The 126,848-nt window shown below is 40.7% G+C and overlaps 6 protein-coding genes and 1 pseudogene across 10 annotated transcripts in view; 5 read left to right on the top strand and 2 right to left on the bottom strand.

The window, feature by feature from the left end:
* Nucleotides 1–5,489, bottom strand: part of LOC115791160 (uncharacterized) — a 5,874-nt gene extending 385 nt beyond the window's left edge. For both annotated transcript variants that reach the window (XM_030745285.1, XM_030745286.1), the window contains exons 1-8: nt 5,238–5,489; nt 1,758–2,078; nt 1,476–1,577; nt 1,352–1,402; nt 716–814; nt 400–591; nt 254–301; nt 93–155 (exon numbers count right to left, since the gene is read on the bottom strand). In XM_030745285.1, coding sequence (XP_030601145.1) covers nt 93–155; nt 254–301; nt 400–591; nt 716–814; nt 1,352–1,402; nt 1,476–1,577; nt 1,758–2,078; nt 5,238–5,310 — 949 coding nt within the window. In that variant the 5' untranslated portion in view covers nt 5,311–5,489. The remainder of the gene's footprint in view (nt 1–92; nt 156–253; nt 302–399; nt 592–715; nt 815–1,351; nt 1,403–1,475; nt 1,578–1,757; nt 2,079–5,237) is intronic.
* A 1,581-nt stretch (nt 5,490–7,070) lies between these two features.
* Nucleotides 7,071–16,298, top strand: LOC115790881 (P2X purinoceptor 5-like). The gene is made up of 12 exons (XM_030744879.1): nt 7,071–7,195; nt 8,451–8,601; nt 8,697–8,768; nt 9,929–10,004; nt 10,157–10,253; nt 11,497–11,577; nt 11,897–12,038; nt 14,225–14,361; nt 14,529–14,622; nt 14,883–14,948; nt 15,030–15,112; nt 16,178–16,298. The coding sequence occupies exons 1-12, from the start codon at nt 7,071–7,073 to the stop codon at nt 16,251–16,253; spliced, it is 1,200 nt and encodes a 399-aa protein (XP_030600739.1). The 3' UTR covers nt 16,254–16,298.
* A 14,944-nt stretch (nt 16,299–31,242) lies between these two features.
* On the top strand, nt 31,243–44,826 carry LOC115790503 (P2X purinoceptor 5-like; annotated as a pseudogene).
* A 5,788-nt stretch (nt 44,827–50,614) lies between these two features.
* On the top strand, nt 50,615–51,689 carry LOC115791145 (lymphocyte antigen 6D). Its single transcript, XM_030745271.1, has 3 exons — nt 50,615–50,771; nt 50,973–51,077; nt 51,220–51,689. Exons 1-3 carry the CDS (start codon nt 50,720–50,722, stop codon nt 51,297–51,299), a joined length of 237 nt encoding a protein of 78 aa, XP_030601131.1. The 5' UTR covers nt 50,615–50,719; the 3' UTR covers nt 51,300–51,689.
* Nucleotides 51,690–54,145: 2,456 nt separating this feature from the next.
* Nucleotides 54,146–68,468, top strand: samsn1a (SAM domain, SH3 domain and nuclear localisation signals 1a). The gene is made up of 15 exons (XM_030744141.1): nt 54,146–54,252; nt 55,853–56,020; nt 56,395–56,441; nt 57,292–57,332; nt 57,473–57,556; nt 57,863–57,957; nt 59,116–59,239; nt 60,514–60,944; nt 64,087–64,167; nt 64,256–64,384; nt 64,914–65,031; nt 65,124–65,275; nt 65,403–65,615; nt 65,744–65,891; nt 67,729–68,468. Exons 1-15 carry the CDS (start codon nt 54,229–54,231, stop codon nt 67,881–67,883), a joined length of 2,010 nt encoding a protein of 669 aa, XP_030600001.1. The 5' UTR covers nt 54,146–54,228; the 3' UTR covers nt 67,884–68,468.
* A 1,082-nt stretch (nt 68,469–69,550) lies between these two features.
* hspa13 (heat shock protein 70 family, member 13) lies at nt 69,551–73,097 on the top strand. The gene is made up of 5 exons (XM_030745305.1): nt 69,551–69,734; nt 69,830–70,170; nt 70,310–70,523; nt 70,706–70,873; nt 71,076–73,097. Exons 1-5 carry the CDS (start codon nt 69,710–69,712, stop codon nt 71,645–71,647), a joined length of 1,320 nt encoding a protein of 439 aa, XP_030601165.1. The 5' UTR covers nt 69,551–69,709; the 3' UTR covers nt 71,648–73,097.
* A 387-nt stretch (nt 73,098–73,484) lies between these two features.
* Nucleotides 73,485–122,043, bottom strand: gdpd5b (glycerophosphodiester phosphodiesterase domain containing 5b). 4 transcript variants are annotated; one of them, XM_030745149.1, is made up of 17 exons: nt 121,622–122,043; nt 102,401–102,574; nt 88,735–88,838; nt 86,090–86,183; nt 85,901–85,960; nt 85,163–85,261; nt 84,246–84,339; nt 82,733–82,878; nt 81,652–81,734; nt 80,562–80,712; nt 79,482–79,703; nt 79,127–79,284; nt 78,879–79,026; nt 77,475–77,557; nt 76,732–76,746; nt 75,373–75,485; nt 73,485–74,724 (listed from the first exon to the last, which is right to left on the bottom strand). In XM_030745149.1, the coding sequence occupies exons 2-17, from the start codon at nt 102,515–102,517 to the stop codon at nt 74,639–74,641; spliced, it is 1,773 nt and encodes a 590-aa protein (XP_030601009.1). In that variant the 5' UTR covers nt 102,518–102,574; nt 121,622–122,043; the 3' UTR covers nt 73,485–74,638. The 4 variants fall into 4 exon arrangements, with proteins under 4 accessions (XP_030601009.1, XP_030601010.1, XP_030601011.1 ...); XM_030745151.1 differs by lacking the exon at nt 73,485–74,724 and adding an exon at nt 75,023–75,176; XM_030745150.1 differs by lacking the exon at nt 76,732–76,746 and having other exon boundaries at nt 121,622–122,041.
* Between the last annotated feature and the right edge of the window lie 4,805 nt (nt 122,044–126,848).

Below are 126,848 nucleotides of genomic sequence, written 5' to 3'. Positions count from 1 at the left end.
CAACAAACCGGTGAGAGAAGAAAAGGATCAGTGTTTTGTTTCTTACTGTGACACAGTCATAAATAATTCTGATTATTTCAAACTCAAACCACCTCTGTGCTGATTCTCCGCCTGCTTTGACATGGCTTGTTGCTTGCGGAGATCGTGTTGGTTAACTGTGTAATAAAATAGAGTCAAAATCTGACAGAACTGAAACAATAATAATAATAATAATAATATAATAAATATAATTAAATAAAACTGCTCATTCTACCGTAATAATGCCGGCTGAAACTTGCTTGCCGTAATCTGCTGAAAAGCTCTAATGGGGGTAAGAGAAGACAGAGTTACTTCACACTGTTGCAATGTAGGAGTCACCAATAATACAAACTGCAGTAAACATTAACTTTGATTCCACACCTAAAGGAAACCTCTGTCTGGTTCTCTGACTTTCCGCCCTTTCAAAGTGAAACTGATCCAAGTTCGGATAAATCCCGCTGCTGCTTTGACTGGGCTGCTGAAGCTGAGTCCCATCTAGATACCGCACAACTCCGGGTGGATCACGGCGGTTTCTGCTGGGTTCAGCACTTGCTGGGCGCTGGTCATCATTTTCTATTGTTTAAGAAAAGATTTGTTTAAAGCAAACTTATCATGTCTTATTTCTTAGATATGAGACAATGACTTGAAAGTTTGTATTTTATCAAGGAGAGAGAGAAGAAAAGATGAGTAAACTCACCATAGACAAGATTATTATTGTAGGCTCCTGCTGCCTGCTGTACATGCACATGTACGCCTACTGGTACGTTGACTGTTGGCAGAGGTGGAGCACTGGGATCTGCAGTGAATCATTAGAACAACATAAAGGTCTCTCCTGACATTTTTAGGAGTACAGTTATTCAAATTCTTGAAAGATTTTCAATGAGAAGAATCTGTTTTTCCTAAATATGAAGCCAGTTAGCAATCACCTCGGGTTAGCATGTGAAAGACTGCGAGCTGCAGCTGGGAAACAGCAAGCCAGTCCCAGGTTTTCAAAAACCTGATTAATATATTAAATGTTTTTTTTTTTCTTTTTTTTTTTTTTTTTTAGATTAAAAGGTTGCTCTTAATTTACTTCCACCATATTATAATTATAATCCCAATTCAAATCAGTAAAATTGTCTAAAGCGGCTAATTTTTTCCTGCGTTATTCATGTTTGGGAACAAGTGAAAGCAGCTGCAAACAAAATGTAGCACACTTCGGGCAGCACCCTTCAGCAGTGTTTTCAGAGCACAGCAGTTAAAATTCAAGAATTGAGCAAACCTGAACAAGTTCGAGCAGGAAAGTTCGCAAAAGAGCATCAAACTGAACAGAGCTGAACTTAATGCACAGTACCTGCACTGGTGGGAATGTCTGCACTGTCCTGTGTTTTGTTATTACAGGAACCTGAAACAGGAGCAGAAAGTTTGTTACTAAATCACTCAGCTTCACCTTTGCGTCAGGCTTTTCAGGTTCTCACCTATGTATTTCCAGTAGCTGCAGTAGCTGATTATACTCAGCAGAAGGAGAGCAGCCACACCAGCACAGATGTAAATGACTGGCCACAGATCTCTGCTTGCACCTGCACGACAAGTTGTGGTTTTAGACAATATATACGTAACAGGAAACAGCAGCTTAATCATTTGTCCCTTCTCATGTAATGGGTCTTGAGGTTTGTGACCCTGGAAAGGAAGAAAGCGCACAGGATGCTGCTTAGTATTGAGTAAACTCAAAGTGTATAAACAAAAAAAAATCCACTCACTTCTGCCATCCACCACTTGAAGACAGGTCCATCCACAGTTGTAACATCCCAGATCAGCTTTTTCAAGCTCTTCAATTCTGATGGAGAAGTTCCCGTCTGAGGCCTGGATTGGAAAAACTTTCACTCGGCCGTTTCTGGGGTCCAGGAACGTAATGTGGCCTTCAGGTGTAAGTTTGACCAAATCTGCCTTCTCTTTGGCAGTGTGGCTCCAAATCACCCATTTGGGATTGCTTGTTTTAATAGAGCATGGTAGGAAGAGGGATGAGCCAAGTGAAGCTCTCAGGCTGATCTTTTCACAATATTCCAAATCCCCACAAGATTCTTGATGTTAAAGGGAAAAAGAAACACAAGCAAGTTTAGTCATTTCATACAAGTCATTATACAACTTGCCTACACATTCTTTAAAAACTGGCTCTGCGTTGCTATATTAACATAAAAATGTATGATCTTAAGGAAAAACAATGATAAAAAATATGTATACAATTTTAAATATATTTCAACAGAGCAACAACCATATCTTAAGCCAATGTACAGTGAAATATACACTAAATATATACGCCAATATACACCAAAAAGTACTTAAATACTCAAGCTACAATTACAAACACACTAACTGGCCACTTTATTAGGTACATCAATGTTCCAACTGAGGAGAACGGCTCTGTCAATATAAACACCTCAACGCGTGCACATGAAACAAAGTGATATTAAACCAATTTTGATCATAATTTAAAAAAAAAAAAACTGTTACATGTAATGAGAGCAGGCTGCGTTTTGTTGTAGGTCTTCCACAGCAAAATTATGAAATAAGACTGCAACAAATGAGGATTAGATTAGCTGAAGAAGAGTGACAACCAAAAAAAGAAAAAATTTGAAAAGTTAAAAAAAAAACTGCATAAACTGCAAAAAATATTGCATAATAATAACAAATACATAAAAATAATTTACTGTTTTTGGGGAAAAAAATTTTATTATTTGATCAGTCATATGTTATATAGTGGATAAACACAGACGAACTGGTGCCAACTTTAGAAACAATTGCTCTGTAATTTGTTAATGAAATCTCATTTAGCCTTCACAGTGTGCAGGTAAGGCTTGGAGATTAAAATTCACTCTGAGACGTTTTCTTATCAGCTTTAAATGAGGCCAAGAAAAAATACTGAAAAGGAAATGTGCACACACCGGCCATTTTTTTAGGTTCACCTGTTCAACTGCTTATTAATGCAAATATCCAGTCACCCAATCACACGGGAGCAACTCAGTTGATTTAATGTACTCTTTTCAGAGTGTTTTGGAAACCGCTGATCTACTGAGATTTACAACAATCTCTACGGTTTACATGGTCCAAAAAAGAGAAAATATCCAGTGAGTGACTGGGAAAAACGGCCTTGTTGATGCCAGAGGTTAGATGAGAATTCCCAGACTACTTGGCAAGAAACTGAGGATACAATTCACGTGGGGTACCTGGAATTGGGAAAACATAGCCTGGTCTGATGAGTATTGATTTCTGCCACAACATCTGGATGCTAGTGTCAGAATTTGGCGTGAACCCCACAGCCTACCTGAGGACTGTTGCTGACCGTGACCATGTGTAACTTTATGAATACTGTGTACCCATCATCTGATGGCTGCTTCCAGAAGGATAACACACCATGTCACAAAGCTCAAATCATCTCATACTGGTTGAACATCACAGTGTGTTGACTGTCCTCAAATGGCCTCCGCAGTCACCTGCTGTGTGACGCTATCATGTAATAATGGACCGAAATCTCTGAGGAATATTTCCAGACAACTTGTTGAATCTATGACACACATAATGAAGGCAGCACTGAAGGCAAAGCTCAGGTCCAATCCAAACCTAGCAAGCTATACCTAATAAAGTGGCTTGTGAGTGTTTTATGAATTTCACTGCAGTAGACAACAAAATGTCACAGCAAATAGTATTTTTTTTTTTAATGATACAACTATATTTTTCTCGACATGTGAAGACTGGATTATTGTAATTCTTTGTATGCAGGATTACCACAGTCATCTCTCCGGCAGCTTCAACTGGTCCAGAATGATGCTGCTCGACTTTTAACAGGGACGGGAAAGCGTGAGCATATTATTCCAGTTTCAGCTTCACTTCATTGGCTTCCTGCTGATTTTAGGATCAATTTTAAGATTTTATTGATTGTTTTTAAGATTTTAAACGGCCTGGCCCCTCTGTATTTGTGTGATCTTATTCACGTTCACACTCCTGTCAGAGCATTCAGGTCTGCCAATCAGATGATCCTAAAAATTCCTAGGTCTAGACTTAAAAATAGAGGTGACCAAGCTTTTTCAGTTATTGTGCCGAGCCTCTGGAATGCCCTGCCATTTCATATTAGAGCTGCTCGGACTCTTTCTACATTTAAGCCGTTGCTCAAGACCCATTTCTTCTCTCTGGCTTTTAATTCAAGCTAATCTTGACACTTTGTATTCATTAAGTTATTATATTTTGTTTGTATTTTTGTTTGTTTGTTGTTTTTTCTTTTATGTATGGCCTTTTTATTCTTTGGTTGCCTGTGAAGCACTTTGGTCCAGTCAGGTTGTTTAAACGTGCTATATAAATAAATTTGACATTGACATTTTTCAAAAGATAAATCAGATATACCATTAGAAACATGGAGAAAATATTATTTGAACACTTAACAGCAGCTTAGCAAATTTTCAATTAAAACCATGATAAAAGTTTCCTTTGTGTTTCCTTCCAGTTTCATTAGTATCTGTGAGATTTAGGTTTGAGTCTACTGGGAAAATATTCTTTTAAAAGGCGTTTGGTAGACTTTGGATCAGTTTTTCCCCTGAGTTTGCTCCTCCATACTTCAGAGTTCACACTTCCATCAAATTAATACACGTTCACCTGCATCAATGTCAGCAAAAAACAGACACCTCTACACTCTTTAGTGCAGTCTGGTTAGAGTTCCTCATCGGGTTTCCCCGCACAAACGCTTTAATCATCATATCCCTGTAAGCTAAACTCAGACTAATCTGTAACCTCCGGTCTTTCAGACCAAGTTTATTATTTAATTCAGTTTTAGCCATCTTATTCTATCCGATCTGGCTCTGTCTTTAGGTCACACAAGTTTAGACATTTTCGAAAGGACCCCAACTGTGACGACCAGATGAAAAACAAACAAAGATCATACTAAGTGGGTACAGACAGACAGTGCATCACCTTTTCACTGAGCAAATGTGAAGTATTTGCCATTTAGGTAACCTGTTCCAAGATCATTTATAGAGGATTTGATCAGTGACAGCTTGAGTTATTTATTTTATTAGAAAATACAATAATTATACTTCTCATTAGCAGATTTACGAACTATTTCTTGGGAAAAGTCAAGTATTCAACCAAAAGTATTTAAAAGAAAACCTGGCAGCAATGATGTACAAATATTCTTTTTAAAATACATTACAGTAAAACAGGTGTTTACTGAAAAGAAAACAAAAAAAACTTACCATTTGGAGACACACATGTGAAACACAGGGTGAAAAGGAAAGTCCACCTGGCAGCGTGCATCTTCACCAGCATGTCGCACAATGTGAGCAGCGCTCTGATGATGCTATAATTAATCTCTTAAAGCATCACGGAACAAAACCGCGAGACCACCGGTTTCAGTTACCTGAAGAAACGCTTTGCCACATTCACTGTGACATTAACAGCAGCAGGGTGATAAACACAACAGTTATTTGAACTGAATGGCAGTCATGATAACATTTTAACCCAGGTGACTAAATGATTATATTTCACACAGTGATGATGTACTTTAGGCTGAGAGCAGGGAGGACCCGCTGCGACAGTCTGCTGCAGACCACTTCCTGTGAAAGCCTGCTGAAGTTTCCGGAGCACGAGGCCCCGTGATGAAACCCAGAAAGGTGAATGTATAAAGTGATCATGGTGCAATCAGAAGAAAAGAAGCACTTTTTAAAACACAAGCTTTTCTTTGAGCCACATGAAATCAGAGTGTTGTTACGCAAACTGCGCTTTGTAGTAAGTTGGTCAATGACAATCTCCGCTTAACAGCACTCAGCGACAAACCACAAGATCAGCTTAAAAGATAAAGGCTTCAATATGGGTCGATGTTTGCATTCAGATTTATTTATTGAAAGTAAATGCCAATTCACAAAATAATGTGACAGTGACACATTACAGTACAGTGCTTAATTACAGTAATAATCCAGTGGTTTTGTTACCTCACAAATTGTAAATAAATAAAAGGTCGCAGTCCTTCCATCACTCAAAATCACACCTCTGCAGTGTTTTATAATAATGCATAGATACCATTCAAAAATTGTCTGTGCACATGACTGTGTCACGTCCTTTCAGTCTGAGTGTGCATGCAGTACCTCCAAATCTTCAGACAGGACGATTACAGGAAATGTTCATTACTGTTTATAGAATATGTCTTTCAATTATATTTGAGTGTTTTTGTGCCACTGTGCGGCCTGAATAATCAATCTCCACCTTTGAACTATATGACTGCTGTCTTTTTGCTATTATTGGCAGCTGTGTTATAATTTTTGAAGTGCGCATAAAAGCAAAGCGTTAAAGTGCATCCCATGGACAGAGCACCTCACTGGTCCGTGCGACTGCCATGTTTTCCTTATTTTAATTTTGAATATCACAACAAAATGTCAGTTTTATGTGTTGCTTGAGTAGACCTCAAATATGCCGAAAAGTTGTATGCTGATGTTTGAAGTGTTGCTGAAGCTGATTATGAAGAACACATTTATCCCGGTCATTATTATAGTGGGGGAAAAAAAATCACAGATTTTGATAAATATCAAAGCTTACAGTTAAACTAGGAGTTTAATTGATCATGAAAGGATTATATATGAATGAGTGGCAAATGAAATATTAATCATAAATGATGTTAAATTTAAAAGGTCAATGTGTACAAATAAGTGAATAAAAAGGAAGAAAATCTCCATTTATATAAGTGACGGACAAATGTAATGACGAGCGCGGATTTTAATGAGGCATTAGGAGCCTCTTTTTCTGTTAGCACTTTCTCGCTGCGTCTCCTTTTCCAGTCAGTTTCTGCATTTTCTCAGTCTTTTGCCTTTTCCGTGTATTTTGCCTTTTGTGCTTTAGGGAAGTCCAACTGCATGTTGTTGAACGATGTTCGGTAGTGCAGGTGGTGCTGAGCATCCTCTCAGAGGTGTGTTTTCGCCTCCCGCTGGCTGTTTACTGTAAAAGCTCGTACTGAAGAGCCCCCCCCCCCCCCCCCCCCCCCCCCCCCCCCCCCCCCTGTGAACACTGGCCTCAGTCTGTAGACTGAGAGCTGCATGATGGCCGGGAGAGCGTGGAGCTCCTTATTCGACTACAAAACGGAAAAATACATTGATACCAAAAATAAGAGAATCGGGGTTTTGCACAGACTTTTTCAGTTATGTATCATCGGTTACATAATAGGGTAAGTGCGTTATTGCAAAGAATAATTTTTATATGTTATTTTCTCAACTTGGTAAACAACTCACTCAGATAATTATAATATTTGTAGAAATGATGTGAGGAGTTGCAGTGAAAATTACACTATGTCGTTTAGTGACTAATTAATTAAATTACTAATTAACTAACTAAATAAAAATTAATTACAGTCTTTTTCTTAAAAGGTTAGGTACACATTTTAAATAAGTAGACATAAGCGATTAAGCTTGAAAATTTTGATGCTTTTTACAGTAGATCAAATGTTACAGAAAGTTTTTCACATGACTTTTATCTCCTCCTGAAGGTACACTTGTGGTCTGTTGTTCAGTGCCTTTAACTGTTACCCAGTGCGCTAGCAGTAGGGCAGCGAAAAGAAAAAAAAGGGAAGCTTTTTGGTGTCACGGTTACAAATGATGCAAAATGGTTTGATCCACCCCAACTCAGACTCACAATTACACCGACTGCTAATGCACACCGTGACTGTGGTTTCCCTCAAGAAAGTAAAATGGGACAATCAAAGAATAAAGAAGGAAGTCAATCGTTAAGAACTGACTTCCTTCAGCTATCAGACCTTAAATGGTTGAAGGAGTGTCATGCATCATGAATCACTCTATATTCAGAACATGTCAGAGGAACAATATCACTGTTGTGGTTGGAAAGTGCGGCACCCACGGGCAAACGTTCATATAGTGATGTGTCCACATCAAATGTGCTGTTCCATCTAGTCTCCACCTCTTGAATCAGCTTCAGAGCGGGTCTGCCCATCAAACCCTACATGTCCACCAGTTTTTCTTTGTCCTCACAGCTGGATCTGAACAATCACACTATTTTTTTTTTGGAGGGGGGGGGGGGGGGGGGGGGGGGGACTTTGCTGTGGGCTTCTTTCAGTGCACCTGCTTGGTCGAGGGCCTGCTTTACAATAATATTAAGAGTGTGAGCAGGGTGCCATGGAAGTGATTGGAGCATCTGAATTCAATGATTTGGAGTGTATATATAGTGTATATACTATATTCATTCTATATATTATATATACTACATAAATAATGCCCACTTAAATTTGATACACTAAGCAAAAGACTACAGTATGTAGTCCCCCCCCCCCACACTACAACACCCATGGCTAGCAGTTTCAGTAAAGTCTTCTTTCGTGGCATGTGATAGAAGACATTAGAGTGTTACAATGTTTTGAGCATACTGTAGAGCATCCTGAGAACAATGTGTATTTTTCCTTTGATTCAAAGGTGGGTTTTTGTAATCAAGAAAGGCTACCAGGAGATAGATGATGTCATCCAGAGTTCTGTCATAACCAAAGTGAAGGGAGCTTCAGTGACCAACACCAGTGAATCTGGTGTGTTTGTGTGGGGACCTGAGGACTATGTCATCCCCCCACAGGTGAGAACACTCATACTGTTTCAGACCAGGAAAAAAGCATGCACTGTTGGTGAGACATTTATCTGTTATTTTGTCATTATTGTCTTTTCATACAGGGTGAAGATGTTCTGTTTATTGTAACCAGCTTCTTAGAGACACCAAACCAGAAGCTGGGTTACTGTGCTGAGGTGAGAACATTTTGATTTCACTCTAAATCACTGACTCTGTATATTAGACCTTTATGGTGGTATTAATAACTTTGGTTAGACAGTTAAAGAGGTGAATGTGATGGTGACAGTGATGATCAGGCAGTTGTCTTGGTTTTAATTGCAGATCATATGACAGACTCTGGCCCAAAGAAAACCTTTGCCATCATAGATAACACAGCAAAATCTTACTGAAAGAAATTCTTCTGATTTGCTTTTGTTTTTACCAGCAACATTTTTTTTATTGCCTCTCCTACTGATTTCACTTCCTCTAATCTTGTGCCTGCCACCCAGTTTTTTTTCTTCCTGTTTTGACAGTTCTGTGTTCCCTGTGCTTTGTGTTTGGTTTTGCTTCCTTTGTGTTATTATTTTCATTTGGTTCACCTGTTGTTCCCTGCTGTCTCCACTCTCCCAGTTACCTTGTGTTTATTTAAGCCCTCAGTTTTCTTCCATTGTTTCCTTGTCTGTGTACCCTGCCTGCTGTGCGTGCATCCTCATTAGTTTCCAAGTGTGTCCTTTCTTGTTTTTTTTGTATGACCTTGGATTTTGGGAGTTTTGTATTTTTGGACATTGAGAAGAGCCTCAGCATTAAAGCTGCCTTAAAACTTTAGTTTGTCTCTTGCGTCCTACATTTGGGTTCACTCCTGGCAGCCACACAGCCTAACCGTGACACAAGCAAATGGTGGGATAACTTTGTGACTGATGTTTTTGATGAAAATGAATGGAGGAAAATTTTTCATATGTCCAAAGCATCCCTTAGAGCAGGGGTAGGGAACTCCAGGCCTCGAGAGCCGGTGTCCTGCAGGTTTTAGATCTTACAGGGCCATGACAACAACAAGTAAATGTTATGAGCTGTAGATGGAAATTGAGCTAAGCATCTCAGAATTATGACTCTGTGTCTTTCACTTTTAAATTGATAAAAAAAAAATCCTTTCTATAAGTCTTATGTTTTCTATTGTGTCAAATGTAATTAAAATGAGCCTCACAACCTCACTGTGTATAACTAACAGGTTTTCACATCACACTGCATCACATTTGCTTCATGAATCAAGGTCACTGCTTCATCATCCTTTTTGGCTTGTTAAAAAGGATTAGGTATGAGTTAACTGTTTCTTGAACCTTTTCCCATTGTTTGATCTCAGAGCCCCAAAGTGCATGATGCCCACTGCCGTGTTGATGAGGACTGTAAAAAGGGAGAGATGGTGGTGGCTGGTAATGGTAAGAAAGAAACATCCTGATTTTAAATCATTGCTCTAAAACATGATTTGTGTTGAAATTTTGCAAATTTGATGCAGAAAGCCAAACATGTCATCTTTTCACGTGATCACCTGGATGACTTTAAACTATCCTTTTGTGCCCATTGTCTAAAGGAGTAATGAGCGGCCGATGCTTAAGAAAGAACAAAAACTTCACTGGGTCCTGTGAAATCTTCGGTTGGTGTCCAGCTGAAAGAAAGTTCAGACCACAGTAAGATTACTGATCCATCTTTCTCTGCAGGGTTCCTGCTGGCCTGTGAAATCTAACTTCCTTAAAAGTAATTTTAGTTTCAATTTCATAAATTTTTATTTTAAAAGTATTAAGTGGTTATACTTTAGTAATGAATACAAGAAAAGTCTGTCTCTTGCCTGATAATTTCAATAAAATTAAAATTTTAATTTTAAAAGCTTCTCATTTCTTGGTAGGTTGTAAGCCAGCACACAACCGTCCACAACCGAAATGGAAAAAGTGTGATCATTCCTAATTCACCAAACCAAGAAAATTCATATTCAAATCATAAAAAAAAGCATGATTTGTGGTTCCTCCCCCCTCTTTCACTTACGCCAGAGCGCACAATGATGGCAAACTTTGGAGTTATGCTAGCAAGCTCAAATGACCTTGTTCCAGTTTCTCTGGCAACGTTCTTAATGCTGCAGAAAGCAATTAAGACTCTGGCTCCACACATCAGAGCTGTCCTATGAAAAAAGTTTCTGAAAGATAATTGGAAAGGGATGTTACGAGATTAGCATGGGTCAAGTTCCCCTCACACCCATGTATTCAATGATCAATGTCCTGAGTCTAAAACTAATTTACCAAAGAAACCAGATACCAACCAAATTAAACAGCATACATACCAAAGTGCCAGCTTTGCAGACAGTAGACTCGGCTTCCAATTGATCATGAACACGATGAAAACATGGATACTTTTTCTGCAATTCATCTGTAAAATTATGTTGTTTCAGCATTTTTTTTTTAGATCACAGCTCACAGATGTTAAGTTGTGCTGAATATAGGATAGGTGCCTCGGAATAATGCCAGTGCAGCGCATCCCACTGAAATTGGTCTGCCGCTAATCAAAACCCAGACATTTCAAGGGATTTGTAAAATGACATATTTTAGCGGACCCCAAAAGAGGGCATGTCTGGGTAAAAGAGGTCGTTTGGTCACCCTACCTACAGAAACCTTGTTATGGGCAATTTACAATTACCAGTTAACCTAACCCCACTGATGTCCACTTAGACACTCAGCTGCATGACCCAGTCTTATAGCAGCATTGTGTCAGTTAAATTACAGTGGATGATAGGGTCATTCCCCACTCAATAATCCAATCACAGTCCCTCTATATCTGCTACATGAAAGTTTGGATTTCTTGACTTGCTTTAATTTTCAAATCTTTTCTTATACCTTTATTCACATATTGATATTTACTTATAGGTATTTATTTTTTTCACAGAAAGCCTTTGCTAGCAACGGCTGAAAACTTCACCATCTACATCAAGAATTTCATCCAGTTTCCTAAATTCTCCTTTTCAAAGTAAGTCCTCTTCGACATCTACAATAACATACAGTGGCTTGCAAAAGTATTCATACCCCTTGATCTTTTCCATATTTTGTCACATTACAACCATAAACATAAATATATTTCACTGGAATTTAATGTGAAAGACCAACACAAAGTGGTATATAATTGTATACAATGTGACAAAATATGGAAAAGTTCAAGGGGTATGAATACTTTTGCAAGCCACACTTTTTTTTGCACATTTGTTTTTTTTTTAAACCTCTAATTAACTGAAAATTGCTACGGACAGTAAGCAGTTCACACCCATAAATATGTGTGTTTCTTAACTGAGGTCCAACATCCTTGAAACAACTGATATATCCTACTTGAAGAGCTGCAGATATAATGAGAAGCGTTACCCCTACTGCCCCATCTTCCGCCTGGGAAACATTACAAGAAGAGCTGGATACAACTTTCAAGACATGGCCTCACTTGTTAGTATTACACTGCATTTTGTCCAGATTTGGCTAATGTTATATAGCTTTAAACTTTAAATCTTATGCCAAACATAGATAGAGCTTTTTACCAAATCCAGTTTTAATGATCCCTGAATTTATGACTTAAAGGATTCTTTTTGCTCTTGTTTTAGCTATGACTTTTGCATGTTGTTCACAGGAGCAATTTAGAGATAAAAGAAATGCCTACTGAACAAAGTTACTCATCCTTCATAATAATTAAAAGATGCCTATCTGTGTTGGAATTACACTCACGACTACTTCATTAGGTACACCAGTTCAACAGGCAGCTTACAGAGCATGGTCCAAAAAGTATCGAGTGAGTGCCTGTCCTCTGTGTGAAAATATCTTATGTCACAGGCCAGAGGAGAATGGCCAGACTGTTTCGATCTGATAGGAAGCAACAGTGACTCAAATAACCACTTGATATAACCAAGGTATGCAGAAGAGCCTCTCTGAAGGCAGAACACATCTAACCATAAAACAGATGGCGTGTAGCAGCAGAAGACCACATAGGTATCACGAGGGCACCAAAGCTGAACAACTGGATGTCTGATGAATCTCTAGTTGTGGTGTGACATTTGGATGGTAGGATCAGAATTTGGTGTAATGTAGTTCAATTTTATTTATCATAACAAAAGTCATCTCAAGGTGCTTTATATTTAGAGTATGGACTCCTAATTAATAGAGAGAAATCTCCAGCAATCAGGCAATCCCCTATGAGCAAGCATTTGGTGACAAAATCTTCCTTTTAACAGGAAGAAACCTCTGGCAGAACCAGGCTCAGGGAGGGGCAGTCATCTGCCATGACCGGTTGGGGGTGAAGGGAGGGAGACAGGATAAAAACATGCTGTGGAAGAGAGCCAGAGATTAATAATAATTAATAATCAAATGCAGAAGAAGATAAATAAGTACATCATAGGATTCCCCCAGGGACCTAGACCTATCGTAGTGCAACTATGGGAGGGTTCAGGATCACTTGATCCAGCCCTAACTATAATTTTTATCAAAAAAAGAACATTTTAAGCCTAATCCTAAAAATAGAGAGGTTGTCTGTCTCCTTTCATTCTTGTTGGGAAATTCACATTTTTGTGTAGACTGGGTGTGACCAATTTCAGATCTGCATAGATGAAGTCCCCCGCCACAATAATGACATCATCTGGGTGCACCAGTAACTGTTAGCTATTAATATCATGTAGCATACCCAGGACTAACTTAGCATTAGCCTAACTAACTGGCATATTAACTGACTTCATGGATGATAAAGCTGGATATCATCTGCATAGCAAAGAAAATGTAGACTATACCTTCTAATAATACTGCCTAAGGGGAAAATGTGGAATGTAAGTAAAATTGGTCCCAGGACAGAACCCTGTGGAACCCCATAATTAACCTTAGTGTGCAAAGAAGACTCCCAATTTACACGAACAAATTGCAGCCTGTTAGATATGATTCAAACCACTGCAATGTAGTAAACAACATGAAAACATGAATCCATCCTGCCTTGTATTAGTGGTTCAGACTGGTGGTGTAATGGACTGGAGGATATTTTCTTGGTACACTTTGGGCCCCTTAGTACAAAATGAGCACCATTCAAACACCACAGCCTACCTGATTATTGTTGCTGACCATGTCCATCCCTTTATGACCAGTGAGACCATCTTCTGATGGCTGCTTCCAGCAGGATAACACACTGTGTCACAAAGCTCAAATCATTTCAACTGGTTTCTGAACATGACAGTTGTTTACAGAGTTTACTGTACTCAAATTGCCTCCACGGTCCCCTGATCTCAATCCAAGAGAGCACCTTTGGGGTGTGGTGGAACAGGAGATTCATATCATGGATGTGCAGCCAATAAATCTGCACCAAGTGAGTGATGCTATCATGTCAATGTAGACCAAAGTGTCTGAGGGATGTTTCCAGCACCATTTTGAATTTGCGCCACAAAGAACTGAGGCAGTTCTGAAGGCAAAAGGGACGTAACTAATGAAGTAGTTGGTGAGTGTATAAGAAAAAGCAGGATTTTTCTTGATGATAATCTTTTTAGTTATTTGTGAACACAAACAAAGCATCCCTAATGGAATGAATCCAAGTACAAAAACAAAATAAAATAATGAAATACAGTTATAAGAAATATATTTTCAAATTATTGCTGGCTTTTTAGGGTGGAGCGATTAGCATAGCAATACAGTGGGACTGTGACCTCGACAAAGCTACCTCTCACTGTAATCCAGTGTACCATTTCAGTCGCCTGGATGCCACTGTCTCCAAAAAAAGCATCGCTGCAGGATTTAACTTCAGGTGAGGCTCACTGTAGATCTTTGTTACCATGTTAGCACAGACATGTTATCATCTTTATTTACAACATGTGGAAGGAATAAAGGTGTGTAGTAACTGAAAGTCTTCTAAACCATTCTAAACTACCTAAAGGTTCATTTTTGTTTATTTTCTCCTTTTTTTCCCATCAGACGTGCAAGATACTTTAAAAATGCTGCTGGTGAAAGTTATCGATCTCTATATAAAGTCTATGGCATCCGATTTCATGTCCTGGTATATGGGAAGGTACGGAAAATGCATAAAATATGACTGAGGCATTATGATAAGCCATGGATTAAAGAATAAATACATTACCTATAATACCAAAGCTAAATAACCATAATAGGAAGAATGTTAGAGTTAGAAAATCTTGTCTTTTTAATTGTACAGATATTAGGAATTATTTTGCACAGCACTCTGGTCTCTCTTTAAAAATTCTTCTTAAATAAATCCACCTAAAATCCCATTCAAAAACACATCTTTTATATTTCTACTCTCGTCCATAGGCTGGAAAGTTCAGCATAGTTCCCACAGTCATCAATATTGCTTCAGGACTGGCTTTGATTGGCGCTGTGAGTACCTTTGATAATGAGAAATGTTCTTTAAAGATGTTTTTAATATGTCACAAAACTCAATAAAATTCTGTTCAACAGGAAACTTTCTTCTGTGACTTTGTCCTTCTCCACTTTACAAAGAAGAAGAAGTCTTACAGAGAACAGAAATTTAAAGTCTCAAAGTATGAGATGCAACACAAGTACAGATGCAAAGATTTGTCTTTTTTCTACATAGAAAACACCACAGTGCACACACTCAACCTATCACACTCCAACCTCTCTATTACTCCCAAGAACAAAGAGCTGTCTAATGACACCAGGCACAAAATTGTAGGCCTGCACAAGGCTGGGATGGGCTACAGGACAATAGGTAAGCAGCTTGGTGAGCAGACAACAACTGTTGGCACAATTATTAGGAAATGGAAGAAACACAAGATAACTGTCAATCTTCCTCGGTTTGGGATCTTGTGGGGTAAGGATGAGGTATGGATGATTCTGAAAAATGTCAGAAATCACCCCAGAAGGAGGAAGAAGAAGGATGAGTACAACCCCAAGAACACTGCCCGAACCTTGAAGCATGGGGGTGGAAACATCATACTTTGGGGGTGCTTTTCTGCAAAGGGGACTGGATGACTGCACCGTATTGCAGGGAGCATGGATGGGGTCATGTATCTTGAGAGTTTGTCCAACAACCTCCTTCCCTCAATGAGAGCATTGAAGATGGGTTGTGGCTGGGTCTTCCACCATGACAATGATGCAAAACACACAGCCAGGGCAACTAAAGAGTGGCTCCATAAGAAGCAAACTCCACAGAACACGACTTTCATGCTGTGAATTAAAAATAGCATTGCTGGATGTAGTCCAGAGGTGCTCAGAAAAGCTGTCCTGAAGAGGAAGATTATGCTTAGCTAATTTATAGACTTAATGCAAAGGAAACACAGGCATGTACATTCAAATAGTGGGCACTGTGTATTACATATGATAAGAAATATCTGAGTTTCAGGAGACCTAAAATGAAATTGAATTACTGGTGGTTAGAGTTTTTTAAGGGTATAAAACTGTATTTTATAGATTATTATACCTGATAAAACACTTGTTATAGCACATATACTAAACCATTCACATATAATGTTGATTTATGGCAAAGCCAAAGATACATTTAATGGCAAGTTAAAATGTTCCTGATTAGTGCATTTTTTGGTGTTTTTTGTGGTTAATATGCATTCCCTTATTATTTGTCTCAATAGGTCTCTGGTGTGCAGAATCAGCACCATGATCACAGCTGGAATGGATGCTCACAACACTGAGGAACATGTAGTCTAATTTTATTAAAGTGACATTTAGCCATTCAGTGTAACACAAGCTGTATATACATCTGGTTCTCACCTTAACTCAATAAAATATTTTACCAACATTATCTGAAACAGATATTCTTGAATGTAGACCACGTATTTTTGCAAATGTGATCTACAGATACATATTTATTATACGCAGCCTTAGAGTAGGTTGATTATTAGAGCCACTAACTGAGGCTCTTTTATGTCTATGAGTGCAGACTTTCTAAACAGCTCTCAGAAGCTTCTATAATATTAAATACTTTGGTAACATTAAAAGCATGGCTGGCACATTAAGAAGCTCAGAGTTCACTAAACACAAACACAACATAAAGATTTTTTTTATTACAAACTCAAACTGACAAAATACTGAGCCCTCATTTCTCTGGTTGCATTAATGGAGAGCTGCATGTCCCCACTGTTGCCTACTGATGTCACTGAAGGACAACTTCAGAAACACCACCTCTAGGAGAACGTGCACAGTGTTCTAAAGGGTAGTAGTTTCACATTAGGGCTTGTGTACAACTTTCAGAGTTTTAGTAATAATATAGCTAGGCGAGTACAGACTACCACACTAACTGAATCTGCAAAAAAACTAATTCTACAGGCTTGGTTGTTTAGGACCCTGAATTTTTTCTTCAGCAGTGGTTTAATAGTAACATTATTTTTGTTAGCAAACTTAGGTCCTTGTGTGTCTTTGATGCTGTTTTCAGAAGTGTCATTTCAAGCCAATAGTGCGATTATTGTTGTGCCTTTTAAAATCAAGTTATTGGAAAAATCTGCTTTTTTTTTTCTTCAGCATCATCTACTGTTCTGTCCCCAAGCTCTTGTAATGAAGTATCAGTCTATACAGCATGGGGACATTGTGTGGCCAGTTTGAAATCTGTATTTGGAAAAAGGGCATGAATGGATTTCACTTAAACGCAGGGCCAACAAAACAGCCTCAGAAAATTACAGATGAATCCCATTTTATTTAAATACTAGTCAAGTGTTTATTGAACAAATGTCTGAAGTTGTCACTGACTTTCAGTCCAGTTCTTGTGTAATGTCACATACCGCAGCCTTTTCTCCCTGTTTCCCTTCCTTAAGAATGGTTTCTTGACAGCCACCCTTCCACTGAGACCATTTCATATGAATCTTCAGCAAACAGTAGATGGATCAACTGAAGGGCCAGCTGCATCTCTCATTGTCTTGTTGGTGCAAAAATGCTTTTTTTTTTTTTTTTACAAAAAAAAAAATGAGGGGTGATTCAAAGTTTTTGCACAGTAATGTATCTCATTGGTCCATGTGACGGACATTTATTTTTATATATATATATATATATATATATATAAAAATATAAATATTTTTTTTTTTTTTAATCAAAAATTTCAATTTTATGTATGGTTTGAGTGCACTGCCTTTATTAAGTATACAGGGATAAAATATGTTAAAAAACTTACATTTTTAAGAATTGTATGTTGAGATTTGAACAGTGTTGCAGGAGTTGATTTGCCATTATGAAGAAAGCATTTATTGTGTTATTATTATGGTTTAAAAAAATGGATTTTAATATAGACTGCTCAAAAAGATAAAGGGAACACTTAAACAACACAATATAACTCCGAGTAAATCAAACTTCTGTGAAATCAAACTGTCCACTTAGGAAGCATCACTGATTGACAATCAATTTCACATGCTGTTGTGCAAATGGAATAGACAACAGGTGGAAATTATCGGCAATTAGCAAGACACACTCAATAAAGGAGTGGTTCTGCAGGAGGGGACCACAGACCACTTCTCAGTACCTATGCTTTCTGGCTGATGTTTTGGTCACTTTTGAATGTTGGTGGTGCTTTCACACTCATGGTAGCATGAGATGGACTCTACGACCCACACAAGTGGCTCAGGTAGTGCAGCTCATCCAGGATGGCACATCAATGAGAGCTGTGGCAAGAAGGTTTGCTGTGTCTGTCAGCGTAGTGTCCAGAGGCTGGAGGCGCTACCAGGAGACAGACCAGTACACCAGGAGACGTGGAGGAGGCCGTAGGAGGGCAACAACCCAGCAGCAGGACCGCTACATCCACCTTTGTGCAAGGAGGAACAGGAGTAGCGCTGCCAGAGCCCTGCAAAATGACCTCCAGCAGGCCACAAATGTGCATGTGTCTGCACAAACGTTTAGAAACCGACTCCATGAGGATGGTATGAGGGCCTGACGTCCACAGATGGGGGTTGTGCTCACAGCCCAACACCGTGCAGGACGCTTGGCATTTGCCAGAGAACACCAGGATTGGCAAATTCGCCACTGGCGCCCTGTGCTCTTCACAGATGAAAGCAGGTTCACACTGAGCACATGTGACAGACGTGACAGAGTCTGGAGATGCCGTGGAGAGCGATCTGCTGCCTGCAACATCCTTCAGCATGACCGGTTTTGGCAGTGGGTCAGTAATGGTGTGGGGTGGCATTTCTTTGGAGGGCCGCACTGCCCTCCATGTGCTCGCCAGAGGTAACATGACTGCCATTAGGTACCAAGATGAGATCCTCAGACCCCTTGTGAGACCATATGCTGGTGCGGTTGGCCCTGGGTTCCTCCTAATGCAGGACAATGCTAGACCTCATGTGGCTGGAGTGTGTCAGCATTTCCTGCAAGATGAAGGCATTGAAGCTATGGACTGGACCGCCCGTTCCCCAGACCTGAATTTGATTGAGCACATCTGGGACATCATGTCTCGCTCCATCCACCAACATCACGTTGCACCACAGACTGTCCAGGAGTTGGCGGATGCTCATCAGGAGCATGCCCAGGCGTTGTAGGGAGGTCATACAGGCACGTGGAGGCCACACACACTACTGAGCCTCATTTTGACTTGTTTTAAGGACATTAAATCAAAGTTGGATCAGCCTGTCGTGTGTTTTTCCACTTTAATTTTGTGTGTGACTCCAAATACAGGCCTCCATTGGTTAATAAATTTGATTTCCATTGATGATTTTGTGTGATTTTGTTGTCAGCACATTCAACTTTGTACAGAACAAAGTATTCAATGAGAATATTTCATTCATTCAGATCTAGGATGTGTTATTTGAGTGTTCCCTTTATTTTTTTGAGCAGGGGTGAGAATAATTTCTGCATTGTGTATGTTATTGTTCAGTGCTGATTAAATACAAATTAATAACAGTGTTTGTCTTAAAAGGCCAGATGATAATTTTAAATAAGTAGTCTTAAAATAAACGTTTAATTTTTTAATCTCAAAGTTTTATACAATAGGATAAATCCACAAAAAGTTTTTCTTTCACTTTTAAAAAATGTTTTTCTTGAAGGTGCACTTGGCTTGTGCCTTGATGTACACAGTTCAAAGATGTTTACCCTGTAGTACAAAAGCTGCTACTGTAGCTTCTGTGCTACGGAACTAGTGTTCACAGAACTCTGGGCCAAAATACATAATGATCTGGGTGGGCCATTAATCTTTTTTTTTCCCGCTCTCTGAACGAAGAATTGAGCAGACAACTGGTAATCATTAGGTAGCGATTAATCAGTGGCAGGAGGGGAACTTGCAGGCCTGTTTTCTTGTTTTGCTGTTTGTTTGTTTGTTTTTGTTTCTGAGAAATAAGGCTCAGAACTGAATTGCTTGAATAAGTGGGCTTGGTGAGTGAACTTTGATTCCAAAAATGGAAAAAAGTGGAGGTTCTTTGGTGTCACTTTTGCCCCTTAAAAATTATGCAAAATGGTTTGATCCACCAGAACTCAGACTTACAATTACACCAACTAATTCATTCTGCTAATGCACAGTGTGAGTGTGGTCTTTCCCCAAGAAAGTTCAATGGAGCTGTCAAAGAAGAAAGAGAAAGCAAACTGAAGGAAGTCAACTGTTAAGAACTGACTTCCTTCAGTTTGCTTTCTCTTCTTTTGCTATAATTTCTTCCAAAAGAAAGGTGAGCAAAGCACAACTAATGGTTTCACCTATCAGTAGCTGCTAAAGAAAGTGAACCAAAGTCAGATGTGACAGTATATTTATCTAAAGATGAGAGGAAAAATACTTTATTCCTGTTTTGGGGAAATTCTTTTGTTAAGGCAGTTGAAATGATGATGAAATAATATTAATAATAATAATAATAATAACATTGTCTGGCAAGTGATTACCTGCCAGACAGATATATCAATTACAGAGGGGAACAGCATGTGGTATGAAAGATTTTCTCTGTCCTTGTGGCAGTGGAGCTGAATCAGTCTGTTAGAGAAGGTACTCTGCTGTCTGTCCACCAAGTGGTGCAGAGGGTGGTCAGGACACCATCAGCTCTTTGGTTTTCTCAGTGTTAATGTGGAGGCAGTTTATAATAAAAGACACTACAATGTTACAGTTTTTCCAGAATATTGTAGAACTCTGTGAGAACACTGGGTATTTTTCCTTTGATTCAAAGATGGGTTTTTGTAATCAAGAAAGGCTACCAGGAGATAGATGATGTCGTCTAGAGTTCTGTCACCACCAAAGTGAAGGGAGCTTCAGTGACCAACACCAGTGAATCTGGTGTGTTTGTGTGGGGACCTGAGGACTATGTCATCCCAGCACAGGTGAGATATTTCAGACTGGGAAAAAAAGCATGCACTGTTGATGAGACTTGAACATCTTATCTGTTACTTTATTTTGTCATTATTGTCTTTTCATACAGGGTGAAGACGTTCTGTTTACTGTAAGCAGCTTCTTAGAGACACCAAACCAGAAGCTGGGTTACTGTGCTGAGGTGAGAACATTTTGATTTCACTCTAAATCACTGACTCTGCATATTAGATCATTGTAGAGGTATTTACAATTTTAAGTATATAAAACTGCATCCAAAGAGTTGTGACTGTAAAAAATTTTCAACAAACATATTGCCTCTCCTACTGATCTCACTTCCACTTTCTCTGCCACCCAGCATGCACCAAACAACACAGACAGTTTCAACAGAGACAATAGGTTTTGTTTGATGTAAGTTTCCTCTTGCAAGTGCAGGCCAGGTGGAGTGAGTGAGACTGTGTTGCATGTGAATGAAGTTTTTTCCAGGCATCAGGATACAAACGAATCATAGTTTTTAAACTGTTTTATCCGTGAGTGAGGATTTTTGTTTTTTTGTTTTTTCCAGCCTCACCCCAGACTTTCAACACAATGAGTTTTGTTTGATATAAGCTTCCTCTTGTAAGTAGGTCAGGTGGAGTGTGTGATACTGTGTTGCAGGTGAATGTTTATTTTGAAAAGACTGTCTATTATTTAGGAATTTCTTTCATTTTTTTCAGTTACTTATAGGAACAAACCACATTCTCATAAATGGTTACATAAAATAAGCAGCACCCTAAATTGCCCTCAAAGAATCATATTTTATAAAACTGTTACACCATTTCATCAGTGAAATCTAGCATGTGACTGTGTATGAATGTAATAGAGTAACTTTGTAGGGTCACTCCAGTGCTTTTCTCCATTAGCATTAGAGCCTTGCATATGCTGGACTCTGGGTGCCCTGTAGTTCCTCTCCTGCATGGTAATACATCTTGTACAGGAAGACCACAAAAATAGATTTGTGGATGTTGTGAAAGATATTTTGCCAAGAATGTTCACTTGGTGTCAAGGCGACACTGTGACCTCACAAAACACTTTAGGTACAACAGCTAGTAATTCATATGGTAATTGTGACATATATGAAATATTACACAAATGCTTAAATGATGAACTGATTACATTTGTGTCCAGTTGGTCAAACGTTAACTTCACTATGACACTGTAAAGTGGTCTAAAAATAGTTTCTTAACCAATATTCAGTGCCATAACTCAGGAATACAAGGTGGATTTTATATTTGACTGAATCTTGAATTAGTGCCAGTAATCTTAGCCTTACAACCTCATCTTCACTACATCCATGAACCTCCCACCAGCTCAGGCTCTGGACACTCAGGCGGAGCAGGACACTGCCTTGTTAGGCAAACTTCTGTTTCCTGAGGCTGAAATAGTGGAAAAGACCTGGCCGTCCTTAGCCCAGGAACAGGTTCGAGTGCAGGGACGTATTGGTCCTTGGCCGCCCCCACACAAGGAACAGGTACGGGTGTGGGGACAGGCCAGATCTTGGTCCCTCCCACCTGAGGAACAGATATGAGTGCAGGGATGTATTGGTCCTTGGCTGCCCCCACACAAGGAACAGGCATGGGTGCAGGGATGTATTGGTCATTGCACATACAGTTGGAAAAGCAGTCTCTGCTTGCTGTGTAGTGTGCTGGTGGTGCGCGCATGGCTTCCCCTGGGAAGCCGAAGAAGGCTGGGGGTCAACATCAAGGAGGAAGTGCTGGGTGGAGTGGTGACGGTATAGCCCAGAAATTTTGTTAAAGGATCTAGGGGAGTGAGACTGGGGGCTGGTGGTGTAGCGGGAGAGAGGAGCTGATGAGCAGAGAGGCCGATGAATTGATGGTCAGTGAAAAAAAGACCCCGCCCATTCTTAACTCCCTCAGCAGTGGCAGAGAGAATGCAGCTGCTGAGGTGAGACTTGAGCGCGGGGCTGAGACTGCCGGGGTGGGGAGCATGGTGAGTGGTGTAGGCGAGGCTTTCTTCCCCAGCTGGGACCTCCCAAGGGCAGGCGGGTGCCCCAAAAGAGCGACTCACATCCAGGAGCGAACACCAGGTTCCCCCTCATCCTTTCCCGTAGAAAGGCATGTACTGCTTGCCATCGCTCAAAAAAATCCACAGGGGCCATTATAGTGTTTTATTGCAGGAACAAAAATAATATGAGTCAAACTTGACCAAGTTTGACACACTGCAGCAGGGACTTTGGCCTACTCCTCCATACAGATATTCTCCAGATCTTTCAGGTTTTGGGGTTGCCACTGGGCAACATTGAGTTCCAAAGCTTTTCTGTTGGGTTCAGGTCTGGGGACTGGATAGGCCACTCCAGGACCTTGAAATGCTTCTTACGGAGCCACTCCTTAGTTGCCCTGGCTGTGTGTTTCAGGTCATTGTCATGATGGAAGACTAAGGCATGACCCATCTTCAATGCTCTTATTTAGGGAAAAAGGTTGTTGGCCAAAATCTTCTGATACATGACCCCATTCATCCTCCATTCAATCCGGTGCAGTCGTCCTGTCCCCTTTGCAGAAAAGCACCCCAAAGTACAAAGTTTCCACCCCCATGCTTCACGGTTGGGACGTGTTCTTGGCACTGTACTCATCCTTCTTCTTCCTCCAGTCACAGCGAGTGGAGTTGATACCATAAAGCCCTATTTTGTTCTCCTCAGGTCATTGAGCAGGTCTCCCCGTGTAGTTCTGGGCTGATTTCTGACCTGTCTCAAAATCATCATTACCCCATGAGGTGAGGTTTTGCTTTGAGCCCCAGACTGAGGAAGGTTGACAGCCATCTTGTGTTTCTGACATTTTTTTTTACAATTGCACCAACAGCTGTTGCCTTCTCACCAAGCTGCTTGTCTATTGTCCTGTAGCCCATCCCAGCCTTGTGCAGGTGTACAATTTTGTCCCTGATGTCATTAGACAGCTCTTTGGTCTTGGGCATGGTGGAGAGTTTGGAGTTTGATTGAATGAGTGGACAGGTGTCTTTTATGCAGGTAACAAGTTCAAACAGGTGCAATTATTACAGGTAATTAGTGCAGAATAGGAGGGCTTCTTAAAGAAAAACTAGCAGGTCTGTGAAAGCATGAAGTCATACTGCTGCTCAATGATTGTCACCTCTGTCCTTAAGCTATAGTTGTAGTTTCTACAGTTCTGCACATTACTCCTGTACTTGAAAATCTGTAATTCTTCATTGTGTCATCCTTCTCATTGTTCTTCTTTGTCTTGTTTAAAATTATAGGGTCTTTACCTTACAATATAAAGTGCCTTGAGGTGACTGTTTGTTGTGATCTATCTATCTATCTATCTATATATAAATAATTGAATTAAAATGGTTAGATATGATTTAAGTGTTTTATTAGCCTCTGCCCTTTGATTGTTTGATTGTTTTGATTGTTCTCAGAACCCCAAAGTGTGTAATGCCCACTGCTATGTTGATGTGGACTGTAAAAAGGGAGAGATGGTGGAGGCCGGTCATGGTAAGAAAGAATCGTACTAGTTTTAATCATGAAACATGATTTGGGTTGAAAATTTGGAAATTTGAATCAGAAATGCAAATGCATCATCATATTTTCACATGACGAGCTGGATGACTGTCTTACTGTGCCCATTGTCTAAAGGAGATAGAAACATGGGTATGCCATGGGTTCCCCAGTTTCACCCATTTTTGTCAAATTTGCATATGGAGTAAGTGGACAAGAGAGCTCTGATATCCTATCCTGGAACACTAAGTCATTGGTTCAGGCATGTGCATGCCACCTGGGTCAAAATCAAATCTCAGGATGTATCACAATTCACTGATCACATTAACTCAGTGGACAAATGGATCATGTTCTACTTGGTGAACTTGAACAATTCTGATGGAAATTTCATAGCCTAAGATTAGCTTTCTTAGACTGTGAAATTTCCATCAGTATTGGATGATGGATGGATGATACATAATGCACTATAAACTAACATATACAGCTCAGTATTTAAGGTCTCACTCTCACCATCCACTGGAACACAAATTCAGTGTTATCAGGACGCTACAACACAGAGCATAGATCATCCCCACAGATGCAGCAGCCAGGGAAGCAGAAGAACATCAGATCAAGGAGGCCCTGAATAAATGTGGTTTTCTCAGATGGACATTTGTCAAAGCAAGCAAGAATATGCCAGGCAATCCAGGAGAGAAGAAGGATGACTGCTGCCTAAGCGAAAACCTTTAGTAATCCCTTATGTGTCAGGAGTATTGGAACAGCTAACTCATTTTCTCAAAGCACAGAGTCTCTGTGACGTTCAAACACCAAAACATGGTACTCCAAAAATTGGTCCACCTCAAGGATCAGGTCTCCCGGCACAAATAGAGCAATATAGCGTATGCTGTTAAGTGCCATGAGGATTGGCATGAATTATACTTTGGGGAAACCAAACAACCTCTGGCCAAGTAAATGGCATGACAAAGAAGAGCTACCTCATCAGACCAGGACTCTGCAGTTTATTTCCACCTATAGTCCAATGGCCACTGTTTCAATTACGAGGATGCGCACGTCCTGGACAGGATGGAACGCTGGTTTGAGCGGAGAGTCAAGCAGGTTGTTTATTTGAAAAGGGAACAGCAATCTGAACCATGGAGGGGACCTTTCACCATCTTACAATGCTGTGACTGCAGCTGTTCCCCAACACTCTGTAATACTCATGGTAAATTGATCATCAATGACATTTTGCATATTAATGTTCATGAAACTGAGCTCAGCCCATTGTTTGGCAATGGTGATAGTTCAGATTATAATGCAAATATACTGTTTATAAGGTTGGGGAAACCTGCAGTCAGTTGAGACTGAAGAAGTCACTTGGATAAATGATGAAACATTTTCCCCTCTAAAGAGAATCAACTTTCTGAGCACTCAGAGAACATTGTTCTGTGCATTTAGAGCCTCTGCTGCAGAGCTCTTCCAGTCACTGCAATTACACACATTAGTCTGCCTTCATGCTGCTAAATGATTGATCGGAGACCTACGAGATGCTATTGCAGGAATATTGAAAAGTGTAACATCTAAAGGGCCAAAAATTACCAGCCAGCATAAGTCATGGCATTTCCATCCTAGTTTTTGTTATTCTAAAGACTCAATGTGACTCTTAATCAGTACAGAGTGAAACGTGCCACAACAGAGGAGAATTCTTATGAAAGACTAGCATAGATCAGGTCATAGATCTGCTGAGCCCTCTGACAGGCTTCATGATCCCGACCTTATCTCTAAACTCCTCTGAAGTCCAACACTGAGACACTCAGCTGCATAACCCACTCTTATAGAAGGATTGTATCAGCTCACACTAAACTGCACTGGATGATTGCAGATTGATTCAGTAATCCAACCACAATCCCTCTATATCTGCTACAGCAAAGTTTGGATTTCTTGACTTGTTTTAATTTCCATTTTTTTTCTTATCTATTTATTCACATATTTATATTTACTTTAATTTTTTCCTCACAGAAAGCCTTTGCTAATGAATTCTGAAAACTTCACCATCTACGTCAAGAATTTCATCCAATTTTTGAAATTCTCATTTTCAAAGTACGTCCTCTTTAACATTTATTATAACATCTCCATGTACTTTTTGATAAACTGGAAATTGCTGTGGACAGTTCACACCAATAAATATATGTGTTTCTGAACTCTGAGGTCCAACATCCTTGAAACAACTGACACATCCTACTTGAAGAGATGCAGATATGATGAGAAACATTACCCCTACTGCCCCATCTTTCGCCTGGGAGACATTACAAGAAGCGCTGGATACAACTTCCAGGACATGGCCACACTTGTTAGTATTACACTGTATTTTGTCCAGATTTAGTTAATGTGCTATAACTTTAAACCTTAAGCCTTCATGTGAAACCCACACTGAGCTTTTTATCTAATCCAGTTGTTATGATCCCTGAATCCACGGCTTAAAGGATTTTTTATTTGTTCTTAGTTGCCCGTTGTTCATAGAAGCAATTGTGAGATAGAATAAAAATGCCAACTGAACAAATTTCTCATGCTTCATAATAAAAACAGATGCTTTTTCTATGCTGGAATTACACTCACAGCCTCTTCATTAGGTACACCAGTTCAACAGGCTGCTTACACAAATATTTAATCAATGTGGCATGGTTGTTGGTGCCAGACAGGCTGGTCTAAGCATTTCAGAAATTGCTGATCTGCTGGGATTTTTCCACACAACCATCTCTAGGGTTTACAGAGCATGGTCTGAAAAGAGAAAATATCCAGTGAGTAGCAGCTGTCTGGGTGAAAATGCCTTATTGAAGTCAAAGGAGAATGTCCAGACTGCTTTGAGCTAATAGGGAAGCAACAGTAACTATAATAGCCACTCATTACAACCAAGGGATGAAGAAGAGCATTTGCGAAGGTATAACACATCAAATGTTAAAGAAAATCATCTACAGCAGCAGCAGACACCGGAAGCCATGGGCTAGCCAAAACTAGAGAAGATTGGAAAAATGTTGCCTTGTTTCATAAGTCTCAATTTCTGCTGCAACTTTTGAATGGTAGGGTCAGAATTTGGCATTAACAACATGAAAACATGGATCCTTCCTGCCTTGTATCATTGATTCACACTGGTGTTGTAATGATGAGGAGGATATTTTCTTGGCACAATTTGGGCCCCTTAGTACCAACTGAGAAGCGTTTAAACACCACAGCCTACCTGAGTATTGTTGCTGAATATATTCACCTCTTTACGACCACAGTACACAGTTCTGAAGGCACGGATGCGGTCCAGAAGTGCACAAAAAGGCTGTCCTGAAGAGGAAGATCACGCTCAGCAAATTTATAGACTTGATGTCAGCAGACTGTGTGGAGAGTGTGAGGCTTGAGGACTCAAACGTAGGACAGAGGCAGGCATTTGCATTTTGTTATTGTTTGTCACAACAGGTCTCACTCCTGCAGAATCAGCACCCCAGAAGACATAAAGATCACACCAGGACAGGATGATCACAACACTGAGGAACATACAGTCTAAGTTTATTGAAGTGGCATTTAGTAGTTCATAACTAACTCAAGCTGTACATGTATCATGTTGATAATGGTAACAGTTTTATAATGTGAGGCCAGTATTTTAGACAATGACTTAAAATTCACAATCAGTAAGAAGAACGTTTAAAAGGATCCTTGCTCTTCTTGAGTGTTAAAGAAATGGAGACTTTAAGTGTTGGAAACAGACTGAGAGACCGAGACATGAAACCAAAACAAAGAGAGATGCTAATAGGTAATAAGAAGTAAAACACACTAACAAACTGTGAAAAAAAATCACCTAAATTGATTCAATGAATATGATATGACTTGTTGATTCTGCTGACTTTTGTTGGACCAGCTTGAATTTATTTGTTCGTTCATTAAACATCACCAAAGATTTTAAGGACACACTGTTACAGCTATAATAAATTGGGTAAACAAGAAAAAAATTTACTATAAATAGTAATTCTGCATTAATCGAGTAGATGTTTTTGCAATGCATGTTCAGGGTTGTGTGAGGAATAGACAGATTAAAATTACAGGAAGCCACCCAGAAAGGTTGGACTCTTTATGTTGGATTTTCAGGGATACATATTGGATACCTCATACATGAAACAAGCACTGAGTCTCAATTTCCACCACGTTGTTTTTCAGACTTTATATGATTTTGAACAACTGAAGATGAAGATTTTGGTATGAAACATCTTATGTGTTGTTTGTATTACGTATACAGTACCCGCTTCGTTATTTCATTATTCGGGGTGGCAGTGGTGCAGTGGGTAGGTGCTCAACTCGCAACTGGAGGGTTGCTGGTTCAAGCCCCCCTCTGTCCCTGGGCAGTGTGTGAATGTGGTTGGTGTCTTGGTGGTGGTCGGAGGGGCCCTAGGTGCAAATTGGCAGCCATGCTTCTGTCAGACTGCCTCAGGGCAGCTGTGGCTACAATAGTAGCTTACCACCACCAAGTATGATTGAGATGCGAATGAATAGTGCATGAAATTGTAAAGCGTCTTTGAGTACTTTGAAAAGTGCTATATACAGTAAGTCCAATGCATTATTATTATTATTATTTTGTTGATGTGATCTATTCTACTGTCTAAGTCAGAGCAGTCCATACACTGCTCCTATGGACACACACAGACACAGTGAACACATGAGTTGCTGTATGACAATTGCGCATTTCTTGTTTATAAATTGTGTAAATACTACACAGCATAGTGAGAAAGAGCTGTTGAAATGAAATCTTGACACTGTAGGTCCCCAGTGGGCAGCCCACAGTGGGACGAATTGTAGAAGCCCCATAGAAAGCATGCCTGCTCCTGTACACATGGACACTGGGTGCAGCCATACTTTATGCTCACTGTAGACTTTAAATTCTAATTAGTTAACCTTACAGATGTACTCTCTGGCACAGCTTCTTCTAATACATATTAAATATACTTAACAGTCACAAAAATATTATATAAATTAAATCTAATTGTAAAAGTTACAGTTAAATTGAAAGTGAAAATAGACAGAGACAGACAGGAAGACACAACAGAGAGAGAGAGAGAGAGAGAGAGAGAGAGAGAGAGAGCAGGGAAGAACATAATGTTTTAGTAAAATATTAAATAAAAGCAGTGGGAATTCATTACTTATAATTCATCTTGTTTTATTTTTGCATATTTATTTGGGGGGGGGGGGGGGGGGGGGGGGGGGGGTTCTGTGAGCAAGCCTACTGTTGGTTGCCCACAGAAAACCGTCATGGGACCCAAATGGGTAAAACCACCAACCCACAGAGTTCACAAAGAGTAGTGTGCAAAGCCCTTGTGCCATCAATCATTTATTTATATTCTGCTAGGAAAATGGGAATTAGGTGCCATTAGGTGTTTTCCAAGTGTTTCTCATTATGAGTATGTCTGACCTCTGATTTTGTATTCTGGACTTTTTAAAGAGATTCAGCATTAAAGCAGCCTTGAAGTTTTAGTTCTGTCTTGTATGTCCTGCATTTGGGTCCACCCCTGTTAGCTACACAGCCTAACCATGACACAGAGCCTTTGGGTGATTTGGAGACAGGGTAGTTGACAAGTAACTTCCCATCTGTTGTAGGCCACTTACCACCAGCTGCTAGATCTGATAATGCTTAGCTGTGGCCAAACCAAAGCAGAACAGATCCCACAGCGGGTGCACTAGGGCTAAATTTTGTTGTGTTCCTGACACTGGTCATGTGTGAGAGGCCTGAGATGACTGGGAGAGTGAGCTCATATCTCTTTCCTCAGGTGGTATAATGCTGATGACCCACTTGTTTCCTCTGGAGTGAAAGAGAGAGACCTACACATATTTTCTGTTGTGCTTCTGAAAGGGCATATGGTTCACTGGTATGCATGAAAACAGAAAACTTGACAGGAGAGACGTTCTCATTTGTAATGGCCTGACCTTGTATAACTCCTCTATAGCAGGGAACTAACCCATCTTCCTTGTTGCCACTGACTTTCAGTCCAGTCTTTCTGTAATATGGCATACCTCAGCCTTCCCTTCTGATGAAGTTTCAGTGAACAGTAGATGGATGGAAGAACCAGCTGCATCTTTCAGGTCCTGTGTCAAGTCTTTGCTGGATTTTTTCCCCTATTTCTTTAGATAATTAACTTTCATAGACTGTTCATCTATACAGTATCAGTTTTTCCAATTTATAGCTCTTTGGGAATTACCTTGTTGGTGCAAAATAGCTTTTTTTTACAAAGCAATGAGGGGTGACTCAAGATTTTTGCACAGTACTGTACCTTCATCGGTCCATGTGCCTGACATATTTTTTCAATTGCATGCATTCTTTGAGAAGACCACCCTTATTAACATAAGCAAGGAACAGATATGTTGAAAAAGTTATATTTTATAAAAATGGCATGTTGAGGTTTGAACAGTGTTGCAGGTGATTTGTGGTGAAGAAAGCGTTTATCGTCCTCATTACTAGAATTTTAAAAAAATCACAGATTTTAATAAATATCAAAGTTTACAGTTAAAATCGGCATTAATAAATGTGTTTGTGGTTCTAATTATTCTATAAATGAACTGTTTAAAATTGAAAGAGGAATTTCTTTTGAAAAGTCCATGCATGCATCATATCAAAACAAATAGTGAATAAAAAAGCAACAAAATCGTTTTTCCGCTGCAGTTTAGAAACAGAAACGAGTAAGTTGGTTTACAAATGCAATAACAAGCACAGATTTTAATCAGGCATTTTATAGGAGCCTCATTCCTGTTTGCACTTCCTCGATCAGTCCATCAGTAATTCCTAAATGTATAGGTGTATACAATGTAAATGTAGGTGGTGCTGAGCAGCCTCTCAGAGCTACAGCGAGCTGCTTTCGCTAACTGTAAAGGCTGGAGCGTTCTCTTAAATAGGTTTCTGTGTGAACACTGACATCAGTCTGTAGACTGAGAGCTCCATGATGGCCAGGACAGTGTGGAGCTCCATATTTGACTACAAAACGGAAAGATACATGAATACAAAAAATAAGAGAATCGGCGTTTTGCACTTTTACAGTTATCTGTCATCTGTTACATAATAGGGTAAGGGATTTATTACAAAGTCTGATTTCTGCATTGTATATGTTATTGCACAATGGATGGACTTTGTAAACAACTTACTCAAACTGTCAGTGTGAAACTTTCAAAACTTTTAAATCTTTTGGAATAAATGAATAAGTACAATTAATTTTTGACTGTCTTTAATGCTATCTGCACATTGTTCAAATGTCAAAATACGCTGCACACTTGCATGTTCTTTCGCTTTGGGTTTTTTCCTGAAGTTAAGCGCACCTGTGGCTTGTGGTTCAACGTCTTGCTGTAGGCTACACAGCTCAAAATTGTTGTCACCATTGTGTTGGACAAATGCTAGCAGCAGGGGAGGAAAACATAACATAAGCACAATGACCCTGTTTCTTTCTTGAGATGACTTTTTCCTCCAAAAACTGTACACAGCAATCTGTAGTGGTCATTAGGGAAGAAAGCAATGAAGCGTTCATGTAATTATCTGTTTGATTGTGAAAGCTTCTTTAAGTGTCTTATTTGTGTGTAACTGTAATATTACAGTACTTTGGCTGAGTAGGCCTGAGGGCAGTATGTTAAAATGCATCAGAATAGATTAGGTTTATGAGGGGCGGTGATAAGACATATTTGTTAGTATTCCTTTGTCAGACAGGTCCTCTGATCACTACTCAGGGCCTCCGTCAATGTTGTTTTTTGATTTTTAAGTGGAGGCCCTGATGCCACTTTCAGCCTTTACAATTGAGCGCTCTGGTTTATTCCACCACTACTCAGCCTCAACTTTACTGCATAGCTAGTGTGGTCTTTCCCCAAGAAAGCAAGATGGAGATGAAGAAGAGGAAAAGAAAGAAAGGAGAGGGAGAGAAAGCAAAGAGGAAATTCAATTTATTTCAAAAACATTTTGAGAAGAGCAAAAATATGCTTAAGAATAGTTTAGTTAAGCGCAGCAGTTAAAGGCATTGAGCCAAAGACACTGTGAGAATGAGCACAGCTCCCGCTATGAAACGCAGAACATCCCTCCCCAAATGATGTGGAACACAGTAACCTCATATAGGGTTGCTACTAAAAAATTATTCCAAGGAATCATTTGTACTGATAACAGCTTCAACTGAAAGCTTAAAAACTGTAACATCAGCGTTCAACTTTATTGTACATTGAACCAGTGTTTTTCAACAGGTGTGCTGTGAAGTCAGCAGGGCACTTTGGGCACTTCCTGATCAGTTTATTCAGTCTGTTGTTGTCACCAGTGCTCTGCACTTCTCCTCCTGCTCATCACTAATACAGCTACCCATTGCTGAATCATCAGAGCATTTCTGTAGGTCATAGATTTCTATTAATTGTGGTATGTGAACAGTTCATTACTAGCTACCCAAATGACCACCACAGATTGTTGTGTGCAGTCGTTGGCTTTTTGTTATAAAAAAATAAATCGAAAGCTGTGTCAGAGATTTGGATCAACAAAGGAAGAGGGCACACGGAGATTGCTTATGTATAGTATCCAGAGCTCTGGATTATGCGCCTGATGTATACAGCAGTCTATTTGTTATTATTTATTCAGGCAATTTAGTAATGACATTAATCAATTAGTAATAAAATAAAATGCAAACAAAAACAAAACTTTTCATTACAGGCCTACAAGGGCCCTTCCTGCAATTGAGGGCAAGATTAACGAGTCCCACTTACCCCCCCCCCCCCCCCCCCTCCTCTTTGAAACTGCTGGCTATCAGTAACAGTAAATTTCCCTTTTATTGCATATGTAAGTGGTCACAAAAGACAGCTGAAAGAGGCTAAAGCACATTTAATATCTGAACAAGGATTGCACAAACTCCTTTAATTACACTTTATCTTTCTTTTGATTCAAAGGTGCGTTTTCGTAATCAAGAAAGGCTACCAGGAGATAGATGATGTCGTCCAGAGTTCTGTCATAACCAAAGTGAAGGGAGCTTCAGTGACCAACACCAGTGAATCTGGTGTGTTTGTGTGGGGACCTGAGGACTATGTCATCCCCCCACAGGTGAGAACATAACATTTCAGACTGGGGAAAAGGCGTGCATCTGTTACTTTATTTTGTCATTATTGTCTTTTCATACAGGGTGAAGACGTTCTGTTTACTGTAAGCAGCTTCTTAGAGACACCAAACCAGAAGCTGGGTTACTGTGCTGAGGTGAGAACATTTTGATTTCACTCTAAATCACTGACTCTGCATATTAGACCAATATGGTGGTATTAATAACTTTAAGTATATAAATATTTATCTAAACAGGTGAGAGTAAAAAAAGTTTATTGATTTTATATTTGATGAATGACAGCAGTGATGATCAGGCTGTTACTTTGGTTTTAATTGCAGATCATATGACAGACTCTGGTCCAAAGAAACCTTTGGTATCTTAGATAACACAGCAAAAGCTTACAGAACCTAATTCTTCTAAGTTGCCAGAAGAATAAATATTGCCTCTACTACTGATTTCACTTTCCCTTTCTCTGATCTTTCACCTGTGTCATGGCAGGCCGCCGTGCAGGCAGGAAGGAGGACCCCAAATAGCAGACTCGGGACAGGTGTAATTCATTCACTCGCTTTATTTACCCCAATCTGACAGACATTAACATGAGCTCTCCCTGGCATACACTTAACGGAGAGACGTGAAACTAACTAGACTTGACTTGAGCAAACAGACGTACATGCAGGACAGCAGAGAACAACCATCAATGACGCGACAAAGAACAAAGCAAACCCAGGGGCTTAAATACATACAGAAGGCAATGGTGGGTAACAAGAAACAGCTGGGGAACACAGGGCACAGGTGAACAGAATCTACCTAATCAACAAGGGAAGACAACTAGACAGGACACACAGGGAGTACTAAACTATCAAACTAAAACAGGAAGTAAACAAAGACATAATGCAGACTAAGCACAAACCCATAACCAACTGAAGACCCACATGAGAGAAACCAAACATACATAATCAGAGATAACCAAACATAACCAAAAGAACACAAAGCACTGGGCCACCGGCCCAGGATCATGACAGTACCCCCCCCTCAAGGGCCGGCTCCCGACGGCCGCAACGAAAAACAAAACCCCAACCAGGGTGGGAGGCGGGGGACCAGGACGGAGGGCTCGAGACAATAAGGCCAAAAGGGCAGCAAAGTCCAAAAAACGAACTAGTACAGAAACAAAAGCGGCAGCACAAGGCTGGAAAAAGAGTCCAAAAACAAAACATGAGTGACCAAACACCCCAAAGACACCATTCAGGGGGCCTGCCAAGGAAACCACAAAAGTGGCAACTCAGTCTTGGGGGCCGCCCGCGCCTCCAGCGGCGGCGGCGTGGACGTGGCGTGGCTTGAGGCCGACCGCGCTCCCAGCGGCGGCGGCAGCAACGAAGAGGAGTCACTGGAGGCCGACCGCGCTCCCAGCGGCGGCGGCAGCAACGAAGAGGAGTCACTGGAGGCCGACCGCGCTCCCAGCGGCGGCGGCGAAGAGACGAGACTGGAGGCCGACCGCGCTCCCAGCGGCGGCGGCGAAGAGACGAGACTGGAGGCCGACCGCGCTCCCAGCGGCGGCGGCGAAGAGACGAGACTGGAGGCCGACCGCGCTCCCAGCGGCGGCGGCGACGACGACGACGAAGAGACGAGACTGGAGGCCGACCGCGCGGCATGCGGCGCCGACGAGGAGGGGTCACTGGAGGCCGACCGCGCTCCCAGCGGCGGCGGCGACGAGGAGGGGTCACTGGAGGCCGACCGCGGGGCATGCGGCGGCGGCGACGGGGAGCAGACACTGGAGGCCGACCGCGGGGCATGCGGCGGCGGAGAAGGGCGACCCCGGGCTCTGGTGGGGAACCCTCGGGTGACGTGGAGCGCTCGGACTGAGCAGAGACCCCCACCGGCTCGGACTGAGCGGGACCCCCTGGCTCAGAGCGCTCGGACTGAGCGGAGACCCCCATCGGCTCGGACTGAGCGGGACCCTCGTGCGCGGAGCGCTCGGACTGAGCGGGACCCTCTGGCGCGGAGCGCTCGGACTGAGCGGAGACCCCCATCGGCTCGGACTGAGCGGGACCCTCTGGCGCGGAGCGCTCGGACTGAGCGGAGACCCCATCGGCTCGGACTGCGCGGGACCCTCTGGCGCGGAGCGCTCGGACTGAGCGGGACCCCCTGGCTCGGACTGAGCGGAGACCCCCATCGGCTCGGACTGAGCGGGACCCTCTGGCGCGGAGCGCTCGGACTGAGCGGGACCCTCTGGCGCGGAGCGCTCGGACTGAGCGGGACCCCCTGGCTCGGACTGAGCGGAACTCCCTGGCTGCATTGCAGGGCGCGCAGCCGTCTCCTCCGACGACTGGGGCTGCTTTGCAGATAGATCGGGTGAGTCAGATGGTGAGGATGAGGGTGACAGGAGAGCTGACTGAGGGCGAGCTAGTGCTACAGGAGCGAACTGCGTGGAAGCAGACTGAGACTGGGAGGTGGCTGGAGCTACAGCAGACTGAGGCTGAGGGAGAGCGGCTGGCTGAGAGCTAGGGAAATCAGGCTGCGTGGAAACTGACCGAGAGCTAGGGAAATCAGGCTGCGTGGAAACTGACCGAGAGCTAGGGAAATCAGGCTGCGTGGAAACTGACCGAGAGCTAGGGAAATCAGGCTGCGTGGAAACTGACCGAGAGCTAGGGAAATCAGGCTGCGTGGAAACTGACCGAGAGCTAGGGAAATCAGGCTGCGTGGAAACTGACCGAGAGCTAGGGAAATCAGGCTGCGTGGAAACTGACCGAGAGCTAGGGAAATCAGGCTGCGTGGAAACTGACCGAGAGCTAGGGAAATCAGGCTGCGTGGAAACTGACCGAGAGCTAGGGAAATCAGGCTGCGTGGAAACTGACCGAGAGCTAGGGAAATCAGGCTGCGTGGAAACTGACCGAGAGCTAGGGAAATCTGGCTGCGTGGAAACTGACCGAGAGCTAGGGAAATCTGGCTGCGTGGAAACTGACCGAGAGTGAGGGAGAGCTGACTGAGATGGCTGGGAGTGAGCTGAGGCTGAGGCTGACTGAGACCCTGCTGCTGCAGTTAACGCTGAAAACCGATGCGAAGGCTTGGACCTGGCTGCCCCCACCCGCGGAACAGGAACGGGTGCAGAGGTCAGCCCGTCCGTGGCTGCCCCCACCCGCGGAACAGGAACGGGTGCAGAGGTCAGCCCGTCCGTGGCTGCCCCCACCCGCGGAACAGGAACGGGTGCAGAGGTCAGCCCGTCCGTGGCTGCCCCCACCCGCGGAACAGGAACGGGTGCAGAGGTCAGCCCGTCCGTGGCTGCCCCCACCCGCGGAACAGGAACGGGTGCAGAGGTCAGCCCGTCCGTGGCTGCCCCCACCCGCGGAACAGGAACGGGTGCAGAGGTCAGCCCGTCCGTGGCTGCCCCCACCCGCGGAACAGGAACGGGTGCAGAGGTCAGCCCGTCCGTGGCTGCCCCCACCCGCGGAACAGGAACGGGTGCAGAGGTCAGCCCGTCCGTGGCTGCCCCCACCCGCGGAACAGGAACGGGTGCAGAGGTCAGCCCGTCCGTGGCTGCCCCCACCCGCGGAACAGGAACGGGTGCAGAGGACAGCCCGTCCGTGGCTGCCTCCCCCCGCGAAACAGGTACGGGTGCAGAGGACAGCCCGTCCGTGGCTGCCTCCACCCGCGAAACAGGTACGGGTGCAGAGGACAGCCCGTCCGTGGCTGCCTCCACCCGCGGAACATCTCTTGCATGGAAATGGGTGTCTGCAGTCTTTTCTGTGGCCAAAGTATCAGAAGTAGTTTTATGGGTCTTTGAAGGAAAAGGGAGTTCAGTCCAACTCAGTATTCGCTCTACATAACTATGAGTTAATGGTGGTAATGAGTCCGTAAGCCAGGGGTGTTCTATTATTAGTCCATGAAGTCTGTGTGCTATGGCTTTCCCCTGCTTGTCACAGGGTTGCCGAAACCACTGAATGCACAATTCCAAAACATGTTTACAGGAGTCCTGCTTAAATCCCTCACTGGGCTGTTTACACAGTGGTTTACAACAATCTGGTTCCATTATTTTCTTTTTGGGGTGCAAAGAAACAGGCATAGACAAAGAGTCACTCACGGACATGATTAATGGTGTATGAAGCGGTGACGGCTGTGTGGAAACCTGAAGCTGTGGTGACTGACTCCGCGGCGATTCTCTCCGACGCTGCCGGGAGCTTGGCCTTCCTCCCTCAGCGGCAGGCAGCGGCGAAGCGGAAGCGCTGGGAGGCCAGGGACCCCTGTGTCCCAGGAACCGGAAAAACGACTCCTCCGGAGTCATTCCGGGCGGCGGCTCCGGCGAAAAGTCTCTTTGCTTCCTCCGGGTTCTCGTCCTCCGTGGCTGCGGCGTGGAAAACCGCGGCGTCATACCGCACGGCTCCGGGGACGAATCATGCAGCTGCTGCCAGGAATTCCCCTTCCGCCATGGCTGCGGCGCCCGCTGAGGAGGGGAGGGACCAGTGAGCGGAGTGACAGGTGAGCGAGCGGCAGGAGACAAAAAAATTCCGCCAGTGCGGATAACTCGTGGCTTAGGAGGAGGAGGTGAGTGGCGTCGCCGGGGACCGTTCCAAAAAGCAGGTCCCCCCAGCGCCAGGCGAGTGCCACTGTAGGGGTCGGAGTCTGCGGGGTCCATTCGTGGTCGCGTCATTCTGTCATGGCAGGCCGCCGTGCAGGCAGGAAGGAGGACCCCAAATAGCAGACTCGGGACAGGTGTAATTCATTCACTCGCTTTATTTACCCCAATCTGACAGACATTAACATGAGCTCTCCCTGGCATACACTTAACGGAGAGACGTGAAACTAACTAGACTTGACTTGAGCAAACAGACGTACATGCAGGACAGCAGAGAACAACCATCAATGACGCGACAAAGAACAAAGCAAACCCAGGGGCTTAAATACATACAGAAGGCAATGGTGGGTAACAAGAAACAGCTGGGGAACACAGGGCACAGGTGAACAGAATCTACCTAATCAACAAGGGAAGACAACTAGACAGGACACACAGGGAGTACTAAACTATCAAACTAAAACAGGAAGTAAACAAAGACATAATGCAGACTAAGCACAAACCCATAACCAACTGAAGACCCACATGAGAGAAACCAAACATACATAATCAGAGATAACCAAACATAACCAAAAGAACACAAAGCACTGGGCCACCGGCCCAGGATCATGACAACCTGCCACACATACACCACATCCCACAGACAATTTTGACACAATGAGTTTTGTTTGTTGCAAGTTTACAAGTGTAAACTGTGTTTCTCTGCAAAATTACTCTATCAGACTCCACTGCACGTGAATAAGGTTTATTTTGAACAGACTTTCTTTCTTTCTTTTTTCTTTCTTTCTTTTTTCTTTGTTTTTTTTTGTTGTTTGTTTTGTTTTGTTTGTTTTTGTTTTTGTTGGATTTCCCAAAAGTATCAAAGACAAGGAAAAATAGAAAAGGTGAAAGAAAAGAAAATGTAAAAACTAACAGGGAAAGGAGAAGCAACGAGGAAGTGTAAACAGGAAAGAAATGGTTACATGAGATAAGTAGCCCCCAAAGTGGCAGTGTAGAAGAATACAGTTTTTCTTTTTTCTTGGCCTTTTTGCAGCTTTATTTATTTTATTTGCTAGCATGGAGAGAGACAGTAAAGTGGGAAGAGAGATAACAGATGACACGCAGTAAATGGCAACTAGGCTGAGACTCGAACCTGCACCGCCACACAGCATATGTGGTTGCTCGCTCAAACACAGAGTCTCCCTGGTGCCCCAATTTTTTTTTTAAATCTGTCAAATCTAGCACAAGTCTCTGTGTGTGAATGTAACAGAGTAGCAGAGGGTCATTTCAGTGCTTCGCTGTCTGTGTGAAATTTCAAAGTGTATGAAGCATTAGACTCTAATGATTAGAGGCTCATGCACACTGGACTGTGACAGAGATCTCTGGCCTAATTTGTGATTGGTCAGTTATTTCTTTGTTGTATTAATGCTTCTTAAATATTATACCATTGGAAAACCTGTTTATTTACCCTTAAATGGTGCCACATTTGTAAGGAAAAAGTTTTGAGCTTTTGGTATCCCAGGTGCTGACAACCAAGTGCCAAACTGACACCCGATTAACAGCACCTGTGAGTGTGGGCCCTGCTACAGTGGTCAGTTGGTATCTGCTCCAAGCACACCCTGCTTGACTGATCTGGATAGGATCTGTGTTATAGGGCAACTTCAAGCTGGTGTTCTGCAAAACCAAGTTTCAGCATTATTTGGAGTGAGCCCTAGTGTCATCTCCAAATTAAAGGGCAAGTTCCATATGAATGAATGATACTTTATTGATCCCACAATGGGAAAATGAAAGTTACAGTGAGAAGTGGGCATCCAAAAAAGACAACACAAGAGGTCAGTTTCTTCACCCTGTCAACACCATAGGCAGTCTTCTACAGATTTGCGCTCAAGGTTTGCAGGATGATATGGCTGACGGCTCTCTAATCAGACAATCTGGAATAGACTGCACACAGCCACCCTCCAGTCTCACAGGGCTGCCAGGAAGCCTGCCATGACTGTCTTTCGTAGTGATGGTGTGGGGTAGCATCTCCTTCACTGGAAAAACAAGATTTGAGATTGGAGGCAATCTCAATGCAGAGACATATAGAGATGAGATTCTGCAACCAGTCCTAACTGCAACCCCATTGAACGCTTGTGGGATCAGCTTGGGCATGCTGTTCGTGCCAAAGTGACCAACACAAACACACTGGCTGATTCACAACAAATACTGGTTGAAGAATGGGAGTATGAGGAGGAGGTTCCAGGCTCTGTATGTTTCTTCCACATGTCTCTGAGGCCCTTGCTTGTTGTCAGTTTCTTCAGATATCAATCATCCAGTCCAATAAATGACACCAAGCAAGATTAAATAGCAGAAAGAGCTGTTTGGCATTGGCAGAGAATATTTGGCTAGTTTTTCTAGGGGTGATATCTACATACTCAATTCTGCTGCTCAAGCCACAAATGCATTTTCCTTACAAATGTGGCACCATTTAAGGGGTAATAATCAGATATAAGATTTATACCTGGTATAGTGGTATAAGATTTATTACAAAAAATTATAGTGTTACAAAAAATAATTGACAAAACATACATTTTCTTACTTTTGGGCTAAGTTTATATTTTCCTCACCGCTAACTAATGTTCTCACCCCATCATCATCCTATGAATGTGTGTGCATCACTGTTCACTGTTTATTTTCAGCTATTGTATTCACTTAGCTCCAAATGTATGTGAACTCTGCATCTCTGTGTCCTGCATCACTGATATCAGCTAAGCACAGCCTTACAAAAAGCCACAAAAATCAGATCTTTTATACATTTTGACTACCAACAAGAGCAGAACCTCACATTGCAATATGTGCCAATCATGCACAGTCAAGTTTAAGATTACCATGACCTCACAAAACACGTGTGGGACAATAACTGGACAAATCAAATGCTGATTATGACAACAATATTACAGAAATGTCTAAAAAAAAGAAAAGTGGTTACAGTTTATGTCCCATAGGTCAAATGTTAAATTCACTGTGACAGGATAAAGTTGTGTAAAAACACTTTCTTGGTCTTTGGTGCCCATGTGTTAAATTCCTGTTCAAGCTTTTTCTTTAATAATAAATTATGTGCCAGTTAGTCAACATTATGACACAAAAAAAAAATGGTATAATAATATACAATAATATAAAAAAGTCAAAATTATGAGCTCAACATAAAAATTTATATAGTTAGGTAGGATCGTAATATGTTCCAATCAGTGTCTCAGTGTCTCCGAAGTGCTTATTTAGATTTTTTACTATCAGAGTTGATTAAAGTTAGCCTTACTTACACTTACTATTTTTTTGTGGTGGTGGTGGGGGAGACTTGTTAGAAATGATTAGGTATGATTTAAATGGTCCTTGAGCCTCTTCCCATTGTTTGTTCTCAGAGCCCCAAAGTGCATAATGCCCGGGGCCATGTTGATGAGGACTGTAAAGAGGGAAAGCTGGTGGTGGCTGATCATGGTAAGAAAAAGACACCCAGTCTTTAAATCATTATTCTGAAACATCCATCCATCCATCCATCCATCCATGCATTTTCTTCCACTTATCCGGGGCCTAAGCTACTGCCCCCAAGCCTCCCTCTCCCCAGCCACCTCCACCAGCTCATCTGGGGGGACCCCAAGGCGTTTCCCAGACCAGAAATATAATCTCTCCAGCGTGTCCTGGGTCTGCCCCGGGGCCTTCTCCCAGCAGGACATGCCCAGAACACCTTGCCCAAGAGGCGCCCAGGAGGCATCCTAGTCAGATGCTCAAACCAAATCAACTGGCTCCTTTCGATGTGGAGGAGCAGCGGCTGTACTTTGAGCCCCTCCCATATGGCTGCGCTCCTCACCCTAATTCTGAAACATCGTGTGCTTTTCACATGTAATCAGCCGGATGACTTAAGTCTGTCTTTTCTTGTTTGCTGTCTAAAGGAGTCATGAGCGGCCGATGCTTAAGAAAGGATGACAACTCCACTGGGTCCTGTGAAATCTTTGGCTGGTGTCCCACTGAAAGAGACTTCAAACAACAGTAGGGACAATTACTGATGCTGCTTTCTCTGTCTTCATTTTTTTTTAACTGTGTGAACAAACATTCAGGCAAACCACAGTTTGCAGTTGTCATTTGTCAGTTCAGCACAACGGATTTGGCTCTAAAACTAAACTGTGGATGTTTCACATAACAAAATACTTAAATCATTGCTTGATGTGCAGGTAATTTATTACCATTATTTTAAGAACGAGAGGATGTTCTTCTGTACATTTAGACCCTCTGCTGCAGAACTCCTCTAGTCTCTGAAGACACACATTACTCTGCCTGTTGTTTTAGATCATGCTCCAAAATGAATTTGGACTGATCAGAGACTTTCCAGATGGTATTTCAGGAATGCTGAAAATCATAACAAGAATTCCTATGAAATATTAGCATTCATTTTAAATAGCTTCTAAGTCCTGTAGCCGGTCTCAGGCTGTGCTGTCACAGCTCTGCTGAGCCCTCTGACGGGCTTCAGTACCCTGACCTTACCTCTGAAGTCCAACACTGAGATACTCAGTTGCCTGACCCAGTCTTACAGCAGCATTTAATCAGCTCACATTAAACTACACTGGATGATAGACAAATCCATTGCCCACTCAGTAATCCAACCTCAACTCCTTTATATGTGCTACAGTAAAGTTTTGATTTCTCGACTTTAAATTTCCAATTTTTTTCTTATCCATTTATTCACATATTTATATTTACTTACATTTTTCCACAGAAAGCCTTTGCTAAAGAATGCTGAAAACTTCACCATCTACATCAAGAATTTCATCCATTTTTCAAAATTCTCATTTTCAAAGTACGTCCTCTTTAATATTTATTATAACATCTCCATGTACTTTTTGATTAACTGGAAATTGCTATGAACAGTAAGCACTTCACACCCATAAATATGTGTGTTTCTGAACTCTGAGGTCCAACATCCTTGAAACAACTGACACATCGTACCTGAAGAGATGCAGATATGATGAGAAGCATTTTCCCTACTGCCCCATCTTTCGCCTGGGAGACATTACAAGAAGCACTTGACACGATTTTCAGGACATGGCCACACTTGTTAGTATTACACTGTATTTTGTCCAGATTTAGTTAATATGTAATTTTAAACCTTACTGTAAAACACACACTGAGGATTTTATCTAATCCAGTTGTTATGACCCCTGAATCCACAACTTAAAGGGTTTTTCTGTTCTTTTTGTTTTAGCCATGTTTTTTGGAGCAATTAAGAGACAACAGAAATGCCAACTGAACAAAGTTTCTCATGCTTTCTAATGAAAAAAACGGATGCTTTGCTGTGCTGGAATTATGCTCACAGCCACTTCATTAGGTACACCAATTCAACAGGCTGCTGACACAAATATCTAATCAGCTAATCACATAGCAGCATCTCAATGCATTTATGTATGTAAACACAGAAAAGAAGACCTGCTGGAGTTCAAACCGAGACGTTATTGATGTGTGGCCAACAAATCTGCAGCACGTGTGTGATGCTATCATGTCAATATGGACCAAAATGTTTCCATCACTTTGTTGAATCTATGCCACAAACTAAGAACTGTGGCAGTTCTGAATGCAAAGAGGAGTCTGATCTGGTACTGGCAACGTATAACTAATGAAGTGGTTGGTGAGGGCACAAAGAAAAACCCAAATTTTATTGGTTTATAATGCAGGGTTTTTGAGCCACAGAGATTTGCTCAACAGTGAGTGTAGTTGTGTGTGAACACAGGCAAAACCAGTGGAATGCATGCAAGCACTAAAAATTAAATAAAAATGAAAATAAAAGTTTAGAATAATCATATGGTCAAATTTTGACTGGCTTTTTAGGGTGGCGCTATTAGCATAGCGATACATTGGGACTGTGACCTCGACAAAGCTACCTCTCACTGTAATCCAGAGTACCATTTCAGTCGCCTGGATGCTACTGTCTCCAAAAAAAGCATCGCTGCAGGATTTACCTTCAGGTGAGGCTCACTGTAGAGCTTTGTTAGCATGTTAGCACAGACATGTTATCATCTTTATTTGCGACATGTGGACAGAATAAAGGAGCGAGGTGACTAAAAGTCTTTAACCACTATAAACTAACTAAAGGTTCATTTTTGTTTTTTATTCTGCTCTTTTTCTCCAACAGACGTGCAAGATACTTTAAAAATGCTGCTGGTGAAAGCTATCGATCTCTATATAAAGTCTATGGCATCCGATTTCATGTCCTGGTATATGGGAAGGTACGGAAAATGCATAAGAGAGAGTGAACACATAAAATAGTGCTGAAGCATTATGATGAGACATGATTTAAGTAATAAATGGATTACATATAATACCAAAGCTAAAATACCATTATAGGAGAAACTTTCATGCATTCTCACTTCTTGATCTGTATTTATTGTCTGTGGTTTTTCTCTTGTTCTTTGTTGTGTCATCTAAAGCTCCCCACCTGATGTGTGTGCTCTCTTGGCTGTCTGTCGCTTTATTTAAGTAATATTTCTAGTTTGTGCTGCTGGCCCCGTCCAGCTCTGTTAGTCCTGAATGTTCTGCAATAACTGACATAAAATCACTTTCAAATACACATCTTTTGTATTTCTACTCTCCTCTATAGGCTGGGAAGTTCAGCATTGTCCCCACAGTCATCAATGTTGGTTCAGGACTGGCTTTGCTGGGAGGTGTGAGTACATTTAATAATAAATTAAACATTCAAAGAAGTGCACAGGTTTGTTTTTTCTAATCATTATTTTTTACATTTTTCACCAGACACGAGGACTAAATAAAATTCTGCTCAAGAGGCGATAGTCTTCTGTGACATTATCCTTCTCTACTTCACAAAGAAGAAAATGGATTACAGACAGCAGAAATTTAAATTAACAAAGTAAGAGAAGAAAGATACAGAGATTTCTTTTTCCCATATACAGTAGAAAGGACCACTATATATCTATAGAGAAGAATAAGCATGGAAAACACCACTGTTTTGTCAGGCTAGTATAAGCCTGGCCTCAAAAAATGAGGAAGGTTGGATATTGGCTTCTAATCAGCGAAGATAGCTGGATGAAGGAAAGGCTTTTTAAGTAGTGGTTTAATTACAGCTTTAATTACAGCTGTCCTGTTGATAGAGATAAATTCACCATTTATTTATTTTTTTTTAAGCATTTATTTATGGCGAGACTTTTCCCTCCACCACCATGTAATCCATTATTGTAAAAAAAAGTAATTTTTTAAGAAACGGTCAAACAAAAGAGGTGTTTCAGGGAATACAGTTAAATGTTCAGGACAAGATCCAGAGTGTCTTCCTGAGTTGGCTCATTAACATTTTGGCTAAAAGTCAGGTTTTTAAATGAATTCAAAACTCTGTCTAGATCTTTGGTTTAATGCTAAGCTAGAGGGAAAGACTGCTGCCCTTCACCCTCCTCACTCTGTGCATTGAGGATTCTGAGTGTTAACATAACTCAAGTGTGTTTAAACTAACTTATTCACCCTGTTGCAGCCAGGGTTCTGTTAAGCAAACTAAATCAATGCTTTGATCATTTACTAAATCATACTAACAGGAACTTCAGAAAAAAGAAAAGAGTGACTGAAATGCATGTTGAAGGTGGTGTGAAGAACAGACAGGAAACCACACAAAAAGGTTTGACTGCTTGACTTTCAATGTTACATACTGAATACAGCAGATATGAAACGAGCAAATGACCTTTATTTTCCATATGTGATTGTGAGCTACTGTTAAAATGAAGATTTTGATAAGAAACATGATGTTGTGTTTTTTCTATTATACTCTTTTTTTTGTTCATTTTCTTGATGTACTGCTTAAGTCCCCCCCCCCCCCCCCCACACACACACACACAGTGAAGACATAAGTTGATGAAGATTTTGATTAAAAAAAAAAAACACGTTGTGTTGCTTTTATTAAGCCCTTTTTGTTATTTTCTTGAAGCGAGCTTCTGTGCATACGCGCAGACACAGTGAAGACATGAGATGACTTGGCAGTTGAGCAGTTCTTGTTTAGTGATTGTGTAAATATTGCAACATGGTGGCGAAATGTTGAAAGGAAATCCTGACAGTGTGCAGCTCAGCTACATACAAAGTGACTTGCACGAAGTTTGAAGACATAATTCAAGATGATAATTTGATTCTGTTTTCAGATGACTCACAAACCAGGTCCTGCATTACCTCACAAATATGTTTGCTCTTTTTTTTTGTCATTTTTGAGTTTTTGAAACAAAAACATAAATTTTTTTTCTTTAATGTACATAAAAAAAAACACTTTACTCTGAATTTTCTATTGCCTTTAATATTTAAAATTTGTGGACTTAATGTGAATTATGTACATGTAATTACAACTACTAAAACTTCTCATGTCATTGTTCCATCTTTTGTGAATGTTTGTTTGTTATTTAATATCATATTCAGGTATTTAATTTTATTTGTAACAGTGTACCGACTTTATTAATGAATTTTATGTACTGTCACTCATTATCTTGAGGTTAAAAACAAAATAAAGCATCATATGATAAAGTGCTTTTATAATTGTGGCATACTCCTACTACTAATAAAGGTTTCCAAAATGAACTCCTGAACAGCAAAGTGGATCCTTCAAGAACCTTTCTGAAGGGTTCGTCTCAGCTGCAGCGGTTCCTTGAGGAACCTTTTTCCTCCACAGTGGTTAGAAACCCAAAAAGATTTCTCAAAGCTCTTTTACTTCCAGGAGTTCCGTCTTCATAGAAGATTCCACAACATTAAATACTTTTGTAATGTTAAAGGCACAGCTGGCACATTGAGGAGCTGAACACAAACACACCATAAAGATTTTTGGTCACAAACTAAAACCGACAATTTTTCATTTCTCACTCCTTTCTCTGGTTGGATTGATGGAAGCATATGTTTGCACTTCCCCATTGCTGACTACAGATGTCACTGTAGCACAACTTCACAACTTTGTCACCTTCAGAAACACCACGTCCATACAGTATGAGTGCATGCCCAGCATTTCTTAATTTTAGAATGGTATAACAGCTGATTGTAATCGCAAAGTTGTTTCGATGCCAACAACTTTTTTTTTCCAATAGTGGTTCAATAATAACATTCTTGGTTACCAAACTTTTTATCAAAATGTTCACATTTATGGGGCTACGGGATCCTTGTCCCTCTAAATCAGTTTTCATGTCTTTGATGCCGTTTTCTCATGTTTCATGTTTTTGGGGAAAAGAGCAATTGTTGCTGTTGCACAACTGAAGACAAAAAAAGTGTGTCTAAAAAAGAGGAGCAGCTGGAGGCATTTGACAGAAGACACCAAAAACAAACTCTAGGGGGCAGCACAGCAATCATTAGCACATTAATTCAGTTGTGTGACAATGTGATCCACACCACAATTTATAATAAGAAGTTATATTAGCTTTTTCAGTATGACAGAAGTAAACCTTCACACTGGACTAGTTTGAAGATTTAGAAACCCTCTTTTAGCATTAAAATATTAATGTCAGGATTTACTGAAGAGGCACAGTGTCAGTTTTGACACTGAAGCCACATAACAAATTAGCCTGAAGATTAATATACAAAAATGCCCCCATGGGAGGGAAAGTTCTTTGGGCGGGCCGCGAGCACACCCGAGGGAGTGTGAGTGAGTGAGTTTTGTCCATATGTCCCTGCCTCTGCTAAATAACCATATTGATTTGTTTTTGAAGGAACAGGAAGGGATTACACTCCTAGAAAACTTTGTTAATTATATAATGAAAAACATTTTTCAATCAGTCTTATTGCAAAGCTGCACCCATTCACAAAAACATGGCTGACAGCCGACTGAGCTGGATGACTGTGAACTGGAAGGTTTTGTTGCTGTAATAAACATTTTATTACTTTTGTGCACTAAACCCAAATAATAGCTTTTCATGCTGATAGTCTTTTAAAATATCTCTGTGTGTTATTTACTGTCAGCTCCACTGTATAATAAGCAACAGGGCTAAAAAATGAACACATAATGCCAAAAACTGCACTTTGTCAAAAGGCCACTTGAGGATGACTCCAAAAAGTCTGCCACTCCTGTGCACTGTGCATTAAGCATGGCTGTAGGTGCCATGATACCATCTGTTAGTTTAATTTGAAGCCTTAAAGCTAGCTTGCAAGGGCCCAGTCATCAAGAATCATCCAATGGCCATTCTGGAGATCATGTACAGCTGGGGGCCCAGCCAAGAATTATCCATCCATTCATTTTCTTCTGCCTTTCCAATTCAGGGTTGTGGGGGGTTGACGCCTTCCCCAGCTGCCATAGGTGAGAGGCAGAGTACACCCTGGACACCCTGGTGGCAGCTAACACACAGAGACAGACACCCATTTGCACCAATGGGCAATTTAAAATCACTACAGTTAACCTAGGCCCAGTAACTGCATATCTTTGGTTTGTGGAAGGAAACTGGAGTACCCACACAGACAAAGACAGAACATGCAAAAACCACACAGACATGGTCAGATGGTAGATTAGAACCCAGGACCTTCAGTGCTAACCACCACCATGCTTCCCATGTCAAGAATTTTATTCTCTTGAATGGAAAATAGATATTATCAAATCATATATTTTATCAGAGCAAATGTTTATTCAGTAATATGACATGAAAGCTAATCCAGAGGGTAGCTGCAGCAGCAGCTTGCAGTCCCAGTGCATTTATGACCTGAAACTTTGAAACAGTCTGTAGTACTGGCAAGAGGAGCCGAAAGGAGGAGGAGATTGTCAGGAAGACAGAGAGAAAATGAGAAAAGAAAATAATGAAAACAGGTGTGTGTGTGTGTGTGTGTGTGTGTGTGTGTGTGTGTGTGTGTGTGTGTGTGTGTGTGTGTGTGTGTGTGTGTGTGTGTGTGTGAGCGCACGCACACAGAAATATCTACATTAAACACTTTCCTTGTAAAAAACGTGAAAACATGAGCTCGGTCTTCTTCATTTTTCATTAACGCTTTTAGTTAAGTTGTATTGTGATGGTTACAGTGCTCTTCATTTCAAACTATTATAGGTATGTACACGTTCATGTACAAAGTATGATTACCAGAGAAAGAAAAAAAACCTGATCATCAAAACAAGTTGGCTAGAGGCCACCAGAGAACTGGAACTTAATGATCTGGGAAAGCTACCATGTTAGTTTTTTTGGAGCCAAAACTGCTGCTGCTACTACTACAGCTGCTACTGCTGCTACTTCTTCTTCCAGTTTTATTCCACCATCAACTACGGCGGTATGCAAAAGTTTGGGCACCCTTGTTGTTTAATTGATTTGAATACCTTTAGCAGTAATTATTGGAACACAAAATTTGTTTTGTAAGCTCATTGACCCTTGCAAGTGTTTCTCCTCTTTGCATCTTCTCTGAAGAGTGGCAACATGGGAGCCTCAAAACAACTCTCAAATGACCTGAAAACAAAGATTGTTCAACATCATGGTTTAGGGCAGTGATTCTGAAATCCAGGCCTCGGTGGCCCGGTGTCCTGCAGGTTTCAGATGTGTCCCTGATCCAGCACACCTGAATCAAATATAGAAGTCATTAGCAGGACTCTGGAGAACTTGACTTCATACTGAGGAGGTGATTCAGGTGTGTTGGATTGGACCTCAAGGCCTGGATTTGAGAATCACTTGTTTAGGGGAATGCTCCAAAAAGCTCTCTCAGAGATTTCAGCTGTCATTTTCCACTGTGAGGACAATAGTGAGGAAATGGAAGACCATAGGCACAGTTCTAGTTAAGGCCCAAAGTGGCAGGTCAAAATCCACTAAGGCATTCATGCAGAGGAACAAGTACAACATTGTGGAATGGCCACCTCAGTCCCCAGACCTGAATATTACTGAAAATCTGTGGCGTGATTTAAAGCGGGCTGTCCATGCTCGGAAACCATCAAACCTGACTGAACTGGAGATGTTTTGTAAAGAAGAATGGTCCAAAATACCTTCAACCAGAATCCAGACTCTTACTGGAAGCTATATGAAGTGATTAGAGGCTGTTATTTCTGCAAAAGGAGGAGCTACTAAATATTGATGTAATTTTTCTGTTGGGGTGCCCAAGCTTATTTTGTTATTAGGGAATAGCTTGTATGCGCACTTGTGGCCATTGACCAGTGCACTGGAGTTGAAACTGAGCTTTAGCATAGAATAACAAAAATAACAGAACCACAAAAATAAAAGACCCTCTGAAAAAATGACGTGACTAGAAGGGCAGGTTTTTATTCACTATTACCTGAAATGAGTGGCTGAGCTCCTAAACTCTGCAGGAAAGTCTTTGCACTGATCAAGCCAGAAAGACAGTTTCCCTCGGACGTATGGGGGGGAAGTCTTTTTGCAAACACAGCTATTGTCATGCGGTGGCCTTAGGATAAAACACAGATTTAGCCCACTACACAAAAAACAAATGAAATCTTTAGAAATGACCCCAAAATAGTCATCCGATAACTGAATGCACTGCAGAGTAACCCTGAACACAGGTGGCTGAGGAAAGAAGGACAAGGTCTTGTTGTGGAAGAAGTATTTTGAAATACAAGTATCTAAATCAGAGCTAATTTCAGATCTAATCAGAGAAATCCAAAGGTAAGGTAATCATAATTCATACAAGCGAGTTAAACTGGTCTTTAGGAGATTCTTTTTGCTCACAACAAATCAACGCCTTGTTGGTCAGTTAGTGAAATTCTTTCGCTTTCACCCTCTTGGAGACAGAAGAGTTGAAAGAAAAACAATACATTATTCACAGGAGCATTCATCACGTGGGAGTGGATGATCCAGTTCTAGTTTGGTATATGGTGTGACAGCATAAAAGTACCTGAGCAGGAGGTTTATTCACATACTATCTGACAACATGAAGGTCCTGCTGCTTACGCTGCTCGTTGTGCTGCTGTGTAGCACCCAGGGTGAGCCCATATCATTCTGTTTACATTTGATTTTAAAGCAAATGTCTGATTGAGATGGAAAATAACAATAATAATCTTTAATTGTGAGGGAATCGTTTGATTATGCCTGCACTTCCTGGGTGAGATGAAGGCTGCTGTCTTAATATTGTGTCATGTAGAAAACTGGATCCATTTTTGATGGATTTTTGTTCTTTTTATCAGTGCTCACGCTCAAATGCTACACCTGCGAGAGTGAGCATGACAACATCTGTAAGACAGAGACAGTGTGTCCAGAATCAGCGCAATACTGCAAAACCACCCAGAAAGGTATTCGTTTGTTTATCTGCTTTTGATTTATTTGCTCTTATGTTAATGATCTAATACATGCGCTCATATATCTTGGAAAATCATAATAATCCAAGAAGTGTGGGATGGTTCAATAATTGCATTTGTTTCATTTTGTTCTTAGGTGACCAATTCTCTCGATCTTGTGAGGACTTCTGCGCTCAGGACTATTTCACAATCTGTTGCAGAGAGGATCTGTGCTAGGCCTGAAGTGCCCTCCCATTTACTTTCACTTTCTGATGAATCAAACGATGAAAATAAAGAATGAAATATAATGAATTAGGCACGATTTGGTCTTTTATCCAAACCGAATCTATCAAAATCACACACATTTGATTTGAGTTTGACTCACTTTATTCTAATCCTAGCTGCACACTGGTTATTGCAGTCATGTATTGTTTTTCTTAATGAATAGATGCGGGAAGCAGGGCAAACAAACCCACACCCTCTTAATCCCTTCCCAAGTGACTTAGTGGGTCACAGCAACAGTCTAGTGCTATGTGGGTCACTGTCTGTCACTGCTGTAATAAAAATTTTACTTTTTTTCAAACTGCTAAAAATAAGTAAATAAAGATTCAAAGGTTTTCTGATCAATTTGTTTCAGCTGTCTTTTGTTACAAGAAATTAATGTTTCTGTTTGACACTTTTAAAGGTTCACACAGTCTCACACAGTCACAACCCCCCATGTGGTGACTGCATTGCTCCTTCGCTGCTTTCATCTGGGTGAGCTGAAACTGAGACGATAACCACTGACTTTAAAATGAACAATCCATTTTTTTTGTTTTGTTGTGAGGTCCATAGTGCTCCCACGTGATTGGATGGTGAAACATTTCATCTGGGTTTTTTTGTTGTTGTTGTTGTTGTTGTTGTTGTTGTTGTTTGTCAAGTACACAAACACCATTCACCTGTGAGCTGTCGGCCGTGTCCGTGGCTAGCATGGGTCCCTTGCCTGGCAGCATTCAGTCATGCTACCTTGTTTTCAGAAATGTCACACCCTGCTGCTGTGAAAAAAACGCCAGTATGTGGCATGCTGGACTTGTTCTCAGAAACAATGCGCTGGTGCGTGCTTCATCGATGTGGAGCTAAAAATAGAACAAAAATGAATTCAGACTAAAAGGTCATTTTTAAAGAGACTCTTTAAATCATACGAGGTCGGCTGAAGCTGACCAGGAAGTGAATGTGCAGTTCATTTAGGATTTGTGCCACATTTAAAACCATTATTGTGTTTATCTTGATATGCAAAGGCATAACCACAACATGTGACACTTGAAGACTACAGTGAACTGACTAATTGAAATGATCTGGAAGGAAACAAAACACATTTCAGCTTCACATCATTTCCCTTAAAGCATTTTTTTTTTTTTTTTTTAATTTTCATGTCTGTAAAAATATAGGTCACACTTTTTTAATCTCTCCAGCTGTTTCTTCTCTGCATTATAGGAGCTCAGACGCTATGATTTGTGGATTAAAAGAGCACTACCTTCACACATCGTATGTTGCAAGTTTGTGCGCTTTGAACCGCTCCAAAGTGTTGATTGCATGACGACTAACAATAAGTCTCCAGGTAAAAAAAAAAAAACCCACGTGTACTGCGTGCAAAATAATGTAATATTTTTTGACTCACGCAAACCACAATATGTGAAAACTTTCCAACATTTATTCTGATTTGTCAAAAAGCCAGTAGCTGTACACATTTAGCAGCAGGGGGGAAAAAATACTTGCCCACATCTGCTGCCCACACAGGAAGGAGCTGTGACTGAGCACGTGAGAAATAGTGTGCACCACGCTCAGTCTGGTGTTTGTTTTAATGCCTAAAAACCTGCTTGATGGCAATTTTATCACAGATGAACAATTTTCTTGCAAGTGCATTGTCCCCCACACATTATATTCCCTCTCGTTGCACCGTCTTTAAATGCTTAACAAAGTGCAGCTTTTCATTGTTTCAGTTTCCTGTTTTTCTAATGCTACATTTAACCTGTGCTTCATTGCATCTATTGTCTGTGTTTACCTCGCAAGTTCAGATTGTGCATACAGCGCATATAATACATACTGAATTAAAGAAGCACCCAATAATTGAGTAAAATAAACTGCATCTTCAAAACGACATCAACTGCGACAGTGAAAGAACCCACAGTGACACCGGTGTCACAGTTTTGCATGTCAAAGAAGTTTCTTTGTAGATTTTTTAGTTTCTGTATAGATTTGTGTGGGGGGCTCTTATTTAAAGCTGAGCTTGCATGCACTTGAAGTACATTTAGATGACAGAAAGTGCACACACTCCAGGATTTACCTTAAATGTGTCACGCGTTTTAGCAATTGATGCTGCCTTTTTCTTTTTGACTCTGGATGCTCGTGTGCTCAGTTGCATTTTCTCTTTTTGTTTTATTAACTTCAGAATCACACGATGTGTTTATGAAAAAAACAAACAAAATGTTGTTGAAGATTATGCACCAGCAGCTCCAGCTGTTTATTCTTGTACCCTGTTAATCAGCTCAATGTGCCAAGATTTAACCCATGACCTTTAGGATCAGTCCTGTCCATACATTGTGCGCTGTTAGATTAAAGTGGATATAAGAAAAAAAAATTCCTGTTCTAATAAAGTGCATGAAAATGATGCTTACACATTGCTTATACATTAGTACTAGCAATCTAATAGACTAATGTCTACACTAATGTGTAGTTTTATCTTTAACCAGTTGTTCTGATAATAATTCATTAGTTTTAATCAAGTCCTTTGCCTCATAGGTTGCCTTTAATAAGGGAAATTTACCTGTAAATATTTGTTCTGGTATTTTTACTTCAGTTAGTTTCAGAATAAATAAATAACACGGCTATTCACTGCTTCCCTACGCTTAAAAAAATTTTAAAAAATCAAAACAAAGACTGAGTCTGCTGATCTACCAATGGTGGGCTTGTTGTCAAGAGTGAGTCCTGTTTTAGCTGCTAGAGCAATGGTGGGCCATCTATTGGATTAGTGGAGGGATTTCACTATGGTATTAATCTGAGAAGACAGCAGGCGACCGAGGCTGGCCTCAAACTGAGCTGTTGTGTCCCTCAGCCTCTGGCTGTCACTCAGCTTGCTGTTTGTCCTCCATCTGACGCACCGAACCAACCAGCGGACCTCTCCGCCAACATGAACCTTTTCTGCTTTTCCTTGGTAAGAAATACTCTTTTGTTTTCTTTACACACCAATCCGTGTATGACTCACAGAGTAAAAGAGAAACCTGAGTTGCGGTTTGCCTTGAAATAAGCAAAACATGAATCTAAAGCACGGCACTAATCTAATGGAAATGTCTGCTGTTACAGTTTGTTGGGAGGTAGTCACATCAACGCTGTAGATAGTTTAATCAATAGACATGTCCTCCTGACACTTCTTCTCTTCTTTTGTTTCAAAAGCTTTAAAATGTTAGAAGACTAAAACTCTTTTTGAGCTTTAGCTCAATTGTCTTCATTTGTTTACAATACATGAAAAACATTATAGTTCTGTTTTTACACTATGTATTTCAAAGCTCTGGTTTATATATATTGATGTACGATTTTGTTACGCCCACACATGCTGTTAGAATATCATAAAAAGTGTTTATTAAGGAAGCCGCAAGAGATAAGATAACAGACACACAAACATGTGCACAACGTACACATGCGTACCTCAGATGCTCCTGCAGCTGTCATGCTGCACGTGGGGCATATGGGTTGGAAACTCTTGTCTTTTCACAGATGTTGGGGATGATCAGAATGATTCATTATTGCCTTGAGTCTCTGACGGAAGTAGCACCTATTATCCGCTCTGCTCAAATCAAACAAGTTTGACAAGTTCTTGTGCAGCCTCATAGAACGAGGAAGGAATCTAGAAAAGCAAACTCAACAAAACAGCCGCGTGTCAAAATTTTTTTTAGTCATAGTCACACTTCTCCTGCAGCTCTCCTCATCTATTCAAATCCGTTCCTACTAGATGAGCATGAGCAAATACAGGCACTTCATTCACTTCATTTGGAAGCTTGCACACCACATCTTACATTCTGTTTGTTAAGTACTTTGTAAAGACCTGTCATTGGCCTGCAGCCATGGAACTGAGCTTCTAATGCATGAAAACAGAGCTCAGAGGAGATGAAGGACTGTAGTCCTCTCTCAGAATATCCTGTTATGGAATACTTAGTTTAATTATTTTCTCCGAGTGCTGCTTGTTGTGTAAGTGACTGTGAATGGGAGTGTGTCTCTGTGTTGGCTCTTTGATTGACAGGCCCCCTGTCCAGGGTGCAATAGTTCTCAATTAATTTCAGCCAGGAACATGCATCCCTACATGAGTCATTAAACACATTTAACAAATGAGGTTTGGTTTCACCAGTGATGACTGAGTAAAAAACAGGGGAAAGGCAATACTTGTGTTATCCTGTGCACCGATGAGACATCACTGTACGGTCAAGATGAGCTGAGGAGAAAATGGTTATGCATTCCTAGAAGGAATCCCAATGAGCCAAGCAAAATTTAATCCACGCTGAAATCAGTTCTGAGGAAATTCAATCCTTCATTCATCCGTGGTTGACAAGCAAATTTAAAGGAGCTTTGGAGCAGCATTAGTGACATTTCCCTGCACTCATATGAAATCCTCACAACTAGAATTTTCATATTTTGCAGTGAAATGCAGATTTATGTTCTGGAAATATAATGGAAACCAATGGCTTTTTATAAATTATCCCACTGCCAAATTTCAACCCTCTAACACCTGTGTGTCATTTTTTCTGTCCACTTGGCATCAGGAAGGATCTATGGACAGCCTGTATGAGGCAGTGCAGAGCTCCAGCGATGGCCCCCCGCAGCCCATCCCCAGCCGATCGTCCAGCCAATCATGCAGCCGCTCCTGCAGCCCGGCGGTCCTGCTGAATGACAGCACAAAGTGGCGAGGCTCTGGAAGATCTATATCCATGGTGCGTGGGACTCGTACTGTCTCATGAAAATCTCATACATTGTGCACACAGACGCACGTTGTACAACTTGTGAATGGTGCAGTCATGTGAACAATCATGACCAGATTGCATGGGGGTCATTTTGTTGAGGAGCTGGGCCTTGTAACCAGATTGTACCTAAAAAATAAAGCTGATTATGAAATGATGAGCAGAGCCAGTTGACAGCTGCACTGAGGCAAGGCCAAATGTTCACTTCGGGCTTGTCGTGTAAATTCAGTGTTGCTCTTGTCCCATGAATCTCTAAATGAATCAGCCGCAGGGTTTTTTGGAACGTGGCATAAAGTTGCTTGTTTAATACCGACTCTTAAGCCTTAAATGCTTTGTTTGTTCTTCAGGAGATGCCTCAGACGCAGAGAACCAACTCAAACAAGAAAAAAAGAAGGTGAGCTGATAAAGAAATTACCCAAGCACTGTCCTATATGCACCACATTAAATTGCTTTAAGCTCTAAATCGGTTATATGTCTGTTCCCATATTACGTATGCCACTGTGCTTCGGACAGACAAGAAAATTGTATTAAAAACATCAAGTAATCCTGGAAGGAATTAAGGCTTATACTATTCTAGTGCATACTGTGGCCTTATTTCTTTTTCTTTTGTTGGCTGAGCGTGCAGAAAGCAAAAATCTGTCCTGAGAGTGAAAGAGCTTTCCCATGGAGTAATAATATGGCTTGAAAGGCTCACTGTTTATTTTCATGGATGGTTAATGCTGTAAATCCTTCCTGTGGCAGAGCAGAATAAATTAGAATGCTGCTGTTTAAGAAGAGGGATTGACAGCCCATAAGACACAATAGGACCTTATATATGGGTGTGTGTGTGTGTGTGTGTGTATATATATATATATATATAGTCCAGCTTTATTGGCAGAGAACTGTATTTTGTATTTTGAGAAGTAGGACCCTGCAGACTGTTGGGCCAGCAGAAGGCAGATTATGGCTTTGGGCTAGCTGGAGTAAGCGGATTCAAGGTCAACACCTTTTACTCCCTTGGCTTTTCTTTGGACAACACACAACTTTGTTGTCACTGTGGTGGACAGAAAGATTTAACACGGTGGGCATCTGCAGAGCATGAGTCTGCAGTCTTGTGGTGATGTTTCAAACCTCATGTTTTGTGGTTTATGTACTCTTGTTGCGGGGACTTTGCTGTACTTTGTGTGATAAAGAAATCTGTTGTATCTGTTTGTTTGTTTTAGAATAAGGCAGCATGATATAATATTTCTTTATTTTACTTTTAGAACACATGTATCCAAATCTGCATCAGATAATGAAACGCTTGGTGAGTATAATAATTTAATTTGATGCATTTTATTGCTGAGATTTGACTGATTTTAGTCTCAGGCTGGTGTGTCTCAGTGGGTTCTATTAACCCAAACTTTTAACTTTAAAATCCCCAATCCTTGTCTCTCTCCACGACAGATAACCCCGGTTGTAATACTGTAGTTTGGCAGCCTGCCAGGAGCCAAGAAGATTTAGTTCACATCACCAACAATCACAATGAAGGTAAATAGGAAATAAAGAGGCTAAGCTCATCTAAAGTTTATGCCAGTGCTCATCTGGAGTCCCAGCAGGACGCTCAAAGACAGGGCCTGGATTTCAAACCCAATTCAGCATCAAAACTGCACTCCAAGCTATCGCCTAGACAATCACACAGACCTGCAGTGATGCTAAAAGCACAAGCAAAAAAAAAACGTGACTGCTGAGGCTCTTAGGAAGAAGAATGCATTGTTTAATTTGATTTTAAGAGTTGCTAATCAATGAAGCAAGTTACTTCAAAATCCTGAGATGAACTCACTGTGTTGTTTGCAGAGATGCGGAAGACTAAACACAGGACAGAAACCAGGGGTGGGAAAGGAGCTCATCATTCTGGCACCAAGAAAAAGGAGAAACAGCCCTCGAGCCAGGTTAGGAGAAGAGTTTCACTTTTAGACTGTTTCACTCAAAACCCTCACAGCAGGCACGTTTCAGTACAGCAGTGTATTGCCATCTCTGTGGGTGCCACAGAAATAACCCAGCGGTGTTAGTTTGGTTTTGGGTTTTGAACCCATTGTGCAACTTCATTTATGCTTCTGCATGAACTGCGGCTGGTTTCAAAACCTACGCAGGCATTTATTGGTCACCAAAGACTGATAAATCTGTGCCAGCGTCATGTTTAAGCACCTTTAACACGGCATAGTGGACCAGTTAACAGAAGTCCCAAGCAGCTATCTGATGTGACTTCCTGAGAGCTACTGCTGGCCCAAATGGCACAATCTTTCAGTGCAAATGCTGACTGGGTTTTAACACAGTGCAGATGGTCCTAAGAGGGGTGCAATTCTCTGTGTAATCTGTGGACCACATGGCAGAGAGTGATGTGAAAACAAGAAGAGGACTGTGTGTGTGTGTGTGTGTGTGTGTGTGTGTGTGTGTGTGTGTGTGTGTGTGTGTGTGTGTGTGTGTGTGTGTGTGTGTGTGTGTGTGTGTGTGTGTGTGTGTGTGAGAGAGAGAGAGAGCCTCATGCCTGGTCCCTGAATGGCCACTCTGCCTGTTGCCATCACAATAATATGCAAACAATAATATGCCTGGACTGATTCAGTGGCAGCTTTTTCAAAAGACATGATAACTTCATATCTCATATACAATGTTTACCAATCTTCCAATCTTGTTATCCTCTGCTAATTGAATCCCATTACTATTCATGTTAATGGGATTTCCCTCACCCATTCAACTCTGCCTGTTTGCAGTAGTCTTGTACAACCTTCCCCTCTAACTGAGCAGGTGTCTTCCCTTTTTGTTTCTTCTGAGATCTAAACTGGAAATCATTGGACTGGCAGAAAGAATCAACCCCCCCCCCCCCCCTTTTTTTTTTTCATTCAAGGCAAAACTTTGCTTTTCATTGCTCTCATCAACCCTGTAAAACACTTGCTGCCATGTCATAGAAGGTCGCACACCACTTTGTTTCCCAGTGGTGAAGGGGTGTGGGGTATCTGAGATTTGGGAATGCAAGTGTTTAAATGACATGCATGTGTGTGTGTGTGTGTGTGTGTGTGTGTGTGTGTGTGTGTATGCCTTTGCCTTTTCAGGGTGCTCATGCCAGTGGAGTGGTGACAGAGTCCAAAACTGCTGTCAGGAGAAACCCGAAAAACAGCAAGAAAGCAGGCGGGAAAAGCGGGAAAGAAGGGACAAAGAAAACTCACAGTTCCAGAGGTAAGACAGCTTTCAGCAGCATCAACCACTGTTAAGACATTCTTAAATAGATAATTAAATACACTTAGCAGCTACTCTTGACTGCTTCTTTATTCACAAAGGTTTGCCACAGGAGGTAGCTCCACATGTTCAGATTTTCAAACCGGGATCTTTTGTGTAAACCACTACACTATGCAGCCAATACTGTACTTTTAACACATGATAATTCATGTCTATTAATGAATGGTAATGTTAAAATTGCTTTATGTATTTGCATCATATTTGCTGACAAGATGATAGTTACATTCTGATGGTGATGTGAAAACACAGAATATTTCATGTATCAGTAAACCATAACCAAAGGTTTTTGTGGTTTGGTATTAGAGGTTTCATTATTGCTACTTACTGCTGTTCAGTCAGCGTCACTGGCATCTCACAGATACACACAAGGTTTCCTGGAGTCCTGCCTCCATGTTGCCACTGTACACTGTGATGTGCTGCAGCAAGAGCAACGCTTGCTCCTAACTCATCATGTTTTAAACCGAATCAGTTTTTTGTCCTGATTCTAACTAAACAACTAGCTAATAAAATCCAGATTTTCAGTATTTGCTCCACCCTGCATCCCTACATGCCCACATTTTAAAACAAAGATCAGAAACATTACTTTATATAGCAAAACAAATAATGCTCATATGTGGTTTTTAAAGTTAGAATCCTCAGTCATGATTCCTAGTAAGCTATCGTCACTGCGTCCTGCCTGACCTTTCTAGCATTTTTATGACTCAATTATGACTAAAAAAAATTGAGGCACACAATAGCAGAACAGCTGCAGATATGTGGCAACCACAGTTTGTGGCTTTTTTTCCCCCCCTTTAAAATGATATGGTTTGAATTATACTTCTGCTTTTAAAAGTTGCAGCACCTTCAGTGTGCATGTCTGTGGTGTGTTCACACCTCTCAGAGGGAAGGTTTAAAGCAGGCAAGCTGTTGGGTTCAGGTTGTAATGGTTACAAAAGCCAAGGACATACTGCACATACTCTGACCTAACTGTTTGGCTATCTTTACGTTTCCTCCTCTTATCTTTTCAGTACTGCTTTGTCATGCAAAGTGATCTTCAAAATGTGCCATCTCATTTGGCTAAGACATTTCAAGTTTATACATCTGAAGAAATAAACCACAATTGCATGTACAGAAAACAAAATGACACCATTTTGACGCCATTTCGGAATGGCGATCATTGTTTATGCAGTCAAATGTCATTTTTTCAGTCACATTCCTTCTGTCCCCTCTGTCAGTGTGCCCCCCACCCGGCACGATGAGCCCAGAGGTGGGATGCCACTTTCCAGAAGTGCCATACAGGTCAGACAGGAGGCCCTACCCAGGCAAATTCTCCACCCTCCCCTCTCAGGAGAACGCAACCCCGGGCCGATGCACTGACATGGCCAGCCTTCCTGGTGGAGCGACTCCCACCCACCACCAACGCTGGAGTAACCCAGCTGACAGCAGCCTCGCCTGGGGGACCGTTCAGCACACCTGCCGCAGGCCTCTCACAGAATACCGAGTGTACTCCCATGACTTCATAACGCCACACGTGAAGGAGTGGGAAGGAAGACAGCAGCGGCAGCAGGCAGTGGTCCAGGATGACAGCATGAAACAGGACTGTAAACCTGAGATTCCCTCACGGGTGCCACGCTCTATCACTGATGTTGACCTGTCAGAACCAAATGTAAGTTTAATGCTGATGGCTACGCAGTCCTGTGATTGATTGCATACAGTGAGCAGTTAACTAAAAACTAACAAAAAAAGTTTTTCAAGGTACTCAGCAGATTGGTTGTCCCAAGCAAAGTTCTCTTCAGCAAAGGTTTCAGCTGTCTTCCATCTTTTCATGTTATCCCAGGCACACTGGCTGATGTTGAGATCAGGGCTTTGGAGAGGACATGTGCTCTGCTGGAGGACTCTTTATTAGTCTTATTAGTTCTGAGGGTGGTTGAAATGCAGTAGAAGGCATTTTAGACCAATCAGGTGTTGCTGATGACATTTTGTGATCTATAAGAATCAATACTAGTCACTATACTGTACAGCACTGTTGATGTTCCTCCATTCTCCTGGCATACAATACATTTTACAAGTTGTTTTTAAATGGGTCTTCTATGAATTCCCACATGGGAACTGATTTTGGTTCAACATTGAGCTGTACAGTACCAGTCAAAGGTTTGGACACACTTTGTCTGGTACTCCATTTGCACAAATGGGGGACTTTGTGGATTTTTCTCATTGTGTAGCGGTTGTTCATTCCTAATACCACACACTGCAGTGCAGATTTCCGTGCACATGACTCGAAGTATCAGACCCTAACTGATACTCAGCGAGCACGTGCAGTGTGCGAGCCATGTGTTACACAAAGCAGTTGTCAAAGCCTGCGATGACTATGGAGAAAACTGTCTGATGAAAACAACAATCCAGTGTAGAGATTACAAAATCCCCGTGGATCTGCGGTGTCGTTTGTTCTTAGAGATAGAAAGTCATTTAACAGAGGATAAATCCCCAGAGCACTATAAACAGAGATGGTGTGGACGTTGAGGTACTTTCTCTTCCTCTTGTGAACTTCCTGTGAGACCGTGATAAGAAAGGAAAACAATCGAGGGAATCGATTCTGCTCTGTTTTCTTCTGAGCTTACGTATGTCTTGTTTTGGCACCATGGAAGTTAACATTAACACTACAGAGCAAATGATGCATTCGCAAATGTATGTCAGGAAAAGCCCACCTTTGAGGTGTAAGACTACTAGACGGGGTTGCTTTTCAGAAATCATCTCATTTTACACTCCACTTCAGATAAACAACTGTCTCCCCAAAGAGACAGGAAATCTCTGAAAAATCTCTCTCTTTTTTTTTTGGTTGATTGTAAGCAGCAGGATTAGACTGAGGTTTTTGTCTGCAGAATTCCCTTTTCTACAACTGACCGCAGTGTAAACACACTGGCAAATCCCCAACGTGGCAACAGAAGAAAGGTTACTGATGGCAAGGTGGAATCCTGTGGAGGCTAAAAACTCCCTCACCTTCTCAGATTCAGTGGAAAGACTGTGAGTGTGTAGGTTTGTTTGCGGATAATCATTTCATAAGCTTTCTCTTTTATCATCGAGAAGAAACAAAAAAAAAAAAAAAAAAAAATGGGAGACTTGTTTCAGTCTTTCCAAGACAAGATAAAATGAAAAACATTCAGTTCCACATTGAGAGCAGAGATCGGCCGGAAGGTATTTCGAAACAACAAAGTTGCCACTTTCAGCTGTTCCTCTGTCATAAATCAGCACTTCCTCAAAAAAGTTCTACCCCACATTAAGAAATTATCTCAAAAGAATAATTACTACAGCATCATTTACCACAACCAAGTTCCCCATTGCTGATTAAAGGGAAATTTTGAGGGATATTGAAAGAAGAATTAATTAAGCCAAAGACTTTTTTTCTTCTTTTTATTCCTGATCTAAATAAAACAGCGTGAACTGTGAAGGTTTTCAGCATCTAGGATAAATGAATAATATAACCCCTGTGGAGTAACTAGATGGACGTGATTGTGTCATACTCAGGCACAGTTACAAACCAACTCGCTGTGGCTCAGCAACTGCGCTGAACGACAAGTAGCAGATATAACATAGGTGCCTAAAAAAAAACAGAAAATCAAATACCACATTTATAAAACCAAAGTGCAGCTGTTCCTGGAAGTGGTTCTAGTTGTTTCGTTGAGCAGGCCACAAAATGCACACATAAGCATTTGTGCTTTTTCCCCTTTCAGAGCGATACTGCAATGAAAGAAAAAAAAGCGAATTGCCTCACATCCTGTATATTCTGAGGAAGTTGGCCAGCCAGCCCATCAGACAGACAGTCTCTATGTCAGTTGATACTTCTCTGTCAGGGGAGTAAAGCAGAGAAAAGGGCAAAGGACTAAGATCTGACTAACACCTTTAAAAAAGACAGAAAATGTTACAGAGGGCAGCATCCAATGTGTCAGACAAAGCGAGGAGCAAACCAAAGGTAGGTAAAAATCATTTTGCTCAAGGCTTCCGTGGCCAGATGTCACCTGTGACATCGGCACTGGGAGAGGCAGTTACAAATCTGTACAGGACAAGGCTGAACCCACCACTGTTGTCTAAATGAGCAATTAACAAAGCGCGGACTTTTATTTAAAGAATGTCAGACTGAACGACAGCACCCAGAGCCTGCCCGAGGCGGCCTGATGTTTTTGCAGAATATGCCACAGTTCATTTTCTAAATGGGGAAGAAAAGCTTTAAAATAAAACCATGAATTCTGCTCATGTATTTTCAAGCCAGTGGACCCGTCAGTCAGAGGGTGCATTCGGTGCTTCATTAAATCAGTCTGCACAGGGCTGTCTAGGAGTATGGAGCTCATATTTAACCAGGATTTCCAGGGATTATTCATTTATATGATTATTTTTGGTGCTTTGCTGGGGAGATGATGGAGGCTTGGGAGAGATTAGGCTGACTATTAGTTTTATGGAAACCTGTGTGTGTGTGTGTGTGGGGAGGGCAGAAAGAATTAAAATTGAGTCGCAGTGGTCGCGGCATGTTGTGTTACCAGTGCTCTGAGGGCATACTACTTATATCAGTGTACTTGTGTATTTGTTTAAGTTTCAAACACAAGCTCTCATTTCGTGTGTACTTTTGACTTTATGTGTTTGCAGATTTTAAAGGAATCTTTATCTTCTACTAGAAGTTTTAAGATCATGAAATTAAAAACTGATTATATCTAGCCTGTGAAATCTGGGGTCACGGACACTCGAGACCCACTGCGACTGTGCTATTAAAAGCGTGTCTGTTTGTCTTTACATGACATCTCCTGCCTTTCTCTTCATAGCGCTCCACAAGCCTTGGCAAGTTTGATGGTCTCAGACATCACTCATCGCAGCCCAAAGCAAAGGAAAATGGAACAGCTATGGTTTGTAGATGTGCTTGTTTTTCACTTCTGTGGACTCGATGGTTTTTATTGCAGTTCTAGTTGTACTAAACCGATTTCCTTCACACAGCTCACAGAAGAATGTGAAAGTTCAGACCCGCACAACTCAGCTGGACTCAGGAAGAAGATGAAGGAGATTTCACTGACCATGCGCAGAAAAATGGGCAAAAAACATGTCAAGTCTTTATCAGAGGAGGCTGTGAGTCGCTGGATTACTCACACACACATTTACACTGACTAATCTGAGCACTCTGATGAAGCTATTAACCATTCATATACATATCAGTGCTTCAGCTCTCCACTATTGTTTCATAAATATATATATATATATATATAGTGTGTGCAAGTGATCAAAAAGTCCCTTGACAAATAGAACAAAATTGAGACCATGGACATTTACCGCAAACCTGCTCTGTTTTATCACTTTAATCTCCTCTAAAAACCACATCCTCAAAGTGTGACGCACTTGTTGGCAATACGTAGATGACTGTCATCTACATCAAAAAGTGTCTTCTTGCAGTTTCTGTGTTTTTTCTGAAACACCAGTTGAGAGATAAGATGTTTTGATTAGCTTTGGAAATTTCAGAGCCTACACCTCCACCTCTACTTTTACATGGAGTCGCTCGATCAGTCCGCATAATTCTGCACACTTCATCCTTGTTTATCTACTTATGTAACATTGCTCTCATTTAAAACTGTGGGCCTTCTTTTTGTTTGTTTTCTTCCAGGGGGATGACACGGACAAAGAGCCAGATGCAGAGACAGAAAGCAGCCCCCCAGCGGAGAAAAACTCCACAAAGACAAGCAACTCCTTAGAGAGTCTTTACAGTGGCCAGAGCTCCTCAAGTAAGCATCTGCTCACAATGGACATACAGCAACATAGTGAATAAATGCATGGTTTTAACCATTAGTGCTGTGTGTTGTGTTTGTGGGTTTAGGTGGTGTGACCAGTGAGTCCAATGGTTCTGGTCAGAGAGACAGTCTGAGGCTGGAGGAGGACGGCTCGTATCAGGGACAGTTCTGTGGCCGAGCTCGAGTCCACACGGATTTTGTCCCGAGTCCGTATGACACAGACTCCCTCAAACTCAAGGTAACTTTCTTACATAGACAGGGATTTGTCTGCAGTGACAATGAAGCAGTCTCAGATGTCTTTTAGAAGATAAAAAAAGTTAAGCATCTCAGTTGAATTTGTTAAATTATCGACATATTTTTCCTAGGTCGGTGACATCATCAACATCATCAGCAAGCCTCCGATGGGCATCTGGACGGGTATGCTAAACAACAAAGTGGGCAACTTCAAGTTCATCTATGTTGATGTTTTGGTGGAAAAAGAGGAAGAAGAGGAAGCTCCCAAGATCAGGCAGCAGAAGCTGTGCAAAAGACCTCGACCTAAAACACTGTTGGAGTTACTTGAGCGGTTGAATCTTGAGGTGAGGATGGGATCCATTCACTTGGGATCACTCCCCTTAGTTTAGGGGCAAATCACAAAGTTTTGAAAGACTTGCAAAACTTTTAAAGATCCACGCTTTAGATTTACAACAGTCAGTTGTTGTTTCAGGAATATGCTTCTGCCTTGATGCTAAACGGCTATGAGACAGTGGAGTCCCTGATGCACCTCCAGGAGAAACACCTTATAGAGCTGAACGTCAAAGACCCAGAGCACAGACAGAAGCTGCTTACTGCTGCTGAATACCACTACACAGAAGGTCAGTAACACACCGAGAAATTTAACGAGCAATAATATGTAACACTCAGTGATGAGAAATTTCTCCTTTATAAAAGTTCGATCCTGAAGAATAAACTCTGAGAGCCTCTCATGAAGGGCTTAGTTTTGATTTTACTGACTGGCACACAGCAGACATTTAAGAGTCAACAAATAAGGTCAACAATAGATACCAGTGGGTGAACTACATATAATGCAGTCATCGCATAGACTGTATATTAAAGATGGCCATTGCCACTTCACGCACTATTTTGGGAAATACTTATAGTTTGGTATTTTGAAGTATCATTATTATTATTATTATTATTATTACTCTGTTATATTTTATTTTGAGCTAGAAGTGACCATATTTAGACATTATGGTGGGGTGCTAAGGTATCAGCTAATGCTAGCTTGTTTTGCAAGCTGCATCTGTAATTAGTGGAAAGTAACATTCAAACAAAATACCAACCTGGAGCAGACAGTTCATTTATGATTTGACCACACAGCAGTGCGTCTGATTTGTCACATGATTCCATTAAGAATTCTGCAAAAGGCAACAACAGTACAATCACAGTGAAGAGTAGCTTAAATTGGGTGAGGTGACGTCTAAATTTGTGCTGGTTTGGGGGGGGGGTTGTCCTCAGTCCCTTTATCTCCTGCCTGTAACCCATCTCTAATTCCAACAACCAGGAAAAGGAAAGTGTATTGGTACTATAGGCTCACCTCTTTCACCAACAGCTACAGCTACTGTGTTTGATTGCAGTTAAAGCACATGGCAGAGTTTACTTAGTCAATCAGAAATGAGCTTTCAGCAAAGATGCACCAACAGTAATTTGTCTCCAGTTTCAAAGAGCTATAATGACTTTATTGACACATAGACAGCAAGAAAAGATAAATATGTTGATAAATAATAACTCTTTCTGAAAATTATGAATAAAGTGCACTTGTTAATATTTTTTTAACCTAAATGTAAAACAAATGCAAGTATAATTTTGTCAGTTCATTTTTGCTGGAGAGTAAAAATGGTTCACTCTGTAAAATGGAAAAAAAACAAACAAACAAAAAAACAAACAAAAAAAAAACAAAAGGTAAAAGCTGAGACATTACAGCTGAGTGCATCCCGCATACCACGAGAAGCTTATCCGTGACTTCCTGTTACTCAGATAGAAAGTGCTTAACATGGCAGAAGGTGTTCCTGTAATCTGAAGACTGGGAGCAGTCTGGCTGATTACCAGAAAGCCCTGCGTTAATGAAAGCAAAACTAGTCCCAGTAACAACATCCACCGGCCTTTTTTTTTTTTTTTTGTCACTTTGTTAATGTTTTATTGTGCATAATTTAAGCAGATGTGTACAAAGGCAAACTAAAGGTCAGCGTATTTTTGTTTTAGCTTTGGTGACAGTGAAACTAAACAGATGGCAGCTGCTGCAGCCAAGCTCACATTAGACACCAGTAATTTAATCAAGCTGAGCTAGATTAGTCGGATTAGCGGCTTCTGTCGATGAGTTTAAAAAAAAAGGGGGGGGGGAGCAGAATATTTTTACTATTTACAGGAAAATAAACCTTTTCTAAATGAGGTGACATGCTTCTGCAGTTTTCTGGTTCAAACTTATACACTAGAATTTCGGTCATCTGACAGTTCACGGGCAACAGGACATCCTGTTGCCTGTGAACAACACTTACGATAATGCATCGATTACATCACTATAAATCAAATTAAATGTCAAAGGGCGTCACCCTTCCATGTCTAAATATGGCTTCACTTCTGCGGAGTGCATTGCTCGGTACAGATTTGAATATTGTGACATATGATTGAATTGCGTTTGGTTTGTGGCCGCAGGCGATGATGTCAGGGAGGAGGAGGAGCACAAATCGTCCCACAGCCCGCAGGAAGAAGACAGCGACTGTCCCAGAGACTCGGGCTGCTTCATCCCGTCAGAGTGTTCGGACAGCAAAGAGGACGCAGAGCCCGTCACAGATGCCGTGGAGTCATAAAGTGCTCGTTTGTCTTTTGGATAATTTGATATTTAAAGTTCCACATTTTCTTATGACTGATGAAAAAGTTTGGAAAAAAAAAACATCCCATAACTTTCTCAAAATGTCATGTTTGTATCCCTGAAAGCTTACCCAGTGGGGAAGCTCTTACGTGTACATAGAAGAGACAATATTTTAAACGTCATCTTATCCTTTTGTCACTTTATGAGTATAGTAGTTTAAAGCATGGATTTTTGGAGGGTATTTTATTTTAAGTCGCTGAAGAGGTGAAACTTTGTCAAATTAATGTCAGTTGTATTTATTGCATTCTAAATCTTTAATTGTTTTTGCATGTAAAGCTTTTATTTATCACCGCTGCATCATTTTTACCTTTCTCATCATATCCGATCTCTGTCTAACATTCAGTGTACTTTCATCTTCTGTGAATGAAGCGATATCAACGAAGGGGCGTATTTGAAAGTTGTTTGAATAATGCATATTCAGAGCTTTGCCTATAATGCATACTCTACAGATTAGCATGCGCGCTCTTTTCTGAACGTGCACGTGAACGGTATTTTGTGTGAGCGCTCAAAAATGAGCATTCATTTATTTTCAAAACTTTTTGTAAATAAAATTTTTAAAATACAAATATATATAATTATGTGTGTGTGTTTAAAGACTAATTTACTTCAGCTAGGTCCACAAGTATTTGGACAAGGACACAATCTTTTTCAACTTTATTGAAAGATTCAAAAATATTATACATGAACAGTGTACAGAAAAACAAACAAATGTGCCAGATGAACCAGGGGTTATCTGCTTTAAAGAAACAGGTGGTAAGGGGAACATAAATGAAATGTTTTGATAGACTTTTGATTAATTGAATCAGTAAGTAATTTAAAATAAATTGACCATAATGGTAAATGGACTAGTTCTTATATAGCTGTTTTCTACTCTACTTTTAGCACTCAAAATGCTTTACACAACACATTAGCATTCACCTATTCACACACACATTCATACAAGCACTTTTAGTTCTACATTTAAGTGCGTTCTATCAAACATATACACACACAAACACACTCCAATGAATGCATCGGGAGCAACTCTTGGTTCAATTTCTTGCTCAAAGATACTTTGGCACGCAGACTGGAGCAACCACAACCAACCTTACAGTTATTAAATGGCCTCCTCTACCTCCTGCCACATCCACCCCAATAATTCTCCATATCCTTTCTAAATACTACAAAACAAGTGGGTTCTCTTACTAAATTTACTTTTATGAATGAAGAATTTGGTCAAGGACACAATTTTGCCTCTGTACACCACCGCAATGGATTGTACCTCTGTAATATGAACTTAGTTTGATTAAATTAAATTAAGGTCTACTTAATACTACTACTACTTCTACTTCTTCTACTGCTACTACTGCTAATAATAATAATAATAATAATAATAATAATAATAATAATAATAATAATATATTTTAAAAGTTAAAAAAAAAAAAAAAAAGGTGTTTCGGATTTCCCTGATTGGTTGACCTCGTGCATACGTCACAAAATGTTTATTATACGTGTCATGTCGCTAGCGTATATGGGATTTGTAGTATGAAACGACCATTTTTCTGCGTTTGCCGTGGTGCTCATTGTGCTGGTTGTAAACTACATTACCCAGAATCCCCAACGAGTCATGCAACATCGACGTGTATTTTGTTGGTGGACAGAAAATTTCCCGTTTGTCGTTATCCAGTTGTCAAACGCCGGACACGGTTTCGCCACAACTTTCAACAGTTTTACCGACATTTCGTGAATTTTAAGCGTCGGGTGACTTCGTAACAGCGTCTGACGATGGCCGGAGAAGTCTCTATGATTGGTGAGTAGAATAGCGGTTGTTTTTTTAGGGTGCTGTGTCACGAGCTAGTAATGGTTTGGTCCACCTGTTATAAGCGTGCTGTTATTGCACCACAGGTTCGGTGATTCTGGCCCTGTTATTGGCTGGCTACCTGGGCCAGCAGTACCTGCCTCCCCCTTCACCCAAGGTGATCGGCCTGGACTTGGGAACCACCTTCTGCTCCGTGGGGGTCTTCCACCCGGGCAGCGGGGAAGTAGAGGTGATAGCGGATGAAGAGGGGAGGAAGAGCATCCCCAGCGCGGTGTCTTTCACCAACACCGCGGTGCTGGCTGGACACGAAGCTGTGGACCTAGCTGACACCAACCCGCAAAACACCATCTACGATGCCAAGAGGTTCATTGGAAAGATATTTGAGCCAGAGGTGCTGGAGACGGAGAGCGCTAGGTACCCGTTTAAGGTGGGTTATCCTGGGCTTGGCTTGGAAAGATTTCATTTCAGGCCAGCCAGTCAAAGCCACCATTCTTGGATGCATTTATGCAATGATGTCAGATATACACTCAACAAAAGCGTCCTTTTTTATCCTGCCCTTCCCGTAGGTGATAAACAACAATGGCAGTGCAGAGTTTGTGATCTCCACCAACCACACCTTCACTGTGAGCCCAGAGTTCATCGGCTCCAGGCTGCTGCTGAAAATGAGGAAGATGGCTGAGCGACAGCTGGGCGTACTGGTCAATAAGGCCGTCATCTCGGTGCCTGCAGAGTTTGATGAGAGGCAGAGGAACTACACAGTGAGAGCCGCTAACCTTGCTGGTCAGTTTACTAACGAGTCTCAGACCTGCACATTAGGTGCCTGAGTTTACAATGTGAGCTGTGCACAGTCTTTGAATCCATCACAGCTCTTCTTATCAGCCATCATTAAAAACCCTCATACCCTACATTAGTTTTATAAGTGGTACAGTGTTCACGCTAACTCTCCTGTCTCTGTCTTCCAGGCTTGGAGGTCTTGCGTGTGATCAATGAGCCCACAGCTGCAGCCATGGCCTATGGCCTGCACAAGGTGGATGTGTTTAATGTGCTGGTGGTGGACTTAGGGGGAGGGACTTTGGATGTGTCTTTGCTCAACAAACAGGGAGGCATGTTCCTCACCAGGGCCATGGCAGGTAATGTGCTTCACGGGTTTATTAATAAGAGATGGGAGGTAGCCCACTGTTTTAAAAAAAACAAAAAACATATATATATATATATATTATTTATTTATCTATTTGTTTTTTTTTATTTATTTATTCTTTACTTTCCCATGATTCAGTTCAGCAGTTGTCTTCACGCTATACTGATGTTAAGAGGGCCTTTTTTTTTCCCCAGGAAATAATAAGCTGGGAGGTCAGGACTTCAGCCAGAGGTTGCTCCAGTACACGACAGAGCGAGTCCGGCAGGAGTTTGGAGTTCCCCCCACTCTCAAGGAGGACATCCACCATCTCCGGCAGGCCGTGGAAGCTGCCAAGCTCAACCTCACTCTCCAGCCCAGCGTAACCATCAGGGTGCCCCTGCACCTTCACACCCTCGACAGCTCCGAGGGCTCCACTCCTCCTCCGGTTCTCTTCCAGGCCGTAATCACTCGAAAGCTGTTTGAAGAGCTCAATGAAGACCTCTTCCAGAAGATCCTGGCGCCTGTAGAGACCGTGTTAGCCGAGGGTCACCTGGAGAAAGAGGAGGTGGATGAGATTGTTCTGGTGGGAGGGTCCACCAGGATCCCACGGATCAGGAGGCTGATTAGAGAGTACTTTGGGAAGGACCCCAACACATCAGTAGACCCTGATCTGGCCGTGGTGACCGGTGTGGCCATTCAGGCGGGCATCATGGGCGGCTCCTGGCCGTTACAAGTGAGTGCCTTAGAAATACCCAACAGACACCTGCGCAAGACGAACTTCAGTTAATCTCAATTCACATTTTTTTTTTTTATTATTATTTCATGCTTCTTAAATGTGCTTCATTAACATCTGCTGATGGGCAAGAAAAAACAAACATGGAGCCCCATCACCTAAAAGCTTACAGCTGTCTGTCTGCTCATCGTATGAGTGGCCCTAAGATCTCAGAATGCTGACTGCGTACTGAAACAACATTTTTCTACAGTAACTCGTAACAGCAGAAGTGAACTGTCTGGTTTCACATTTTGAGAGACAGCGGCTTACAGCTGATAGTGAGACAAGGTCACGGTGTGGCTGAGAAGCCTCTCTGTCACGTGTCTGCTGCCCGTTCAGCTTCAGCATTTAATGCTTAGTGGCATGGATACATAAAAGGTGTTCAATTCAGGGAACAACGACTTCTTTAGAAAACATCATGACTAGCCAGTACATGTCCAGCTATTTATTTATTTATTTCTGTTAATTGTATGGCTGTGTGTGTCTGTGTATGTATGAATGTGAATGTGTGCCTTTGACCTACATTTTTTTCGATTTGTCCATTAAAGGCTGATGTGCTGTGTGCTCGTGCCTTTCAGAAGAGCTGCTATATTGTTTGAACTGTTCCATCAGAGGCCTTCGTCCCGCTCTTTGTAAATCTTTGGTCCTGCTCATTATTTTGTAGAAGTCGCAGGGCCTGAGCGAGACCTCGGTTTAAATGTGTAGATATGCACAGTTTAAATGACCGCAAGGTTCTTAAATTTATAAATGAAGTGTTTCAGTGACTTGCAGAGTTCACAGCCAACAGATGAAGGTACAAGCTGTAGAGAACCTTCATTTTTGTTTTTTTACAGTACTGTAAATCATTAGCTTCGTGAGTAAATTAGATAAAGGTTATTTGCCTTTAAAAGGGCCCAAGGAGATGTGCTCGGTGTTGCATTTTCTGTGCAATAGGAGGTGCTTAAAAATTTTTGTGCACGTCAGATTTGGGAGGACAGACTGCTTCTGCTGCTGTAGTTTAGAGAAAGGCAAGGAGGACCAAAGCGTTGCTTATCGGTGCCTTGTGTGTTTGATACTGGGGCATGTGTTCCTGTCACATCCGGATGTTTAACGGCCCTGTTTGAGAATATGAGTGCAAAAAAAATAAAATGTTTTTGTTTTTTGTTTTTTTGGGGTGCACATCAAGTATGGAAGTTCATTCTGGCAAACAAGCAGAACTGTGTCTGCGAGTCTGGAAAGTTTCAGTTTTTCAGCCCACATTCCTTTGAAATTTCAGTCTTATATATTTTTTTCCCTGATGTAATTCATAAAAAAAGGTGGACCTGTTTTTGTATTTCACACCCTCCAGTAAAGACACTAAATCATGTCAATTCCCAGTAAGGGAAAAAAAAAAAAAAAAATCCTACAGTGTTAGAATCTATTTTTGTATCGCGACTTTCACTCAGTGTAAGAGTGTTTTCACGTGATAGTGTCAACTGTTGTGATCTGCTTTTCAGTCTATTAAAAAAAAAAAAAAAAAAAAAAAAAAAATTGTTCACTGTCCTTTTATTTTGAAAAGTCAGGAGGGCGGGGTAATGATTATTTTATCTGAGGCCTCTAACTGAAGGCAGAGAAGTTCAGCAACAAGATGAGTGAACTCATACCTCCCATTTAACTAGGTGACCTAGATGGGTTACAGCAACAAAAAAAGCCATGACTCCAAATTGCTCGCTGTTCCAGTTGTGCCAAATGACATTTACCAGATAACTAAAGTAATCCTTTTAAAGATCTCTGAGGACACCGCACCCTCCTGAGAATTACTAAACTGACACTCTGTAAAGTTCTGTGCAGGCAAACATTGATGATTTCAGCAGCTGTACAGGAGACCAGAAGATGTATTTCATTCATTAAGACTTTAATTTAGAGTTTTTAACATTTGCTTCTGAGGCACAGTAATATCCAACATAAGAAAACACAAAAGAATCCATTTCTTGACCGGTTCTGATACCTGTCGTATCCCTTTCATTAGCTTACAGGTTTATTTTCACATTTAGCGCCCACTTCATTTACTTTACAGCGGTCAGTTTCACACCAGCAACCAGCATTTAGATGCATTTTGTTCATCGCTGAAAAACCACAGACTTGGCTGCAGCTCAAAGGCTGCACAGGAAGTGAAAACTAATTTAACCAGACTATTGCTTAACTGTCACGTTAGTTCAGATGTCATAGTGGGCTGGAGCATCTCACACATTTGAGTCACTTTTTACATACAGTACATACAACACTCAGCACTGCACACAATTATATATCCAGTCAGAATACACACAATACACATGTTAAAAATGTACATTCACCAATAACCATAAAAAGATGAGCACCCCCACCCCGGACCATTCAAACCAGTTGTACTGGGAGCACAGCTCACACGAGTCAGTAGGAGGGATAGAGTTCCATGCACTGGTAGTACAGGAGGGCTCTCAGCCTCTATCAAAATAATTGTCTTACACACACATGTGAATATTTCACCTGGAGGAGAAGGCAGGACTTCTGTAAACAGTTTCTTTGTGTTTTTTTCCTCTTTAAATATAAATATTACTGTTAGTAAGTCTATTACAAACTACAGCACAGTGGAGTGCTGCCAGGATACAATGAGCTGTAAGCTGTTTGCCTCATGCTGCGATAAAGCTACGGTAAAAAGAAATTCATCTGCCGAGAGAAGACTATCTGCTTAAAAGAACGAACTGCTTTGTTTACTTTAAGCTAATTCTCCAAAGCAGAAACTCCTCTTTATAAAGAAGCAGGCCAATGGGAGCTCAGAGGGACAGAGGGGGATGAGGAGGCCACACAAAATTCAATCAATGCAAAGTGCCCTTTGATATACATACAGTATGCGTGAGAGGGAGGGGAAAAACTACTATTTACAGAGTATACACAAAGATACTGCAGTCTGTTAGTTAATCGGGGCAGCAGAGGTGGAGAGACACTTTACAGTGTCGCAGGAATGACGGGATCGCTGAGTAGTGTTGTTTTCATCTTGCGGGGCTGAGATCACTGGCCGATGCCCTGATTGGCGTAGTAATTGTAACTGTTGTCTCCATAGAGCTCCTCAGCACTGCCAACTCCGTTCCCCACCTCTGGAGGGCGCCAAAGGACAAGAAACAAAAGAAAGTTGTATTTCACAGTACAACATTTACAACTCTTTCTGACCTTGCCACATTTACAAAAGCACCCTTCCTCAATATGTTAACAAAATAAAAGGATTAGAAAAATGATAAAGAACCACAAACAGCTGGCACTTAACATGACTCACCTTTGACCTCCAGCACCAGAGGCTGTCTAGACAGACTGGGACATGAGCTCCCCTGGGAGGATTTTGGGGGGGGAGGACGGGTGTATGAAGGGATGGATGGATGGATGCAGGTATGATGATGAGGAAAAAGGACAAAGTAGGCAGAGAGGTGGAAGGTAACGAGGGATGCAGCGGATGAACGGAACAAAGGAAGAAGTCACTGCTTGTGAAGAAGGATGGAAAGGTGCTGCACATCAACACGGAGGATGTAGGAGGGAGGCTGTTACTGGGGCTGACCTTTAACATGGAAGAGAGGAAGAGGAGGAGCAAGAACATTTACAGACACTCAGACAGATGCATGCTGGGATGGACTAACATGCCATTTGGGAACCGGAAATTTATAAATAGGTTTCAGTTCAGAAGCCCAAATTAATGAGAGAAAAATAAAAGGAGAACATTTACTTTTATCTTTCATTCACTGCACGGGCCTTACCAGAGAAGATGAGTTTCTCCTTCATGACGTTGATGTCTCCACTGGACCTCCTGACAGCAGCATTCAGCATGATCTGTTCAGGGTTATAGCTGCGCATGCCGCTCGTCCGATACCTGCAGTGTTTGCACAGGCTGCATCAGAAATCGGCACGAGACACTGGGACACTAAAGACAGCTGCACTGGGTTACAGCTTGGAAAACATTTCGATTTTAATAAGCAACATGGGTTGTGTGCATGCCCAGCTGTGTTTGAATGTGCAGAGCTGACTGAAACATGTTCAGATTCTGATTTGTTGGTTTCATTCGTCCATTGTTTGGATGTTAACTCATGCATCTGAAGTATGGCAATTTGGGCGAGACGAAAAACAGGGACAGGGTTTGCATGTGATTAATAAAGTATAAGCACCACCTTTGTGAAGGATTTATAAGCTGTAAAGGCAGTTTAAGTAATGCTTTATTTTAAATCAGTGAAGGGCATTTAGCAAGAATAAAATGTTTTTTTTTTTTAATGTGTTTATTTTTGGAATCACTGGAAGCGATTTCATTTAAGTGTTTGGGTTTTGCTGGCAAAATGTTCAATTAATTAAAGAGTACATAGTCACTGCTGAACAGTCTTAAAATACTGTTATTCATAGAACTAACTAAGCAATGTCTCAGTAATAAAAGAAACAGATATTAATAACCATTTCCTTGTTTTTGGCACAGGGAGTGAGTTTTACTTTTACACGATCATTCCCAACAGTCAAGGCAGGTGATTTCATTTCCTGCTTGTCACAACTTAATCCTCACTTTAATGAAAACAGCTCTGATTTCAATTCATTTAACTTGGAAGCATTAGTCATAATGAACTGTGACTAATGCACAGAAGCATTTAGAAACAAACACAAGCGAGCCAGGGTTCGGCACGTCAGCATCAGTCAGATCCAATCCTGAGGCACTTCCCCAAGCGAATGGACAGCTCCAATTCATTTTGGACATTTAGTCATTAACTTATTAAGACTGATGACACATTTAAAATCTCACTGTGGACTAGTTTTTGTTCTATGTGGGCAGAATACATTTTATTTGTTTAGCAGAGGAGCATGAAGATGAGAAGTTGTTGCTGTCACAGAGCAAAGTGGCAGCAGTGCAGTACAACCAATCAGGTGAGACAGAGAAAAGGAGGTGAGAATAAAAATAGGAAGTAGAACTAAGGTGGAGAGAAAACTCTGAATCAGATGGATGACAGTTAAAAAAAAAAATGGACTAAGAAGGAAATCAATGATGCACCAAACAAAAAGAATGATGGGTAAAGATGATGAAAGATAGAAAGGAGGTGAAAGGAAAGAAGACTTTGGGTCAGAAGAGGCAACCCAGTTACCTGATCATGTGATAGCTGAGAGAAGATGCCAGAATGCAGCAGGGAGGAGGAGGAGGAGGAGGAGGAGGAGAGCATGCACATCGGGCAAAGGAGAGAGGACGAGGAAGAAAGAGAAAAAAGGACAAAAGAAGGCAGGACACAAGAGATCAGTTTAGAAGCCAGCAGAAGCTACTGAATAGCTCCAATAAGCAGAGCAAACTCATACTGAACCCTTAAATTGGAATAAATGAATAAACAAATCAATGCCTTCCATGCCAGTGATGACAGGAGGACAGACCATCTGTCTCTGGGGTCATCAGATAAAAACAAAAACAAACTCTTCAACACAGGAGCAGAAGTGCGGGGGTGGGGGTGGGGTAGGGGGGGCTGGCTTAGCCACAAGAAAACACGTTCATATAACGTGCACCTTTCTCTGGTTTGGAATAAAACAGAAATACACACGACAGCTTAGAAAACCACAAAACAAAACGGGCTTCAAAGGGATCCTCATTTCCAGTCATTATCAGCAGCATAAAGAGATTAAATAACAGCATCATTACGTATGAGCTGTTACTTTACTGATGGGTTCCAGACAGAGAGAGAGGTCTACTGAGTAAATGTGTTTGTTAATTAGCAGTGATGAGTGCGTTTAGGTGTGAAAGAGCAATAATACACCTGCAGAAAAAGAGAGGAACATTAACTCTTGCACAAGAGCTCACTTTAATGATCTGTCTGCTGTTATATCACCAAATGTGTGGACTTACTTCTGGAAAATGAATATTCCTATGACTACAGCGAAGGAGATGAGGTCTGCAGACACCCACGCCAGGCAGTATTCATTTGGTCTCTGGAAGTGCGCGCGCACACACACACACACACACACACACACACACACACACACACACACACACAGAGTAGATCTGAGTTTTGTCTTCAAGGTGTTTACAGCAGAATCCACCACTGGGTGGAGCTACATGCAAAAGAATAGAGTTAAATGCGCCTCAACTGTCTCTAAATTATATAGACTGTTTTTTTCTGAATAAACCCCCATAAAAAAGTAATTCTTTTAAACAAGCACTAACAGGCATCCCCATTATCAACTACTATTAACATAAAAGAAAATCTCTGCTTTACTAACTACTTTCTATCCTTCAATATTACCTTCTGTTTGTGTTACTGATCTCTCATGCCAGATTTGAGAGGAAATTTTTCACAGTTCGATTTAACAGACAGTACCGCAGATGCCACGAAAGCCTAAACTGTCCCTGAACTGGAGCAATGAGCTGCAGATCATGTCCACATGTTGTCATGCAGAGCTGTCGTATGGCGGCACAGATGGGGAGAACGGTCTGGCAAGCTGCGCACACAAGGGCGGGTGGAACAATAGCAGAGAGGCTCAGTGTGGGTGCTACCCATGTCGAGAAGTTTCAATAGGACGACTGAACTAGAAAACACTGAGTCACGCACTGCAGGAAACACTACAGCGAGCAGGAGTTCAGATGAAAGCGAGGCTCTCCTGTTGATATCAATTAGTAAAATACAATTTAATTACAGAGAAGATGCAGTTGAAGGAGAGAGACAGGTTAAAGAGGCCCCTCATAGCCTTCACAATATGCATGTATCCAGTGCTTCCCGTAATTCGGTCCAGTAAATTAAATTAAGGCACCGGTGGACTCCACTCAAATTATAGTAGCATCTAAAGGACCACTGATTGCAGTAGGATGCAAGAGAGGGGTAATCAGTGATTGCTATAACTAAAACTCTAAATACAATTCTGTTTTAATTTATGTGCTACCACTTCACAACAGTCATCTCAAAGTGGTTTGTATTGTAAGGTAAAGACCCTTTAATATATGAGCTAGGACTCTTAACAAAAATACCTACATGACAAGCAGGCTCAGCCTCTGGCAGCTATATCCCATTCATAAACTTACAGTTTATAGATTTCATTTATTTTTTATTTTATTTTATTATTTATTTTATTTTATTTTTTATTTTAAATAAATTTAAAAAAATAATCCAAGCAAGCAGTGAACCTATTTTAATATGATTTAAACTTAAAAAGGTGTGAAAAAAAATCTAAATGCCAACAAAAAAAAAGAAAAAAGACAAATCACTGTCTCAGAGCTACTTTGAATAAAACTGTACTATGAGTGATGAGTCCTTACCATTAACCAGATGGGGTAAGGCACCTTTTGGAGGATATGCGGGGCCTCTGAGGAGACTGATGACACCCCGCTGCACCAGAGCACCGAGTACAGCCAGGGCTCGTTGACTGTGTAGAGGGTGATATTGATGTGGGCCTCGGAGAAGTTCCTGAAAAAAAGAAAACACATTCAGGCACCTTTTTGACAATACATCTATGTGCTGAAGTGCCAGACTGATAGCACGGCATCAGGTTTGTGTGTGTTCCTACCTGATTTCCTGTGTACTGGCTTGGTTATATCTGAGCAGCAGGCTGCTGATGCCCGAATGCTGCAGAATTTGAGGGCTCTGTTTCACCACTGAGGTCTGGATCAGATCGGGTGCTAGCTGTCTCACCTGAGCTCTGTCCTCATCAGGAGTCCACATCACCTGGACACGGCACAATAAAGAGGACAAACAGTTACATTAGAAGCTCTGAAAGTTTGTATCATCATCAACACAAATATTTTTATATTAATTTGCACTTTAACTCATCCATTTTGCATGAAGCATGCAAACAAAGCAACACCAGACATCATGCAGCGATAAAGACTAAACACAGTGGCATTTAATCCCTATATAATTACCAGGCTTTGAGGAACCCCAGATTGCTGCACAGCTCTTAGTGTATCATTGATCCAGCTGTGGTAGCAGGGGTGCTTTGGAGGAGGTCTCCGCAGCCTGAAAACCACTGTGCTGTTGTGATATGAGGCCAGTTTTAGAAGCTGCTCCAGGCTGCACACACTCTGGTTGGCGATCCGATCCTTCTCACGCGTAGACAGGGTGTGCACGGTCCAGAAGGGGTCATCCTGAAACAGGATCATCACCGGTTTTACTGTTTAATTTAAAGATTAATACAGGATACTACATTGTAATAACAATACAGATTTATAATACTTATACTAATACAAGTGCTTGGTAGACCATTCAGCAGATCATTGGAGGACGCCTACAGGAGATTAAAAATAGCTTTTTCCTGTTTCCTTTACATTTCTTGCTTCACTGCTCACTCCCTTTGGAGAAGATCACGAAATTCTTTTTATGTAAGCCTTCCATGATAATCTGTCTTTTCACTTTTTTGACTACACACTATCTAAACACACCTGCTTAAAAAAAAAATAAAATAAAAAAAATACATACACACCTACACACACACAAACAAGAGTCATAATTACACCAAGAGGCAGTAAGGCTTTTCTTGGAAATGCAATATCCATCCACACAGTGTGCACACATGCAGTGTAAATACACTGAGGAGGAAAGAGGAGAAAGTAATGAAGACTCAAACAAATACAGACAGCCAAGTCTGAGTCTTTGCACTTCACAGTCTCATCTCATAAAATCTAACCCATGGAAGGAAACAATTTAACATGACATGCTTAAACATCCCTTTAGAAACAAACTTGCGCTTTTAGAAATGTACAAATTATTGGAAAAGCTGTTTCTTGAGTCACGTCTGTGTAGTGTATGAGGATTACAGTGAAATATGGCCCAGCAGCTCCCACTCAAGCTTCAGTGGATGTTAATATTTTGATGAAACCCAACAATGTCATGAACAATCAATGGGCGAGGACACATAGTGCTTATGGCTCACTGGGCTAATGGCACACACATGAGAGCATCCCCTCGCACTAAAGCTGTAGTCCTTATGAGCAACCAAGAACTACCTTGAGGAACCACTGTCCTGCGTTGAGCTGCTGCAGATCCGTCCAGTTGAAATGTGAGGCTTCTTCCATCTGTCTGTCTGGGAAAACTTTCTCTATGTCTGTGGTCCTTCGCAGGGTAAGGTCACGCATCAGGAAAGGAACACCATCCATACTAGCGAACAAAAGGGTAAAGCCAAAATATTTTTACTGGCTGGGGGAAAAAAAAAAAAAAACATGTTATATTGTATGCATGCATGAGCGCACGAGCGCATGTCTCCAGTCTCCTGCAGGAGGGGAGTCTCATTGTTGGTCTGGCTGTCATCAAGTCTAATTACTCAGCGCTGTCAGGAGCTCACCTGTCAGCGCTGGACCATCACACACCCATTCACCTCTCTAAGGACTGTACAGTGAACACACACTTTTAGGCACACAAACTGAACCAGGGCTGCTGCTAAAAAAAAAAAAAAACCCATCTAAATCAAATCAGGATGCACTGACAGTCTTAAAACACGCTACACTTGGAAATGCAGCTCTAAAATGCAAACACACACTTTGCGCCAGGCAACACTCCCCACCTCCACACAATCACTCCTCCTCCATAACTGCACATGCACGAGTAGACATGTACACCCACTATTCATCATATAGTATGGCCACTGGAGTATCCACCCACCCTATTTCCTCTCTTCCTCCAAGTGTGCCTCTCTGTCTTCTCTTATTATGCTAGCGAAATCATGCAGCAATTTATTGACTGCACTGATGTGCTGTTGCATCACTTTAGTCTGTTTAATGCATAATGCCTAGGCCTCATTGCATGTACACATACTTTTAGTACTTTCCTTTTAAATATTAATAATGCTTTGCTTTCTTCCTTTTGGTATTTGGAGGACACAATTAAAAAAAAAAAAAAAAAAACAAAATATTGAGTTTGAATGTGGTCCCATGTAAAGTTGTCCTAGCACTAATATTAAGACATTTTGGAGAAACCAGTGATTGTAATAATCTATGAAATCCCAACTGGGGGAAGGAGGCAGACTTTAAAACAGACACTAGATAACCTTTTATTTGTTTTGCTTCATCATTCTGCTGTATTGATTGAGTGTGTGTGTACCTGATGGCCACGTCAGCCTCCAACCCGGTGACGTTCATCTGCAGAGCTCGCTGGAAGGACCAAATTGTGTTCTCTGGTGCGAGCTACAAACGCACCCACACAAACATACACACACACACACACACACACACGCAGAGTAAGGGACAAAAACAATAATTAACACATAGCTCTGTAACAATGACCTAACTGCTGTCTTTTCTAGAAGAGCTACATCTGTTCATGAGAAAATGACACAGAACGCATGCAGGTGGAGGGGGGGTGGGGGTCTGTCACAGGTCACAGCTGTGGATTGCTCTTTAACTCTTCTAGTCAAGGTTATGATCAATACCACAGAATCACTTACTAGAATAGTATCTTCCTATGACAGCCTGTGAGTAAAGTTAGTGCCTGAGAACCACAGGGTAGGAATGATGCTATAATCAATACAGAGCGATTGTGGGACAAAGAGTTCAGTGATGTGATCATTTTTCCCCAGTGGGAGTCTCACAGCCTTGCACAGCCACTCCTAAATTTAGATTCCACTGTGAGAATTGATTGCTTTGCAAAAATACCACAAAAATCTGGGTGTGTTTTTTGAGCATTTGAGCGAGTAAATGTTTCGAATACTCATCTTCTTTTTCCTTCTAAGGGTTGCATAATACTCTACAGTACGTTATGCCAAGGGCGTAAATTTGTCTGTAGGTGATGTTGAGAAGCAATAAAGTTAATCCAAGCACATAAATCAATCAAGCAAAAACATACTTTGGTATGTATATTGGATGATATTTTAATGTGGCCATAATTCACTGCCATTCCAGATCTAACTGGTAGCGGTAAACACAGTAGAAGATTTTAAAATCGGGTTGTAAGAAGACTACAAAATAAAAATGAATGAAAAACAAAGACTGAAAAAAAAAAGGCAGCACATTTTTTCCATCTGCCCTCTGCAAATCAGAATTAAGTGGTCCTGGGACTCTGGGAGCCTTGCTGCAAAGCCCATATCAGGACTGTGTGTATGTTACGGTAAGAACACATGCATCAATTTAGAGAGGCTTGTTTCATATTCTCAGTCTGACTGGATGTTAGGCATCAGCTGACTCACCATGGGGGCTCCCTGGTGGCCAATAACATCAGGGCGTGGCTTCAGGGTGTCTGGGTCCATGATGCAGGGAGAGGTGATATATAGGGGCACCATGTAGAGTGCTAGTAACACACTGAGATACAGCAAAACCACCACCACCTGGAACACTGGAAGAAGAATTGCAGTATTATTATAGTAGTAGTTGTTAGCCATGATATAATTATGGGAAAATAACTGATTTTGCTTTTGTGATGATGATCATCAGACCACTAATAGGACGGCAAAAATGAAGCTACAACCAGCAGCTTGACAGCAAAGCATGATAACTGGAGACAGAGACAAGAGACAACATGAAAATTTACCCTCCAGCACCTCCAAAGCTCACCAAATAGCTGACTGCACATTTGATTAAGGCATCTGCAGCTTTGCTGGGTGTTTTGTACTAAAATGTGTTAGCTTTGTGCAGTAGTGCTTATGATTACACAGGGCCCAACAACACAGCCATAGGGGCCAAAGAGATTACACTCTCCCCTTTTTCCACCTCTGTGTAAGTGAGCAATGATGGTTGAGAGTGGGCACCCACACACACCCACACCCACCCACACATACAGGAATGTATTTGTTTCAAGGTCAGCTCTGGGGCGGGGTTCAGTAGCCAACTCTTGTTACACACAGGAGACTCACAGCCCTCATCCACTCGCTGTCTCTCTCTTTCACACACATGCACTCATACCCTCTTTGATATTCAGCTGCTGCTCTGCATTGAATGAGAGAAATCTTGCCAAGACCTTTTCACCTCATCCAGTCTATCACCCCCCCCCCCAAAAAAAACCCCACATAAACCTAAAAAAAAAAAGAGCTGACAACTAAAACATTCATGCATGTCATTTTCCATCTCTCAAAGAGACAAGGACAGATTCTCTTGAGCAATATAACTCACTGAAAACAAAATTCACTAAGTGTAAATGTGTCTTTAGATTTATTTTAATATTTCATCTTTGAAAAACAATGATATGTTAATAATTAACAGTAAGGATTTACTGTTCATGTAAATCATTCTCTGGCAGTTAATAATCCTGCCAAGACTTTCAGTTCTATTTAGCCCAGATCTGTTTAATGGACACCAGTGGCAGTGAGAGTGAAGAGAGAGAGCACGCACTCAGAGCTGCTAATCCCCAGAAAGAGTCCTGGAATCAAGGACAAAGCCATTCGAAGTGTCCTGGCTGGAAAACATCACATGAGACCAGAGGAATGTTCGTTATCTTGGACACCCTGGGTGGAGGTTCTGGCCTCTGTCTACATAGTGTTAATCATTCACCACTCCTCGTATGTGTGTGTGTGTGTGAGTGAGTGAGTGAGTGAGTGAGTGAGTGAGTGAGTGAGTGAGTGAGTGAGAGAGAGAGAGAGAGAGAGAGAGAGAGAGAGAGAGAGAGAGAGAGAGAGAGAGAGAGAGAGAGAGAGAGAGAGAGAGAGAGAGAGATCTGTGGCAGCTGGTTACATCAGGTAAAAATAACTGTTACAAAAGCATACATACTCATTTTTTCTGCACGGGTGACCTGTCCAGCCACAATCCAAGACAGTGCTGTGACTGCAGCAAGAGCCCCGATGTGCAGGAACGGACCCGTAGCCTGGACAGAGGTGTGAGGCAGAGGATTGGAAAAAAGGGTACGTAGGAAAAAAGGTTATAAAGGGTTAAAGATGCAGCAGAGGAGAAGAGGAACAAAAACACAGAAGACAGAGATATGGAATTACAGGCATTATCTGGGGTTGAAGCACTAGCCACACTATTTAGAGTTAATAGCTGTAATTTGTAGAGGCATTTAATTTTAATGGCCTCAGTTGAAGTGGAATTATGTGTCTACTTCAATCACACATTCCTGGTGGTGCAACAATCACAAATAGACACCAACTATAAGGTTAAGCTTCTCAGATATAATTTAATTTTAGAGTGTCATGTCGCCATAGTACCGTATATACAGTTGACATGACTACATTTTCATCCAAATGGCACTGTCAGATATGGAAATATAAATCACTTCTGTTACATTCACATCATTAAATGCCACTAAAGCATCTACTACTACAGTATGCATATAATGATTTTTTTATGCTTATTATTTTTTTTAAAAATAGGACATATGCATGTATAAAGGAGGACTGACTGATGTAGATATTGGTGTATGGTGTAGGACTTGAACTTAAATAGCAAGTGATAACTTTCACAGCACTAAAAAAGGAGAGACTTCAGTGGACGTCTCTGTGAAGGAAAACTGATTATAGCTCCATTATTTTATCAAGGCTGACAACCTCCGGTCAAAGTGTCGGTTGTTGTGTGAAAATAACACAGTGCCTCTCGCCTGCAGATCACAACATTCGCTTTAATACGAACCTTAGCACCAGCTGTGATGTCTAGCTATCAAAACCAGTTTAGGGTGATTTCAGTCTGCTGACCTGTAGGGAGATGGGGACGACATCCCACTCTTGCACCCATGTTTGATTGACAGATATGACCCCAACAATGGTGGTGAGCAAGGCGGCAGTAACTCCTATCTGTGTGGACAGAGAGGGAGAAACACTATAAGGAGCTGTTACTTTGGACACACACACACACACACACACACACACACACACACACACACACACACACACACACACACACACACACACACACACACACACACAATAAGCCAGAGAAGCCCCTAGCCCTTTCACATCTACATCACACACAATCATGTCACACCATAGTGTGACTGTGTGTGTGTGTGAATGTTAGACAGAAAGCACTTACACACAGAAAGTGCTTGTATGAGTGTGTGTGTGTGTGTGTGTGGATGGATGAAAGAGGCACGCTGTACAAAGCACTGTGAGTGCTCATGTTGAGTAAAAAAGCGCTATATAAGAACCGGTCCATTTACATCCCAAACAGTGTGTAACTGTATTTGATTTGCTGACAGCATTTCTGAGCAGCTTGTTTTCTTGGACTTTCCAACTCTGCTGGGACAACTACAAACTATAAGCTGGGAAGTTCAGCTGATCAGCAATGAAGGAGCACACAAACACTAAGTAAACACATAACAGAGTTAAAAATACATATGCAAAAACTCACCCACCCCCTTCTGCCTACAAGTTTTCACAAACCACACTTAGGCACATACAAACAGTTTCTCAGCCTCACACTTGGCACATTACCTTATGGAGCCAGTGCAAATTCAACTGCTGCCCAAGTGCAATGTGGCAAAGTGCTAAAACCTGAGGAGATAAAAAAAAGGAACAACATTCAGAACAAGTCTGCTGCCTTACAGAGTGATTACCATCTCTGGCAACACATGCAGACAATTCCAAAGTCTCCTCAACAAGGCATTGTAAAGTGTAACTCACAATTAGAAAAGCAATATAGGTGAAGCCAGCAGCGGTGGTGGCCAGGATGGGAACAGTGCCATCGCTCCATTCCCCAGAGCGGTTGTACAGGAACCTGCAGAAACAAGAAGGCTAAGAATATTTCTTGTCTTCATCATTTCCTAATAAAAAGGGTGTGAAGGCTTGTGAGAATACAGTGTGTATATTTATGTACTTTTTTTTTTTTTTACATGCAGATATCAAAGTGCTCTCAAGCTTTATGCATTACTGTTGCTAACACAGACTCTGTAAAATGACTGTTGTTGTGCCACAGGGAAAAATGTGACAAAAGAGATTAGGTAACATTTATTATTAATGGGTGGATGGCGAATTATTGACGACTGGCTTCTGTCTTATGGGAAAAGACAAATAACAGCCTGCCTGTACCTTTCTTGTTTTGCAAACAGATGCAGCTACACATAGCTATATACAAACACAAAACAGATCCATGTTGCTCTGAGCTGTAATTCTCTGAAGAGTGACGCTGGGGGTATCACCAGGTCCACAGCTGCAGAGAAAAGACAAAGTGTCTGAATGCATTTGTTTGTGTAGAAGTTGTGTGTGCATTTTTTTTTTGTTTTTTTTAAATGACAGCTAGGTCCCTTTACATTCAAAGCCTTTTCAGGGATTCCAGTGGCACAGAGCCACAGCAGGGTCACTGCAGATGCTCCTTAGCCCTTTGTGAGTGCTTTTATGCTGCACATGGACAGGGACACTCCCTGCAGCTAAATCACTAGAAGTCATAAGGACAGCGATGCTAGTCACTGATTATCTTTGGAAACCCCACAAAAAGCAGGACGAAAAGCAGACAATTTGCTATGAAGAGGCATGGCAAATGTCTACTGGACATAAATGTAGATAAATGCACACCAGTGAGACAGCAGATAAAACTGGACTGCCTGTGGAGAACAAAATATAATCAAAGCAACAGAAGGTAAACAGGACCTATTATGCTCTACTACAGCTCCATGTTTATATTATTGGACACTACTAGGGTTCTTTTGTATGATTCAAAAGCAGTTCTTATTTATCCTACCCTGAACTTGGTGCAGTCACTCAGTTCAACCTCGGTCTGAAACAAGCTGTTTTACTTCTTTCTACTGTTTGGCTGCCGCTCACAAACACAACATCTAAACAACATGTGGGTGAGCTGTGAACCGGAGATGGCCACTTTAAGGATATTTGCTTTCAGTGATATTGTAAAGAACCACAAGTGAAAAAAAAAAAAAAAATCTGCCTGAAACCAGTCTGAAGCCTGAACTTTTGACTCACAGGGATCACTTTTATGCTGACCTCATTATTTGAAACTTTTGGTTGGTTAATATGAGCTTGCACCACTGTTAAAGTATGGGAAAAATGAAAAGAACAATAGGCAAATTTTAAGTTAGTTTAGCTGTTAATTGTGAATCAAAACCTGGGCTAAAGGAAAAAGGGACTGGGATTTCACTGCAATACTATAGATGGGAAGAAATGTGAGGAAAGGTAATGGAGGTAAAGGATGACAAGAGGAAAAGGTGACATTGTAGAGGTCCCTGACAGCAGGAGGAGGAGGAGGCCAGAAGGAGGGGGAAGGGGGGGTATGGTCAGTCTCTCAGGGACTGTGTCTACAACTACACAGTAACCGTGCTGTAGAATACAGCATGTACAAGGATATGGTATAAGATTATTTATATAAGATTCTTACAGCAACTAACAATCTTAATGGTGTCTGATCAATTATTACTGCACTTACTATATCTAAAAAGATCTCAGCAAGGCCTTCATGTAAAATCAGGTGATTTCCACAAACTCTTTAGAGGTTTTGCATTAAAATGGAAACATCAATTGAGCTAGTAAGTTAAACCCTGTCTTACATTTAGTATCTTAAAGGCTCAGTTTCCCCAGACATGGATTAAGCCTATTCCTCAACCATAAACATTTTCCACAGGAAGTCTTCACTGAATTTTTTTTGGTTTTTGTAGTCTGGAATTAGGCTTAATCCATGTTTGGGAAACGTGCCCATAGTGTTTGCTCTCTGAGTAGCTGTAAGTGGTTAAACCTGTGGGTTAACATGTATGCTGCCACATAAACTTGTATGTGTTCAAGTGAATGTGGCACAGGACTGAGTGATGTACAGAATAGGAAGTGATGGGTGAGGACCTCTGTGATGTAATGGTGTAATCTGTGGAAGAGTGGGTGGTCTCTGTTCAGATTAATGCCTTAATTATACTCCTGATGCAGACACAGATACGGACAGCTGGAGACCTGATGGCTGAGCAGTCACTCCTGTTATAATTTTTTGAAGTCCATGACCCGGGGTACATGCAAAGTTGGTGCATTGTAGAGTAAATTCTCCACAGACAAGTTCGCACAGTCACACAAAAAAACAATCAAACAAATAAACAGGGATGGGGATGTCCCTGCAGACCCTTGTGCTCACTGTCTGATGGAGAAATTTACATCAGTCGTACCCGAGCAAACCCAAGCAGACTCACAGACACAAAGTATAATTGAGGCTTCAAACAGAAAACAGGTTAAACTGATAGTTTGGGAAATCAACAAGCCAGCAAGTATGGCTCGAATGTGTTTACAGCCTAAACTATATGCTGGCAGGCGTGCGGCTCTGACAGCGGCACTTTTGTACTCACCAGTTGAATTCACTGTAGTCGTTATGTGCCTCCCACCAGAAGTAGAACCAGACAAGCAGGAGACAGAAAGTAAGGAGGAGGATAAGGGACCACAGCAGCTCCCACTGCACACAGAGACATATAAACAATTATTTCTGTGGCTCCCCTATATTTAATTATAATAGACATAAAAAGATGAATTAAGTCCGTTTGGTGATAATAAAACTATTGAAGTACACAATCTGCTGAAACATAATCCTACCATAGACCGTATACATTATTGGATAAACAGGCACAATTTGACTGTACCACAACAGAGACCAGAAAAGTTCACAAGTTAACTTTTCCTAAACTTACCTGAGCACATGGCACCAACCTGACCTGTATTCCCTTATACACTTTGCTCATTAACAAGGAATGAGTTTTATTAAAGTTCACATGCAAGCTGACTAATTATGGTCCTCATCTCTCATGCACTTTTGCAAATATTAAATGGACTAAATCTTCAGATAGAGACACAGACACACCCTCAGGACTTACATCAGAGCAGATGAGCACGCAGGCACTTCCATCTTTCTCAGTAAACTTTCAATACAGCTAAATTTGTGCTATTACCCAGACAAAAACCTTCTGACCTTTTCTTAAAGCAAAGAAGATTGCTCATTATTGAGAAAAAAAAACTCATTGTACCCTGATGAACTAAGCATCAGCAATAATTGCTGACTATGTGCTCACAATCCTTAGATAACACACACATACAAAGCTGATTGAATAAAGCCTGTGGGTTAAAGAGTAATGGAACTTTAAATTATCTGACACCAGTGACACACAGTGAGTTTGGGGGAAATCACACAGTTATTTGAAAAGTACAATCAGACAGCTGAATTTTGTGTCATGTGGTCTAATTTCATGATGCACATTTCCTTAGAAAATCTAATCTGTAAGCCGGCCCCTGGGGTAAAAAAAAAAAAAAAAAAAAAAAAAAAAAAAAACGGGCAGGGGGGCTCTAACTGTAGCAGAACCGTAATAACTACACAGCTCTGATGTGTCTTTAGGAAGTCTGAGACAGTCTGCCAAATATTTGCATTAAATGTAAAGATGTACTTAGAAAATCTGGTTTATAATTTTGATAACTGAATAATAAAGGAAAACGTGCTTCTTTATTTACAGTCTTTTTCTGTTCTATATAAGCGAGTGTCTGAGTGCTGGGTGGGTGGTCAGACAAAAGGCATCATTTGAAGAAGCCACTTTGAGCTTCCAGAAACCAGTGATGAATATTTCATAACACAATGATTAATCTTTTAAAAAAAATAGCCTGACTAATGCAGGCTTGTTTTCAGCTTAAATATCATTAGAAAGAAGGAAAAAAAAGGACTGTGAGCTTTATGTGGGTTGTGGTGTTAAGACAAAGTCACTTGGTTAAACAACCTAAGCAGCTAAAATGCACCACTGTTGAGTGCTGAGGATCAGATCATTATCACCTCAACCAGCTGATGTAAGGCAGTATGCATGACCTGCTTTTATCAGTGCTTTTTTTTTTTTTTGTTTTTTTGCTGGAGTTCAAATTTCTGCATCATGAATAAAGTTTTCAGCCTAAAAATATTTTAAACACAGCAGGATTCAAAGGCCATGCTTCGACCTCAAGCTCAAAAAACATTAAAAAAAAAAAAAAGAATAAATTAATGAATAAATAAGTAGGTCTCTCAATCACACACAAATTATTTTCTGAAAAACAAATACTGCTCACCTTCTACTACATGATAAACATTTACCTGGATACACATTTCCTAACATTCAGATAACAGCTCTGCTTGGTTACAATGATCTCTGTGGGAGGAAGACGTGTGTGACAGGCAGCTCTGACCCTGGTTCCCATAGCCCTTAATGACTGCCTGGAGACACCTGGGAGAGCCGACCTTGCTCTTGAGAGGGGCCATTGTTCAACCCACCTTCCCCCTCTCACTCATTAAATGCTCCATCTTCTTTTCTCTGGACTACGAGAGCTGAAGCTGAGAGAGCTGCCATGATGCACACAGTAAGATACCTGCACTACAGTCTTTACTACTAACGCCTGAACATGGCAGCTAGAGCACAGTTGTGGAATCAAACAGGACGACCACAATTCCAGAATCCTGAACGAGTGCAGCTCTTCCTCAAGATCTTTGTAGATGCAAGCATCTTGTTGGGTCTACTATCCTGTCTTCCTGTTTCCCAGCGCACTCAGCAGCAAAGCTCGTTCAGTCAGAGATGACTTGACCTGCCCTCATGACATCACATTACAATTTCTGCAAAGCTGGCTTTTTATCCGGGCACAAGACCACATGACACAGACTGACAGAGGGCCAACGGAAATCTATGGGAACACAAACCAGCACTGGGAATCTGAGTGCAACACTCCTCCAGGATAACGTTTCCAACTACAGTGCTAAGTTATTTGACTTTAAAGAGCACGTTCTCCTGAGGAAGAGTCAGTGACTGAATCAAACCTAAATTCTAAATAATCCTTATTTATCTTGCATGACCTTGGCTGTGCCTGTGGCTAAAATGGCCTTAATAAGGACAGAACATAAAAGATCAACTTAAGTAATTAAAAATGCAGTCCATACTACATAATGATCAAGATGAAATGCATTTCTAAAATGTTGGATAAAAAGTGTAAATATTTGAAAAGACTGGAAGTGGCAGAACAGACTCCACTGCTAAAAATACACGGATCAAATGGATCAAGGAAAATATTGCTGCAGCATGTAAACACTCATGTTAAAACCTTAAAAGGATACATTCCAGAAAATCCTCCACTTGCACTTTGTTCACTAAACTCTGCAAGTAGTGGAGACAAACGCCATGAAAAGTTCTTACTGACAATGCTGGTGTACTGTTTCTATAACAGGATTAACACCCCTTCACTCACTATAAAGTGTTTTTTTGTTTTTAAAGGACTGCATATTATGCTCTGCCAAATTATATCTAGAGGATGCTTAAGAAAACAAATTCTTTAAAATACATGAAACTAATATAATTTATAACACCCCAATGCACCCAGGGAATCTGCACCAATGATTTAATATCTAGAAAAGCCAGGTATGGAACACAGACAGACAGTCTATGGTTTGGAAAAATATAGAGTAGACAGCTTCGGTCCTTTTTCTGAGACAGCTATAAACAGAAAACATTGCTGTTTTGAATTAAAAAGTTGTGCAGTGTTACTTTAGGGCCAGGGACTGTGAACAACCACTGCACAGGAGCAATAAATGAAAGCCTATATGAACTCATATTAAATTTAGTTATTCCCCTTCTTCTGCAGCCTAATTTTTTTTGTTTGTTTGAAATGGCTCACAGCAGGGCCAATACAGTGGATTAGTACTGAAGCAGCTAAAAGTATATTAAATAAGCCTACCAGACATTTCCTCTGTCTGAAGCAATGCTCTTTTGAAGCGCAGGGTTTAAAAAAGACTCAGAATGTCAGCTCCAAATCAGTGTCTTCTCTTTTTGTTATTTGGAATGTTAAGTGGGTGAATAAACACACAAATTTACTGTAGTTATAGCAGATGTACAGAAATTTGGGGTAAATCCAGTAAGCATTTGGGTAATGACAATTTTGACAATACTCCATTTGTACACCACCTCAATGGATGTGAAACAATCGAAGTGTGACTGAAGTATAGACTTTTAGGTCAAGGGGATTTAACAAAAATATTCTGCTAATCATTTAGGAATCAACCATTTTTCTTTTTTGCATAGTTCCTCCATTTTTTTCATGAAAATGAAGGCGTCACAGATGTGAAGTTGATTCCATGTGTTCAATTTGCATTTGGGAGCCATTAATGGCAAATCTCAATTTTCAGTCCTACCGTATAACTGGATAATACTAATAAAAGCTAACCCTTATTACCTTATTATTAACCCTTATTAACTGGCCAGGACAGATAATACCTTTCACTTACTGGAGATATAAATGAGGATAAAATAAATAAAAATCTACACTCACCAACTCCAAGTGCAGTAAAGTCCTGGCAAAGCATCTCAGGAGAGTAATCTCAGTAACTGGTAATGCCCATGGGTTCCCAACTTCAGATAGCAAATGGATCTTAATTAAAAGTAATCCTTATCTAAAAAGGTCTTCAGGAGTATTCCACAGTATTTTGCATGTCACAGAGCGGACAATTTGAAAAATGTAATTGCCGTATATTTATAAGGAGAACAAACCCAACACCTGTATGTATAAGGACTTTTAGGACAGCGTATCATAAATTAGGAAATATTCCAGTTTGAGTGGTGTGTCATGAAGGGGACAAGAAAATCAGAAATTTTGCAAAAAAGTACTATTTTCATGAGATAAGTTAGAAATTTTTTATTTATAGTTACATTATTTTACTACTATGTTATACATTAATAGATGATATGGAGAACTAATGCTGTGCCTTTTGCTTTTTGTCTTTTCTGTGTGAATATGTCATCATATGTAGCGTCACGGAGGGGACACTTTCATACACTTCTACATACTATCAAACAGAATTGTTTTTTAAACTCCAAAATACAGAACTTTAATTTCCTGCACTGTATGTCCTCCTGACAATACAGTACTCAAAAACCAACTGGACTTTCACACCATGCCTAATGCTCAGGCTGACAAAGCAAAATTAAGCTAATCATTAATTCTTTTGTGCAAACTGTTCCTATTATCATTGCAATGTAATAAAATACTTTCAAATATATCATAAGTGTAAAAAGACAAAAAAAAAAAAACAAACAAAACTATTTCAGTTTTTACTGTTGCATAGATGTGTCAGTCTGTGCTGAGCTTTACAACATCCTGAATAAAACTAACATTCATGTACATGCAAGCCATGCTTCACAACAAACAAAAGAGCTTCAACACTCAGTAAATAAAACAACTGTCAGTAACAGTCCCTTCATCCTACAGTGACAGTTTAACTGTAGCTGCACCTATCCCTTATACTGCAACTACTTGTGAAGACGTAAAAATTTCTTGGTGCCCTGTCACTGATAAGGCTCTGCAGCCTTCCAACAACGACCACAGAACACACAGCTGTGTGTTTTCCTTCAGTGTGGTCTCGCCCGGGCCAGCTGAATGTCTCAGCACCTGCAGAGGGGAGAAACCTGAACAAGGCAGTCTCCCCATCAACAGACAAGAGCTCTTCTAATGTAGAACTTCTTCAGGTAGTCAACAGCACAGTTTTTTTCAACTTGAATAGCATTAGCTGGATGTGGACTGAGGTTCTGCTCATTTGGTTCTACAACCATGGATCAAGCTTAATTCACATAGCTCACATAATTCATGTGGATTCTCAGTTAAATAATGTTTTACCTTTTTCTTGTCCCAAATACTGTAGAAAGACCCTTTAATTCCTAAACTGCTGATGTGTTACTGTTGTTAAATCCCTGGAATTAAATCAGTCTTTGACTGCGTCATTTCACATCTATTGTGGTGGCTTTTGTGCAGATTTTCTAGCACCTTCTAGTTGGCACTTTGGGACAGATAACAACCTGGTCCTCAATGAGATTTGAAGAATGGAAGTAAGGTACATGCTGAACTTAATTATAACAAAGGTCTGTGGAATTAGGGCATCAATCAGTAATATGCTTTCTATAGAAGTTACGGAGGTTTTGATCATTTATTCTACTTTTCCCTTTAAGGGCAACTGCCAACATGGCTGAATCAGTGTTTTCTATGCCTCAATATGTCAAACTCCATTGAGTCTGTACAGTCTCATACACAAGATGGTAACTAAATTTATTTATATTCATGAGCTGTTCTACAAGCTGTTCTACACTTGGACTGAGATACACATAAGAAAACACGTAACATATGATTATTATACAGAACTGCAAATGGCCATTGTGTATACTTTGATTTGCATCTGATTTGTAAGTTTAGCCTGGGCACAGCTAGGATGTTACGGTCTGGAGAATGGGTAAAAATAAATTCACCCATGGAAACCTGTCATCCTGCAGATTCATGAGTCAAGTTATATTATTGTTGCAAATATGTGTCAAAGCTACAAAGGCAACTGCAGCATGCTACTCTTTGGAGCTTAACTCTGGCTACCTTATCAGCAGTTCAGAGGGCAAGATCACAGCCTGAAAGCCTCTAAGTGACACTATCAAGTATGTGAATTAATGGTATGCGTCACCACAAGCGACACTTGTGGTACCTTTTGATACCAAAATTCTGAAAACAACAGTGGTACTTGTTCGTTTGTTTTTTTATTTTTTGTTGAAATCTTGTGATTTTAGTAAAGCTTCTGATTCAACAACCCAGAGCATTAAATGGTTATAAATATTAACCTGGTCTGTGTACATGTTGGCATTAGCCATATCGGCTAGTGACTGCGGTACATGGTAATAATAATAATAATGTTGGAGCTAGGCAGCAAACGTTACCTGTCTGTAGGCTTAGTAGACAGTGTTAAATTAACAGAACAATTATTTGAGTCTAAAAAGTTATGTTTCCCTCAAAGTCCCAGACTGATGTCAAGAAAAGTCTACCTGCAGCCAGACAGAAACGGTTGCAGTCTACCTTAATAAATATTTGATCAGCATTGAAAATATGGTGCTCAGTCACCAGAAGCACAGGAAATAAACAGGGCTGTAGCTGAACACATTTACACAGACCTGTACTATTCTAATCTAATTACGCTTCTTAATTTTGTCATTTTTTCCCCCCATGGTATCAAAATAGTATTGAGTATCAAGTATTTTCCTGCGGATCTGTATTGAGTTTGAAACTGTAGTACTGTTACAACCCCAATAATAAAAACAGCACACATTTATCTACTTCTCCTTTTTATAAGACCACAGTGTGAATTGAAATAAACACTGTTGTAGATGAATCTGCTGAAACACTACATGGACAAACTGTCCTTACAGTATGTTCCCTTGTACAGTGACACAGTGTACGCTGTCAACACCTACACACCAATATCACAAAGCAACTTTCAGAGCACCTTTTGTGCTCAGCTTATTATGTGTTCCTTGATGTGATTTAATTCTGGGAGCTGCAAATAACTCAGTCCGTTACGCACGTGTTACATCTCAATATACTTTGATGGCCAACAACATACAAAAATAGACTCAGCATTCACATATTGACATGATAAATTACTACAGATGATTGGTGAAGATTTTCAATGGCAACATCACACATGTACAATCCATCCATTTTCTTCCGCTTATCCTTTTCAGGGGGAGCTGGAGCCTATTCCCAGCTGTCATACTGCAAGAGGCAGGGTACATCCTGGACAGGTCACCAGCCTTTTGCAGGGCTAACAGAGGGACAGACAACCATCCACACTCACATTAAAACCTATGGGCAATTTAGAATCACAAATTAACCTAACCCCACTAACTGCAGGTCTTTGGACTGTGGGAGGAAACTCAGCACAGAAAGGTCCTGGCGAGATGGTGAAATCGAACCCAAGGTGAGGCAGCAGTGCTAACAACTGCACCACCATGGCTGACCCATGGCTGACCCACATGTACAATACACATAAGAACAGAAAGATAAAGTCTAACTTGTTTCCCAAGGTTGGAATTTCTCAACTGTACTAGTATATTTTTATCATTTTTAAATGCTTGGGATATATTATAAATTGTGTCATATTTATTCAACAGATATCAGAATGTTTTACTTTCTAGACATTGGTCAGGCTCCGCAAGAAACAATTAAATGCATTTAATTAGGCATGGCACTTTGACACAGTATGCTGCCACTTAGCATGCCAACACTGCAGGATGCTCCTAAATTTCCTTTTGCTGCCATAGAGGACTACAGGCAGGAAAAAAAGACAGACAAAAAAACAAAAACAACTAACACAAACAAAAAGCAGCTTCAGTCAATATTCTTTGCTACTCTTCCTGCAAACTACAACCTAACATGCCCGTCTCTTTGCCTCCATCTTCACTGGACGTAGCACCTCAGTCACTTGTCACATTCCTGAGTAGATCCAGATTAGTCCCTGGCATTTCACACAAGCTGTGCAAGCACTTTAAAATGCAGCTATATTACCACCCTGCCAATAGCAAGAATGGAAAAATATATTTAAAAGCCACAATTTATTACATTAAGCACACACAAAAAAATTATTTCTCATACACGAGATTCAGTTTGTTCCAATTTAATTATGATAACTACACACAACCACCACAACAGACAAGCATTTCTTCCAAAGCATGAAGTGCACTGCACCTCTATCAACTCTCTAGTTCAGTAACTTATCAAACATTGTTCAAATATGTCTCTTTCTCAGTGTTTATAGAGAAAATTCACAGGTTTGAGTGGGTAGCCACAAAATAACAGAGCAGCAAAAAAAAACAAACAAAAAAACAAAAAAAAAAAAACTTAAATCTAATTACTGCTCCGCTGTAAGAGGATCACATTTCACACGGAGCAGATTTAAAGTTAGATCCATAAGCTTTTAGACAATAAATACCTTTTGAAATTTGTCTCTGTGCACTACCAGAGTGGATTTTAAAATGAAAAAAATCAATGTGTGATTGAAGTCCACATTTTCAGCTTTAATTCAAGGGGTTTAACAAACACTTCAGTGACATTCTGGCACTCATTAGCTGATATGCTTTCAGCCTGGACATCAAAACATTCTTAAAAAGAAGGAATGCTGTGGTACTGGTTAAGACTCCTTCATAACTTCCAACCAAGTCAAGAAAACTCTCAAGGAAGTAGGAATATGGCCAAGTCCACAATCCAGACAGGTCTTCAAGAATGGAAATACAGAGGGTTTCCAACAACTGGTGACACTCGAATGAAAGAAGGTCAGATCAGACTTTGCCAGAAAACATCTGCGAGTCTGAACAGTTCTGAAAAATTTGGATAGATGAAACCAAGATTACCTTGTACCAGAATGATGGGAAGAGAAAAATATGGAGAAGGCGAGAAACACTCATTATCCTAAGCATACCACATCATCTGTCAAACATGGTGGAGGTAATGTTATGGCATGGGCATGTATGGCTGCTGGTGGAACTAGTATTTATTGATGTGACTACTGATATAAGTAACAAAGTACAAAGTGCACAGGGCCATACTCTGTGCAGATTCAGTCAAAAGTTGCAAAAGTGAATGTATGGCACTTCACAGTGCAAAAGCACTGAGATACCAAGAGTTTCTCAAGGCAAAAAAGTTTTAAAAAAAAAGAAAAGAAAAAAAAATCAATGTCAAAGTCAATTAATTCGGAGCCTTTGAAAATAGTATAAAATTCCTAAAACAAGTCATCTCTACGCTGCAGTGATGTGGACACTGCACCAGTCTGTCGTGGTAAAGAGAGAGCTGACCATAAAAGCAAAGCTGTCGATTTACTGGTCGCGCTACGTCTCTTATCCTCACCTACGGTCACAAGCTTTGGAGAGTGACCGAAAGAACAAGATTGAGGATGCAAGCGGCAGAAATGAGCATCCTCTGAAGGGTGGCTGGCCTCTCCCTTAAGGAGCGCAGGAGGGGCTCAGAGTAGAGTCCCTGCACCTCCACATCGAAAGGAACCAGTTGAGGTGGTTGGGGCATGCCTCCTGAGCACCTCCTGGGTGAGATATTCTGGGCATCTCCCACTGGGAGGAGGCCCCCTGGGCAGACCCAAGACATGCTGGAGAGATTATATCTCTCGGCTGGCCTGGGAACATGCTGGTGTTTCCCGTGATAAGCTGGAGGAGGAGGCTGGGGAGAGGGAGATGTGGGTTTCTCTGTTTAAGCTGCTGTCCCCACAAACCGGCCCCAGATGAGCAAAAGAAAATAGATGTAGGGTTGGAAGTAATTCCTAAATATTTAATGTAAATTTTTTTGTTAAAACTTTTGAATTAACACTGAAAGTGTGCACTGCAGTTACATATTGATTGGTTTATAATCATCTGTGGCAGTTTACAGGAAAAAAAAAAAAAAGTGTCACATATGGACCTAACTGTAGCCATTTACTAGGCGTTACTTATTTGAAAGAAGACCACAAACTTCACAAGAAGTCACTAACTGTTTGCATCACAAAGATGATGAGGCACACACTAGTAAGAAGCTCAGGGATTTTCTAATAAAAGCAGATTAAGTAAATACGTTGGCATTGGATGATTTTTTTTGATTTACTGTAGTTTGTTTCAGTCCCTTACTGGCAGTAATTTGTGTCTGGCAGAAAAAACTGACTGTGTAGTCAGGCGAGCAAAATGCAGAAAGAAAAAAATATCTGCAAAATGTTAATGTCCAAGGCAACAATCCAGACCAGAAACACACTGCACATATATTTCATGAGACAAGTGCGTAGGAGAGAGAGAAGCTGATCCAACACTGCAAACAGACTAACACACACCATGTAGTCTGTCGATTCACTGATCCCAAAGCTAAAATCATACAAAAAATAAAGTGCATTTTATTAAGTCCAAAGGTAAAGAGGAACAGTTATCTGATTTTGCTAATGCAATCTTAGGATCTCTTGCTATTTTAACTGCTGGTACACAAAGCACATTAGAGAACCACATGCCATTTTACAGAGTAACAATCGCTCCAAGTAAGTAACTGCTGGTTCTAGCTCTTGTCCAACATTTCACAAGCCAATGCAAATGTAGACCACAAGATTACCAAAGCTTTGCTTCCATTTTTGAAGCCTTTGTCCCACTGAAATGTAAAGACTGGCTAGATGGAAATACTTTCAATTATTACTGAGAGGCCAGATCGGCTTGCACTGCGTGACGTGGGCTGTCTTCCTACAAAGCACCTTGAACACAGACAGAGGCAGCCTCACTAAGGCAGCCAGTCAACCCTAACTACTCATTAGACTGAACAAAGATGAAAAAGGAGAGAAACTACACAATCCACTTGTCGATTATGAATGAGTCTACAGTTGTTTCAACATGAGATTCTTGGATGTCAAGCTTCTGTGATTCGCTCAGATCCGCTTACACATACCTGACACCTGTTCCAAGTCACAGTTTGTTTACCGAGCTCAGTAAAGATGCAGTCTTACATGAAATCACCACAGCCTAAGCTGAGAATCATTCTCTATGGAAATAACAACCATCTGCTTCTAAAAGACAGTCTGATGCTTATAAACAACAGTAAATTAAGTCTGTTCCTCATTATCATTACTGACAATATTAAGGAACACTTTCTTTTTTTATACTTATTTATTCATTACAATAATGGCAACATCTTTAGCTCAGCATTTCTATTCTTGATATAAACAAGGCAACACAGAAAAACTCTGAATGAAACCAAATGAATGAAAATGGACTGAAGCCTGCAGACTGTGGCGCATATGTGCCTGATTGCGTGCTTTTTGCACTGGAGTCAAGACAAGTGCTACCCAGCACCACACGCTCAAAACAAAGGATGAGGACCTTGGGGGAAAAAAAAAAAAAATGAATGCTGACTTGGCACCATTTAATCAGCTGCACTTGTAACAGGAAACAGAGCTACACTGTGTCCAGTTTCCTGCAAACAGGAGGAGAAAATACAAATGAACTCCACTGTGCTCTTTATATGAAATGCTGGTAAATATAACCTTTCTGCCTTCCTGTGCTGTGTTTGTTTAAACACCTACAACGGGTTTATTTAGGTCATTTGCTTTCCTCGGTTGATTTGTGTGCGTGTGTGCCTGTGTCCTTGGTTTCTCCTGGTTTACAGTATATTATATGGGCACAAATAAATTAATGCACACAAAGGTATGTGCTGGGTGTTTGAGTCTGTTGCAGCAACATAACCCATGTGTCCTTCCTAAAGAGCAAAAAGGTCAGGACAAATGGATCACCTTGTGTATAGGCTCTAACATTTATCCTGGCATCCAGCTAATAGTAAAGACTTCGCAATTTTATATAAATTAGCCAAAGCTTTCAAATGTATTAAAGTAACTTAAACTTTTGTTAAAAATAATTCTAATGATTCAGACACCAAAAGACACTAAAGTCTGCTGACCTTTTATCGGTGATAAATGGGACCCCTCTCCACAATACTTGCAGTGTTTTCACCATGTGAGAGGTTGAAGTTATATAATAATGCCACTTGCAAATGCCAGGTAATATTCATTACAAAATCTAATGAAACTTTTTTTTTTTTTTTTTTTTTTTTTAATGCAGCATGTAGGAGATGACATACAAGTGGAAACAATGGAGCATTATAATGTCAAACCTGTCCATGGAAAGCTCAAGGTTATTGAATGTGAGATAAGCCAGCAAGGACATTACATGATCATGGGTAAATTTCCTAGTAATTAAATTAGGGTATTTGGAGATCATGGTGTGGATATAAAAGCACACTGCTTTGAAAGAATAAGACCAGATTCATGGGATTTATGCATTTTGCTAGGTAGCACATTCGATAGAATACTTAAAAACCCCACTTCCTACACAGCCAGCTTGTTATTCAGAGCTGTGAAAAACAAACACATTACTGTAACAGCTATAATAATAGCTTTCAAGCAGTTAAAATTCAAGAGAAGAAATGAATGAAAAGAAATGGAGAAATTACTCTTTAAAAAAAAAATAACAGGTTGCAGGCCACTGAAAAAAGGCAAGTAAAATTACTAAGCAATAAATAGATCTTCCTGTTATTTATTGCTTAGTGATCTTCCTACAACCTGCGTGAGTTTGAAAGCAAGCTACCCTAAGAACTGCACATTTTCCTACTTTTACTGTTGGTGAAGCTTGACTTTTGACAATCATGCCTTGGAAATCAGGAGAACCAGAGAATCTGTTTCTCTCAGCTACTGTTAGAAAAGTAGCAAAATTTGGAGAGAAAAAAAAATTGCATAAAAAACAAAAACAAGCTTTCAATTCATGTGCCCCTGTCTCAAATTAAATACATGTTTCTGACAAAGTGGTGTGCCTAGAGGGAATATTATGAATGGTAACCCTGACTATGTTCTAATTAATAAGAAGAACATGGTTCCCAATAATAACAGCAGGGTTTTGGTTAACAACAGTCAGTCTCACAGTGATTGGTATGCAGCAGCCTCTCTTAACACTGTGAAACAGGTAACGTCAGCTAAATTGACATCGCTTAGCTAGCAAACAGAGGTGGTGGATGACAGTCTCTGCGGGCTGCAGCAGTCAGACAGATTCAACCTACTGTGATGTTATTGTAACATATGTTGCTCCAGCTAAGGCAACCTAAGGACCATAAAGTTAGCCTCTGGGGGCCACTGCCTCAACTGCTTCCACTCTTAGCATACGGCAGCTGACTTCCCCCCACAGTACCAGCAGTGCTGCTAGATGGAATAAACACTTAGTGACAGATTAATCTACAGGAAACTGTAAGATATACAGACACTAAAAGTAAAGTCAAGATGCCATACATAACTTTGACTCTGGTAACGTCATAGAAAGTGGGCTTTGCTTAGTTTTTCAAGGTACTGGACGGGTAGGTTGTTCAAAGCATCTTGAAGAGGTGTTCACACACTTCTGTGGATTTATTTTGTTTCATTTTCTCTTTACGTAATCCCAGACTCACATAGCAATGCAGACTAAAGATCACTGTATGTTGGGCTCATCAAGCTGGATGAATATTCAGATGACTATTTGAGCTTAAGTACCTAAAAATCTTTGTATAAAGTATAAAACATGTTTGCATCCTGAACTATATGTGATATGCTACACTGCTACACTCTTTGTAGATGTACTGTACAGCAATTGTAAAAGGTACTGTATTGTTTAATAAGGGGCATCAACCCCCTCTCACCTTGGTTGTGTCATCATGGGAACGTTGATAGCGTTTCCATCTGCAACCATAGATCCCAGTGATACATGACAAACAAAGCTGGCGCTCATAGACCTGGAGGGGTTGGTGTTTCACCATGCTCCTTCAGTCAGTCCGGCTTCCAGAGCTCAAACATCCCACTGGCTAAGAAGCAGCCTGTGAGAAAATGCAAACAGTGTTAATGTTGAAGCAAACAACGCAGCAACAAATTGTTCAAACCACAAAGACCGTGTTTGACAACCCATGGAACAAATGGAGTAACATGTCTGGCACTTTAATAGAAAACACATGCTGCCTTGAAAAGCTCCATCCTCCTCATACAAAGCCCAGCTTCAAATTGTTTGTGCATGTTTCCAATGACAACTGGGACTGCTAGCAGCTTTCATCAATATGATCAAGGAAAAAATAAAAGGGGGGGTTGGAAAAAAGAAAAGGCACGGTAAAGTGATTATCTATTGAACATCACATTCAATTACTACGTGACCATGAACATGAATATATCATCTACTCACAATATGTCTGTGACAAGGGAGCATGCAGGCCCCAGTGCTCCCATTTGTCAGGCCAATAAAAGGCAATGCAAAAACAATACCAACAAGTGTAAGGAGGAAATAATCCAATATTTTAGCAAAACCTTTCAAACTTTGGAAAACTTTAAAAGGCCAAAATGGCAACTAAACCTGCTGGTAGAGCAACAACATGATTGCCCTCTCTACCGACTTATTTTTCTTTTTAAATGTGGTCTAAAAACAGGGGGTCTCTGCCTCATTTAATGCTTTATCTGAAAATGTTACACTCCCAGCACTCAGTACCAATAAGGCTACAAAGTATGGTGGCATAGCAAGGCACATTACACTTTGGGGGGGGGGGGGGGGGGGGGGGGGGGACTCCAGTAGCCCTTTCATCCTTGTCTGATGTTGTTAGTAAACATGGTAGGAAAGACCAGGCTGTGTTGTGTGTGAATAACTAGAGTTATGAGTAAGCCTCACCACTGAGCCTGCTGCTGATTCAGCACCAAGACTTTGTAATCAGCTATAATAACAATAATGATATTACAGCAGTGCGGACTGTTATCACAACTTTACCTGACTCTCCAGGGACATGACGGAGCCTGCTGTGCTGCAGCTGCAAAACACACAACCACCAAATCTGGGGTTGAAAGTGCAACTTGGTGTTATCAAAGCATCAAATGATGCATAAATAATGGCAGGGTGAACAAGCTGAGCAGATGGGAGCCAAAACAAATATGAGAAAAAAAAAAAAAAAAGTGTATAGAGAGACGAAGATGTTTCTATGAAGCATTTTGACTGGTTCGATTCCTTTCTCCTCGCAGCATTTCCTAGCACGTAGCTTAGTTTTATCTGATGTTTCAGAGTAATTCTGCATGTTATGTACAGTCCTGCTGTAATCAGCCTGTCTCAGTCTCTGGACAGCTGCTCATTAGCATCTACAGCAGGGGCCACGTTTCCTGTTATTAGTAAAACTGCTCTGAAAAGGGTGGGCTGGACCCAGGATATGATGAATCTGGTTCAGCCCAGCAGGACCACAAGGATTTTGGTAGTCAGCGTGTAAAAGCGATTCACGGGTTAAAAATAAAAGTATTAAATGTTCCACTTCTCCCGTGCAGCAGCTTTGTTTACAGAGCTTTTGTATGTTGTCCGGCAGAGATTTAGCAAATGATTATATATTAACAAGCCTAAAATTTGTTTAAAGAACATACATGCACACAAAAACAGACAACTGCTTAAAAAAATATGAACTCTTAGATGAGCATTAGAAAGAAAACAAATTACAAAATGTGGAAATATATAATATATAAAAAACAAAACAAAAAACATAATGAAGTCCAGGCACTGGAGAACTTACTTTATGATGTCCAGCAACTGAATTCAGATTATAGCAGATCAGACTGAATAACATCTGAACTGTTTGAATTAAATGCTGTTTCATTTAAGGTCATCTGCTGTCTGGAGGCCCATACTTGTCAAAAAAATTATAGGTACAGTGAGCAAATATATTGCTTGTACTGTACAAAAGAAATGAACATCGATCCTCTGACACCAGCACAGTAAATATAAATACCCACTGACTGATGCTGTTGAATAAAACCAGGCACAGACCAAATGATTGCACAGACTCACTCAATGTCCAAACACTGACCAAGCACACTATGCACCGGTGTGCTCATCAATCAACATACACGGCACTAATATATCGGCCAACATCAAGCTACTTCAGCAGCCAACCCGACTACTAGAAATCAGTTGAAGGGATTTCGAATTTGATCATGCCGAGCAGTATTTTCATGCTGCCATTGCCATTATGAACGTCTGACAGTTCTCCTGAATAAACCCTGTCTGCCAAGCTGAGAGAGATCACAGCCTTGTAAGGACATGATTACAGGTGTAAATAAGGAACAATATTTGCAAATCTGCCAAAACACTGATAGCACTAAACCCCTTATTTCAAGCCAGCAAATAGTTTGACATGTTTGATCATGAAAAGAAAAATATGAAAATGAATCACCATCTGTCGCCAGCACTTTTTTTTTATTATTATTATTATTTTTAAACACTGGGTTGTCATCAGCGGTGCAGCTCTAATGCTATCAGCAGAAAACTGACTAGCATCCTTGCTATTGTGGCCAGACTCTGGATGGGGGTACACGCAGATAAGGTGGCCTGAATGTAAGAAGTTTGGTTTTGATAGGTTAACACTACTTGGGAGGGTTTTATTAGACTTATACTGACCTAATAACCTGTCATATAATCTCAAGCACCCTTACATCCTCTTTACTGTGTGTACACAAATGCACAAACACATTGCAACAGACAGCAGAGGAGAAAAACTAAATCCATCCATCCACCCCGCTTTTCCGGGGCCAGGTCATGAGGGCAGCAGCCTAAGCAGAGAATCCCGTGCCTCCATCTCCCCAGGCACCTCCTCCTAATTCTCATACCTGTCGCTTCACACTCAGCTGCGAACCACTCCAGTGCGAGTTGGAGGCCACAACCTAGTGAAGCCTACAGGACCACATCATCCGCAAAAAGCAGAGAATTGATTCTGAGGTCACCAAGGTGGAAGCCTTCCGCCACTTGGCTAAGAAACTTATTAATGATTCAAAAAAAAAAAAAAAAAAAGTGTTCAGCTACCACTGCAAACAGAATCCAGCTCTGTTTGAATTTATTTCACTGAATTAAATGAAATGTCTGATTTTTTTTCAATGCAATAAACAAAGAAACAAACAAAACACCAGTGCTACCCCTCAGCCTCCTGGCAGAAGAATCTTTAGGTGGCACAAATCCCCTGGAAGTACAAGTTCTAGAACACATTATAACAGGGCTCAGAAAATCTTAATGGGGTACATACTGTATGAGCCTCGTGATGTTATTCACCAAATCACTTCAAAAGAAGAGCCGAGATTTTTAGTAGATGCATCTATGGCCTCAATTGGAACATCCTACATCACATCTTTCTCCAGTTATCATGTTAACAAGATTTTCAGAAAACGTGACCACTGAACTTAACCTTGAGCTCAAGGTCGCCGAGATTCAAACTTGTCCAAGATTTAGAAGCTGCATCTATGGTGTGAATTTGAACATCGTAGGTCACATGGTTCTCGAGTTATCGCATACGCAATGTTGAAAATTGGCCACCCGCCCGGTGAAGTGACAACCAACAGCCCTTTTTTTTTTACCCCACTCCATCCCTTATACCTTTCCTGGTCTGCATGTTGTGTTGAGCCAGACACATTTGTTTTACCAAGGGAATCTTTGAAAAGGTTCAGTTTGTTTGTTTGGGGTTATATAATTAGCCTTTTTACACTGAGGGGTAAAAATTGACAGCTGAAAACTGTTTCAGATCCTTTTACGGGAATGATGCATGTTCACCAAGTTGGTAAATGAACGTACTATAAAAGGTGAAGAGGAGCCCTAAACTATTAAGCTGTTCCCACCTTGTGCATGTTTTTGTGTAAAACAAACAGAGCATTTCTGATAGGGAGCGTGCATGTAAATTAGATTATTTCCTGTTGTGTGCGCTACACGTGAGAAAGAGCACCCCCCTCACATGCCTCAACTCACTGTCCAAAAGCTTTCTGAAGTTGAAGTGTAAAAATCGCTATAGCAAGCAGCTTTTAGCTGAAATCAGGCACAGGAAGCTCAACTGTAGATCAATTTATTCAGCTCAGATCTTCAGTTAGGAAACTCTGACAAACACACCAAACTGTATAATTCTTGATATCTTCAAAATTTCAGGTTCCACTGGGGATTGTAACAGATATCCCCAGCTGTTCTGAGTTTCAGTTCAGTTAGTGGGATTACACAGTTCAAGCACCAAAGAATTAAACAAACAAATGATTTTAATTAATATCTTTTAATGAACAGATGGTAGCGAGTCCTGATTCTGAAAGAGCTGCTTTACACAGCACTGCTGCTAACAGCTGAACAAAAGACAAATATGGATTTATGTTTGGGCATGTCGACCAAGCCTTTACGACGGAAAAACAAAAGGTGAAGCTGACACGGCAAAGTTTGGTGTGATCACAAAGGCAATCTAACAACCACTTTCAGCATTGTCATGCCATCTCTTTGTTGACATAATGTTCCATCTGGTTTCCACAGAAACGCCTTCATGTTGTTACAGGAAAGGTTTATGTTGTAACTTGTTTACCCCCAAAAAGCTTCCATTCATGAAATATTGACAGGCACTTGTATTCTCAAAGTCAAAAAAACATCACACGTCACAGCTACTTCAGTTGAGATGAACATCAAACGGGCTTTTATTTGCACTTATTTGATGTTTGATATTATCATAATTAGACAGAGCAGCACTGAGAGCACAGATTTGTCACCTTGAAATGAAAGGCTCGTGCATTTTTTACTTCAGGGTTAATATACACCATCTCTCCTCTCCTTGAGCCTGAATAAGACACAAAGAAAAGCTCTCCCATTAATCCCTTTATCAGCATGCTGTCTTAGCAGAAACTCATCAGCCAAATACAGCCCAGTGGACAGAATTAAACAAATAAGCTGCAATGAACTGGCAAAGCCAAGTTAAATGTAGCATGAGTCATGATGTTCGCCACAGACTGAATACATATTCAGCTGACACTGGAGCTACACTGTCATATTTTGCCAACATGGATGTGACACCTCTGACCACAGTAGGTGTGGAAATGTAACCAGCATAAGCAGTGTGGGCCGCTCTGTCACAATGACTCACTGAGTCACAGACACAACAACTGAGCCACAAAAACTGAAACTTTGATTAAAATCTTTCAAAAATGACACAGTAAGAAGAACAGAGCTTCACTCGTACTTAGCAACACATCAAAAGAATCGAGTAACTTTTCAGATGCTGTCACCTAAGTGGCCTCGTTCTGGACTCAAACAGATTAAGCAGTGAAGTCAACAAGTGCTCAAAGCAGACTTCCCAACATTACTGTCTGTCACATGGTGTCTGAACTTGTGCGGACAGGAGAACAACATGAGAGGGATGCATGGAAAAAAAACCCCTAAACAGCTTTTGCCATCTTCTTTTCTGCTGCCTCATTTCCTCCGATCAAAAGTACACCCAGAGAAAACAGTCAGCAGGGGAGGAAATGCTTCAGCAGTTTCCCAGCAGAAAACATCATCTTCCTTTGGTCAGGGAACTGAAAGATAGACCAAGCAGCAGAGAACTGCAAGAACGAAGGCCAACCCACTAATGGTGAATAAAACATCTCTCTCTCTCATATATATATATATATATATATAATATATATATATATATAATATATATATATAAAATATATATATAATATATATATAATATATATAATATATATATATATATATATATATATATATATATAATATATTATATATATATATATATATATATATATATAATATATTATATATATATATATATATATATATATATATATATATATATATATATATATATATATTAGGGCTGCAACGATTCATCGATTAACTCGATTAAATCGATTCTAAAAATTTATCGACACAAATTTACTGTGTCGATGCTTCGTTTAAACTCTGCAGCGCTCAGCTGTCTCGGTGTAAGCGGCGCTCCTCACTAGCATTAGCAGCATTTGTGCTGACGTTTTTTTGTGGGTTTATTGGGGGCTGGCAAACCAACATAGAACTGCATTACCGCCACCTACTGGACTGGAGTGTGAATCACTCACGTATACACAAGCACACATTCTAAAAAGCTCTCCGTCGCTGCGATGGATTTCCTTTAACACAGAGTGGATCATCACTAGAGTTGCCACCTGTCTCGTAAAATTCAGAACCCCGTATGTTACGGGACTCCGTGGAATACGGCTCCGTAACATGCCGTGTTCCGTACTTTACGGGACGGGTGGCAACTGTCGCTGACATGCATTTCCACGCCTCCACTGCTCTCTGTGTGTCTGTGTGTGTTGTGTTCGCTGAGAATTTCAGCTGCTATTTTTGTCTTTACTTCAGCTGTAGCTACCAGAACTGGTTTGCTAGCGAGCGCGGGCCATTAGCACTAGCGATGGTTCGGTACCGGAAGGCCCGCCCCCCAGGACCGAGGGGCTCCTTCAAAATATTTTTTATACTTTAATCCCTTATTAGTGACTAAATATAGACCTGCAGTAGAAACGTATTTTCGAGAATGCTTGTGAATACAAAGCATTACACCATTACTCACACATGCGCCATGGCTCCCGCAGCCACTAGTTTTTCAAAACACTCATAGCAGGCAGCGGTTTTAACTGCGCAAGCGCAAAGAGGCGAAGCTGTGACGGTGAGCTCAAGTAGTGAAAAAGGAAACGTTTTTCCAGCGTCCAAAACAGCAGCTTTTTCTTTTAGTAACCACCATTAAATCTGTGAAACAGCTGGAGGTCCTTCATCAAGCACCTGATCAGCAAGTGTTAAGGTGAAGAAAAGAGAACTTTGTAGCTGCTCCATCCACCGCTGTTTGTTCACATGGCGAGAAACTGCATTACGGAAGTTAAAATATGCAGATAAACTGTTAATAAAAAAAGTATTTCTTATCCGATTACTCGATTAATCGCTGGAATAATCGATAGAATACTCGATTACTAAAATAATCGATTTATGCAGCCCTAATATATATATATATATATATATATATATATATATATATATATATATATATATATATATATATATATATATATATATATATATATATATATATGGATTGAAATGGAGGCAATTTGAAGACATCCATAATAGTGAAGCAATCATGAAAGTAGAAGAGGCATTGATGATAAACCTGTGTATTATCAGCATAGCAATTGGTGAAGATTCCTATATAGCTGTTAAGTAGATGACTCAGGGGTAACATAATGAGGTCCAGGGATTGAGCCTTGAAGGATTCCATAAAGGACGAGATTAAGACACAAACTTAGCACAAGAAGTAAGGACATTCATGTCTGGTTGATAATAAAAAACTTATTTGTTGAAGAATGGGATGCCACTGCACAGCAGTGTGCGACTATGCTGGTGACCAGCATAAGGAGGAGGTGCCAACTGTGTATGGTGCTTCCACATGCTACTCAACCGCATTTCTTAAATGAATAAACTGTTAAATTGCTGATATATCTTGATTTTTCAATCATCCAATCCAAAAAATGACATCAAACAAGAGTCAACAGCAGAATAACCCACATATTCAACTCTGCTGCTCAATCCACAGGTGCATTTTCCTTACAAATGGTGTTTCTTTATTTCTTTGTTGTAACAATGCTTCTTGGTAAATAACTTACCAAGAAGCATTGTTACAACAAAGAAATAACTGACCAAACACAAATTTGCTTACTTTTTGTGCTAAGTTTAGCTGTTAGCTAACGTAAACTGATAAGTAAAATGAGAACCATCTGAGAGCAGTGCCAGAGATGCCAACCCAGTTCAATAATCTGTCAATTAGAATGGCCTGATCAGTGGTGTAAAAGGCTGGAGATAAGTCAAGTAGAACTTAAATGAGATGTTTGCCTTTATCTGAGCACATAAGAATGTTATTAGAAGAAGGGCTTCGTACGCTTTTATACAATATGACACATTTTGCAACGGGAAAGTCATCCACTTGTAGCTATTTAAAAGCAAGTACACACAAAAAAATAAAGGTAAATTTTTGTACCCAAAAGGTACTTTTATCAGGAAAGTTCCCTCTCAGTACAGAGATGGACCCTTGGGGTGATTTACTGTGGACCATCAGAGGTACAAAATCACTGGTCAGAGCAAATGGTACAAAAGTGTACCAGTAGAAGTCAGTGTTGGGTGGGGTGTTTCCTCCCAGACGACAAAAAAGGCACCAGAAATGTAAAATGGTGGACTCTCCGGTTTAATGCAGCCTGTCCACCAAAGAACTTATTCAAAAAATATCTAAAGCTGGAATAAAAATGAATGAAGATGAGGCAAGAAGATTCAGTGGTAAGTAATCTGACCTATTCATGTTCATGGCCTAACTCAGTCTCCATTCATTTAAAATTTCAGACTAACATGCTAACAGTACCTAGCATGTTGTGTGCACAGGGCGTTACCCAACTTCTCTGCAATTTCAGAATATTAGTATTTTAGTGAAGTACTATCACAAGAGCTAAGTAATCCCATCTTTTTTTGTTTAACTACTTTGTTTGGGGCTTGTATTAGCTGTGGGGTCTCCTTTAAAGCTCCCTTCAGCTCAGCTACACCATCTATCCTAAAAAAAAAAACTCAGCGAAATTTACTTGAACTAGAAGCTGCATTTCTAGCTTTTGTTATTTTGGTTAGATTTGAATTACTAGCTGCCTTTAACAATAATAATTGACAATGTGTTTGTGTATTCTACGGTGTATTGATGAGGTTGACAGAATTCACCCTTCAACATCTGCCATCTGTCAAGACGGCTTTGCTGGTGTCTTGCCAAATGTACTTAAGCTTGCACAGGGAAAGTCTGTGCTGGCAAAACAGCACTATGACGCAAGAAAAGATGCCCTGGCTGAAGATCTACCAGGTAGTCACAATCATCTTGCTAATAAATGTGAAAGTAGATCTGCTGTAGTTATGCTCTGTATGATTTTTTTTTTCTTTTTTTGCATTTGAGGAATCGACTTAAGGGCTGGACTCATCCTTCTGCCATCCATCTTCAGAGAAAAGATTGAACACTACATCACTTTGGGAGAGGTAGGCATCTGAACTGTAGTAAGATCTTGTTCAAATAAGTGAAGAGGAAAGAAAAATGACTCGAGTAAGGAATTATTTTTACTATATTGATATTTTGATCACCATTTAACATATTTAAAGTTGTATTACTTAATATTTTAAACTTGTAACTTAACACTAAGGTCTTTAAATTATTTTACATAAATTAATTGGAACAATGTCTTTTGCTGCTTGGTTATTTATTTATTTTGTATTTTTTTCTTAATTTATATAGAAAGATGCTGCTACACCCTGTCCAACCATTCAACTGGTGGATAATAAGTGGAAGACGGTGATGACCAGTGCCGGGCCCAGTCTGGTGAAAGTAGAGTAGATGTTATGTCACTGCACGAGCCTAAGTGAAGCCTTTATAACAGCCTTCAGTATATATTTTGTTTTCAACATTACATTCTTCTGTCTTCTGTTCAGTTCTTGTTTTAAACTGACTGAATTGATGTTAAATTATACATTTTGATAAATAAAGAATATTTTTGTGAATCTAAGGGTTTGTTTTTGTCTCTCAAAGGTACCATTAGCCATGTTGCTCCAGCTGTACCTCATTGGGTACATAATTTGTACCTTTGTAATAGGTACAGTTTTGTACCTGTACATAAAGGCACTTATTTGTCACCAGAGGTACAGAAATGTTCTTTTAAAGGTACAGACAATAAGGTGCAAAATTGTTCCTAGATTTAGAGGTACAATGTTGTACTCCACTAGGGTACAGCTGGAGCGACAAAGCCTTCGTACCTTTTTAGGTCCATTCTCGTCCCTCTATTTCTTAGTGTGTATTTGGCAGCTTAAGCAGGGGCTTCACTTTTCAGACTTTGCAGCCTATGCCCATCCTGTACATAAACCCAATATGATCGTCCATGTTCAAGCTCACATGTCACAAGTTAAGTTTCCCGCATTTGAGAAACTACATTCTTAAATGAAACCACGTCCAGCTGAGATGTCAGCAGTAAATCCTGACAATGCGATTTAATCTTTTTTTGACCTTTGTCATGTTTGAATGCTCTGACATGTTTATTGAGGATCTACAATGGATACCAAGTAACTGAGCTCCATGGAGACTTGGCTAAACCATGTGGCATCAGAAAAAGCCTGTGAGGGAGGCGGATAGTGATAAATGGGTGATAAAGCCCATTATAACAAGAAATAGGGAGAGTCCTTACATCAAAGCTGTTAAAGCTAGTCCAGCCTAGAGGTCTTGCATTTAGGCCACAAAAGATCAACTGCACCTCATACAGTGTTTCTGATACCCACGTTTTCTTGTGTTTAATGTAAACAAACCATTGTTGCTGCTTCTTTTCAAGAAAGTCCCGTGACTTCCTGGTGTACTGTATCAAAGACCTGCATCACAAGACTTCAGTGTTACCACACCTGACACACAGACACCTGACACATTCCAGTAAACTATATACCTTTGTATGTTTATTAATAATAAAGACAATGACTAAAGTAGAAATGATATAACAAGAGCACATTGTATCATTACAATGCATTTACCATCCCAGCAAATCTCAAATCATGTAAAGACCCAACAGATGATCAGATATGTAAAAAGAAGCAGGCACAGATATGCACTCACTGCTTTGTTAAATTCCTCTTACTATGAGAAAGCCTGGTGAGTTTCCTGGGAAACCAAAAATATGAGACATGTTAGAACAGAACAGGTGAAAACGAGTTAATTTGTGTGTGCACGTGTGCGTCAGTGTATGTTTATAGTCATGAGTATGTAAACTAACTGCTCAGGTGAAGGTAGGGGGAAATAACTGCCACTACCAGATTCTCTTAAAGGAGCTTTAATGCATAAAAACACTAATTCAGACTACACAACATCCATTAAAATCCCAGCAAAACAATGACAGCATTTGGCTAACAAGAACAGTTACACATTAGTAATGCTTTACTACTACTTCTCATCCTTGCTCCTCCTTAAGATAATGACGTGTGTAGTGTGACATAAATGGATCTTTAGTGATGTAATTTATTCATTTGCATTACCAAATATATATAACATCTGACATGTTTCAGTATCATGTCAAATGCATTTACCAATCTTCAATGCTCATCAAAAGTATTCTGAAGAAAACCTTTATATACAATTTCTGTACTTTCATGAGTCAGTGTGGTGTGAGGCAGAGAACTAATAACTACAGGTCTATTGCCCACAGCTCCCATTCATCTTGAGTCTGACTTCAAGCCCCACCGCAAACCACTTTTAAATGACCAGGTCGGCTGTGGCAGAGTCAGCTATGACTAATAACACTACAGAAGACATCGCTTTTCCAAGCCCTATCACACAAGGGTCCACGGAGTGAGACATCGACTGACATTTAAAAACAAAAATTTAAATCAAAATGCTCTCAAAGCCTTCCAGCTAAGCAACATATATTTTGATTTGCCCATGTGGTATATAAATGAACCATACATTTCTTAGCTTTTGAAGACAAATGACACATCTGTAGTTCAATGAATAACACTCACTGATTCAGCTCTATTAATGCCAACAGGGGTGACCATGCGCCAACAAATAGGAGCATGCTAGAATTAGTTGCCTATGCACCAATTACTAAAAGATGAACAGAGATTAGCTGAGAAAGCATGTTAAGGAGACTGCAGAACAAAGTGAATGCTGCCTAACAAGACATCTACTCTTATACCAGCAACAGTCGATGTCAGGAAAGATATTCAAGTAGCTCACGCAACATTTTCATACTGCGTTAGAAATGAACAGCAGCATTGAACAAGATGAAAATAACATGTAAGTGGAGCTGCCTTATATATTTACACTATGGCCACAGCGTACCCATCTTCAGATGGCTTCTTCCAGCAGGGTAACACACCATGTTGACAAAGCTCAGATCATCTCAAACTGGTTTCCTGAACATGACAATGAGTTCACTGTACTCAGACGGCCTCCACAGTCACCGATCTCAATCCAACAGAGCACCTTTGAACCTCATATTCTCACCATGGATGTGCAGCAGACAAATCTGCAGCAACTGTGTGATGCTATCATGTTAATATGAACCAAAAGGTTTCCAGCACCTTGTTGAATTAAGGTAGTTCCGAAGGCAAGAGGACGTCCAACCTGGTACTAGCAAGATGAAAAGTACCAGTCAAAAGTTTGGGCACATTCATCCAATCATATGAATGAGTGGGTGTGTCTAAACTTGTACTGGTACTGTACCTACTAAAATGGTTGGTGAGTGTATTTATCTGGTAATCATGCACAAACATACTAAATAAAATATATAGAGACACAGCTTCAGCTGGGACACAAAAGGCAATTTGCACATGTCGTTACTTCCTCTCTGCAGGTGCAGCAGGGATGCTGTGCTTTTTGACAACGCTGGTCTTTTTCAAAGCCAGTTCTTTAACGTCAGCATGATCTTGAGCCTTTTCCTTGACATATTAATGAAAATTAATGCAGTTTCACCTATAAGCAAAGACCTATTGCTGTTGAATATTCAGTAAAATGCTTCAGTGTTCACATTGCCCCAGTGTTCTCAAGCTTATGATATCAAAGCAAAAAAAAAAAAAAAAAACCTGCATATTCAACACATATGAGTTGCGAGTCGCTGTGCCAGAACATTCTGGCCTGACAAACGAGAAAAGAGGAATACTGGACTCACTCAAATAAAAGCTCTTGGGTGTCTTTCCTGCTCATTGAACAAATCATGGTTTGCCATTCATGATTACTGATTCTGAAACTGACAGAATTATTAACATTAATAAAATGAAGTGGATGAAATTAGGAGGACTTATACAATTATGACGCATTTTGCTATCAGTTAAACAGAAAGACAAGACAGTCTAATAGAAAAAAAACTGTTGCAGTTCAATGTGGTAACCAGAGACCTTGCCAGTAACATTTGGTGACTAGTATTAATGACATGCAATGTAAAGAGGGCAGGTACTAAGGTAACCTAATTAAACTTTGAGATGAATTTACATCTGTGATGACTAAAGTGACTACCAAAGGAAGGAAAGGCTGCGTGATGAGTGTAACACACACAAACGGGTTTCCTACGCAATCAGAGCCTGGAATGTCCACTAGTGATAAACTATCAGCTACACAGTGAGGGGCAGCAAACAAACAGCTTCATATGTGGACAAGGCTTTAGCAAACTGAGTTTAACAGGAGAAGTCAACACAGCATTTTCCAATATTGTGTAATTAAACCTGAGTTCTACTTTAGCAGAAAGTCAACTAGAGGAAGAACTGAAAGGAGGAATGTGTTTCAAGCGCTCTGACAGCAGCAAATGTAAGAGTTAGCAGAGCCGGAGGAGTGACGGTACAGGAACATTTAGACAATGCAAAAATTTCCCCTTTAAACTGACAGCTCATCAATCTGTAAAAATATAGGTCAGTGATAATCAGATGAAAAATTGATTTAATCACAGTCCATCAGAGTCTCCAAATTAGAACACTGACAGTGGGAAGAGGAAGCGGCATTATTGTCATTACATTATTTGAGCAAAACAAGGGAGCATGAGGGCGGAGAAAACCTTCCCACACAATTCAGTGTGAGGAAAACAAGGTATTAAGTGGGTCAAGTGATGTATCAGTAAGTGGGTCAAGTAATGTGCCATTTTTTAAATCAGAGGTAAGAACAAGCAGTGGGCTTCAGCTTGCAGTATGAAGTGTCCTTAATGGCTTAAAGGTGATTTAATAGTGTAGTATGTTTGGCTGGATATATGAAGCAATTTGATGTGTGTGGAGACAGAATTTGATGAAGATATTTGGAAATGAACACTGAAAGCCACATTATAAGACAAATGGAGCATGGTGGACAGAGTGATGGTCGGGTGTTTCAAAAACTCTAATAAAGTACATTTCTTGAGGTATCCCCTGATTGAGCAAGAGCAATTAGGGTTACCATCAACTAAATGCATCGACATTTTAGCTTGTGGAAAGCAGACCACCACCATGCATGGTTTTACACACACCACACACACACACACAGAGCGAGAGAACTATCCAAATATCAAAAAGAAACACCTAAATCAACTTTGTAGGATTTGAACTCCTTCCTGCTGTAACAGTGCTAAAATCTCGTCTGCCATGCCACTGTTTAGTCAGCTGATGGTGTGTGGGTTTAGATAATTATCACATTAAAGTCAAGATCACACTGAATCTTTTCTGCTTAATGTATGCTGCGCTTTCGTGTCAGCCTTAGTACAGCGTGTGATTTCAGACGTCTCAACGATGAAGGGGCGCGCCCAGAATAGGAGGTGAAAGCCACAGAATAGCATCAGGCTCTGAAGAGTTGAGGATGGACCTTTATGGAAAGACGCAAGTAAAATGTCAGCATCCCGGGTGCACAAACAAACTTTAAGACTATCTAAAATTCAAAACTTGCAGCTAATTCCTCTGGTTTTATGTGGCAAAAAATGAAATGGCGCTGAAATGATGTTAAAAACTATTAAGTAGGTGTAATATTTACCACATTCCCCATCTCAGTTTAACATATTAGCGTGCAACTTCTACCAATTAGTAAAACGCACAAAGCATGGCTAGGGTAATTGTAACTAATGATGGTGGTGCTAGATGAGGAGGCAGAGGGGAACATCCAAGACAGACTAAAGTGGCATTACACTTAAAGACAAATGCCAACATTATGGTGGCTGTAAATGGATGACCAGAGTTATTAGATTTCAACCTCCACTGTCGGAGGAACCAAGTAACAGCTGACCACCCAACAAGCATTGTCATCAGTAGAGCCACATGGCTAAAAAGGGAAAACAAAAGAACAAGTAGGTAAGCAGTTTTCTTTCATGTTTTCTCTACACAAATTTGTGTTTTAAAAAGGGGAAAGCAAATTGCAACAAAAGTGCAGAGGGATAAAGGGTGCTTTGGGAAAGGCAAAGGATAAGAACAAGAGCATTTACATCTTTTGTCAAAGTTTGCTTGCAGTGTATGACATCTCGATCCCATCTTACACGAAGCGGTTTCGTTTTATAAACAGCTTTACAGTCTCGCTTTCATCTGGATTTAATCAAAGCTTCAATAATGAAAGAAAGCCAAGCTTTAAGGTTCTGTGCCCAGCATGTAGCAGCTTCCATTACACAGACTAGCTATCATAGATAACTTTAATTCACAAAACTGTTCAGAAAATGGCCCATGATTTTAGTAATGAAAAAGAAAAATATAGAAGGTTTTTCTTGAATAACTGTCCTCTAATGACTCCTGATAAGGTTAATAGTCCATTTACTGTATCTGCAAAATGCATTTTGTCGGAAAGGAGTCAAAGGTAACATGCATGCAGTTATGACTTTTGATTCAAGGACTGTTTCGTTCAACACTTAGATTTTTTTTTTTTTTTTAAACAATTTCGCATATTATTGAGCTCACTGCTTTCAAGGTTTCATAGCTGATACTGTGACCAGGAAAGAAACAGCTGACAAGGACATCCATGTCATGCAGAGACAGTATTCTTGTGCAGTCTCACCAAAAGACCATAAAATTGGCTCGCTCAGGCCTCTTCAGTCAAGTGTTTTTTGTTTTTTTTTTCTCCTCAGGCAAAAGGAAAAGAAAAAAGTAGTTGGACTACAATGTGGTATCAAGGTGCCATCTGTAAGTCTGCACGGGGCCCTTCTCCACCATCTGTGTGTTGACATCACACCCGTCTCTGTCCTCCGCTGTGACTGCCATCCGAAGCTTGGAGGCAGGAATAAGCAGGCCAGTGCTGCCATGGTGAGTTTTCCTTATGTGAACATTAAGCCTCTTTATTTATTTTTAATAGGGATGATTACATATACATGGCATAACTACTTTGCAACAAGAAATAAATGGGAAATACAGCATATAAATCTTAAATATTGTTAGATTAGTCAATCATCTACATAGATAGACAGACAGACAGATAGACAGACAGACAGACAGACAGACAGACAGACGTTTGTTTTTCAGGAACATGGAAAAAAAACAAGCGGCCTTATTATTCAGTCAAAGTATTTTTGCCTTTTTTCAAAGGGTAAACTCAGCTCTGATAAAATAACACGCACCACCCAGCCCATCTGAGTGTTCAGCTTTGAACAGAGCTCAAGTTGCAAACTCGGGGAAGATGGTGCACCAAAGCTCCCAGTGCTCCACAGACTTAAGGCCAGGATTATATTCACTGGACACAATGGACGAGTAGTTGTTCTCGTCTTACTACTTTCTAGTCCGCTGGGAGTTGGAGGATGCAAGCACAGTTTAATGCAGTGCCAACAACAAGCTGGAGAATTCACAGAAATTAGTTACTCAGTCGTAAGCAGACCCTTGCACACTTGTGTGTGCGCTCAAAGTTTAATGCTGGTGATAGTTCATAGAAATCAGCTCTGGAAATAAGATGACAAGAAGGGAAGCAGAAATTCTACAAGTTTTTTTTTGACAGACCCTTTAGCAGGCTCCCATTTTCATCAGAAACTATAGTTGATAAAGAGGTGGCCTGAAACAGATTTCATGTTGTGCTAGACAATTGGCTTGTTCATGCAGCAACAGGATGTTATGCATTGGAAATATCAGTGCTTGATTTGACTTTTATGCAAGTGACTGTCTGCCAAATAGGTAATCTGACCATATGACTATCCAGAGGTAGCACAAACAAGAAATATGAATGGTGCGTGCTCAGTGCTCTTTGAGATGCTGGAGTCTAGAACATGAGAAACCGGGCTGACTGAAGCAATTACCTGTTGTGTATTTAGATGACAATCAGTGTGCTGGAAACTTGCTTTGAAAAATACATAAAATACATTTTTATTACCAGTCAACTACAGTTCCATAACAAGCTACAACGGGAAAAAAACCTCCCAAGCCTCCAGCCCAGCCCAGATTTAAAACTCCTCAGCATCAATTCCACCCTTGGGTTTGCTAACATGTGCTCCATTACAGACAGTAACACTGTTCAAACTCTGCTCAACAACTGAACAACAACATTTTTCCATATGGGAGCTACAAGTTCAAAGCATACACTTTGATATCTGGTTTCACTCTATTTTTACAGCACCCATGAGTCTTTCCTTTCTTCCCTTGTATGAAGCTTATATATAATATCCTATATTTCAGTTATTGCTGATGATATTTGGCATGTTTTAAGGCAGGGACATATAACCAATACTACACTCAAACAGACAAAGCAGTCAGCTTTTCACTGCAACTTTACACAGAGCAAATTTCCAATACATAGAACCCGAAAGCTTCTTTTAAAAGCCCTACAACAGAACAGAGTTAAATATTTTCTCCAAATCTGTGAGCAGAAAGGTAAACAGCAAATGTTTTATTGCTAGGGACACTGCACTGTTCTGACCCATTACATCTCCAGTTCTTCTGAACTGAATTCCTGGACAATGGGTTAAAATAAAAGTTGGCAGCCAGTTGAGTCGAGTCCCCTCGAGTTGTGTTCCTTGACAATGACTCCTCAGACTGATTGCAACGTGGCAATCTGTCTGCATTTAGAAAATTGACAGCAATTATTTGCAATCCTTCAACAGTCAGTCCAAGTCAGACTGCAACTGTAGAAAGGTTGCCTCCCATCAGACGACCTATGTCTGATGATAGCCTTGTGATCAAAAGTAGTCATGAACGAGCAACGCCCTCAAGCTCTGGGGAACCGCTTAATCACCACAAGTTGCAATCAGTTGTGATTTTTACTAGTGTGCCTGAGCCATTAGCCTTCTCTGAATTAGGTGGTAGCTAAGTGTGTCCAGTGTTGGATGGTTTTTCAATCAGCAGTATCCTGTGTTCTCACTGGTAGTCGCTTCAATCGCTTGCCTGGAAGGTGAAAAGAAGTTTATCTTGGGTCCCGCCTACTTCTCATCACCAGCAGTTATTTCACCTGTAGTCGCCAAATATCACTCACTTTCTGTGGTCTCTGGTCACCAGGTCACAGCGAATCGCTTACAGTGTGTACGAAGCTTCAGCTTCAAAGCAAATCACTCCCTGTTTGGACACAGCTTGAAATATATAGCCTCAAAATATCATATATCCTGTCCCTCAGTTGACACAATCACTGTGCCTCAATGTCATGAGCTAAAAAAATGTTCTGGCTGGCAGGAGCTCCCCTACACAGTGCTGTCCCATAGAGGTTCAAAAACACAGTATCAGCACACTCCGCTTCAAAGACAGTTAATCCATTTATGGATGTAAAAAGCCATAAAAGAGGTAAAAGGCTTGCATAGTCACTCTGAAAGGCTTGACTCAGTCTCAGTCATTGATTCTATTGAAACTCTGTCTAAACAAGCTCCAAGTCCTTGAGAAGTAATCTTTTACATGCCTGTAGGATGTAAATAAATGTAATGAGTTAACTGGAGCTCTTAACAGAAAGTGTTAGCTGTTTTTACTAAAGTGTAATTAGAGCCAGATGGGGAGGTGTCAAAGCAGCCTAGAAGGTTATTAACAGTTGCCCAAATGGATGCTCTCCACTGGCCAAAGTCTGAAGATGATTAAACTTCCTCCAATGCAGTGATGCATAAAACTAATCTAGGGAGTAATCTTGTTTTCCTTCAAAACACCAGGGAAATCCAAGCGGCAATCATCCTCTCCAAACAAAAAATAAATAAATAAAATAATGGTGCCATGAATTATGCAAGTGGTAATCTAAGAGCAGTGTACTCCACATCAGCAAATTCACATCGGACATATGGATAGGGGACCCCTCGTTCAGCTTCCTTAGGTATACTTGCATTATGGACCTTATTTTTCCAACAGCTAATGAAGAGAGTGAAACTGAGCTGCATGACTCAAGTGCTTCCAATGGGAAAACATCACCATGGGCGTATCCACCAATACGCCGTAAGTGATGCGTAAATGCACGTGGTCATCGCTAATAGACTCAATGTGCTTCTAACCTCTAACGTACGAAGCACAACACTCAACTTAGCTCATACTTAATGACAAAGGGATATTACGGGACTGTTATGTAGTGCTCGAGGGTCGTTTCCAGGGGCCACAAACACTTTGAAACATATTTTTAATGAGGTGTGTAACTGCAAATAAACGAAAAAAGGTTAAAAACAGATACACTCACCTTCCTGAGGGCTTTTATTTGTTTCCAGCTGGCTCCAAGGCTCACGGTAAAAAGTTTCTTTCCCCTTAAAAAACGAAGAGCAAAAAAAAAAAAGCCCCCGAGACGACAGTCAAACGGGGACACTCCGTGCCAAAGGTAACCGGTGAGGGGCCGAAGTTTTACCAAGAAAACAAAGGAGAGAAGAGCCGGTTGAGTGAGGGCGGTGTGTCCTAGCCAAAATAGAGCCTATCTCGTCTTTTCTTTTGGGGGGGGGTTAAGTCTGTCCCCCACTATACTGTTAACGCACCCGCTCGGTCTTCTGTGTGAGTGCGGCTGCATACACCGGTACAGTAATTTAATGTACTGACTTAGTGGGAGGAGAGAGCGTCGGCCTTTTTATCTCCAGCCCTCTATCACAGTGAGGAGGCGTCACCGGGGTGACTTTACTCCCGGTCTGCGCGTTCAGGACACGTTGAAGACGTCGATACCCTTCAAAACCCTCCACTTTGTTTGAATGAACACAAACAAAAATACATTGAAGCTAATATATAATATCCATTATATATGAGGCACATTTTGCGGCTTCGGCAGTCACCATTGTATTAATGTCAAACGATACATTTTGCCGTTTTATAATTTCTCCACTTCACTCCTGCTAAAAATTCGAGAGGACTTGAACGCAGCACCACTCGAACACCTCCGTGCCAAAGACCACCGGATCGATCTGTTGTCTTAACTGCATAACTGATTCAGCAAGCTGACGTTAAGAAATGTTGGTCAAAATCTGACCTTTGTTTGGCAAGCGCAAGAAAATAGCTCAATGGGCAGCCGTGTGAGCTTGAAATGAATTTTTATTCTGTTTTATATACTCCATCACAGCTGTCTTAATTTAATTTTAAATAGGTTTTTTTCTGATTAAGTTAAAATGTCTTTCCATTTAGCCTGATCCCTTTTTACATAACATAATTTAATGTCCATATTTTATGTGATTCTTGTTACCAAGTGGATGGTAGAGCCTGACCTGACCTGTATTTATTTAGTGCAATAAACAGGTGCAATATAATAATCCATTTTGTATTATAATCTTCATATAGTATGCTCTGTCCTCCATTATGTACATATTATTTATACTGATACATATTGTCTATACTGTACATATTGTTTATACAGTTTTTTTTCCATTCTACTTTCTACTTTACCTCTTCTACTTTTTTATTTTATTGTATCCAAGTTACTGTTTATCCTCTGCACAATACCTTGCTGCTGCTACACTAAATTTCCCCATCATGGGACTAATAAAGGGATTTCATATCTTCTTATCCTATCTTATCTTACCTATGTATAGGATTTTTAAGACCAATACTGATACCGATATTTGGTGATATAAAAATCTGACATTCCTCTACATCAGACAATATTTTTTCTTTCAGATCCATGAAGCAGAAACAAATTTCGCTAAAATTACTTATGTGTAGCTTTTTTTTTTTAACTTGTTTATGCTCATCCCAGCTGCTCCAGTCACCTGGGCAACCTATGCAACGTCAACACTCATAACATGTTTGAAGGGTGTTTCTCCTATCTCTTCTTTACTTTTACATTTTCATTTAGCAGCCATTATAAACACCAATACTGATAGATTGGCAAATAACTAATATTGGCTGATATGGTCTCTGGTGGTCGAGTTGCTTCCAAGTGTGTATGCAGCTTCAAAGCGACAAGCCAGACACTCCCTGTGTGGACACAGCTTAAGAGGTATAGTAGTACTTTTATGTTAAAGTGTATTTTCCTTGACTGTTACGGTAGATCATTACATCTGATTAAATCCATCACACTTCAGAAAAATCACTATAATCCACCATTCAAATAAGAAAGCAAAAACTCAGACTCCCAAGGCCCTTTGTGCACTCTGTTGGGGTTCTCGCTCTATTATCGTAGGGTCTTTACCTTAAAATATAGAGCCTTGAGGTGAGTGTTATTGTGATTTGGTACTATATAAATACAATTGAATTGGCTTGAATTACAATCAGTATGTGTTTTGTTTTTTAAAATTTCAGACTTGATATGCAGGCACATTTCCATGATTCATAAAACAAAGGTGATTTATTGATTTCTGTTGCACAAACATCATCTGCAGGCATGATCAGAGACAGCATGTGATGTCAGCATTTCCCTCGTGATCTACCGGCGGGCACACTGGAAACTCACTGTGAAGTACATATGTACAAAAGTTGACCACATGTGGGAAAGCCATACAGCCAATGAATGAATGAATGCAATAATGAAACAACTAAAACACATTTCAGTCCTAATTTAATACACTGAAGATACTGACCATTTAATCCTTTGCTGAAGACAAAATCAACACATTTGTGTGCTGTCCAGAAGTTGCAGATGTTATCTAATAATTTTAGAAACCGTTACTTGCACTTGATCTTTATTGGATTTTTCCACATCACAGCATTTTTAGCCTCATAGCTGCACAAAATCAACATCTAACTGCATTTATTCCAAAAAAGAATGTGGTACTAAAATATGTTTGGTTCACTGTCTAGTACTCAAACTTTCCTCTTATCCTTGTGACTTCATGAGGGATATATTCCTTTTATATTTCTCTGCACCAAAAACTTTTTGTGAACAAAGCGATGATCTGATTGTCTTAGACAATGAAAGCTCCCGAGAGTGTGGGAAATGACTCATCTGCAGATACAGCATTTGAAGTTTTCAAACATTTTCAAGATGAGTTGCAGTTAATTACTTTGCCTGAACTTCGGGCATTCCTTATGTCAGGAGACGTGGGAGTTGCGGTTAAGGGAACAAACAGTTTAGGTTTATCACCAAGGAAACAGTTGGCGCGGTGATTTTCAGCTGATGGAAATGAAGAGCTTAAGATATCTTACATAAAACAGTAAAATGATGCTCTCTGCTTTCACTGAGAGATGATCAGCAGAAACAGATGTAGAGCCACGTGACAAAGAAAAGGTCAGGCGGGAGCAGTCACATCTGAGGAAGGGTAGGTGTTGGTTCAGAGCAATCGTTTTTCAAACAGCACTTTAGCTATCTCGCACTGGTAATTCAGATACACGTTATCACCCACCTCACATCCACAGAGTCACTCGAGACGCACACACCTTGACATTATCTCTCCATGTGCATCTGTGCGTGAGGATGCAAGAGATCCAATGACAAATCCCCAATTGATGTGGCTGACCCAGGCTTCCCTAGTCCTCTCTCCACAGGTTGGCATTAGTCAGCAGCTCCAGCAGCTGTGCTTGGTTTTGAACTCCACCCATCTTAAAATGCCAACCAGCATTCACAGGCAGGAAGGGTAGGATGGCTGGTGGGGGTCTCCACTGCCAGGTGTTGTCATGTAATAGAGCAGAGTTCGTGACTGATGCTCTCTGAAAGGAGACGGAATTTGGCAAGAGCAGGAAAAAGTGAAATATGGAAGAATTCGTGAGAAGCACAGACAGTCAGTCTGCGTTACTGAAATGCCAACGCTACGGGTTTTTTCTGACTTTGAAGGTCTGCTGGAATTTCACAGCTGGGTATGATGTTTTCACTGTTCTCACATTAACTCTGTGAGGTGCTATCATGGCAGTGACTCAGTGCAATATCTCCAAGAGGAGGTGGTGAAGTGGTACAGAGGTACAAGCCAAAGAGCAAATGTTCTGCTGATACTGGCAGTGAACTCTTGAAGGTTTACGTTTGGGGGGGATTTCAGTTTCCTTTTTGTTTTGCCACATAAGAAATAGCCAGAAAGTGCTGAAGAATTAACTGTGATTAACTTCATTTTTTGTAAAGCTGAGGTCAATTTCACAAGGCACACCCAGGCCTGATTACTGCCAGACTTGTTGAATCAAGAAATCACTTGAACAGAACCTGTCTGAACCTGTCTGACATCTATCAGTTTGGAAAGGGTTACAAAGTCATTTTTAAGGCTTTGGGACTCCAGTGAACCACAGTGAGTGCCATTATCCACAAATGGAGAAAACTTGGAACAGTGGTGAACCTTACTAGGAGTGGCCAGTCTACCAAAAACTACTCTAAGAGCTCATCGCTGATTCATCCAAGAGGTCACAAAAGGACCCAGAACAACATCTGAGGAACTGCAGGCCTCACTAGTCTCAGTTCAAAGTTCATGATTCAACAATAAAAAAAAAAACAAAACAAAACACTGCTGACCAAAAAGAGCACAAAGGCAGATCTCACATTTGCTAATAAAAAAGGTGGAACTTTTTGGAAGGTTTGAGTCCCGTTACATCTGCAAATTAAACTAACACAGCATTTCATAAAAAGAACCTCATACAAACATGGTGGTGGTAGTGTGATGGTCTGGGGCTGCTTTGCTGTTTCAGGGACACTTGCTGTAACTGACCAGAAAATCCTGAAGGAGAATGTCCGGCCATCAGTTTGTGACCTGAAGCTCAAGCACACTTGGATTATGCAGCAGGACAATAATCCAAAACACACCAAGAAGTCCACCTCTGAATGGCTCAAAAGCACCCCAAAATGGAGGTTTTGGTGTGGCCTAATCAAAGTCCAGACTTAAATTTCATTAATCTGCTTTAGCATGACCTTAAACAGGCCGTTCATGCTCAGAAACCCTCCAGTGTGGCTGAATTAAAATATTTCTGCAAAGAAGAGTGGGCCAAAATTCCTCCACAGCAGTGTGAAAGAGTCATTGCTAGTTATTACAAATGGTTGACTGAAGTTTTTGCTGCCAAGGTTGGCACAGCCAGTTATTAGTTTTAGGAGGCAATTAGTTTTTCACACATGGCACTTCATAAATGAAATCATCATTTAAAAACTGTATTTTGTATTTACTCGGGTTATCTTTGCCTAATATTAAAATTTGTTTGATGATCAGAAACATTTAAGTGTGACAAATACAGAAGATGTAGGTACAGTTTAAAACATGTAAATAATACATGTTAGTAACCCTAAACAATATAAAAATATAACAATAGGTTGACCATTAATTAGTGAGTATGTAAATCAAAACCATTTTAAAGGTAACAACAAAAAACGGTTAAGAACAATAAAGGTAAGACTCATAGTTTAAATGAGACAAGTAGAAGAACAGGGGTTATGTTGACTTCTGCAGCAGTGTTGTGGGAAATAAATCGACTGACGCACAAACAGGTGGTCTCTGTGAGTTTTAATTTGCCTTTGCAAGGGGGTCCAACACCAATACAGAAGGTGGCAGCAGCCTGCACGGTATTTGACCAAGATTAATTACAGTCATAGA

Source organism: Archocentrus centrarchus, chromosome 13 (genome assembly GCF_007364275.1).
Source record: "Archocentrus centrarchus isolate MPI-CPG fArcCen1 chromosome 13, fArcCen1, whole genome shotgun sequence".
In the NCBI taxonomy this organism is placed as follows: Eukaryota; Metazoa; Chordata; class Actinopteri; order Cichliformes; family Cichlidae; genus Archocentrus; species Archocentrus centrarchus.
The sequence above is the reverse complement of the archived record's forward strand: the minus strand, read 5'-3'. Positions and strand labels throughout refer to the sequence as shown.

What these genes read in the sequence shown, in the direction of transcription:
- LOC115790881 (XM_030744879.1), top strand. Translation starts at nt 7,071, where the DNA reads ATGGCCGGGAGAGCGTGGAGCTCCTTATTCGACTACAAAACGGAAAAA. An exon ending in ACTATGTCATCCCCCCACAG is followed by an intron (nt 8,602 to 8,696) that starts GTGAGAACACTC and finishes CTTTTCATACAG; the next exon opens with GGTGAAGATGTTCTGTTTAT. An exon ending in ATGTCCTGGTATATGGGAAG is followed by an intron (nt 14,623 to 14,882) that starts GTACGGAAAATG and finishes TCTCGTCCATAG; the next exon opens with GCTGGAAAGTTCAGCATAGT.
- LOC115791145 (XM_030745271.1), top strand. Translation starts at nt 50,720, where the DNA reads ATGAAGGTCCTGCTGCTTACGCTGCTCGTTGTGCTGCTGTGTAGCACC. An exon ending in GCTGCTGTGTAGCACCCAGG is followed by an intron (nt 50,772 to 50,972) that starts GTGAGCCCATAT and finishes TCTTTTTATCAG; the next exon opens with TGCTCACGCTCAAATGCTAC. An exon ending in CTGCAAAACCACCCAGAAAG is followed by an intron (nt 51,078 to 51,219) that starts GTATTCGTTTGT and finishes TTTTGTTCTTAG; the next exon opens with GTGACCAATTCTCTCGATCT.
- samsn1a (XM_030744141.1), top strand. Translation starts at nt 54,229, where the DNA reads ATGAACCTTTTCTGCTTTTCCTTG. An exon ending in CAGACTCCCTCAAACTCAAG is followed by an intron (nt 65,276 to 65,402) that starts GTAACTTTCTTA and finishes TATTTTTCCTAG; the next exon opens with GTCGGTGACATCATCAACAT. An exon ending in TTGAGCGGTTGAATCTTGAG is followed by an intron (nt 65,616 to 65,743) that starts GTGAGGATGGGA and finishes TTGTTGTTTCAG; the next exon opens with GAATATGCTTCTGCCTTGAT.
- hspa13 (XM_030745305.1), top strand. Translation starts at nt 69,710, where the DNA reads ATGGCCGGAGAAGTCTCTATGATTG. An exon ending in GCGCTAGGTACCCGTTTAAG is followed by an intron (nt 70,171 to 70,309) that starts GTGGGTTATCCT and finishes CCCTTCCCGTAG; the next exon opens with GTGATAAACAACAATGGCAG. An exon ending in CCTCACCAGGGCCATGGCAG is followed by an intron (nt 70,874 to 71,075) that starts GTAATGTGCTTC and finishes TTTTTTCCCCAG; the next exon opens with GAAATAATAAGCTGGGAGGT.
- gdpd5b (XM_030745149.1), bottom strand. Translation starts at nt 102,517, where the DNA reads ATGGTGAAACACCAACCCCTCCAGGTCTATGAGCGCCAGCTTTGTTTG. An exon ending in CCCATGATGACACAACCAAG is followed by an intron (nt 88,839 to 102,400) that starts GTGAGAGGGGGT and finishes CTCTGTGTGCAG; the next exon opens with TGGGAGCTGCTGTGGTCCCT. An exon ending in ATTTGCACTGGCTCCATAAG is followed by an intron (nt 85,262 to 85,900) that starts GTAATGTGCCAA and finishes CTGTCCACACAG; the next exon opens with ATAGGAGTTACTGCCGCCTT.